At 44.0% G+C, this 121,896-nt stretch overlaps 6 protein-coding genes across 7 annotated transcripts in view; 4 read left to right on the plus strand and 2 right to left on the minus strand.

The window, feature by feature from the left end:
- SPTSSB (serine palmitoyltransferase small subunit B) overlaps window positions 1–7,929 on the plus strand; it is a 10,231-nt gene extending 2,302 nt beyond the window's left edge. For both annotated transcript variants that reach the window (XM_088061084.1, XM_014254370.2), the window contains exon 2: window positions 6,598–7,929. In XM_088061084.1, coding sequence (XP_087917210.1) covers window positions 6,626–6,862 — 237 coding nt within the window. In that variant the 5' untranslated portion in view covers window positions 6,598–6,625 and the 3' untranslated portion in view covers window positions 6,863–7,929. The remainder of the gene's footprint in view (window positions 1–6,597) is intronic.
- Window positions 7,930–17,928: 9,999 nt separating this feature from the next.
- Window positions 17,929–25,523, plus strand: NMD3 (NMD3 ribosome export adaptor). Its single transcript, XM_005525120.3, has 15 exons — window positions 17,929–17,993; window positions 18,093–18,227; window positions 18,747–18,843; window positions 19,313–19,393; window positions 19,609–19,737; window positions 20,240–20,330; window positions 20,484–20,562; window positions 20,850–20,946; window positions 21,152–21,269; window positions 21,785–21,930; window positions 22,428–22,540; window positions 23,204–23,276; window positions 23,743–23,849; window positions 24,119–24,189; window positions 24,630–25,523. The coding sequence occupies exons 1-15, from the start codon at window positions 17,950–17,952 to the stop codon at window positions 24,761–24,763; spliced, it is 1,515 nt and encodes a 504-aa protein (XP_005525177.1). The 5' UTR covers window positions 17,929–17,949; the 3' UTR covers window positions 24,764–25,523.
- A 5,608-nt stretch (window positions 25,524–31,131) lies between these two features.
- On the minus strand, window positions 31,132–31,491 carry LOC148183635 (serine palmitoyltransferase small subunit B-like). The gene has a single exon (XM_088061244.1). The coding sequence runs from the start codon at window positions 31,489–31,491 to the stop codon at window positions 31,249–31,251; it is 243 nt and encodes an 80-aa protein (XP_087917370.1). The 3' UTR covers window positions 31,132–31,248.
- An 18,996-nt stretch (window positions 31,492–50,487) lies between these two features.
- On the plus strand, window positions 50,488–112,641 carry PPM1L (protein phosphatase, Mg2+/Mn2+ dependent 1L). Its single transcript, XM_088060957.1, has 4 exons — window positions 50,488–51,016; window positions 101,285–101,455; window positions 104,918–105,079; window positions 106,473–112,641. Exons 1-4 carry the CDS (start codon window positions 50,614–50,616, stop codon window positions 106,820–106,822), a joined length of 1,086 nt encoding a protein of 361 aa, XP_087917083.1. The 5' UTR covers window positions 50,488–50,613; the 3' UTR covers window positions 106,823–112,641.
- Window positions 112,642–112,740: 99 nt separating this feature from the next.
- On the minus strand, window positions 112,741–116,824 carry B3GALNT1 (beta-1,3-N-acetylgalactosaminyltransferase 1 (Globoside blood group)). The gene is made up of 2 exons (XM_014254369.2): window positions 116,083–116,824; window positions 112,741–114,512 (listed from the first exon to the last, which is right to left on the minus strand). Exon 2 carries the CDS (start codon window positions 114,451–114,453, stop codon window positions 113,467–113,469), a length of 987 nt encoding a protein of 328 aa, XP_014109844.1. The 5' UTR covers window positions 114,454–114,512; window positions 116,083–116,824; the 3' UTR covers window positions 112,741–113,466.
- Window positions 116,825–119,068: 2,244 nt separating this feature from the next.
- ARL14 (ARF like GTPase 14) lies at window positions 119,069–121,209 on the plus strand. Its single transcript, XM_088061083.1, has one exon. It carries the CDS (start codon window positions 119,439–119,441, stop codon window positions 120,021–120,023), a length of 585 nt encoding a protein of 194 aa, XP_087917209.1. The 5' UTR covers window positions 119,069–119,438; the 3' UTR covers window positions 120,024–121,209.
- Window positions 121,210–121,896: the final 687 nt, after the last annotated feature.

Below are 121,896 nucleotides of genomic sequence, written 5' to 3' on the forward strand. Positions count from 1 at the left end.
GGTGATGCTCCCTGGTCCCAAACTTGAGGTTTTGGTTGGGAATAGTTCTGTTCAAAACCACATTCCTAAATTATGTTTACACTCAAAACAGAGGGAAAGCTTTCCCTTTCCCTGGGACTCAACTTGCATTTTCCCCATTTTCTCTGGCAGAGCTGCTCCAAGGTACAAATCCTGGCACAGGGGGAGGACCCAGAGCCCAAACCACGCTCAGCCCAGGAAAGCTGGAAAGGAAGGGATCTGTTCCCAAGCTGCAAGGAGCAGCTGGTTATGTAAGGAAACAACTGAGGAAACTTCAAGGGAGGGAAGAACAGGAAAATTGTTGAAAAATTAATTTGGCCTTGGAAGAAAATGGGACAGAGCTGCTCCAGGAATGTTGTTCTAACAGAGGAGCTGCATCTTCTCCTTTCCCTGTGCCTAAGGATGGGATTGGGCACTGATAAATCAGCCAGGCTGCAAAGTTGGGGGCAGCTGAGTTCTTTAGAGCTGTGGCTTTGCTGGGGGCAGCTGAGGCATGAAATCAGTGCCAACTTCAGCTGCTTTCAGCTGCTGTGCTGGTACTGAATGGTGAGAAGCCTCTCTCCAAATGAGATCCCTGTGGGTGCTGCAGATCAAGCTCTGCTTTCCTGAGGGTCACAAACGTGTGGGTTTCATTCAAAAGGACTTTTCCACATGGTTGTAGGTAAACTCCATCTGTGTACTGAACTGAGCTGAAGGAGAAAACCCAGCAGCCTCTGGCTGTTGTCCCATGCAGCTGGTGAGGCAGGCTGACAGGAATCCTCGTGCTCCAGGCAGAGATGCAGCTGAATTCCAGCACCAAACCCTGGGTTGGGAGCCCCGAATCGCTGCAGGAGGAGCACACACATGGATCAGGGTTCAGCTGGAGATGAGGAAGTCGGGTCAGACTTTGTGCAGGTGTGGCACTGCCACTCGAGGAGGGGTCTGAGGTTCCAGAGGTAAAAGGAAGTCTTCCTGCACAGGGAAAGGTCCTGGGCCTTGTGTGCATTATGCAACACCTGAAAGAACCAAAATAGCACCTGTGTGCTCCCACTGAGGCCAGCGGGAAGGAAGCTGGGGTTAAAGATTAGGAAGATGCTGGAATTAATTCTCTTGAGCCAGGTAAAACAGAAGCAGGGCTGGAAACACCATTGCTCTTTCTGCCTTGGTCCTTCCACTCCTGGAAGATTTTTATCCCAGCAAACCCCAGAGGCTCAGCCAAAGTGTTTTCACCCCCATGCAGAATGGCTGAGTCATGCACAGCACCACGATCTCCCCAGCTCAGAACCTCAGCCCGGGACATAGGGAAGGGATTTACATTTCCTGGAGCTCTGGAATGGATGGCTAAAGGTGCAGGATTGCTTCACTCTGCTGTGCACTCCAGAATTCCAGGAGTGGTTATTTATTAAAATCTGCAAGACAAGGTGGTTTTTGAGGAGCATTCTTGTCTGCATCAGGAGCTGTGCTGGGATTGTTGCTGCTCTTCTCCCTCCCATTCCATCTGGAATTTCCTCCCTGGAAGAACAAACTGGAGGTTAAATTTAAAGATCCATGTGGGAGTGCTGCAGGAACCTGAGGGCTCTGCTTGCCAGGAGGGGAAGGAGCTCTCCAGGCTGAGCTGCTGCTCCATGGACACGCTCCGTGCGGGATCGGAGCCGTGGGGATGCGCAGAGGAATGGGCTGAGGTGTGTTCCCAGGAAATGCTGGGATGAGGATTCCCTGGAGCAGGCTGAGGTGTGTTCCCAGGAAATGCTGGGATGAGGATTCCCTGGAGCAGGCTGAGGTGTGTTCCCAGGAAATGCTGGGATGAGGATTCCCTGGAGCAGGCTGTGGTGGTGCTCCCAGGAAATGCTGGGATGAGGATTCCCTGGAGCAGGCTGAGGTGTGTTCCCAGGAAATGCTGGGATGAGGATTCCCTGGAGCAGGCTGAGGTGTGTTCCCAGGAAATGCTGGGATGAGGATTCCCTGGAGCAGGCTGAGGTGTGTTCCCAGGAAATGCTGGGATGAGGATTCCCTGGAGCAGGCTGAGGTGTGTTCCCAGGAAATGCTGGGATGAGGATTCCCTGGAGCAGGCTGTGGTGGTGCTCCCAGGAAATGCTGGGATGTAAAAGATTCCGGATTGCCTGGAATCTGCTGCCTCATCTCAATTTCTGCCCAACTGCTGATCATTTCATTCCTTGTACACCGTGCTTGGTGCTCACTGAATAAAACATGAAAGGAAAGGCTTTGATGGGCTGGGAATGGGAATGGGAATGGGAATGGGAATGGGAATGGGAATGGGAATCCCTTCCTGGTTCTGTTTGCACTTGGAGGTGTCAGCCTGCATAAAACCACTGGGCTCATCCCAGAATCATGGCAGCATTCAGAGGGACAAGACTGGTGCCTTAGATAAATCAGGATATTCCACAGAACAAACCCATTTTACAGCATGTCTAAGTTACAAATTAGAGCAGTTCCACATCAGTAACTTGCAGATGGGATTCCTATTTCAACCCCAAGGAGGTGATTTCCCATTTAGCTTCTAATCCAAAATTCTAAATTCTAATCCAAAATTCTAATCCAAAATTATTTACAGATCAGACAACTTTAAATTCATTCTGGCACTTTGCCTGGTTGCACCTGCCTACATGTGGGTGCTCAGGGGTTCTGGGACTGGAAACCCCCTCAGGGACTTGTGGAAGGATTTTATTTAAGCTCCAGCACGAGAGGATTCCCTCAGGATGCTGCAAACTCCATCCACTCTTGCTGCTGGGCTATCCCAGCAATTATTCAGCAAATGGCCATTTTTAGCCAATTAAATATTCATATTTTGGGGATTAATTGGTTGTTTGATGCTTTTATTTCTCATCTCATCCCTATTTTCCATTCGAAGCAGCAGAGATCACCTGTTGAGTGATCATGAGGGCATTTCCAGCTCCAGGCTTTGTTTTTCCCCACTCCAGATGAACTTCTCCTGAATTTTTGTTGGAAACTCTTTTTCCCCTGTACGTGTAACTCGACCAACCACTCCTGCTGAGGGCATAAAGTAGTTTTCAAGCATTCTTTGCAAAACCAGTCTCTCCCAGTTCCCCTGCAGGAATGTTTCTTTCCACAGGAATTTCCCAGCAGGAGTTGTCCGGCCACGGGTCAAAGTTGCAGATTGAAAACGTGACCAAAATTTCGCAAATCCCTCCTGCTCAGAGCAGAACTTACACATTAAAGAACCTAACACTGGCATCTTCTAACTCCCAGCTAGCTCTGACTCAGGAAAATAAGGTCATTAGTACAGAAATTTGGGAGATTTGGCATGGTCTGGAATGAAACCTTGATATTTGGATGATGATTTATCTTTTCAGCTGCCCTAATCAGAGACATGTGTCAACATGCAAGAGAATCAGGCAGACACTTAAAACACTAAAAGCTGCTTTGCAGGTTTCTCTTCTTGCATTTTTTTTTCTCTTGGAGGTGCAATTGCTGAAAATAATCTGAATATTGCTTAACAGGAGCTGAATTCTCTTCATAGCTGGTTGTAACAGTCCCATGGCCTCTAAACAGAAAGGCATTTCCCCAACACCACTGAATGTTTAAATCCAAATTTGTAGACAAATGAATGTTAAGTTAAAATTGCATAAGAACAAATGATCTCCTTCTCTGGAATAGTGGGAACTGATGAGTGAATAACTCAGGGCCCTTTCAAGTGGGAGTGCCAGCTGTAATAGAATAAAACAGAGTCGTGGAAGTGAAGCCTCTCTAGGATGAATCCTGTTTAAAATACAGATTTTTTAGCCTCCAAAGTTCGCCTAAGTAATCTGCTATTCCCTTTGATTGCTGCTACAATTAATTTGGGTGGTAAAGCAGGCACAGACCTCTGGAGGTGTGGGGGTTTGGGCTTCTCCTTATTCCTCAGAATGGGCCCAAAGGGATGTAAACTGTCCCTTCCCCTGGGGATCTGTGTGACAGGGCCACGGGGGAGCCTTGTCTCTCACTGCCTCAGCAGCTGCTTTAAAATGGCTTTTTTCCCCTTGCCCTCCTGGGTTTTCCTCTCTAAATTATGCAGCTGGAGTTGCTATCCCTGCACAGCTCCCGAGGCAGTCTCAGGCTGGATGAGATGCAGGGGAAGCGTGGCAGTGGTGAGGGCACAGACTGTAATTTGCTTTTGCCTTTTACTTATCCCAACCTCCATCATTCATTAGGAGACCACAGAGCATGAAGGCAGCTCGTGTTCCTCCTGCAATTTCAGAATGTCTGAGTGCCTGGGGATGGAATTACTCCCTTGCCCTGAGAGCTGGGGGAACCAAAGAAAGCCAGGCTTTGCCGGAGCTGCAGGGAAATGCAATCCCCAGGCTGGAAAAAGGGTGCCAGGGGCTTTGGTGAGATCCAAAGGGCTGCTCATCATTTTAACTGCCTCATCCTTTATTCATGTGGCCCTCCAAGTGATGATGGTGAGGCTGCAGCCTGGAATATCACTAAAATCAGCCTTGGGGATGTTTTCCCTGCCTTTGGCTGTCCCTAACCAGCTCTGGATGGAGAAGCAGGGAGTCTGTGCCCCTCTGGTCACTCAGAGCCTCAAACACCCCCAGCACTGCTCCAGCCTTGGAGCTCCTCGGACAGGGGTCGGGATTAACAGGGATTTTCCCACGGAAGGGATGAGTTTAACCAGCACAGCTGTAACCCCAGTGTAAATCCCATAATCCTGGAGAGTGTGAGAGGGCCCTTCTCCTCTCCTTTCTTCTCCTTCCCTTTCTTCTCCTTCCCTTTCTTCTCCTTCCCTTTCTTCTCCTCCTTCTCCTTCTCCTTCTCCTTCTCCTTCTCCTTCTCCTTCTCCTTCTCCTTCTCCTTCTCCTTCTCCTTCTCCTTCTCCTTCTCCTTCTCCTTCTCCTTCTCCTTCTCCTTCTCCTTCTCCTTCTCCTTCTCCTTCTCCTTCTCCTTCTCCTTCTTTCTCCTTCTCCTTTTCCTTCTCCTTCCCCTTCCCCTTCCCTTTCCCCTTCCCCTTCCCCTTCCCCTTCCCCTCCTCCTCCTCCCCCCAGCACTTCACCCCCTCTTTTTGCAGGAAACGCTGCTCTTTTTGCAGGAAGCCCAAACAGAGACCCTTTTGGCTGGCAGGGAGTGCCACTTTGCCAGCTGGGCCATTTTTATTGAAGGCTTTGCAATATTTCCAAGGCTTTAAGGCCTCTCCCTCTGGAGTTCTGCCTTCAAACAAATGATCTGAAAGGAATCAGCTTCCATTCATGCCTGGCCAGAGAGCAGCGGTGCCTTTCTCCCCAAGAAAAAGCTCCTGCAAGAAAAGCTGATCACAGAGACAGCCACTGCTAAATTTCACATGGTGATCTGTACCCCAAAAGTATTGTAGAAAATTCCTTGTCTAGGAAATACGGGGAGATAGAAGTGAAGGAAATGCTTTGGGAGAATTAGAAGGGGGAAACTTCCCTTTGGTAAATCCCACATGCCCCCAGAACAGAGCAGGAAAACATTTGAATTGAATTCCAATGGAATATTGGAATATTTTTGACCTCCATCAGTGGCCCATCGTTGCTTTAATCCCAGGCTGCAAATTTCCCAGTGCCACTTCAGGATTTGCTGCTTTGAGGGACAGCAAAGTTCTGTTGCCCCAAATTCAGACTGGAGGGATGTGATGTGTCCAAGCCTCTTTGTTCTGGCATTTTAGGCAGCACAAGTGTAGAAGAAAATGGAGCATTGGGAGGTTTTCCAGCAGGGAAATTTGATGAATCCCCTATGGACTGATGTGCTTGGAACACCCTTAAACCCCAAAATAACAGAATCCCTCTGTAAAGCCTTGTACACTTTCTTATCATTCTATTTTCTCTAAAGAGATGCTTTTAGCCTACATTTAAAGATTGTTTCAAATGCCAAAAACCACATTTAAAAATGAACAGTGGAAGAAAACCCTATTTCCTACTTAATTCTTGCTCAGCCATTCTCTTTTCCAAGTGGAGATGGGAACAATGAATGAATAAAGGTATTACCCAAGAGGAAAATCTTTCCTAGACCGGTAATTTCCATTAAATACTCTTTTAATCTGTAATGTTTTTCATTTCTTTGGAATGAGCTGCAAAAAAATCCTTCTGCAATCGGAGATTACTTTTTTCCTCCCTCTCTCTTTCATAACTTGGCTTCTCTTTATTCCCAACAATTGCAGAACAATAAAAATTATTATCAAAAGTAAGCAGAGGAGTTTTTACAGAGCAGTTGTTTTAAATCTCATCTTTATTCCAGGGCATACACAGAATTTATGGAATATTTATAGAAGCTGGCCCAAAGCCATTCTTTTTACATACTTCTTTCCCCGATTTCCACAGGGAATGGATAGGAAAAGACACTTGGAACGTGGGAATCGATAGAATCAGAGGAAGGTTTGGGTGGGAAGGGAGTTTAATCATCCAGTTCCACACCTGCCATGGGCAGGAACACCTTCCACTATCCCAGCTTGCTCCAACCTGGCCTTGGACACTTCCAGGGATGGAGCAGCCACAGCTTTTCTGGGAAGTGGGAATGGCCACTGAGCTGAGACAGCTCCAGTAACTGAGCAGCAGCTGCAGAAAACGGGTTTGTGTAGCGGTTCCATGGGATATCCCAGCTGTAATCCCAATTTCCCTGTCATTCCAGGTGCTCTCCAGCCCCTCTGGAGCTGAAGATGGACGTGAAGAGGGTGAAGGACTACCTGTACTGGCTGTACTACCAGTACCAGCTGGTGACGTGCAGCTACGTGCTGGAGCCCTGGGAGCAGTCCATGTTCCACACCATCACCGTCACCGTGCTGGCCATGGTGGTGTACACTGCCTACGTCTTCGTGCCCATCCACGTCCGCCTGGCCTTGGAATTCTTCTCCCAGATTTTCGGGCCCCAGCCTGAGAGCGGGGTGCTGAACTGAGCCGGCGCCAGCAGGGCCCGGCAGCTCTCACAGCTTTGTGAAATCGCATTTGTGCTCCAGTTTGGCTCTTAGGAAAACCCTGCTTGCTTCACCTCTGGGGCTGGAGAGCAGAGCGAGGCACCGAGCACAGCCCCCCTCCCATGAACACTCTGGGAATGGGACACAGCCACTGGAATGGCACAGGATCCAAGGATCCCAGCAGCTCCCACTCCCAGCAGCCTCATCCAACCACTCTGGTGAGACTTTTGGTGGCTCATCACACCCAAAGTTCTACCAACACAGTCCCGTGGGCAGGCTAGAGGAGACAGAAAACGAGGATATCCCGTAGGATTGGAGTGCTCGTGTCTGGCTGGTTACTGATTCCAGGCTTTCATGGATGGAAGAGAAAGCAACAGGAGGATTAACTTAAATCCAGCTTTTTTCACGTCCAAGTTTCTGCATCAGATGGTCTAAAATATTTTCTTTTTGAAAAAAAATTCTCCACCTCATCTTGCAGTTTAGTGAGGATGACAGGAAGAAGCAGCCCTGCTCTGTCTCGGTGCCCTCCTGCCTTCTCTGATGAAAATCAAAATGTTTTCTTGCTGCTCCCACTCACCAGCACCAGGGGAAGAGGATCCAGAGTGGAAATAATATTTTAATACCTGCAGGGAAGGCTTAAAGAGATCTCCTTTACAAAGAAGAAATTAGATTTATTACCATTGCCCGTGGGGAGGTTTTGGAACAATGGGAGGTTTGTTCTGTTTTCATTCTACACAAATCAAACCTGGATGCCAAATCATAAATTACAGCTGCACACTGCACGTCTCTACCAGCTGATGCTCCTGTTAGTAGAAGTGAGAGGTGCAAAATGTAAATAGCTTTCAAATGATGTTTGCACAGTTCTAGATTAAAAAAAAACAAAAAAAAAACCCCTCTTAACTTCTTTCTCAAGCTGCAGTGGGCTCCTGCATGCTTCAAAGCACAAGTTGGTTTGGAAACGAAGACATGTGGTGAAGGTTGCCCAGATCTGAACATGTGTATGCAGTTTTTTCAGCCAAAAGAAATAAAATTTTATTCTTCAGAAACGACCTCTGGCTGTGTGACTCAGCTCTCCTGTGTTTTCCACTCATTCATAAATATTCTGGATGTGTGTGGGCCAGGCTGGCACCGTGGCAGACGGATTATTTTGTGGTGAATGTTTTGGGGCAAGGTTTGAGAATCCTTTAAATGGATTTGGGGTGAACTCCAACCCAAGACCTCTCCTGTTACTGGAGGGAAAAAAAAAACACTGATCTGCTTCAGATTGAGGAATTAAGAAATACCTGAGTGTGCTGAGGGCTCAGCTGAGATGTTTGGGCTCCAGCAGGAGCTGTCCTGACAGTTTATCACAGTTGGTAACCTGCAAATACGGGGTGCCAAGCTGTAATCACACCTCGAGTAATGAACACAGCACTGCAGGAGGTGAAAAATGGCAAAACCTGCCACAATTCCTCTTAAAAGTGTCTGTAAAATAGACTAGAAGTTATAACCCCATCACTGGAGGTGAAAAATTGAGAATATTTACTTGGCAAGTTGGTCTAAATTCTATCTCCAAGTGTGATTAAATTGTATCTCCAATGATTCTGCTCATCTAGATAATACTGATGGTGTGAGTACCAGGGCACCTCCTCGTCAGTCCTGCTCCTGTTCATTTTTAATTCTTTAAAAAGTGGATTTCTTCCCCATGACATCCAAGTCAACTTTCAGAGCACAAGGAAAAGTTTTTTTCAGAAATGCAAAGGTTGGAGCTCCTATCTCCAGGAGCACACACCCGATTTTCATTTGGCAAACAGAACGTGGAGAGGACTTTGTCCAAGGTTTCCATTGCCCTGCCATGGTGGGATCCATGCAAAGCACTTTTCTTCCTCGTTGTGCCTGTTGCCTTTGTTTGGCTTTGGGAGGTGCAGGAAACAGCAGCAGGTGCTTTCTGGGAGGGTCCCTGCAGTTTCAACTGAGTGAAAACTCATTTTTTGTGTGAATTCTTCACCTTTACTAAATTTTAAAGGGTTTAGGCAAGAGGTATTTACTAGGAAGGAAAGAAGCTGCTGAAAACAATCTCTGCTAAAAACCTTTTGAGATTTCCCCAGCCCTTTTCCCTTCTCCTAGCATCCAGAAAAGCTGGAATAACTCTCCCTACTTAATATTCCAAATCACTGGGTTCCAGCAGGAGACTTCAAGGGATTTTTGGCACTCAGCAGGGAACAGAAGCAATTTTTTTTGCCCAGCTAAAAGACAGAGGAGGTGAGATAACACTTCTGACAGCTTGAGACCACATTACATCCTAGGAAACTGTTCCAGCTCTGAAATCCTTTTCCCTGGGGAAAAAAAAACATTCCTGGACAATGGGATTCCACAGGATCACAGCTGCACACTAAGGTGGGAGGGTGGAATTTTGGAGCTCCCAGTACCACCAGTATGCCCAGTGCATGGGTGACAGTTCTCCTGTGAGGGTTGTGATGTCAGGCTCTTTATGAAAGACTCTTTTCTCCTGCTTCATTATAGCTCCATGTTAATTGTAGTTAATTGCTCCACTGGGCTAATTGTAGCGCAGCAGCTGGAAGTGTTCACACCAAAAATAATCCAAATAAAAGAGCAAACAGAGCCAATAATCCAGCAGTGAAAAAAGGGAACAAAAGCAGAGCAGGAGATGATCCAATTCCCGCTGCATTGACCCTGAAAGTACAAATGCCCCATTAATTTAAGGGATGAGAAATGTTTGGGCTCAGCTGGCCAGCACCATACACCTCTTGTTTAAAACTCATTTTCTTAATTTCATCTCATCTGAGCTCACATTTATCCTGCCATAAAGGTTTCCTGGCCAATTTCATGGATCAGCTCCCAAATCCATTACTGAGGTCCACAACACATCCACGTGCCCAGACCATGAACCTCCAGAACTTTCCTCCCAAGCCCCTGAGGGCAGCTTTTCCCTAAAACCATTAAAAACAGCTTCCCAAGGATCTTTTCCTTAGTGCTGTTCCCCAGGGAACACAGGGATCAGGATCACCACCAGTGCCCCTGCATGTCTGAGGATCCAATTTAGTCAGAATTCCAGGGAAAATTCCTGTGCTTATAAAATTTTTAAATCTTAAAAAAGCTTGGGTTTTTTTTTAATTTTTATTTTCTTTTTTTTAAGGCTTTCCCATCCTTGTGATTCAGTCATAATCTAAAACTTTGAATTCAGATGCTCCACTTTTAAATTTAATTCCCTAATTATTTAGAGGTTAGGGGAAAAAATCCAAACAACTGCTTAAGCCACGGTAAAGGAAGCGCAGCAGGTGTGGAAGAGTCAGCAGAACCACATAAACAGCAAATTACAATCATTCAGCACCAGAGAGAGGAAAAATTGGGACAATTCTCCCAGATGAATTGCTGCACCCCAGGGCACAGACGTGGACAAGTGGCCACGTGCCAGGCTGAGCACTGAAATTAAAGCAGAACAGGCAGATTTGCAAATGAAATATTACAGAGCGTGGAATAATTAACTTTCTCTTAATCACACAGAATGATCAATATTCATGCAGCAAAAGCAGCCCTGTCCTCTCACCCCTACCCAAAGAATTTCAATTATTTTTCCCTCAAACACCAAACAACAGCTGTATCCTGAAATCCTACCACAAAGGGACAAATTGGGAAGTCAGGAGCAAAGCTGGACTCGAAGTGCAGATTCTCAGATCCAACATCAAACCACCCAAAGCAGCCCAGCTGCAGAATTCTTGTAGTCAAGGGAATCAAGGAGCTGAAAAGAATGAAATGTGCAGGGAAAATAATCCCAGGAAACTGAAAATCTGGTGTTTGTGAGCAGACAAGGGAGGTCTGGTGCCTCCTGAGGTGCTCCAGAGGCTGGGTCTGAGCTTGTCCCAGCACTCCACCAGGAAAAGGTATCAGGAAATGGGTTCCTCTTCACTCTCTCCACTCACACAGCAGGAAAATTCAGCCTGCACTGAACAAAGCCCCTCGGTTCAAAGCACGATCAACTTTGTCCTTCATGTTCCTTCCAATAAACAACCTTTGGTCTGGATTTGGGGAGCCCAAATCCTGGGAATATCTCCAGGCAACTTCCATGGAAACTCCCTGGCTGGAAGGCTCTGATTCACAGGTGGAGGTCAGAATTAACTCCAAGAATTCTCTCTTGTCATCATCCCTGCCTGCTCCACCCTTATTTCAGCAGTTGCTCCATCAGGACAGGTAAGAGCTGATAAACTCTGCTGATCCCGGGGTTTCAGTACAGCCAGGATAACCAAGGCCTCCTTTTTATTGGAATAAGGAGGTCCAGGCTCAAAATAGGTTATGGAAATTGTTTTATGTGGTTTAATGTAAGTTATAGGCCTCATCAATTACCAACACAGATTAGTTTGGGTTTAAAAGTGAAATTAAAACCATGCACCCTGCATGAAAATAAGAATCTCTGCATCAAAATAAGAATCTCCATGCTGGAATCTGCTCAGGCGAGAGGGAAAAGTCAGGAACCAGGACAAAGAGGAAAGGGAAACATCCACATGACGGAAAATAGGGTAAATCTGGTCCATATAAAAAAAAAACCCAAAGCAGATTTTGCTTTTCTTACAATGACTGAGCAAAGAGGGAGGAAATGAAAGTAAATTGTGGCAGGGTCAGGAATAGATCCATTGGCAGCCAGGGTGCTGTTCCCGTTATTTTTTCTGGCAGCTCCTATCTTTGTTTTGTAATCATGGAGTAAATCAGAAATATCTCTTTATTTCAAGGTCATACCCAAGGATGAGTTACACTCTGAATTTTTAGGAGCTTTAGGTACTTTAAAAAAAAAAGAACAGGGGAGAGAAAATGCAGGTAAAATGTTCATCATGGGGAATTTGAGAATTTGACAGGAAACAAGTGAGGCCAGGCTCAGGATAAAGCAGCCTGGCATGGAAAGGGCTGGGATGGGATGGGATTGCAGCACCGTAATTAAAGATGGGGAGCAACAGCCTCGCCCATCAGGCTGGCAGAGGAAAGGGCTTCCAGCAGTTCCTTGCATTTCCCACAGCCACAAATTGCACAAGAGAGAAGCCTCACTGAGGCAGCAATTACCTGCCAAATGCACAGAAATTGAGTGATTTATGAAGGAACAGCTCAAAAAAGATGCTGCAAACTCATTCGACGCGTCCAGCTCCAAACACGATGGTGCCTTGCTCAGGGGAAGTTTGGGACACATCTGGTATTTCACTTCAGGTAAATAATACATCCCAAGAAGTTTTCTCCACACATTTTTGATTTCTCTTTCCAGTATTTCTTCCCACATGAGAATTAAAGGTGAAATCATGTGGAATCAGACTGGTTTTGAGGTGTGGGTACCTTCACCCAGCAGTCCGTGCTGCCTCAGGCTTGGTGTGGAGACACATCAAAAAAATTCCAAGTTCTTCCTGTGCCCAAACCTTCCACAGCTGGCTACAGGTGCCTCACGTGCTATCCAATAATCTGAGGTAATTGGTATCCAAATTTTGGCTAATTTTGATATCCAGAAGCTCTTCTTTATCACAGATGTATTTTAGTGGCACCAAAATACCTCTGAGCCCCACAGGCAGTTCAGGATCAGAACTGGATACTAGGGAGAATTCCTCTCCTCTGAGGCCCTGGCACAGGGTGCCCTGGTGGCTGATCCATCCCTGGAGGTGTCCAAGGCCAGGTTGGACAGGGCTTGGAACAACCTGGGCTAGTGGAAGGTGTCCCCATGGCAGGGGGTGGCACTGGGTGGGCTTCAAGGTCCCCTCCAACCCAAACCATCCCTCTCCAACCCCTTCCATCCATCCCAGGACTCGGGCACTGGAACAGCCCGTCCTGGCTCCGTGGCCTCTTTTCCCCAAGAAATCTTCAGCTGCCAAACGAGCACCTCTGGGATCATCTTTCATATAAATGCAGATACTCCTAAATAAATAATGAGCTGCAGCACCGGGATCAGCTGGGGAAGTTTCCACTCCCTTGGCCATGCAGTGAGTCCTGGTTTTGCAACGTTCTGGCTGAGCAGGACCTGCACAAACGCCTTTTCCCAGGGATGTGTCAGCAGCTCCGTGTCCTGCCTGTGCCAGCCAGGTGGGAGCGGTGGGAAAAGATCCATCCCAGGACAATTGCGACATCTCCCCCCCGGGAATTTATCTCGCTGAATAATTGTAACATGCAAATGCCATCAGAGAGGGCTGGAGCAAACAAAAGGAAATAATGAGTAGTTAAGAAGAAGGAGTTAATTGTAATTTCATTTAGCAAATTCCTTTTGTTTCAGCACATCTTAGGTTGCCACTGAGAAGATGCTTAATGCTAAAATGTCCCCAGTGGTCTGGTGAAGCCCTGGGTGGGCAGAGTGTCCCTGTCCTCCTCCTCCTCCCACTCCTCCTCCTTTTTCCATGATTTCCTTCCCTGACTGTTCATTCACCAAACTGTGTTTTTGGTATTTTCCCTGGTTTTGTCTCCAGACAGACAGAGTGAGGCAAGGAAAGTCAGGAAAGTGAATCTGGAAATGTCAACTCTACCCACAAGTTTTATGTGCAGCTTTGGAATGGGAATAATGTGCAAAATATTTTTACCTGCATATCACTCTTCTCACACTCTCTCATCAGAGAACTCAGAGTGAAAAATACACTCATTTTCCTGATCACAGAATAACAGAATTGTTGAGGTTGGAAAAGATCTCCAAGATCATCAAATCCATATAATCAAACCTTCAACCCACTACACCATATCCCAAAGTGCCACTTCCATTGTTGTTTGAACACCTCAGGGATGTGACTCCACCACTACCCTGGGCAGTCCATTCCAACACTTAACCACTCCTTCAGTGAAGGAATTCTTCCTGATCTCCAACCTGAACCTCTCCTGATGTCCACACTTGTCCTCTCCCAGCAGCTCTCAGCTCACCCCACCCCTCCCCAGGATTCCTTTAATGGGATGAGATGTTTAATCTGAGACACGGAAGATCACCAAAGGCAAGTGGAAAGCAAACAGCTCCTGCACAGTCGTCCTCAGGTCCCTCTCGTGTTTTGATGAGCAAATATTTACCTTTTTAAAACAATTATTTCTTAGTCTGAGGTTCATGCCTAGTGCAGCTGGTAACAAACACACCAGGACTAAGGCAACACCTTCTGGCTCCTGTCCATGCTTTGCCTTAAAGTGAAACCTTTGCCGTGGCCGTGGTTATCAAGGAAGGATAAGCCATGATGTTTGAGTTATCACAATTTCACAGAATCCCACAATGGTTTGGGTTGGAAGGGAAATTAAATCCCATCCCACCCCTGGCCATTGGCAGGGACACTTCCCTCTATCCCAGGCTGCTCCGAGCCCCATCCAGCCTGGACTGGGGCACTGCCAGAGATCCAGGGGCAGCCACAGCTGCTCTGGGCACCCCGTGCCAGGGCCTCAAAGGGAACAATTTCTCCCTCATATCTAGTCTAAATCTACTTTCATTAATCTGGGATGTCTCCTTGTTTGAGCAGCTCAATATGGTTTGGGTTAATTTGGTTTATGAAGCCTCCTAAGAAAAATCCCGCTGTTTGCAAGCCTGTGACAGGCACAACACGAGTTTTTCAAAGGTTCCAGGGATTCAGGGAGCAGAGGATGCTGTTTGCTCCCCTGAGTGCACAAACCCAGCAGCTCTGCCCCTGGCACTTTGAGCATCCAGCTATTCCCAGCTGCCTCCGCAGGGCTGGGAGTTATCCCCCTCTGCTGACACAGGGCAGCATTTCCAGAGCTTGGATGAGCTCCATCCAACACGTTTGATGTGCACGTTTCACACACACATGGAAAGGAAGCCAACCCACGGGTATTTGTCCTGTGACAACGCTCATTAAAGCCGGTGATGCAACACAGTTTCACCTCCATCAGCTGAGAGAGGAATGTCACAATATCCCGATCCCTGTCACAAAGCTATTTTAAAGGAGTTCTGCTGGTTCCTTTTGTTCCTGCAAAGGAACATTATCACCAGTGATAATGCTTGCAGCTCACGCTATAAATTGGATTGCTAATTGGATTCCTCACAAGAACTGAGGAAATAGGCAAGAACTGGAAAATAATTGGAGCGTTATCCCAGTAAATTTAGTGCAGGTGAACGGCGAGCAGCCCCTGGAAGTGCCATGTCCCATTGGAATCAGGGAATGTTATTCCTCCCGTTCAGACCACAGAGGACAAGCAGCAGCCCCTGCTGAAATTATCACTTTGCAACTTCCCAGCCACAATCCATGGAAAGTAAGGAGAGCCCTGCTTTCCAAAGGAATAGACCGCTTGGAGATGTCTGATTACAAACTGGGAGCTAGATCCTGGCTTGGAACAAATCTGGGAGTTGTCACCCCCTACATGGGCCGGGCACAATCTGTTCCTGCCCAAGAATGTCCCTGGTGGCACAGGGAGCTGCTGCCTCCACCTTGGATCCCAAAACAGCTCCTGTAAAAAGCCCTGCCTTTAATTCCCTCTCGGAATCCTGGCAACTCTTCTGTTGTCAGAATGGAAACTGCTCCGTTCCTCTAAATCGTGACTTCGTGCAGTAGGGAGAGGAGCAAAATTGTCGGGAATGTGTGAACACTGAGGACCTCAACAGCTAAAAATACAGACTGGGTGTCACCAGGATCCTCCTCAAAACTAAATTGGGCGCCAGTAAAGTTCAGAAAGGTTTATTATTAACGTTTTATTCTTATTGCACAGCCCTTGCCACGCTTCCATCTGGATGCTGTTACTAAAATCCTACAGTTAAATGAGGATATTTTTATTGTTTGTGAGGTGGAGGTGCTGTGCATACTGCTCTGAATCCCCAATTTATATGAGAGTGAATAGGAAAAGGTACATGTAAAACACTGTTTGGTTCTGTTCTTAAATTCCTGGGAGTTTTATACTGAAATGAGCACAGGTTATGAAAACAGCAGCCCAGGACAAACCCTCTTTGGGAAGGTCAGAGCAGCTCCAACTGCAGGAGAGGTCCCAGGAGCTCCTCGGGCACCTCCTTTCCTGGATCCAGTTCATGTGAGGGAATAGTGACCTCAGGTGTCTGTTAAATTAATCACATGGATATTTCCCATGGATTTACCATTCCATTGCTCTAATGGACATTCCCATTGAAAATAAAGCTGCTGGGAGCTGTCATCACTAGCACAGTCTCCTGGTTTTTCTGGCCTTGGCACTTGATCTTTCCCAAAAACACCTACAGGGACCTTCTTGAGGGCCCAGCCACCTGCAAATAAGCCTGAGAGCAAATCTATATTGAAACCTGTTTTTAAATAGTGATAATTTTTTTTAACATATATTTAAATGGTGTGCTTGCTGTCCTTGCTTATCACACAGATCCTTTAAATGCTGTGAAAGAATAAGGCAGCAGAGGGAGAAAATTCCTATATCAATTAAATATATAAATTAAAACCACATAAGAAATCAGTACAAACTGATATGGCTTTCACTAGGGGTGAGATTCAGGCTGCTTTGCTTTTTACCTCATTTAGTGCAAAAATATAAAATCCTTCAAAAGTGGTTGTAACACAGTTTAAAATACACCAATTTTCCATGGAAGCCAGAGTTTAACCAGAGCTTGCACAGGCAGCACAAAGTACCTTTAATGACTACAAAGAACCCAGTTCTGATATTCACTGAGGCTGTGCCTTTAGCTGAGGTGGGATTTGGTATATCAGCACCAAAAGAAGGTGGAGAAAATAAATCTGCAGTTGAAAATAAATCTGCAACAGAAACTTTTCCAGCATTATCAGGATCCAATTCTCCTCCCAGTGACTTCAAAGACGTGGCTTCTATAAAGGACAGGCTTTGTCCTACCCCTCTCCAAATGCCAGCCTGGAAGTGTTTTATTTCCTAAATCAAATATGGAATGATTCATCAGGGCTTCAAAGTAAAAACTATGTATCACCCACTGTGTAGCAGAGGCTCTGAAACAAAACTTCAGAGCAGGGAACCATTCTTTTTTTTTGTTGTGCTTTTTCCTTTCATTGCTCTTAATAATATGGTTCATAGTGAATCTCCAGAGAGGTCTCCAAAGAAACTTAATTTCAAAGGGGCAGAAGTGAGTAACTGTGCAAACACAAGCAGCACACCAAAGAAAAATGTGCCAAAGAATTAAAAACATAGCAGAAAGCTGGACAGGCTGTGATTTTCAGTCTTTGAGTGAAAGAACTCTTCATTTCCATCAGGATGGTACCACATTAAATAAATCCCACACAATGTATTGATGCAATTCAGCTTTATTTTTCTCCAGCATAACCTGCAGGAAACAAATATTGATCCACAAACAAACCAAGGTATCACAGAATCATCAAATGATACAATGCTTTGGGTTGGAAATTATCTTAAAGGTCATTGAATTCTGACCCCCTGCCACGGTGGTTCCTCCTTTCCAAAGGGTGCTTATGGTACATTACAAATGGAATATAAACAGAGAGGACTGTACCGGCTCTTCTACTTCTACATCAAAGTATAACTTAATTCTTAATTAATAAATTGTAACAGAGTACATCCCTCACGGTTCCCACCCGCCTCTCCATGGCCCCCTTACGGCCCATTCCGGGCTCCCTCAGAACTCCCCCATGGCTCCCTGAGAACTCCCCCATGGCTCCCTCAGAACTCCTCCATGGCTCCCTCAGAACTCCTCCATGGCTCCCTGAGAACTCCCCCATGGCTCCCTCAGAACTCCTCCATGTCTCCCTCAGAACTCCCCCATGGCTCCCTCAGAACTCCTCCATGGCTCCCTGAGAACTCCCCCATGGCTCCCTCAGAACTCCTCCATGGCTCCCTCAGAGCTCCTCCACGGCTCCTTCACGGTTCCCGCTCGCTTCTCCATGGCGGCTCAATCACGACCCCCTCACGGATCCCCCATGGCTCCCTCACAGCTCCCGCCTGCCTCTTCACGGCCCCCTAACAGCCCTTTCCACGTTCCCTCACGGCTCCCTCACCGCTTCCCCCCCTCTCTCCATGGCCTCTCTCGGCCCTTCCCGGGCTCCCTCACGGCTCCCCTACACCTCCCCTCCGTCCCTCCGCGTCCCCTCGCTCCACCCTCCGGCGGGCCGCGCTGAGCTCGACCCCGCCGTCTCCTCCCCTTCCTCCTGCGGCCGGAAAGCGCCGCGCGTTCCGCGGCCATGGAGTACCTGCCGGCCCCGGCGGCCCCGGCGCAGGGACACATGTGAGCGGGGCCGGGGGACCGGGCTTCCCGGGGCGGGGGTGGCTGTGCTTGGCATTGTGCCTGTGGCTGACTGTGCTTCTCTCTGTCCCTGTGTCCCAGCCTGTGCTGCCAGTGCGGCGTCCCCATCCCGCCCAACCCGGCCAACATGTGCGTGGGCTGCCTGCGGGCCCAGGTGGACATCACCGAGGGCATCCCCAAGCAGGGCACGGTGCACTTCTGCAAGCAGTGCGAGAGGTGAGGAGCCGCCAGATCGCTGGGGATGGCAGCAAAATGCCCTTGGAGTGCATCAGTCTCAGGGTTTAGGGAGGCAAAAGCGCACGAGTTTGGTGAGGAGGAGCGGGGAGCTCAGCCCGGAGAAAAGGAGGCTCAGGTGGAACCTTCTGGGTCTGCACAACTCCCTGACAGGAGGGGACAGCCGGGGAAGGGTTCACTTGGATACTGGGAAAAATTCTTCCTGGAAAGGGTTGTCCAGCCTGGCACAGCTGCCCAGGCCACTGGTGAAATCCCCATCCCCGGAGGGATTTAAAAGTCCTATGGATGTGACACTTGGGGATGTGGTTTAGTGGTGGCCTTGGCAGTACTGGGGTAATGAACTTGGTCACCTTAGACATTTTCCCATGATCTTCTATAATTCTAAAAGTAGCTGCATTGGTGTTACTAAACTGAAAGCTTTGGAAATAGCTGCTCGTCCTTGGAGTGATTTACGGTGCTCAAGCAACTTTCACGTGCTGTAAAATGCTCCCTTTATCCCAGGTATCTCCAGCCTCCAGGAACCTGGATCCAGTGTGCCTTGGAATCGAGAGAGCTCCTGGCTTTGTGTCTGAAGAAACTCAAAGCTTCCCTGAGCAAGGTGAGAAGCTGATCCTGCTGGGATTTCACAGCCTGGTCACAATTGTTACTGTAGAGAGGGGAGCTGAGCAGAATGAACTGAGGGAAGCTGATGTGTTTTAATGTACCTCAATTTCAGAGTTTTCTGCGCATTTCAAAAATGATTTATACAGTATTTGTTCTCACTGGTTTATGATGATATGAAAAAGGGTTGCAGAGGTCTGTATGTAGATTAACTCAAATGCACACGTTTAAGTTGAATAAAGTATCCCTTAGGTTCAGAATATTGTTATAGGGAAAGACCTGAGGCTGAGCACCTTTATTTTACATCAATCAACTTCCATGTTCTAGCCAAGCACTATTAATTGGATTTGGGATATTAATATACATATATATTTTTAATTAAGATTATTTACTTCTTCACTATGGACTGTTTGTGGCTTTGGAGTTAGACTTGGTTTTACTGAGGTCTTGTCCTTCCCCACGGGCAGGTCCGGCTGATTGATGCAGGATTCATTTGGACAGAACCACATTCCAAGAGGCTCAAGCTCAAATTGACTGTTCAGAAAGAGGTAACTGGAGCACAACCTTCTCCCTGTGGATTCTAAAAAGCTTTTGTGGCAAACAACAGGATTTTTTAATTATTATTTTTCATCCTGCCTAGATTTTGTCACTAAAGTGCCATTCATCAGAATGAAGAAAGTTACTGTCCCAGTAAAGATGGGAAAACGTTGCTGTTGTTTGTGACCGAAATAGAGCTTAAACCTTGGGCACTTTTGTTCTACAGGTGATAAATGGGGCAGTTCTGCAGCAGGTGTTTGTGGTGGAGTACATTGTTCAGTCTCAGATGTGTGAAGACTGCCACAGGATTGAAGCCAAGGATTTCTGGAAAGCTGTGGTGCAAGTCAGGCAAAAGGTAGAGGCAAACTGAATTTTTATTTGATTGTGGCAGAACAATCAAGCAAAGAATTGGGTGATTTTCTGGATTTCTCAGACAAAAATATATTCACTCTTAGCCACAGGGATTTGTTTTGTGTTCAAGGTTGTTGAATTTTTTCATACTCAGTTTAGAAAAACTTTCTGCTGTCCAGTATTAACATTCTGTAAAATGATGCTGGCAGGAGGATCTTGTGTGAATAACTAAATAACCTCCTGTATTTTAAGGTAGTTTGGAGACAGTGGGACAAACATTTTAATCTTCTTTAAAGGATATAGATCGCTAACAACCAGTTATGCAAAAATGATAAATGGAAGCTTTAAGTATTTTTATATAAGTAGAGCACTCTAAATTTTTTTTTGTTTGCTTGGATGTTCCTTATAGGTGATCTCTTCATATAAATGTTCATTCTTCAGAGATCCTGCTTTATACCTGATGCTTCTTAAATAACCTTGCTGCTTTTGTGTTTGTTTGGTTTTAGACTGTGCACAAGAAGACTTTTTACTATTTGGAGCAGCTGATTTTGAAGCACAGGCTCCATCAAAACACACTAAGGATCAAAGAAATCCACGGTGAGTGGGTCTGGAGGCAGAATAACCTGGATTTATGATGGATGTTTTCATGTGTGTGTGCTGGGAGCTGTGTAGAGAAAAGAATTATGAAAAAAGAAATTAATTATGTTTGATAAAAAAGAATAGAATTAGATTTGTTTCCTTTCTTTTCAGATGGCCTGGATTTTTATTACTCTTCCAAGCAACACGCCCAGAAGATGGTGGACTTCCTTCAGTGCACAGTTCCATCCAGGTACAGCACTCCTGTTCATTGCCTTGAGTACTCAGAACTTTGGGGAGCTGCCTTAAATCCTTCATTTTAAAATAATTTTTTAAAAATAATTTTCTAAGTGCAAGGGTAAGGAATCTGTATTTTAATCAAAACAGACAAAAGTCCCATGCTTTCCACTTAGCCATGGTAAAATTTACCTCTGTTTCCTTCATATTTTTATTTGTGACACAGACACTTTGTTCCAAGGATCTCCTGTTCCAGGTGATGTCCCTCTTGTTTCCTGAAAACTCTGTTTTCATGTTTTACAGATCCAAATCATCCCAACGTTTGATCTCCCACGACATTCACAGCAATGTCTACAACTACAAAAGCACTTTCTCTGTGGAAATCGTTCCCATTTGCAAGGTGGCTTCCCTCTGCTTCATCTTTAGGATGTTGTGGGAAGTGGGAAGAGTTGGGATTTGGACATTGTGGGGAGGGATCTACATGGGAAATGCAGAAGTTACTGGGGCTAGAAAAGAAAAAAATACCAGAATTTAAATTTTTGTTTCAGAAGATTTGGTTAAAAATTGAGGAAATGGGAATGTGAATTGTTTGTGTTGGTTTGCAGGACAGTGTTGTGTGTCTGTCACCCAAGCTGGCCCAGAGTCTGGGGAACATGAGCCAGATCTGTGTGTGCATCAGAGTGACCAGCACCATCCACCTCATCGACCCCAGAACTCTGCAGAGTAAGTTTGGGCTGTTCCTCAGCACCTGACTGTTCTGCTGGCACTGTTAGTGTTGGTTTGTTTCCACAAAATCTTGGATTTTTGGACCTTCATGTTGTTAAATTTATCTGTACAGCAGAAATTCCATAGGGAACTGCGAGTTCTCCGAGCTCGATTTCCATAGCCCGCAGAACCTGCAGGCTCAGCTTGAGTTCCTGGAGCTTTCACCTGTGTCGGGTTTATTCCTCTACAATTAGAGGGCATCTGGATTCAACTTTCAGCCACTTCAGTACCAGCACAATCCTGTGCTTTGCTTGGTGTGTGCTGGTGAGCTTGGGCAGCAGAACCCCTCTAAAATGATGGATCCAGGGAATAATTCCTTTGAGTGGAGTCTGTCCCAGATCAGCTGCTCCTGCAGCAATATGGGTCACATCCTCAATAAGCGTGTTACAGTGATAAAATGCGGCTGGCAGTTGCCTTCATTTTGGTTAATGGTTCTTCTTACATGAGAAATTCTCTCCTTGATCATTTTCCAGTTGCTGAAATCGATGGAAACACCTACTGGCGTCACCCCTTCAACAGCCTGTTCCACCCCAAGCAGCTGGAGGAGTTCATCATCATGGATGTCAACAGGGTGCATGAGAAGAAAAAGGGTGCTGGGGCAGGGGCTCGATCAAACAAGGTGAGAATTTCTGTTCAGTTCATGTTTTGGGCCTTCTGCTCAGCTGAATTCACGACCTGGATCTGCCTGGCACAGTCAGACTGGGCTGTTCTGGATCTTTCCACTGGCAAAAGCTTTCCTTGGGACCATTTGGTTTGGAAATGGCACAGGCACGATGTGAATTCCACTTCCAGGAATTCTTGAAGACTCTGAACTCTGCTTGTTACTGGGTAATGAAATATTAACTTTGCAGCTCTAATGACTGAATTGGTTCTTTTTAATCACAATTAATGGATCTCCTCAGTAAAAAGCTAAAATAGGTGTCTATTTATAGAACCAGCCTCTGGGAATTCCTGGGAATTGCCATGTCCATTCCCTTTTATTTAATGAGAAATGAGGAGTAGCAAGGGATACCTCGGATATTTGATGCAGAAACACAAGTTTAATGACAAGTGGAGTTTAAATCAGTGCAAATGCTGGGTTTGGTTTAAGGAATGTTTTCTTTTCCATTCCCAAAGCACACTCTGGCTGAAGCCTGGGTCAGGAAAACCTCGGAGCTGGACACGGATCACCAGTATTTCTGCTGTACTCACCTGGGGCACATCCTGAATCCTGGGGACCTGGTCTTGGGGTCTGTTCTTCTTTTCTGAACCTTTTATTAAATGATTATTTAGTGACTGAATTAATGTGTTATCAAGGAAGTGTTGAGCTGTTCTGATTTCAAAATGAAAGCAGCAAAAGGAGTGGAACCATCCTGGTCCTAATCCAGGAAATCTCTTTTCTAGAAGGAGTTTTCTTGTAAAAATTGTTAGAAATAAGAGAGCTGAGGCTTCAGAGTGCAGCTCAGAGTTCAGATTGCCTTCAGAGTGCAGCTTGGCATCACAATTTACCCACAAGTAGATGGGAAGGATTTTTAAAATACCAGTTAATTATTTGTTTGCTAATGAATATCATATAGAGTGAAAACAAATATGAAATGTTTGTAAGGTCAGGCAAATTAAGTGATGCTTAAAAAGGCTTAAACATGAACATTGTGAGCCCAGCAGAACCTCAGTGGACATTGCAGTTTGGATTCCAGAGGCTGGGAAGCGCCATCAGAACAGGATTTGGGAACAGCAGCTGCTCAGACTCATGAAATTGCACATTAATCTGGATTTTTACTTGTTTGCCTTCATCTGGGAATATTTCCCTTCCTGAGGAGCTGCACCTGGCACTTGTGCTGCCCTTGAACACAAACATTTTCAGGTCAGGGGGATTTGTATAAAGCAGAAGAAAACCCCTGTTTCTGTTTTAGCTTCGACTTGGCCAACTGCAACTTAAATGATGAATTTGCCAACAAGATGAACCCCCAGCATATTCCTGATGTGGTAAGAAAATGCCTTTCTCTGCCCAAAGTTCTCTCCATTCCCCAAGGCTGGGAGGGAGTGTGATTTTATAATGAACAGTGTCTGAAGGAAGAGAGGAGATTAACAGTGAAATCTGAGCATCATCTGATGTTGAAGGATTATTTCCTCAAATCTTTGAGTGATGGTTAAATTATGCATTTATTGTTTGTTTTTTTTTCCAATTCCCACGGTTAGATAATTCATTAATTGTTGTTTTTGTTCCAATTACCAATCCCTGTCTTCTGAAAACTTTTATAACTCCAGCTCTGTGCCTGTCTCTTCAGGACCATTTTCCAAGTGTTTAGAAACATTTGAACCGACAAATTCCCTGTAAATTCAATATAACACCGCTGAGTGCCAGTCCAGCTGGTTTTAGACACCCAAATGTGGATTTGGGTGCTGATTTGGGATTTTGGGAGGTGGAAAAAGGAGCTGCTTTTCCCTGCAGGTGCTGATCAAGAAGAGCTACGACCGCTCCAAGCGGCAGCGCCGCAGGAACTGGAAGCTGAAGGAGCTGGAAAGGGACAGGGAAGCCACGGACACAGATGATGAAAGGTTCAGTATCTGCTCTCCTTGTTCAGTGACAAAGCTGCTCCAGCAGCAGCAGCAGCTTCTAAATAACCTCCAGCTGAGTGGGAAAGAGGAGAAAATTAGAGATAAATGAGTTGGGAATTAATAGGTGAGGATGAAACAGCAAGAATGAGTTGGAAATGTGGGAATGCTCTCAGGTCTGATGGGATTTAGGTTCTGTGATTTTACTTTGTTGTATGAATTTCCATAAATCCAAAGGAACAGTGAGTAAACACATCCCACATCTTTTACAGACAATACCAGGACTTCCTGGAAGATCTGGAAGAGGATGAGAACATACGGAAGAATGTCAACATTTACAGAAGTAAGGCCTTTTTAATTCCTCCATTGGGTGTAATTAAATCATGTTTAAATTGTGTTTGAGGCAAAATAATTTTACTGAAATTCTCTATTTTTCATGCCTCAAACCATTCATGCCTGGAAAAATGTTGCAGAGTATTTCACAGATGTGTTTCACCTGATGGGTTTTGTTTCCTTGCCTTTAAAATGAAAAGGAACTTTCCTCCTGCACCCAAAATCTCTGCTGGGTGTGGGATTTGATACAGAATTAATTTTCTTTTTCCATGAGGGGACTGTTGAGTTTTCAGGAGGAATTTTTGGTTTATTGGTTTTGTGGTTTGTTGATTGTTTTGACATTGTAGGTTTGATTTTTTCCCCTATTTTCCCTTGGGGTTGCTCTGGTGTTTTGGGGTTTGTTTTCTTTGCTTGACTGTTTTTTTTGGGGGGGTTTCTTTGTGTTTTTAGATGCAGATATTCCAGTGGAGAGTGACACAGATGATGATGGAGCTCCACGGATCAGCCTGGCTGAAATGCTGGAGGATCTCCACATTTCCCAGGACGCCACGGGAGGGGAGGGAGCAGAAATGCTGACAGAGTAAGGACAGAGCCTTACATGCAATAAATATTCCCCTGGGGAGGGAAAACTCCCCAGACCACAATTAACCATCACAAGAAAAGTGACAAAACTCCCACTGCACCCCCAAACAATGGCCTGGAATTCATATTTTATGGATGATATTCCAGAGGAATCAGCAATTCGAGTTCAATTTCTGGTGGAAGCATTGCAATATCAATTCCACAAATTCTTCCCATCCCTGAAGGATCTTTCCATGCAATTTCTGCAGTGGAGAAAATAAGGAAGGATGTCCAGAGGGAAAGATTTTATTCCAGTTTCCTGGATTTTAGTTGGAGTCCCTACCGACTGTTACAGCTTTAATTTCTCACATGGGGAAGCTTTTCCCCATTTTTTGGCACAATGGTTTGAAGCCTTTTATGATACTGGCAGATTATTTCATATATCCATGTTTTGGGGAAGCTCAAGACTGTAATTTCTGTTCCCTTACACAAAGAAAACCTCCCTGGAAAGCCCTTGATGAGAAAGATTGGAAAATCCCTTGGGGTGTGATGAATATTGAACTGTATCCCATGTCTGGATGAGTGGATTAAAAGCAACGTGCACAGTAATTAATTAATAAATCAGCTATAAAGGATTTAAAAACCTCTCAAGCTATTTTGATTCATCATTTTTTAGTTCATTTTAAAATCCACTTGCGCTCTGCAAGCCCAAGGAGGCCAGAATAATAAACTCCCTGTTGGTGGCAGGTGATGGGGAAATAATAAAAACTGGGTTTAAACTGTGCTGTTTTCATCAATCCTTTTCCTCCTCCCTCTTTTCCTTCTTGGAGTCTCCCAGGAATGTTGGATATTTGCTGTGTTGTCTCATCCTGTTTATCCCTGGAGTTCTCCCTCTTCCTTTCCCCCCTTTCCTTGCTCTGCTGCCATGGATCTTTCAGCAGGAATTCTGTCTGGGAAGACCTTGTGCTGCTGAAGCCAGGAATCCAGGAATTCCTTGGCTTTGTGGGATTTCTTTGGCTGGAGCAGCTCCCCAGAACCAAAGCTGGGTCTCTTTGTAGGTTCTCAAGTTTCCAGTGCCCCTTTGGGAGCTCAGGGAGTTTAAAGAGTGTCCAGTAAATTAAATATTTGCCAGTGCTTTCACTGCTGCTGGAGTTAACAAAGTTAACATTAATTCTCATGGATAAAAGCTGCCACTTGCCCTGCAGCTCTTCCTGAAAATCTCCGAGTTCAGCCACAAAAAGCTCCTTTTGTACAACAGAAATCATCCAGGATTTTAAGTCAGAGCTGCTCAACCATTTCCACCCAGATGTTGATGAATTTTGAGTTGGAAGTCATGGGAGAAGCCATGCAAAACTTTGGAATCAAGTTTTGCTCGGAGAAAACAGTGAAAAAAAATATGTTGTATAAGTCAGACCTTAAAGCACAAAAACTGGATAACTGAGGGTAAAAATGAACACAAAAATGGGATTTGGGTGTGAAAACACTCATTTTTGAATTTTTTTTCCTAGATAAAAGTCTTTTGTGTTGATTAAAAGCTTAAGGTGATGATTTCACCTTTCACTGCTTTAAAAATCTGTTAGTGGATGGGCTGATGGAACTCCAGGGTCCCAAATCTGGGTCAGATGGAAATTGCTGAGGTGAAATATTTATGGGAAAACACTTGGAACCTCAGGCCGGGTGCCTGAGCTTGGCTGCACTCCAGGGACAGCTCCAAAAAGCAATTTTGGGAGCTTCCCCAAGCTGAGGAATTGAGACACTCATCTGGTGAGGACTTCCAGCAAAATCAGTGTTATTTCAGTCTCTTGGAAGTAGCTTAAAACAGGGAATTCCAGAGGAATGTTGTGTCAGGAAGTTTTCTGTAAAAAGACCAGGGTACAGATTCCTTCTGCTGGATTTTTGGGATTTGGAAGAATTCCACTGGATGCCAGTGGGAAAAGTCTGGCTCCATTTCCACCCTGGGACTGGCAGAGGTGGATCCAATTCCATCTCTTCCCCATTCTCCTGCAGGAGCATCCACAGAAAAATCGGGATGTGCTGAACATGAGACTCCACCTGATGTCACTATTCCTGCATGGCCCCAAGAGCTGTTCCCTGCTCCGAGGAAAAGGTGGCTAAAAACTGGGAAAACTCTTCATGCCCGTGCAGTTCTTAATATTTAAATTCAAAATAACGCCAAGCTAAAGAAAAATAAGACCAAAACTGCTTTGAACTTGAAGGATTTCATGTCAGCAAACTGCTCCTTCTGCAGATTTATCTCAACTCCGGGCCATTTATTTCAGCTGCACTTCCCAGAGCAGGTAAAAGGAGTGCTGGGAATTGGAAATCCTGAGGGATTTGGGAATGTTTCTCAGCTCATTCCAGGACATAATCACGGAGCAAAGAATCTTGTTGCTGTCAGAATCTGTATTTCCTCCTAAATACAAGATGGGAACCTGGTGAAACCAAGTCAGAAAGAGGAAATGAAGTTTAAAACTTGTCAAGGTTTCAGTTCCACGAGAAAATCAATGCCTGATGGTAAAGCAAGAAACTGAAGGGATTTTGTGCCATTCAAATATTCAGCTTCCTAAAATGAAATCATTTTGGATGACACAAATCCCCAGCAAGGACTGAAAGCCAGTTTTAAGCTCATCTCTGGACAGTGGATTTGTGAGATGGAAGGAAGCTCCTGAAACTGTGAAATATTTGGTGTTTGCAAAACCTGCTGAGACTTTGTGCTCTAAGGACGGTGATTCACACCTTGATGCCTGGAAAAAAACACCTGGAAAAACATAAATCCTGTTTGATGTAATCTCTGTGCTCTATAGTGGAAGTGTCAGCAGCAGAGGAAGGAGGAATTTCCTGTCTCAGGGAGACTGGAACTCAACTGTTGCATGAAGCGGTTTCAGCTGAGCAGGGAAGCGAAGCAGAAACTTTCAGCAGAGCAGGACGGAGGAATTTCAGGTCAGCTCTGGAAAAACAAACAGATCTGCTGGAAACTCCCCCTGCTCTGACCAAAGCCCTGCAAGATGGAAATGTCCTGTGGGATGCAGGGGCCTGGAAGTGCTGACAGGTTCATTTTACAAGCAGGATTTTCAGGTCGGGTAATGAACAGCAAAGATAAGAACTGCAATTACACGTGGCTGTAAATAAAGCAAAGTGCAGCTGTTGTTGTGCAAAACAATGACGGTAACAGCGAGGAGTGAGAAATCATCTTGAGCTTCTAAAAACTCCTCAAGTGACCAGCAGCAGAGGGGGTAAAGTTCCACATGAACAGAATAATCTTCAGTGCTTTTAGGAAGTATAAACTCTTCGGATCAATAGAACAGATTAAAGTTTAATGGGAGATAAGGTGTGAAAGTGCTACAATAAAAATCACTCCTAATGGGAATGCTGGGAATCCACCAGGATGTTCTGGCTGGAAACATCAAAAGCTTCCTGGTGAGCAGCACAAGCAGTTTGATTTTAGCAGCTGGCTCTTATTTTGCTCTTTAGTTTCCACTCTTGCTGAACCAGCGTGGTTAAACTGTACAATTTAAATATTTCCTTTTCACAGGGCAGGGATGTGAACTGAGTGTTATCCTCACATTCCTCTCTAAGTGCCCCAGCACAGAAACTTCCCCTGGACAGACACAGCTGACCTCGGTGTTCTCAGAGAAGGGTGTGCAAGGAATATTCCATTTCCCATTCCTCTTGAAACACTTCCTGCTTCAACCATTAATTCATTCAAAATCCATTCATTCGGGTCTGGAACGGTGAGCATCAGGTGTGAAAAACTAAATGAGGTCACTCAGAGCAGCCTGTGGAGCTGGATGGAAAATTCTGAGGAAATGTGGAAAGAGCCTGTTCCACCCCAGCAATCCCACCCTGGGCATCCCTGGGAATGGTGTCCAAATGTTCCTCAGGGCTGGGACCATTCCCTGAGGAGCCTGGGCAGTGCCAGCACCCTCTGGGGGAAGAACCTTTCCCTGATCTCCACCCTAAACCTGCCCTGGCACAGCTCCAGCCATTCCCTGGATCCTGATCCCATTCCCAGCTGAGCTTGACGTGACAAATCCGGAGCCCCTTGGGCTCCTGGTGCTTCCAGCAGGAACCTGCCCAGGCAGTGTTGGGAGCTGAAATGGCAGCTGGAGTTGGGATGGAAGATTTTAAACCCTGGAGTCTTGGGCCAGGCAGGGAAAAAGGGATGAGGAGGAAAATGAATCCGGAACTCTGGGGAGCTCCAGCTGCCACTTGGCCCCTTGTTTCCTCTGCTGGATTTTGTTTTCTTGGCCCAGTCCCATTCCTCCAGCCCAGCTGGGATTGGGATGGCAGAGCCCCATCCCAATCCTACCCCAGTCCTACCCCAATCCCACCCCAATCCTACCCCAATCCTACCCCAATCCCACCCCAATCCTACCCCAATCCTACCCCAGTCCTACCCCAATCCCACCCCAATCCTACCCCAATCCCACCCCAATCCTACCCCAATCCTACCCCAATCCTACCCCAATCCTACCCCAATCCTACCCCAGTCCTACCCCAATCCTACCTCCAATCCCACCCCAATCCCACCCCAATCCCACCCCAGTCCTACCCCAATCCTACCCCAATCCTACCTCCAATCCCACCCCAATCCCACCCCAGTCCTACCCCAATCCTACCCCAATCCCACCCCAATCCCACCCCAATCCCACCCCAATCCCACCCCAGTCCTACCCCAATCCCTGCAGAAGAGGCACCCAGGAACACAGGGTGGGAAAGAGCAGCAGTAGCACAAACAGGGCACAGCTCCTGCTCCTCCAGCCTGCTCTGGGATTCCAGAATCTGGGATTCCAGAATGTCCAGAAATTCTCAGGATGTCCTTGTGGAGTCCTCTGCTGGAATTGAGGGTGACCTGCTGCTGCCCTGGGCTCACTCCCAGCCACGTCTTGAGCAATATTTATTTGCACAATCTTGAGAAATACAGATTTTGCACCTGTAATGCAAAGTACTGCCTGTGTTTCTGTCTCAGGGACTGACAGGCTGGAAAAAATCCCTGTCTCCATAAATAGTCTAATGATTGATGCAATTGAAATATTACGTGTTCCCTCTTGTTCCTAAACATCAGTAAATACAAATTATATTGATAAATATCAGTAAATATATTATACAGGCTAAGCAGAAAAGCAAATCTACACTAATTACTACTTCCACCATTACTTGAATAAAATGTCCAGCTGGATCCAAATTTGAAAGTGTTGAATAGATTTTTTTTTTTATTTTACAAACTTAGAGATACTTGGGCATTGTTAAAAGATTTGTGAGTTTGAGCACGGCTGACCTCATTTTCCCAGAGAAATTATTTTCATTTCCTACCTTATTTCCCCATAATTACAAATTGAGAAAGCAGCTGAGGTGACAAATGACATAATTAATGTCTTCACTTTGTTTTGTCGCCTCCTGTGACCAAGCCTCATTCCCTAAATCCCTGGATTGCCACCTACAACCCATCCTCTGGAGGGAGAGGACATTCCAGGAGCTTGGAAAAAGTCCCAAAACTCAACTCAGTGTGGGTGGAAAATGTGGATTTGTGTCACCCCACGTGTCCTGCTTTACTCCCTTCTTCTCCCGAGGATTCCAAACCTTAATTCTCATTCTCAAGCTCATCCCAGTGCAGCTCCTGCCCACTTAGGAAGCTGACAGCACAGGAATCTGGTGCTTTGAAGGTTAAAAAGTCATGGAATTTGGAACAAAAGCAGTCCCAGCCAAATCCAGCACGTTATTTAGAGCTCAGGAGTTCGTGTTTCAGACACAACAGGGAGAGTGTAAAAGGTGAAAAGTCAGGAGAAAAGGGTTAGGGGAAAAAAGAGACATTGTATTTTTACATTTTTCAGGGGTTTATTTTCAGCTACCACAAGTGAATCTGTACTGTTATATTCTCCATATGATGCACATGATTTACTCATCTTCTAAAGTAAACAAAAAATTACCTGTTTTTATAAAGCCCAAGAATCTGAGAATTTCATCATAACTTTTCACAGCAGCACATCCTCACATTTCTCATGAATCAGCGGCATGGTTTGCATCGTGATAACGAGCCAGTCAAGTAATTCATTGGATAAAACAATCAAGGAGACTGAATAAATCCTGAAATCATTCCATAAAAACACAGCAAGCTCAGGGAGGCAGCTCCCACTCGTCCAGGATTTTTGTGAGCACATCTCTTCTGGCAGACAAGAATAAGTTCATGCCATAGCATTTCTCCAGATGAAAACTTCCCCTATCCAAGCAGCTTTCCAAACAGAAAATTTGCAAGGGGGTTGTTCCTTTCCCCTGGAATGACAAAATCTTCAGGGGGGTTGTTCCTGCCCCAATCCCAGCTCTGTAATTCCAGCAGGTCATTAAAATTCGAAGCTCTTGAAGAAGCAAATAGTAAAAAACAGGGATTGATTGGAGCAAAAATAATTTGCAGTCCGAGCAAAAAATGAAGAGAGAATAAAGCAGACCTTGCTGCTCCTGGACAAAAATGGGGTAAGGAAACACATTTTGGTCCCCAAGTCATGTTGAGGTTTTACTTCACCACAGCAAAAGCATTTTCCTGTGGGTTTCCCAGGAAGCTGCAGAGGAGCTGGAAGGCCGAGCTGGCGTGGAAAGCCACGCAGACATAGGTGGTGTAGAGCAGCAGCCCCAGCATGGCCAGGTTGAAGGAGTAGAAGAGCACCTTCTCCCAGGGCTCCATCAGGTAACTGCAGGTGATCAGCTCAAACTGGCAGAAGAGCCAGTACAGGTAACTCGGGGTGCTCTTCACATCCATCCCCGCGCCCCAGAGCTTCCTGTGGGATAAAGGATGGGGAATGGTGGAAATGGGAACCTCACACCGCACCCTCCTCACCAAGAAGGCTCCACGGGAGCTCATTTTACCCAGCAGTTGTGGCAATTCCATTCCCCAGGCCAGAATTTCACCTTGCACTTGGTTACTCAAGACTCTGCTGGAGCAGCTGGATTAAAAACCACCTTAAACCCTCTCTCCTTCCTCCTCCTCCTCCTCCCCACCTCTGGATTTCTACACAGAATTTGCTACGAGGCTGATTTCTACCACTGCAGACTGGATCTTATGTCTCGTGCTCCAGTCGCTGCTGGAAGTCCCAGGTGCAAACTGAGAGCGTGGAGAACTCCACACACACAGAATTCCAGTAAAAGGAAATTATATCCAGCTTATCCAGCTTTTTCTGCAGCAGGGATTGAACTAATCTGTTGCCAGAATTAAATAATAATAATAACAGCAACAGCAACAACAATAATAAATATTTAATATGTAGTATAATATATAATGTATAATATATAATGTATCGTATTTCATATATATTACCTATAATATACAATATATAATTTATAATATATTATCTATAATATATTATCTATAATATATAATATATAATATATAATAGTTAATAGTTAATAGTTAATAGTTAATAGTTAATGTTTAATATTTAATATATTATCTATTATATATTATATATTATATATTATATATTGTATATTATCAATAATATATATTATCTATAATATATAATAAATCGTATATACTGTATAATATATAATTGATCATATAATGTATTAAAAATGCAAAATAATAATAATAGAAGCAGATTTCTTTTAAAGAAGAAATAAATCAATGCTAATAGTTACTGAGTGTTGCATTATGTCATCAGCAGGACAGAACTGGAGGGGAAAAGGGACAACAGGACTGTTTCAGTTCTTGACACTTTCTGTCCTTTGGTAAATAAGAGGAAACAAAAAAAATATTTGGATTTCCCACTTTTTAATTGGGAAGTAAAGAACTCCTGATGGTGTCAAAATCCGTGGAAAGAAGTTTATCCCTCAGAAATTACATACAATTAACTCCACAGATCCAAATAGACTGGGATTTTATCCTAAAAAAGCCAATTCCCAGAGATTTTAGAGACATTTTGGCTTCCATATCTTCCCCACCTCTTCTCTTCCTGCCAGGCGAGCTAAACAAACTCCTCTGCAGTTGGAAATATTAACAATGACTTGTAGCAATATCCTCATTAACCATCCCATTTCTGCCCATTACTCCCAGTTTTTACTAAATCAGACAGCTGAGCCTCTTCCCATCGAAGGTGTGCCTTTGAGGAAAGACTTTTCCCGTGAAAATTGGGGTTGTGAAGAGCAGAACTCACCTGTCCACGTGTGAGAGCTGTCACAACACGGCCGGGGATGCTCCGCAGCTTTGCAGGGAGCAGCTCCTGTGAGGATGGAGAGGCAAAGGCAGGAGCTTTGATCCTCAATTACAGAGCGTGTCCTGCGCTCCCCGCCCTCCTCCTGGGATGCTGAAATCTCCTCTGGCCACACGACTCGGGTTTATGCCATGATTTATGCCGTGATTTATGCTCTGTCTGGCTCAGGACACCGGCACCTGGCTCTTGGAGCTGAGCCCAAACTCAAGGACTCTGCAGAGAGGAACACACCAGGTAAAAAATAAATAATATTTATAATTAATGCCTTCCCTAATTTCAAACCTCCCACACCCTGTGGGGCTCCTGCAAGGGGTAATTTAATGTCTGCACAGAATGATGGGGTCAGAGTTAAGCGGCCACAAACATGTGGCACAGGAAAGTCTGCAGTGAAGCCACCACCTTCTTTTGCAACCCCTGATTAAAATCATTTTTAAACAGCTCCCAATTTCTGCATCTCCCAACTCTCATCCAGAAACCCCAGGGCAGAGGGAATTTGGGGGTGAGGTTTGTGTAAGGGAAAGAGGGGGAGTTTTCCTCAGAAAAGCTGCAAAATAAGAGCAGGCCTCAAATGCTGGAGGCATTTTAATGATCTAATTGGGCAAGTAAATGAGTAAATTCAAATATTATGAATCTGCATAATAGATGGTGTTCGAAACTGTCTGCCTGCAGCCAAATCATTTCCAAATATGAATCAGCTTGGCATGGGGGTGATGTGCCACAAGCAAAGTCTGAGCCTCACCTTTCCTCCCTTCCTTAGCAAACACAGCCAGAGCTCACCTGCCAGCAAACCCTGCCCTTCTCCCTCACCTTCTGCTCTTCCCCCTCGTGTTTTCCAACAAAATCAAGTTTTCTCTTGAAGAACTGTCCCTTTTCCTTAGAAAATCCAGAAATGGGGAAGGACTGTAGTCAAAATGCTCCATTTTCAGCCTTCCAAGCAAATGCTCCGTGTCCAACCTTTGTCCCTCAGGGGCTGCTGCTTCCCAGCGCTTTCTCATGGATTTCATGGATTTCACGGAGTCTGGAGGGCTGCCCTGGGTGATTGGAGGTGAAAATCAGTGTTTGATTCCCACGGTGGGACAACATCCCTGCTCCAGGTTCCTCAGCTTCCCTGCCAGGTGGAGCAGCCTCTTCTGGATCCTTCCCCAGCTGAAGGCAGGGCTGGCACCTCCAGGCTCCCTGAATCCTCCCCAAAACCACCTGCAGAAAATCCAGGAAAACTCAGGACATTCTTCCATCGCTCCCAAGTACGAAACCACGCGGAGATTTTCAGTCTTTTCAGTAATTCTCCACTTTTAATAACAAATTCCCCCATTTGAAACAACTCCAGTGAGGCTTGTGTGGGTTTGTTTGGCTCCAGCAGCTCCCAAAGTTTTACCTGATCCATTGGGAAAGAGCTGCAGGTGGGATGAGCAGCATCCATTGCCAAGCAGGGCTTGGATGCAGGAGTGGAAAAGCCCCAGGCATCCTCTGCTCCTGCTTCCTGAGCCTCTCCTGCTGCTTTTTCCAGCTGAATTCCCACGGGGAGATAAGGAATCATTAATAACTTTCACACTGCATAATGAGGTGTGGGCAGCTTCACTCTGAGTACAGTATTTGCCTGAAATCCCTACCTTTTAAAGCAATTTTATTTTAATTTATATCTCTTATGCTCCAAGAGACTGTTTCATGTACAGAGAAAAAAATAACCTAAAAATATTCAAAAATTCTACAAAGCAACAACGACAAAAAAACGTCTCAGACAAAACCATGTTCTGCTTTGGATGGATGACTGGAAATACATTAAAAAAGCAAATTTTTGCAAAGATCTTGCCCTGAAAAGCAGGGATGAGACTCTCCCAGTAGCACTTTGTCCCTTGTTTTAGATCTCTTGATCGTGTTCTGCACACAACTGGATGTCAAAATCTCTTTTTATTGCTTCTCCCTGTGCTTTCCTGCCAAACAAATTCAAACCCAACGACATAAAAGTGATACCAGGGCACAGCAATTGTTCTTAGCAAGGGAAAATTAACAAAACAAAGCAGAAATATTCAAATTACAAAGGAAACCAACAACCGCCCCTTTTCAGTACCACGTTTTTAATATGGAAAACTTTGGGTTTATACAGAATTTAACAATTAGCTCCACGTGTAGAAATAATGAATTTTTTCCCCTATTATTTCATGCCTTATAATGGGATTTTCTGATGTCTAATGAGGGGCAGAGTGGTTGTGTTTAGTGGGGTTTCTCTGGTGTCCAGTAAGGATTATATAATAAATCTGCTTTTCTCCTCCTAATCGTCTCTTCTGACAAAATTTGAATCTTTGAGATCAGTATTTCTTTTCCCAACTTCCCTGAAATTGGCCAAGGGGATGAAAATTGTGGGGTGTAAAGAGAGAGACAGAGAGGTAATGAAAGAAAATCAGCTTTGTTTCCATAGAAAACCAAGCTAAAAATGCCTGAAAATATCCCTGTCTCACACCTGTATACTGCAAGAAGTCAAAATGAAAATGAAATCCCTCCCTACTCCTGGTCCTGCTGAGGACTGGAAGGACAAGGAGGCCACAGAAGATCCACTCCTGTCCTGGGAAAGGGGAAATGCTGCCCAATTCTTGGCAAGGTTCTGTTCCAGGGGTGTGAAACATCCCTGGTTTGTCTGGAGGGATTCCCACTGGAACGGGGCTCCAGAAACCGGATAAGGAATTTATCCAGAGTTCTGTGTCCACAGAAACTGGGTAAGGAATTTATCCAGAGTTCTGTATCTACAGAAACTGGGTAAGGAATTTATCCAGAGTTCTGTATCCACAGAAACTGGGTAAGGAATTTATCCAGAGTTCTGTGTCCACAGAAACTGGGTAAGGAATTTATCCAGAGTTCTGTATCCACAGAAACTGGGTAAGGAATTTATCCAGAGTTCTGTATCCACAGAAACTGGGTAAGGAATTTATCCAGAGTTCTGTGTCCACAGAAACTGGGTAAGGAATTTATCCAGAGTTCTGTGTCCACAGAAACTGGGTAAGGAATTTATCCAGAGTTCTGTATCCACAGAAACTGGGTAAGGAGCTGATGGGACACGATAAGGGATTGATCTGGGCTGCACTGGGGCTGACTTGTTGCTGTTTGGGATGCAAATCCCACAGTTTAATTAGGACATTGCTGCCTGCCAGAGTCACCCCACAGCCACCAGACCAGTCCAGGAGCTTCCCCAGCCCTGCATCAAGACTCGTCATTAACCAAGGGAAGAGCACGGAGCCAAAAGCACAAGGAATGTGCCTGGAATATGCAAGGAATTAGCCCAGAGGATGGGGCAGGCCTGTTTCAGCTCCGGGGAAGGTGAGGCCGTGTCACTGGAGGTGCCACCAAGGAGTGTCCCATAAAAACTGGATTACAGCAGCTGTGAAACTCCCCCGTGCCTGGGGCAGAATTCCAGCTCCTTTCCTGAACTGAGGATGGGCCCTCTGGGGACAGAAGGGCTCAGGGAAGCCGTGTGCTCCTTGGGTTTTGGCTTTTCCCTCTGTTCTCTGTATTCCTCACACATCTATCTGTGGCTCTGTAGCCTGTTGTGTTAGTGACTCGAATTCCCAATGATTTCCCATGGCCTTTTCCTAGGCAGAAAGACAAAAATTCCAGAGCTCCAAGCCCGGGGGTGCAAGGCCCCAGCGCTATCTCAATCCTTCCAGGCTTCCAAGGTGGAGAACAACTCCTCAAAAAAACATTTTCATGGACAAAGAGCAGCCAGTGCTGAGGAGGAAGCTCCAGAGAAGGGGCTTGGCTGAGAAAGAATCGCATCCCCACTTGTCCCCCTAATTGGTGCTTTTTATCAATTATGCTAATTTCCTAAAACTGATAAAATGTACTCACCTCTGGGGGGTGTGTGGGCTTTTGTGGACATCTTTCCATACCTGCCCCTGGGGGGGAATAAATAAATAAAAAATAAAATCTTCAAATAAAGATCCACTTTTCTATGACTGAAATGATCTCGAGTTTCATTTCCACGCTGGAGAAAAGACAACGCCGGCACAGCTGGGCTTGGTGTTCTCCCTCTGCCTTCTCCGAGCTGGCACCAACATTTATCCCCCTCAGCTCCTCCTCCGTGCTGCCCAGGCTGGGGCATGGCTCACCTGAAACCTGCTGTGGTTTCAGGGACTAAACCAATGAACTGGGAAGGAAAAGCTGCCTAGAACAAGATGAAATCGAGAATGGCACAGATACAGAGCTGGGAATAGGAGCTGACTGAACTGGGAATTCTTGGGACCAAGTTCTGACCATCCTGTTCTCTTATTTCCAGGATCATTCTGTATTTTGACTTTAAATATCAATATTTAATATGACCATCTTGTTCTCTTATTTCCAGGATCATTCTGTATTTTGACTTTAAATCAGGGGTGATGCCAGCCTTGCTATTTTGCAGATCTTCAGCACAAATTGTACAAGAACTGGCTGAAGCAGTAAGAAAGGAATTTTATTTGTTTCTAGTAAAGAAATAGCAGCATTTTTATTACAGTTTGACACCTGTAGAGAAAATTTTTCTGTAGTCAAGCACAGGTCTGTCAAATGGTAGGGAGATTTTATTAACAGGACTTTTAAAGAAAACAAAATACATTTGGAAGTGTTCAAGCCAGTTTGGAACAACCTGGGATAATGGAAAGTGTCCCTGCTCATGGCACAGCGTGGAACTGGATGAGCTTTAAGGTCCCCTCAACCCAAACCAGTCTGGGATTCTATTTTATGATTCCCAGCCAGATTATTCATTCAAAGAAGGAATTTGAATACTGTAAGAATGTTCCTCCTGTCATTAATCTGCAGAAAATTCCTCCAGAATACCCTGCTAAAAGCAACAGCCCAGCAAAGTGGCACAGGATGGGAATCAGGGATTTTCCATTGCTCAGGGATCTCACATTCCCTGGCACTGCCATTGCCTCTTGTTCCCTCTCCTCTCCTCATTCAGCTTGGAAGTTGTGAACAGTGGGAATAAACACGCTCCAGAAATGCTCCATCCCTTCTCCAGGAAGATTCAGCCCCTGATTCCGTCCCCAGCACTGAGGGAATCCCAAAGCTGCCACAAAACTCAGCCCAGCTGCAGCAAAGTCTGAAAGGGCTCTTTAGAGAGCAGCAAGGAATTCTAAATCTAATTCTAAATTCTAAATCACTGCAGCCTGAAACCTTCCTCCACCTCACGCTGGAACCACCGGGAATCTGGGCCTGGAATGTGCAAAGGAACATTCCAGCAGGGAATCATCAAAAGGAGAATCGGGGTGTGCTCGGTCCCAGCCCTGTCAACAACCACGGGACAAGAGCTGGGAATCCACCTGAGCTGTGCAGAAAACACCTCTGGAAGATAAATCAGTGAGGTGCAGAGAGTTGGGTTTGGAGAGGAAAGGCAGGGAATTAAAATCTGGGCTTTTTAGGAAAATATTCAGGAGGAGAGGATGAGCTCAGTGATTTTTTTAAGCCCCTCAGCCTCCCTGCCGAGAGCCAAAGTGGGCACAGCGCTCTGCCTGTGCTCCTCTCCAACTTCCTTCAAAGGAGTTTATATCAATGCCATCAAACTGAAACAATTCCTAAGTTTGTTTAAACTCATTTTTCTTGTCTCTCCACGCTTTTAAAATTCTGTTTCGATCCCTGGTGCTTTATTTCTCTGAGGGAGAAGAAAATTCCATGGAGCTCTAGAAGGAAGATGGGGTGTAGATGATGGATAATTAGAGGAAGGTTGCCAGAAGTTTCTCCTCCACTGGGGAATCAGCCCGTGGGGGGAGGCTAAAATACACAGAAATACATCTTTTGCTAAAATATTTTATATTTATTGTTCTCCAGGCCCCACAAATTTGGAACCTTCAGCTTTTTTCGGTCAGCTCTGGCCACACGTGGTGGCAACACCTCTCAGAAAAGTGGGTCCACCTTCTATTTTATCTCTGGGTGACAAAACTGATTAATTGAGAATGAGATTTTGAGGCAGATTTTTCTTCAACCTGATGTATTTTCTTACAGAAAGCAAATCTCCTGCGTTTCTGCCCTGCCAACATAATCAGTGCTGCCGCTGCTTTATTCATATTATTTTGACAGAAGTTCAGACCTTTCCTGGATATGAATCCTCTTTATTTAGATATTTCTCTTACACATGCCCTATTTTTTTTCTGGGACTGTAGTCCAGAGAAAGGAGCAGGAATTTCATTCTCTTTCCTGCAAGAAACAGGAATTTCTTTCCAGTGTAATAGTGGCTATTCCTTCTGTGGGGAAGTTTTTCCTGGTCAGTTTTTTATTCCCATAAAATTCTGCTTTGTGTGAAGTTTCCCAGGTTTTATTGCTGTTTTCTAGAAACTCTTTCACACTTTGCAAAACAGAGGTTTCTGTTGTGAAGATTTATTTTCAATGGGATCAAGCACTCCCAGGGGGGAGTTATTTTCTCTCCACAGAGCTAAAAAGTGGATTCTTTGTTAAATATGATGCAGTTATTTGGTAAATTAATTAATAAGAACTGGTATTCTGGATTTTAATCTTTGTTCCGCCTCGGTCCCTTCAGAGCTGCCACAAGGCCTCATTTTTAACATTTCTCTTTTCTTCCTCCCCCTTTATATCCTCCTCTTATTAAGAGCCATTTGTCACTGTGGAATTTTCAGAATTTTAGTGTAGATGTAAAAATATCTTCTTTTGTACATATCCATCTTCATGATTAATAACAGAGTGGCCTAAAAAAGAGCAATTCCTTTCAGAATTATAAAAGGCTTTCATCCCATCTCCTCATCCCATCTGAAACAAGGACATTTTCACTCCTGGAAATAAAAAAAGGGAAAAAAAATGAGGTGTTGCCACTCCTCTAAATCTAAATTTGAGCTCCCAGACTCAATAAATCACCCAAGAGAGGTGGAGATTTCCTGGAAAATGCAGCCCTAGTGATCAAGTGATGGATAATTTCAGCTCAGGGGTAAATCCCACCTCAGGACAAAGATTTGCAGCTGCCAGATTTTGGTTTTTTCTTGTATTTACTGCCAACCTCTCTGGTGGAACTCCCCCAGGGGAACCTTTCCCAGCAGGAATTTGTACTCTGAGCTTTTGGATCCTCAGGGATTTATGAACCATGAGGAGCTCCATTTTTAATTCTTCCCTCACTTTTATGGCCTTGCCAACTATCGAAGCACCATAAAAACATAAAAAAGACTCTGCCACTCCACAGAGAATGATTTTTCCAAGACTTCACGGAGCTGCTATTAAAGTCCATTTCGTGTTTCATAAATTTTTATATCAAACATTCCTCCCTGGAATTTCTCTCCCGTCACAGTGACCTACTGGATTTTATTTTCAAGATAAATTCAATCCTTTCAGCCTCGTTTTCCTCGTGCCAGGTGTAACCCTTGAGGGCCTCCATGAAAAATTGTTCAATGGGGAGAGAAAACAAAGCCCATCTTGACAAAAAAAAGGGCAAAAATTATCCATAGTTTGTCTCACTGCTACTTTAATGTGGAAATTCTCCTCTGCCTGTCTTCATATGCAGAGTCCAACTTAAAATGAAGGATATTTGTCAAAATAATCTTAATTTTGTGGAGAAAGGGAGAGCTTTGAGTATACAGAATTGTCCTTTCAGCCAAAATTCTGCCACAGATTCAAGTATTAGGCCAAGATTTAGATGTGATTAAATGATCTTGGTGTTCTTGCAAATGATTTCCTTAAAAATAAATAATTTAAAAATAAAGAATTATTTAAAAGATCCCAAGAAACAGTTTTCCACCAAAATAAAAACCAACAAAACCAAACCAAAAAAAGGTGTTATCATTTTCAAATGTTTCAGTGAAAAATTCGTTTTTATGAAAACCCTAAAACCGATGTGATTCCTGAAGTATATATTTATATATATTTATAGTATTATATATATATATACTATATATACTATATATTTATATATTTTTTAAATAGTATATATAGTATATATATATACTCTATATAGTGTGTGTGTGTATATATATATAGTATATATTTATTTATATATATAGTATATCTTTATTTATATATATAGTATATATTTATAGCAACTTTGAATCTTCAACACCCTCTTAAAATAGTTCTAAAGATCTAAATTTAGGAACAATCCCAGGCCTATTTTAAATCTCAACCTTGAGGCTGGCAGGGGACAGAGTGGGCTTGAGGAGTTTTGTGGGAGCAGTGAGAAAGCAGAGAATTGCAGAAATTCTGGCACTGAGGAAAAATCCAGGATATTTCCACCTTTACACCGTGCTCTTTTACAACTTTTTATGGAGTTAAACACACCAAAATACAGCTCAAGGGGGAGCAATATTTATCCTTTAAACACTATTAATGTGATTAAATAATTGAACAAATTACTGTCGAAATCTATTCTGTGAGAAGAGCCAGCACTGAACAGAGCTGCAGGGGTGTGGAAAGAATTATTATATGGGATTTCCCCATTTATTTTTTTTTATTTTTGCACTGGGCTGTACAAATTCCACATCCAACCAGCCCCACTGACTCCCCACATTCCCAAGAATCCAGAATTGTGTGGAGGAGGATGCAGGCTGAAGGTCCCTGTGACTATTTCTGTGCTGAAATATTTCCAGAGCGGGGTCCCAGTTAAAAACCTTCCCATTTCAGCTTGTTCAGCAGAACTTGGCTATTTGGAGAAAGTGATTTGAAGCCCCAGCACTTCATTAAATGTCTCTTGGTACCAGAGAGGAATTAAGTGAACCTTAAGGAAGTAATGGAGCAGCTGGGGAAATGGCAACTTTTTCAAATCTGCTTTATTTCACCCCAATATAGATTAGCCAAAGTTTAAAATCCGTTTTCATTTCAAATGAGGGCTTCTTGCTCCTTCACAAAGGTTCTGACTGACTTTTTTTATTTTATTTTATTTTTTTATTGCTCCTTCTGCCTTGATATTTGCCCCTGTGAGACTTCTCAGAGGTTTAAGGACCCATTTGATTGATTGGGGTCTGAGGCTTTTCTTAGCTGCCATCAAATTCCCTGGAAAACTTCCTGAACTTCCTCAAATCTCCCCAACTTTTGACTCAAACCTGGCTGGGAGGGAGCTCAGAGCTGAAGGTCACACAAGGCAATGTTTTCTGCTGCAGCTCTAGCTCTTGCATCTCATCTTCTCTCTCCACCCCAGCACTGCAGTGAGAGTGAGAAACTTGGGGAGATAAAGAAAAACACCCTAAATTCTTACAGCTAACATGTAATAACTACTAGAGGCACAGAATATTTGTGCATTTAGGTTTTTTCCCCGTGGTTCTGCCGTTCCATGTGAAGGGAAAACTTGAAAAGACATTGCAGGAGTGGGATCCTCCTTCTCAGGCTGCAAATCCATCTCCCTCCACTACCAAAGACTTCTGTGAGAGAGGATTTCTATGAATTTTCAGCTCTAGACAGGCCAGCTAAAGAAAAACAATCAAAGAAAGACGGGTGAATCTGCAGGCAGCCCCCAGATTCTGCACATTATGCTGTGTTTTGCTTTTCTGTCCTCACCTACATCAAGTCAGGAATTAATTCCTGTTGCTCTTGCTTGGGAACATAACCAGCAGAACCCAAATTTTGGCTGCTGGCCCAGCTCCTCTCCTCTAAGTGCCTCAGCCACCTCCTGTTCCGTTACAAATCCACAGCAGCATGTATTTGTTACACAGAAAGTGCTGTTCCTTAATGCTCAGCCAAGCTGGGAAATTATTTCTTGAATCCTTTACTTTTCCCATTACAGCGAGGAGCAGAAAGGAGAAACTGCTTGATGTGCACGCAGTTCTCTGCTTTTGCTTCCAAAGCCCGGGATTAATTCTCTCATTAAGGTGTTTCTGCTCAGTTCAGCTGCCTGTCCTCAGACACATTTCTTATGCTCAAAAGTTAAAGTAGGAAAAAAAATCTGTCCCTGGGAGGGTGGGGAGGGGCTGGGATGGAATTCCCAGAGGAGCTGTGGCTGTCCCTGGATCCCTGGAAGTGTCCAAGGCCAGGCTGGACAGGGCTTGGAGCAGCCTGGGATAGTGGAAAGTGTCCCTGCCATGGCAGGAGTGGGGCTGGATGGGTTTTGGGGTCCCTTCAACCCAAACCATCCTGGGATTTTCTGAGAGCCTGTGGAGGAAGGGCTGCGCTGCTTCACGCTGTCGCTTCTGGTGACACAGGAGAGAGGGGCTGGTGCCCCTTCTTGTAGCAGCTCTGGACTCCCTGAGCCACCCCAGCAGCAGCCAGGGATGGGAGGAACCAGGGGGAAAATGGGAATGTGGAGAGTGGGATGGGAGCAGAGCCTTTGGGCCACAGGGAAATCCTGGATCATCCCTGCAGCAAACAGCAGAGCCCACCAGACCCCTGAGCACAGGCACAGCCTCTGCCAGGCAGGATCACCTCAGCTTTGGGAGAGGAACGGGGTGGGACAGGATTCCCCAGCTGAAACAAAACCCCAGCCCCAGAGAGGGAGGGGGATTGAGCCCGTCCTGGGACAGCTCAGCCTTTTCCCCACTGCCAAAGCTGCTCATCCCAGCTGTTGGGAGAGCAGGGATGGGATCCAGGGCAGGGCAGGAGCCAGCAGGCCCCACACAGCACAGAGAGCCTGGCTCCTGCTCTCCGTGGCTTTTCAGGAAGCAATGGTTGATTTTGCTGGTTTATATATTGATATATTTAAATATGGATCTGGTCTAGTATCAGTATCCAGCTGTAACAGACAAAGAATCTTTAATTGATTAGGATTTCAGAGTTCAAGTTTACTGGCAGTGCTGGGCCCATGTGCAGAGTCACCCCTTAACTCACACTGCCCCAAACACAGGCGATTACAAACTTTTTATTTACCCAAGTATTGAATACAAATACATATTCATAACCCAGTTCCCACCCACTCCCTGCTTCTGATGCTAATTAGAAAAAAAGCAATTAAGCATGTGTAGTTTGTCCTTCAAAATGGGCCGGTGGTCTCGTTATGGGGAGTGGTCATAAAAGGGAGGAAGGGATTTAGCTCTTCCTCATTCTGACCTTTCTACCTTCTCAATTCAGTGACAAATGAACCCCTGGACATGTTTCTAATTTAATTTTTCCACTTGGTTTCTGGTTTGCAATTCTCTTAAGTTCTTGGAGTTCCTTACAAGATTCCCAGCTGAACAAGCATAAGGTTGACAGACAATTAGTTATTGGCTAATGATTAGCTCCTAATTCTAGTAGTGCCTCTCTATTAAATTTAAGGATTAGTTTTTTATTAGATTTAATAAAAAATAATTTTAATTAAGGTCTTAGCTTTTCTAATATCTTAAATTCCTCAAAGTTTATGCTTCAATACCAGCCAGGAAAAGTGCAAATCCCTGCTCCTTATCTGTGGGGCATTATCCCAATGGATTGGGAAGGGGTTGCTGGGAGCCAGAGCCCCGGGATGAGGAGCCGTGGTCATCAGGCTGCTGCTTTTGCACCCTCTCCTCCCTTATTAAGTGAATTTGTGGTGATTTTCTCTCCACATCCCAGGTTTCCTGGTTGTTCTGGAGAATCCCAGCCCTCCACAGCGCCCAGGGCTGATAATAATGCAGAAATCCAACGAGACACAGCATTAACAGCGGGCTCACAACACAGCAAGGAGCTTCCCCCCTGTATTTTAAATCTGTTTCATTTACTTGGCACAGCTGCTCTCCTGGCTCCCAACTGGAGCGGGAAGGTCAGCACAGCACAATGTTTTTGGAGAAGTCAGGAGCTATAAATAAATCTCTTCATCCATCAGATAAACAGCAGAGGGATCCTTGGAGTTACATCCCAGCCCTTCCATGCTCCTCCTTTTTTCTCTCCTTTTCCACCAGCTGAAGGCAGCTGCCAGTCATTCTCCCCTTCCCAAACAAAACCTGGGAATGTGGAACCTTTTGGGAGCTGGGAATGCTGAGAGCACTGAGGCTGGCAGGGAGGAAAAGTGGATTTAGGCACGTGCAGAGGAGCTGGGAGCAGCAGTAGGGAAGCCCACAGATGTTTGAAGCTCGTTCCCACATCTGGTGGTAGCTTCTGGTGCCTCGGGAGACCGAGGAGTGCTGTGGGAATTGGAAATTAAACCAAAGTCATCACGTTAAATCACAGCCAGACAATTTCCCCCGTTGAAACCCAGCTCCAATGCGGCAAATCTGCATCCTGAGGAAGCAGATGGTGCTGTGGATGGAGATCTCACCGAGTGGGGAGGAGGAGAGACGCTTCTGACAGCTGAAGGCTCCAGCTCCAGGCAGCTATTTTGGGCCAAACCACACCATTCCCATCACACCCAACAGATTGCCCAGGAGAGCAAACAAAGAGAAATGTGTTTGTCACTGCAGACACTCGAGGAGCACAGACAGAGCTTCAAACACCCTGGGCTGGGAGCTGAAAATGGGAATTAACCCTCTGGGAAAATGGGAAAAAATGGGAATTGTCCCTCTCCCTGCTGATGAACCCAAACCTTGGGAAGGATTCAGTGGAGCACAAATGTCTCTGAGCAGCTCAACCCTGTCCCCTGACACTGGATGGGTTTTAATCTTCTCTGAGTGTCCCAAACTGTTGATTCCTGATTTTTTATTTTTAATTTCCTTTTGGTTTTCTTTCTGTGCTTTTGTATTTGTATTTTTGAAGAAGATTATAGCTGTGTGAGGGAGGTTACAGCCACATCCAGTGGACCCCTTTGGTTTTCTGTGCCAGCTAATTAAATCCTCTTTCTTTTCCCATCACTTCCAAAAAACATCTCCCATTCCAGCCCCAGAGGTGGGAATGCTTCATCTTTATTTATTTCTTACTTATTGACAGCCCTTGTTGGATCAAACTTCAATACAAACACCAATTCTTAATAAATCCTCCACCAGAAAAATCCTTTCACCCCCCTTATTCGAATATTTCCTTAACGCCATCACCAAAAGCTGGTGCTAAAGAAAGGAGCCTTTGGATCTGAGTCATGTTCCCTTGCCCAAGGAAACCCAAATCAGCTGGATTATCCCAATCCTGCCCCAGAACGTTCCACTTTTTGGGATTTATTAAGAATTTGGCCAAGGGAAGGCATCAAGGCTGGAATGCACCTCTGGAATAGCCAAGGCAGAGAGTGAAATCTGGATTTTACACTCTGCAGGCAGCTGAGGGCACAGCTAATTTCAGTCTCAGAGAGGCCACCAAAAAAGGCTCCTGTAACCTCAGCTCTCCTCTCACCTCAGCTCTGGGACAAGCCTGGCCTAAGAACTTCATCCTCAATTTAAACCTGTCATGTTCTGCATCCAAAAGTGCCTCAGAGTGAAAATGTGAGGCATTCAAATGTATAAATCAATTTTGCAGCCTCTTGCTTAATGCAAATTAAACAGTCTGCACCACAGACACGAAACAGCTGCTAAACAGAGCAAAAATTAATGAAGAAGAAAATTAAGATTGCTCTGTTGCTGCTTTTTATCAATTTGTGCCCAGACCCCAGGAAGGTTTCATGAGAACGCCGCCAGTTTGCAAAGTGATTCCAGATTGCTGAGCTTCTATTTCTATTTTCCTTTCTATTTTCCGTGTCCTGGAGCTCTCTGGAAAAGCAGGGAACTTGTGAGGAATAATTGACACCCATTCCCAAATGTCTGCACTCTGCAGCTGGAATCAAAGCTCAACTCACAGGAGCATTTTCAGCTTTATCTGCTGCGTGTTCTGGTGGCATCCCGGGCACTTCCCGGTTCCCAGTGAGTTCACTTCTGGAAAATGGCAGGGAAAATTTGGAATAAAGGAGATTTTCTCTCTGCCTCCCAAAATATGCCATGCCCTGGAGAGGTGGGCTCCAAATCAATATTTTAGGGCTTGTGCTGCCACCAAGCAAAGACTCCCAGTGACTTCAGCAGCCAAATTTTTGTGGTAATTCCAGAATTCTGGTAATTCCAGAATTTAATTCTAGAATCAAGGCTCTGTGAGTTGGAAAACCCCAGAATTTCCTTCTGAAATATATCCTTGGTTAAACTTTTCCATGAAACTAATATTGGCATCCTTCCTCAATGTATCACCAGGTAGTTTGGCTCTGATATTCAAAATGAGAAGATGTAATTGTTATTAAACAATGTCCCATAGTTTATTTGGGAAATGGGATTTTGTTTCCTTAAAATAATGTTCATTTCAGGTATCATTTACACCAAATTCTATCTTTATAATCAGGAATTATATTCCCTGAGTAAGGCAGGTGTGGGATTTCCACACCGGGCACCTGCAGGTATTTAACCAGGATGTCCTCATATTTCTAATTTACATATAATAATATAATATAATATAAAAATATAAATAATATAATAATTCCCCTGCTGTGTTTTGGTGCACACCATTCCACAGCAGAATTCTGTGTTTAAATAAAAGCTGTTAAAGCCTCAGTCAGAAATCTCCCTGTGCCTCCCCTTCCCACTGACCCCGAGGTCACTCGGGGTGTCACAGGATATAAAGGAAAATCAGATTTTACACATGAAGATGTCCTGGGATTGAGAATCCTGGAAAAGAGAAAGGAGCAACTTGGGTGGAAAATTGCTGTTTGCATCTGCAAATGTTCCTCTTCAGGGGAGCTGCAAAACAGAATTGCTGTGGTGGGATTTCTCAGGGCTTTAGCAGGGGGAGGCAAAATTTCCCTGCAATTCTTGGCATTTGCTGCCAGATAAAATCCTGGCAATAATATCAGGAAATGTCATTTATATCAACTGAGATGAAAACTCTGGCAGGACAACTCAACCTTATTTACTGTTATCCAAACTAATGTACAAACCAGGTTCTGATTTTATTTATATTATTTAAATAATAATACAATCATTAAAATCACAATTTAAATAATAATTTAAATATAATAAATAATTTAAATAATTTAAATAATTATTTATTGATATTATTTAAATTATTTAAAAATTTATATTTACATTAATTTGTATAATTTTTATAATTTTATAAAAGTTTATAAATTTGATATTATATATTTTATCTTATTTATATTTATTTTTATATTTATGTTTATGTTTATGTTTATATTTATATATTTATATTCATGTCCATGTTCATATTTATATGTGTATTTATTTTATTTTTATAATATAGATTTATAATTTTATTTCTATGCATATATTTATATTATTTATATTATTTATATACTTAATAACCGAATTATTCCAATGCAGAGCTGGGCCTGTGTCACCCTGAATATCCTAAAATTAACATTTTAAAATATCAGGAAAGAAAAGCACAAGATGATTTTACTGCATTGCAGTCCTGACACGAAAAACTCCACTTTTACAGCTGTAATTATTGATACTGATTTTTCTATTCTGATTTTATATCTCAGCAGAAGAAAAGGGAGGTGAATCCGCAGGTTTGGGGGAATATTTTGCTTTAATATTTTCCGGGATTAATCTTCAGTGAGTCACATTGTTGTGCACATCTGATTTACGCCAATAAAAGTATTTGAAGATGAAAATCCTGAGAAAAACTTTAACTGGGCAGCAGAATTGAGCAAACAGCAACAGAAACATCCTCCAAATTTTAGCATCCCGGAGAGTATTATAGAACAGATATCCTACAGATTCTGGGAGTATTTTTATGAGGAAATTCCCATTTAATTAAATGTTTCTTGCACTGATTTTGTCCAGTAAAGCTAAATCCATCAGCGTCCTCACTGCTCATCCCCAGGGTGAAATAATGGTAAATTCAGTTTGCAACTACTGGAAATTAAAGAGTTTTTTCACAAAAATTGCCTAGAAAAGCGGAACATTGGTTTTTTTTCCTCTTGAAGCCAAAATAATTCCCAAGTTTATTCTGTTTATAATCCACAATTCCTGTGTATTAGAGCGCTGAACAGACAATGAACTCACATTTGCAGCATCCGATAATTTGTTTTCTGTAGCCAAAATATAAAAACCAAACGATGCCCTGATGGTTTCCTGCTATGGGCGAGCAGGAGGAGGAGCTGTTGAGCAAGGAAAGCTTTTTCCCAGTTTTCCAAGTGGATAATTCTGCAGTTTATTCACAAACCCGGCTCAAAAATCACTTTTCATTCCTTCCACAAGTGACCGAAAGCTTGAGGTCGCTCCCCTCAGCACAACTAAAATTAAATAGCGGCTGATATCCCGAATATTGGTGAGGTTTTTATTGCTGATTTCCAGGGTTTCAAAGAATCCATGGATGCTGGAGTTCTGCTTCTCCCCTGGGAAGATCTGCTGGAGTGCAGAATGATCCCTGGAATTGGATTTTTTGGCTCGAGCTGGCTCAATATTCTCTGAATTTTGCACTGAGGTGGCGCAGAATTGTTGTTAATTCCCATTTAACCGTGGGCAGCTCCATCCCAAGGGCTGGGAGTCTCCATCCCACCTCCTGTGGTTTCCCCATCCCAGTTTTCCAGCGGGACGAGGCCTTTCCTGCTCTTCCAAACCCTCCCAAGGGGAAATTCCAGCCGCTCCTGGAGCCAGCTCGGCCTCTCCCGCTGGATAAAATACATGGGATTATTAAAGGAAATCTCATCCGTGTGTAGCATCCTCTGCTGAATCTGCTCAGGATTTTGGGGAAAGCTGGGGAGCACCAGCGCTGAAGGAGGGGCTGGAAGGGATTTGTGACCTCTGGGTCTGGAATTATTCCCTTCACAATTCCAGGGCCTGGACACAAATTGCCAACAGTGAGACGCAGCTTCCACAGGAATCACAGTTCCACGTTTATGCTGCAGTAAAATGACAAATAAATACTGAATTGGTTGGCGGGAGGGAGCAGCATCCTTATTTTGCATTTATTTTATCTTTCCTTTAATATAAAATTAATAGAATTTTAAAAGTCTGATTAAATTGATATTAAAAAAATCTAATTAAATAGATATAATATTGACATAAATATCAATAATATTATTGTTTATATTCCAGCAAACTTCTGCTCACACATTCACAGCTTGTGGTGGTTTCCAAGGCTTGTCTGTTGCAGGAAAATGGCAATTTAAAGAAAAGGGTCAGAGAAAGATGATAGATGTTCTGGGGTTTGTTTTTTTCTAACAAAATGCTACCTTGGCAAGCTCTACTCTCGGTTTAGTAATTGACAAAATCCTGCTTTGAAATTTGCGTTTTGACTGCGAGCTTGTGAAGGGAATTGGGGAACACCTGAGAGTGAAGCTCATCCTTTGGCAGAATCCCAGAACGGTTTGTGCTGGAAAGGGACTTTAAGTGGCATCGCATCCTATGGGCAGAGACACTTTCCACTACCCCAGGCTGCTCCAAGTCCGACTGGGCTTTGGACACTTCCAGGGACGGGACATACTTGGATTAAACAATTTTTTCCCTTTTCCTGCCTCCTTCCCTGACCGCTCCCGGACTACAACTCCCAGCACGCCCCGCGCTCCCCCTGCGTCTGCGCGCTCTCGCGGGGGCTGCCGGGATTTGTAGTTCCGCGGCGGGGCGGGGGCGGCGGCCGGGACGCTCCGCCCGGGTGGAAGGAGGGCGGGCCGGCTCCGGGCGCGGGGGACACGGGACGCAGGTACCGCGGGCTGCCGTGCCAGCCACCTCCCGGGCCGAAGCGCGGCGGCCGGCGGCGTTCAGGAGGCATCCGGCGGCGGAGGGCTCGGCGCAGCCATCGGCGGGCCCGCGCCCCGCCGGTAGGGACGGGGCGCCGCGGGGCCGGGGCGCGGCCGCCCGGGAGCAGCGGAGCCGCGGGGAGCGGAGCGGAGCGCGGGGCTCGGCGCTGCCCGGCCGGCCGAGCATGCACTGAGCGAGCGGCCCCGGGCTCGGAGCCGCCCCGCTGCATGCTGTGGGGAGACACGGTCGCGATAATAAATGATAGAGGATACAATGACTTTGCTGTCTCTGCTGGGTCGGATCATGCGTTACTTCTTGCTCAGACCGGAGACCCTGTTCTTGCTGTGCATCAGCCTGGCCCTGTGGAGTTATTTCTTCCACACGGATGAGGTGAAAACCATTGTTAAGTCCAGCAGGGATGCGGTGAAGATGGTGAAGGGCAAGGTGGCCGAGATCATGCAGAATGACAGGCTCGGGGGTTTAGACGTGCTGGACGCTGAGTTCTCCAAGACCTGGGAGTTCAAGAGCCACAACGTGGCTGTCTACTCCATCCAAGGCCGGAGGGATCACATGGAGGACAGGTTCGAAGTAATCACTGACCTGGTGAACAAGACTCACCCCTCCATCTTCGGGATATTTGATGGGCACGGAGGAGAGGCAAGTGCTCAGCTGGAAAAAAAAAATAAAAATAATACAACAGCGCCAAAAAAAAAAAGGGGGTGCGGGAGGGAGGATGGTCCGGGGCAAGGCGTGGATGTGCTCTCACCCACCAGGTTTGTGTGGTTATCTTGTGCATTGTGGGGAGGGGGATTTGTGTGCTTTTGGGAGGGGGTGGATGTCTCTAAAAAAAGGGCTGTGTAATCCTCCCTCCCCTTTACCCCTCGTTACCCCTTCCGCCCTCAGCACGGCATAAATGTGTCTGTACCCCCCTCGCCCTTTGCAGTAGTGAAGGTTTAATTGAAGGAAAAGCTGCTGGAGGTGGCTCTGACGTGCGTGGAATAACGATGATGAGCACAAACTCCCCGGAGTCATCTTTTGTTACAGCCAAGTGTGGTGTGATGTGATTTTGGCAGCGGGCTGGCTTCTCCCCCGGCCAGAACCCGGCTCACGGGCAGAGGTTAAACAGGAGCGGTGCTGAAGGAGCCTGAAGTGTGTAAAATGTGCTTTCAGCAATTCCCTCTCCAGTGAGCGAGCCGAGCATCGCGTTTGGGAATTGTGTGGAGTCGATGTCATGACGAGTGCGCTGTCCCTTCCCCAGTGGAAAGCCAAGCCCGGCTGGCTTTGTGGCACTCGGGTTTTGGGGCAGCCTGGGCTCCTCCAGGCTGTGCTGGCTGATGATTCCAGCTCGCCAGGATGTTCCGTGGATTGCGGATGACAAATGTTGGAGCTGCAGCTTCCTCTGCCTTTAGGATGTGGTGCTGCCACGCAGCTTTTGGTGTGGCACAAGGCACGCGTTTCGTAACTGGGGAAAAGGACGGGGAATTTGTCCTTGGGTGGCAAATCGGCCCTGGCAGGGTTTTGGCTGGGAGCGAGAGAACCTGATGGGATGATGGAGAGAAATGTTGGGGATTTGCTGTGTGAGAGCCTGGGGGTCCCTCCGACTGCTCCCCTGGATCCAAGAGTCAAAATCCTTCCTAGAAAAGCTCTGGCAGTGCCCAGACATTTGTGGGGTGGAAGCTGCTGCCCTGCTAAACCTGGAAGAGCTGCCTGGAAAATCCAGGCCGTGGGCTCAGGATTGGGAAACCTCTGCCAGCGTTGGGAAGGGACTCGGGCTCTCCTCACGGTGTTTTGTCCCGTTTAAATGAACGCAAACTCTTGGGATATTGAGATTTGTCGGCTTCTTGAAAATGCTGGTGGTGCCTGAGCCCCGTTTTGGGGTTTTTGTCCGGTTTCAGTTGGGGCACAGCTGTGCCATCTCCTCCTGGCATCCTTTGGCCAGTTCGCTGTCCCTGGGCTTTGGAGGAACACAGGTGGAAATGTCGATGTGTCCCAAAGCGGTTCCCAGCTTTTCCTGGAGGATCTGAGCAGTTCACTGGGGACATCTGGGGCTCTTTGTCCCCAGGAAGGTGCCTTTGTGTAAACCGAGTTTCCTTGCGGGAACCGAGCAGCCCAAACAATCGGGGAAGTATCTGAGTGGTGTTTTTAAACAGAGCATTCTGAGCTTGTGGGATCCAGTGTGAAAGGGGGATCTGATTTCTTTCATTAATTTTGTAGCTTGCCCTGCACGAGGCTGCAAGCTGAGGGTATTAAATAACCCCCAGCCAACGCAGGGAACAGGGGCATTTAGCCGATGTGCCCCACAGATATTGCCTGCTTTGTTGTGCATCTTGAAATTCCATCCATGGGATGCATTCATGTTGGATCCGTGGAAAACTCGTTGGCCTTTTGTGTTCTGCTTCCTCAGAACTTGCTCTGGCGGATTCAGTGGCAAAGTACAGGGAGGTTTTTAATTTTGAAAGGTTCAGCAGAACTCTCCACAAATCTTTCTAAATTTAGTGCTTTATGAATGTATCCATCTGGCATCTGTTATTCATAATGGAATCCCAAGTGTTCTTCGTGGCCTTTACTCCTGCAAAAATAAGTTGAGGACCTAATTAGTTTCAAGCTTTAAGTTTTTGGTAAAACTGTTCAGAATAGCATGAACTGTGTGGTATGCATACAGCAAAAAAAGAAATAATGAAGAAAAGGTTTTATTCTAAGGGGGTTTTGTAATTTTGAGTAGAAAACGAGGGACAAGAAATAAAAATTCACATTCTTATTTAATCCCTACATTTTAAGTCTCTATTTGAATGGGGAGGTTGTATGTCTTAATTTATTTTACTTTTTCATAAAACATAAAATACTCTGTGAAACACCTTATCTACTCACATAGCAAAGCCCTGGTGAAGGTTAAATTTTCCTTATGGGCTCCCATTACATTTCTTTATGTGTATTTAAAGAATAAAGAACAGCTGATCCCTGGGGTTACGTGTGAAACAAACTGTTCTATATGGGGAAAAATTTGTTTTTCCAAACAGCCAATAGCAGAAATGAGATGCCAGATGATTTATTTCCAGCTATATGCCAGGGAGCCTGTCTCCATTAATTACTTCCTGCCATGTCCCATTGAAGTGGAAGGATGGAGGAGCATGATTCAAGCAGCTTCAATTACTGTGCACTGCTAATTTATGAGGATTTCTGAGTTCTGCTTTCATGTCGCCAACATTTTGCATAAATTCTGCTTTTCTCTTATGTCATTTCCTCTTCCAGCTTCCAGTTTTAGCCCGGATAGGTTGGCAGCCTTTGCTTTGGATTTTGTGGGTGGCTCGAGGAGAAAGGAGTAAGCAAAAATAATTATTCATGCTCTGGTTTGCTGCAGTAACTTCTGAAAAGCAAGAATGTTTCAGAGAGAAAATTGGATGTGGGGTGTGTAGTGCAATCTTTTAATAAATGTTAGTTTCTTGGAGATATAATGATAATTATGATAATAATAATAATGCAGAGAAGGTAGAGGTGAAAGAAGTAGATTTAGAAGGAACAAAGAAAAGTTGCTGCCTGTTATCTCACTGAATGACTTTGGCCAAAGGACCACCCTGCAAGGTGATTGAACTTAGAAAACAAAAAATTTCAGTTCTCTCATCAGCTTCTTTTTAAGGTGCAAAAATGGCTTGAGTGCTTTTTTTTTTCCTTGCCCTTTTTCCTTTATTTATGGATTTTGGGGCTGTCCAGGCTGGAAGATGGAGCAGTGTCAAACTCCACAAACGACCAAATAACAAATGATGAGCTGGGAAGCTGAGCAGAGGAAAGGCTGGCTGCTTAATGAGAATGATTTCCCTATTTTAACTACCATTTACTCTCAAATATTTAAGGTTTAAGCACGCAGTTTAATGAGATCTCAGCATTAGACAAGGGCAAAGTAGCTCAGCTCCCATCTGCAGTTTTATAGTTATGGCTCTGCTGTAAATCACCCGTTTTTTTCCTAACCCTGTGGGGTGAAGGTTTTAAAAATAATTATGGTAATAGATAGTAGCTTCCCCTGCCTGGGCTTGTTTGCAGTCCTAAACGGATGTGGGAAATTAAGGCTCGGTAACAGTCTCATAAAAAATGTCTCTTTTTATTTCCCTCCACCTCCTGAACGGGGACGTGGCAGGACTTGTCCCTCATGATGTGTAGTTGTGGGCAAGAGCTTTATTTTGCATGGAATAATTGGGTTCTGGAGCTGCTGAGCCAGTGTTTTAGGATGTAAAATGCACCTTTTTATTCTTATTTTTTGTTCCCAGTGTAGGGAAAGGCCGGGGAGCTGGAATGGGGAAGGAGGGAATGGTGGGGCTCAGGACCTTGAAATCAGCAGCACCGAGTGCTGGCAGAAGTCTCTGCTTACTGATGAACTTAGAAAGACACAAAAAAATATTAAAAAAAGGGAAATGTCAGTAGATAATGGTGGAGAGTCCTGAGTAGCCTGGTGTAGGGTCTGGAAATGGGAATGCTGAGGTGAGGCCTGGGGGAGAGGACACTGTGCCAGCTGTGGTTAAACAAACCTGCTGTGCATTCAAATCCAGCTCTCTGCTCCTCGCAGCACAAGGTGTTTGTGCTGTGCTGAAAGAAAACTGGCAATTTTAAAATTTTAGTGCATTTTTGGTTTGTTTTTTAATCTGCTAATTCTAATTCCAGTCCCATCCCTGTGATACTGAACTACTTAAGTGATCTCAGCAATGAAAATTTATCTATCGGGCTTTTGAGTCAAGGCCGTTCAGGATTAATGGCTTGGGATTTTATAAAAGGTAGGAATAAATCAAACAACAGCTCGGGAGTTTCTCTGGTTGTTCCAGCCCAGTTTTAAGGTGAGGTCCTTGAGGGTTTGCAGTTTTAAAGAGAAACTTCTGGCATGGTTTTCCTTTTATAGGAATTTCCTTTGGTCTCTAATCTAAAATCCCCTGCAATGTGCCCAAATGTTTGAATAAATATTTGCATAGGTGAGGTCATGTTGATAGGCAAGTCCCAGATCTGTTTATGAATTCCCCTCCAGTGGCCTAAAATACAAGTCCAAAATGATCTACAGGAACTTTCCTGTCATTTTGTTTAGTTTATCTAAGTTTCATTCTTGCATGTCATGCTCCAGGATTATGATTTTCACCCTACAACATCCTGCTGATTCGATTTAGGGTTAAACTCTACACTTATTTGCTGTACAAAAATTGATTAAAATGCTGTAAAAAGCTGTAATTGGAAGGAGGAACTTTAATTGCTGCCATTCAGGGGCTGTATCATTGGGTGTAGGATTTAGCCTTTTTTCAATTTTGATAAAAATCAAGAAGTCAATTAATTTTTAATGTGTTTTGCCAGCTTTGTTTTAATCGGTGTTTCCCTGTCTGGGCTCTCAGGCTGCCAACAGATTGCCACTGGTTTAATGAAATCACTTTTGATTACGAGATGCTTTCAGATTATGAAGGTCATTGAAGCTTTCCCCGTGAACTTGAGGAACTCAAGACTCCTCCACAGGACGTGTTTGTGTTGGGAATTTCTGTGGATGTGGAGGAAACAATCTTGGAGCAATGGGATTTTAATCATTCCTGTTCCACAGCTCAGGAGTTTGGATATTTTTGTGTTTAATAACCTGAGAGAAAAAAAAAATTCATGCCCTCTGTCATGTGGGTTAATTAAACCAGCAGATTGCTCTGCCTCCAATGTCGTGCTTCCAGGATTTCTCCTCCCTCCCTTTTTGCTGGAAACCCAAATATTTACAGTGTAAATTGTGCCTTAAAACTGCGATTTGGCTTCTGGCGGTTTCACTTCTGAAACAATCTCTTGGCACGTGCTTGCTGTGTTTGCGCTGGTGGCTGCAGTTTCCTGCAGCAGTTTTGGCACTGTGGGGATGTCCCGTGCTCGTGGCAGGATTCCCATGTGCTGGATCTGGCATTTCTAAATTTTCTTCTTCTTCTTCTCAGGACTTTTAGCCCTGCCCCTTTTCATCTGGGGTTTTGTGTCTTCCTCAGCACACAGGTATTGCCTGCACTGAAGTGAAATTCCACCTTTCCTCAGCCTCAGGAGCCTTTGGATCCGCTCAGAAATGAGCTGGATTGTGCTGTGGGATCAGCCAGATTTTGGGATCCATCCCTGGAAGTGACCAAAGCCAGGTTGGACAGGGTTTGGAGCATCCTGCTCTAGTGAGAGGTGTCCCTGCCCATGGGAAGAGATGGGATTTAAGGTCCCTTGCATCCCAAACATTCCAGGAAAGGCAATCCAGAGGTACCTGGCACTAATTTCTCTTCGGTCTCGAGGTTCAGGTCTTGCTCTTCCCTCAGAGCACAGAAACACTGACAGATCTGGGAAAAGGAACAAAATGCTCGTGTGCTCCTCCTGCTTTGAATTTCTGCCCTTGCAAGGAGACTTCCCAAACCTAATTTAAGGGCAGCAGCTGCTCTAATTATGCACAGAATGTCACATGCCTCTCGCTCCAATTTTTCACTGCAATATTTGGTAAATTCTCAAAGTTTCAGGGGAGTCACCCCCCTTTGTGCCCTCCTGTACCCCCTGTGCCCCACACACACTCCTCACCCCCATTCCTCATCCCTGCTGGTCCTGTGCCCACACTTTTGTCCTTCATCCCACAAACCCTCAGGGAATGCTGTGTCCCAAGGAGCTGTTCCCATTCCAGCTCTCCTGGGATGGACTGCGTGCTTTAAATCAGAGTTTGGAACTCCACGTTCCCTCTGGCCGCTCTTCTTGCTGCTCAGCTCCTCCAGCAGTGGCTCTGTCACCAGATCCCAGCCCAGCTGGCCAAACCAGTTCCTCTGGCTCAATCCCAGCCCAGGAGTTCTCCCATGAAGGAGAAGGTCATCAACATTTAATGACCCTTTTTCTTTATGAGCCTGTAGACTTCCACTTTGCCCAGAAGGTCATGAGACAGCAAAGGCTGCAGATAAAGCAATCCAAAAAGGAAATTTTCATCCTGACAAATCCATGTTGGATCTCCAGGCTGTTGTAATTTGTGTGTAAAATCAGGAGTTGTAACAAGTTGCAGATTTTTATTTTGTTTTCCCCTTTTGGGATGTTTTATGTGCTTTTACTCTTGTTTTTTAGCTGGTGTTTAACACTTCAGCTGGTGGTTTTATTAAAGCAGTTTAAAGCTCGTGCCAAAAGTAGGTTTCATTTGAAAGCAGCATGGCTTTGAAAAAATGCAAATTTCATTACAGTTTACGAGAGAAAAAAGGTTTGCAGGCAGCAGAACACTGACAAATACTCAGGGTAAGTGAGACTGGTGAGAATGGTAAATTTCAGTTGAAATAATTGCTCATTTATGCCATGAAATTGATGTTTATGTGGCAAATACAGCTTGGACCAGATCAGGCCTGATCCAGGAAGGATCAAGGGAAATATTCTGGTCCTGCTAAAAGCCAGAAAGAACAGAAAGTGCTTGTTAAGAGCAGGCTCTCAGGTCTGGAGTGGTTTGCCATCAAATAATGTGGATGGAGCAGAAATCCACCTTTCTGTCTATTCGTGTGGAAAAGCCATCCCAGAAAAGCAGCAGGTGGTGGATAATACACTGAGCTGGGCAAAGGCAGGAGGGATGAGCAGAGGGGACAAAGGAAAGGAGGAATGAGGGATGAGCAGGGTGGACAAAGGGATGGAAGAATGAGCAGAGTGGAGAAGAGGAAGGAGGAATGAGAAAAGGGGACAAAGGAAAGGAGGAATGAGGGATGAGCAGAGTGGACAAAGGAAAGGAGGAATGAGGGATGAGCAGAGTGGAGAAGAGAAAGGAGGGAAGAAGGGATGAGCAAAGTGGAGAAGAGGAAGGAGGGATGAGCAAAGGGGACAAAGGGAGGGAGGAAGGAACGTCATTCTTTGGGTCAGGGCTGTCACCAAGCCCTGAGAGCAGCGTGGCAGCACAAAGGATTGTCCTGCTGCTCCTACAAACTGATTGTGATGCTGAGACATCGCCTGCTCTCATCATCTGTGACCTTGTCTGCTCCCCAGCTGCGGGAGCAGCTGACATCTCCAGCCACACAATCAAAGGATGTGTTTTCACTGCTAAGCCACATCGCAATTAGCCACGGCTCCTCGTGTGGGCAAACCTCAAAGTTCCCCCAGAGAAATGAGCACTTATTTGCATTTACTTTCAGTGCCAAAATGTTATCCCTTGCAAATTTGCTCATTGTCATAAGTGTTGATAAAGCCTTTTTTTATTTTTTTTTTCCCCTCCAAATCCCCTTCAGGGGTAAACATTTGATTTTATTAAGTTCTGTTATAATAGCTGAAACTGTCGTACAGCACTGCTTTCAATCAATGTGCTTTTTAACGTAATAAATCTCTTTACTTTTTCATTCTCTTCCCGACAGAAAACTGCTGGAGGGTGTGAAACATTTCTTCTGAGGGAAAGCACGTGGCCCATAATACAGCTCTGTGCTGTGCCACTTCTTTAAACTTCATTTTAAATGGGAATGTGATTTATTTCCAGGTAATCTGTGCATGGACTGCACTTTCCCTGGAATGTATGCTCCCTCCAAACAAACACTGAGGTATTGAAATATCTGATTGTGCTTGGCATGAAATAAAATCTCTGTCGAAGGCTGTGTGCTTCAGGGATGGAGTGTGGGAGTAGGAGGAAGGGGAGAAGGAAACATGCTTGTCTCTTTAGTGTTCTGATGTTTATAGCCCTGAGCTTTCAATTCCTGCTTTGCAATGTGAAGGGGTTTTTTCTGATTTTTCTAGCTTTATTTTTTATTACTCAAGTGGTCTTGGAGATGTCTAGGACATTACGTAGGATGTAGAAGGTGCTTTTCATGAGGGGTTTTTTTTAACATGGCATATATGTGATGTGGTTCCTGTGGTTTTATTTCTGCTGGGAAGCAGGGAAGTTGGGCAAGAGTCTGGATAATCCTACCAAACAAAACTAGTTTTTCATTGGATATTTATTCCTAATTATCTGAAGTTTGGCCCTTTATTGATGTGGGAAGAAAGGGGAATCACAGCTGAAGTTTGGCCCTTTGTTGGTGTGGAAGGAAAGGGGAATCACAGAGGGAGAAGCTTCGAGTTCCCAAGGAGGAGAGAAGCAGTAACCCTGGGAAGGCACCAGTCCCTTCTCCCCAGAGTGGAGTTAACTCAGGGATGTGGGAGATGCCAAACTGGTGGAATCCATCCAATGCCCGAGGGGCTGGATTTGTGTGTGAGGTGTTTCCATGTTCAGGATGATCCTGGTTTTCCCTCAGTGCTAATTTGTATGTGAGATGATTCCATGGTCCTGATTTTCCCTCAGTACTGATTTGTGTGTGAGGTGATTCCTATGGTCAGGATGATCCTGGTTTCCTCTCAATGCTGGGTTTGTGTGAGGTGATTCCATGCTCAGGATGATCCGAGTTTTCCCTCAGTGCTGGATTTGTGTGTGAGGTGATTCCATGTTCAGGATGATCGCGGTTTTCCCTTTGTGTGTGAGGTGATTCCCTGCTCAGGATGATCCCAGTTTTCCCTCAGTGCTGGATTTGTGTGTGAGGTGATTCCCTGCTCAGGATGATCCTGGTTTTCCCTTTGTGTGTGAGGTGATTCCATGCTCAGGATGATCCCGGTTTTCCCTCAGAGCAGGCTGAGGGGAGCAGCGATCCCCAGCTTTTAGCAGCGCTCCTCTGTGACTCTGAAAAAAGCACTTTAATGTGGTTTAACTCCAGGTGCTGTGGGCACTAAACTTCTCCCTCTTTGCTCCTGCCCACATCTCTGCTTTCCTGGCACAAATTCCAGCCGCTGATCCTCAGGAACAAAGCATGGGAGCAGCTCCTGCTCCACGGTGCCAGCGCCACTCGGCACCTCCACAGCAAAGGAGACCCCCCAGAAATATTCATGTCAGGTGCTGCTCGATTTCCAGAGGGTTTGGGGTGACACTCCCTCCTTTTTCCAAATCTTCGATGCCATCATCTAAAAAACATCCCTGAAGTTTGACTTTTTTTAAGAGCCTGAGGACTGCAATCACAAGGAGCGGTTTGGGAAGTGAAGCAATGATGGAATTCTCGGTGGATGAACATTCCGTGAAAGATTTGTAATCCTTGGCAATTAGGAAATTGTTGCTGAGGTTAATGGGGATATTATTTTTAACTTTGAGGGCAGGAGTAATCTCCTGCCTCCGGGATAGAATTATTTCAATCAGTGCTTTAAATAAGCACTTTCTGTGATGGTTTAAATTGACAAACATTTAAATCATCAACCTGAATTCTTTTTTAGCTGTTACGTACCCTGATATATTGCTTCACGTTATTTTTATTTTGGATTGAGGCTGAATGGTGTTTACTACCAATGTTTAGTTGTGTGAGGTTGGGGGTTTTTCCCTGTTTTTTTTCCTTACTTTGTGGATATCATTGCTGTAAATAAAAGCAGACTGAAAAGCTAAATAAGAAGCCAAATAATGTGATGGGATCAGGAACCTTCTCCTCAGACTCCATTTATAACTGGAATTACAGACAGACAAGAATTGGAGGTAATTCTGCTCCAGGGAACTACAGCTTCAAAGGGAATGATAGCAAAATAGTCAATTATTTTTAAAAAACACACATTTTTTCCTGCTTTTAGGAGAAACTCCTGGTAGGAGCTGGTTACCACTTCAATAATTCTATTTTTCTCCAAACTACAGAGGCAAATACATGCTGTTTACATCTGTTACTTTAATTAATTATCATGTTAGGGTGATGTCGTCTCAGGCTTTGAGAAATAAATTTTGTTAATGGTTTTATTTTTTTTTTTTAAAATACAACTTATCTGCTTTTTTGTGCTGTACCACAGCTCCAGGCAGTAACTGCACACTGGGTCAGGCTGCAGCACTGCATGTGATGAGTAGAAAAATACTCCAAGTAAATTTAAGGAATCTCTTGGGATATGTTGGAGCACTCCAGGCTTTTAAGCTGCCTGAGTTGGAGTTTGTGAATTCTGAAGTGTCCATGTAAACATTCAGTTGAGAGAGCTGAACTCCAAACAGCCTCAGATGCCACAGCAGAAGAGCCAAAGAAAGCGTTTCCAGCTGCAAATTGGAATGAGTTGTCTCAAATGCAGGTTTTAAAAGCTTTTTTGGCATGGTGGTGTCCATCTTCTTAAGGAAAAACCTGCTGGGGAGGGAAGGTGGCGTGGATGAAGAACAGGAGAGGCTGTAACCTCAAACCTATTATAGAAAAGAGATGTTTTTACTGGAATGTTTTGTTGCTGAGTTTCCCAGCACCTCCAGTTGACAGGAAAGCTGAATACAATTCCAGTGGCAAACACCATTCAATCAAGATTTTTTTTTTTTTTTTTTTTTTTTTTTGAATACACAAATTAAAGTGGCTTTTACCGACCTCACTTGGGCCTCTGATTCAAAGTCTCTCAAAAGTGGGTCACAAAAACATATTATACCTCTGTGAACAGGTGTTTCCAGCTCATTTTACAGGCTCAAATTTCTGCTTACGTCTCTTGGCTGCTCTCATACATGTCAGGAATACAACTGAAAATAGAAATTTGTAGCCCCTCTCTTGTTTTCTCCCAGGTGCAACTGCTCCTTTTATTTTTTTTGTCTGACACCCCCTGTGTACCTTCTGTTATTTAATGTGACACCAGCACCTTCCTGCTGGGCTTTGCAGGCCCCAGGTTCTTTGCTTAATGTGATTATTCAGAAATTAATGGCACTTAAGACCTGGCAGCACCAATTCTTATTCCAGATCGTGGATCTGGGTGGTTTTTTTTCCACACCAAAATGAGTTCCTGAGAAACCCTCATGTGAACCTGGGCCAAACCCTGAGCTGTTGGTCATGTTTTAGGTGCGTTTTGGTTTGAAACAGAATTTTTCGTTCAAAAAAGTGATTGTGATAGCCAGGCAGGGGTGCCAGACAAGCTGTGGAGGTTTCAGGACACTCGTAAGTGAATTAACCCCAGAACTTCCAGCCTTTCTCTCAGAGAACATCATCCCTGTGCTCACCTGTTCCTCAGGAAAGGGACTTGGTGTTCCCTCTCCTTGCCAGCACGAGCCTTTCCATGCAGGCAAATGTGGAAAATTTGCTGTAATTTGCCCTCTCTGGAGCAGCACAAAGAAAGAAATGAGAAATGAAAGTGTTGCCTTTGGCTGTAGGGCTGCAGGTGCTGCAGGGTGGGTTCCTGGGGCTGCACTCTTTCTTCGCTCTCATTTTCTGCTGTTGAGACTTAAAAACATGCCCTGGAAACACTAAAAATCTCCTGGATGCTTTTGATCCGAGAGCCCAGCTCCTCAGAGAATGGGGATGTGGGCATGGGCAGTGTGCTCTGATTTAAATAAGGGGGAAAAAAGTTAAATTAGGGAACATAGCAGGGCTTATTCTTCTGATGAAAATTCCCCAGAAGATTGAGTTAAATGGTGTTTTTGGGTTTCACTTTCAAAGTTACCTTAATAAAACCTTTAAGGCCTCCTGATCTGTCTTGAATTAAAGCTGTGTATTGCAAGAAAACCGCTCTTAGCAGTGAGGGGCATCTCAAGGTGACCAGGGACGAGCTGGGGACAATAACAAGAAATTAAATTAATTACATTGTAAGTGAGGTTGCCTGTGTTTTATCCTGCCTCTGTACAGCCACATGAGGAGAGGAAATCAAATGAGGAAAGCTGAACGGGATTTTATTATTGCCTGAAGCTTAGACAACTCCACGCCACAGGAAAGAACCTACAGGCATTATTTTTGTGCAGGAGGAATTGGTGACACGTGAGGAAAAAGAGATAATGAGTGGTCAAAAGCAGTAAATATGTAAATATTTTGTGGGGAGAAGTAATTAGTGGTTGGAATGAGCTCACACTCAGCCCTGAGCTGCCAGAGGATCTTGATTTCCCAAAGAACAGTTTGAAAACACATCAGTGGTGCCTTTTCTCCTGCACTCATTAAGTTGCTGTGGCCAGGAATGGCATTATTTAAATGTCAGGGTTCAAGAGCCTGCCAGGAAAGTGTGTTTAGAGGAGGAAAATGCACCAAAATACTCCAGCAAAGCTTGTTTTGCTCTCCTTGTCCCTGCAGGTATCCAAGTCCTGGGAGCACAGCTCCCATCCCTGTTCCTCAGGGATTTGTGGGAGCAGCAGTTTGGATCTGATAATGTGGGATTATCGCTGTTCCCTGCATTTCAGCACGAGGTACAAGGGCAGTGTTGACTTCACTCTTCCAGGTGTGGTGGTTTTCCATATCTGAGGAACCTCTTGGAGTTAATAAACATTTGAATTTGATCTTACTTGTGGCAGCTTGATAAGAGTAGGGCTGTTCTAAATTGCAGCCGGATTCCAAAGGGACCAAAGTCAGGCTGGATCAAAGTGCCAGGTGCATTCCTTGGATACCTGTCAGGGGCCTGGAAGTGGGGCTTTCCTATCCTTCCTTCCTCTTTTACTTGCAGAATTGATGGCAAAAAAAAGAGCTTGACTTCATTTGTCACAATATAAACTGAAGATCTCAGCAGTCCAAAGGGAGGTTTGAGGGAAAGTTTAAAAAACAACAAATCTTTTCCTTTCCTTGATACAGAGAACAAAAATCAATTAATTTGTTAACTGAATTTTGTTAAAGATAAGAATATCTGGGTTAAATTCTGCTCTCTGTGAGAGATTTTAGTACTAATTACTCATTCTGTGGGTATTAGGTTTTCTTATTTTATATGCAGCTTTTTAAATCCTTATGTCTCAAAAAAACTGAAACCTAAATGGAATTTAACAATCTGGATTTAGATGGTTTTGAAGGACGAGCAGGGGAGTTTGCAGAGCTCTATCTCTGGATTGCATCAGAGTTAGTAACACATTTTTCTGGCTGAGGAATTTGCACAGAAATTCATTTCATGAATCAAGCGTGGGGAGAAGAATTTGTGGGTCACGGTGTGGATGTGAACAGCAGCAGCTCGGGCTCCAAAATTCTCCTGTTCTGTTGTACAAGCAGCTTGTTGGTTTTTTTTACCCTGCAAATATATTTAATATGATTTAATATAAATAAATTAATATATTTAATAATTTATTTATTACCAGCTGAGAGGGGTCATCTTTAAAGTAAAAACAGCTCTTACTTCTGGATTGTTTAAGGAATAACCTAAGCAACCTGGGTTAGTGGAAGGTGGGAATGAGATGATCTTTAAGATCCTTCCAAACTGTTGTAGGATCAGTGATTTTTAAAATTTATTTATTTTATTTTAATTTTATTTATTGTTTATAGGTATGCAGATTGACTGTGAGGGATGTTTATCCTCCAATCCTTGCTGTGCCAAGGCAGCTGGAGGTGGGAGAGCTTGTTGCAGTAACTTCCTGCTCCCATTTTGTAAAGGTTGCTTGAAACTTTGCCCTGAAAGTGAAATTCATCAATTTTTCAAATTGCCCATACAGGGGGAAAAAAGTGTGGATTTATCTTGGCTGAATAATTCATGGCTCCGTGGATGTGATCCTGATGCACTGCAGCTTTTCCCACTGCAGGGCTGAGTTCTCCAGGCTGCTGTAGCTGCAGGGCATTGATCTGGATGAAATGGAAACACAACTTGGAGACAAAAAAAAAAAACCCAAAGTTTAGCAAGAGATGAGAAAGGGCAGAAAGAGGCTGAGGCTGCAGCTGGATCCGGTTCATTCCTGCTTTTTTTGGGGATGTCCAGCGCTGTTGCCTGTCCTCTCCTGGTTCTCCCAGCTGGTGTTTTCAGCCCTTGCTTGGCTGACAGAAGATGAGTGGAATGAGAACAATTTCTGATGTCAGGGAACGCCCTGAAACCTGTTCAGAGGCTGCTGAACTCCTGGGTGTCAATCCAGCAAAACAAAACCACCGGGAAAACACGAGACAAAACCCAGCTGAGCAAAGGTTGGTGCCTTGTGGAAGAAAAGGTGGAGATTTCTGTAGCAAAAATTAAAAAAAAATATTAATTGAATGCAAATTAAAAATTAATTCAAATGAAACAGTTCAAAGGAACCACTGTGATACTTCCCCAGCTACAAAGAACAAGAGGTCCCAGTGAAAATTTGCCATTTGAAGCTGCCCATCCACAGAATTTATCAGAGCCAAATGTCAGGAGTTAAAGTCAAGACCACGTAGGGGATGAAAAACCTGAGGGCATTATTGGTTTTTAGGTCTGCTAGTCAAGAGGGTCTGGAAGATTTGTTATTTTAAATTATTCCAAGTGAAAAATGGAATTAGCACGTGAGAGGCCGAGCTTTTGCCACGTACCTGCCCCCAAAATGGGGTGGTGATCCCAAAACCTCCCCTCACCCATCCTTTCTGGTGGAAACCACAGCTTGATTCCTGAATATTTTGAGTAGCTGTTGTAAACACAAGGCTTTGAAATCATTGTTGTATTGTTGGATTTATTAGCCCCCATCTGGAATTAATCTTGTCTTAAGATACGAATTCTCCTCAGAGAAATAATGCAGTTTAATTTTTAAAACGTGGATGTGATCATTTTATACTCATTTTATACTCACTTCATACTTATTTTATACTCACTTCATACTCATTTTATTGTCCTACTCTGATCATTTGAGCTTTCTCAATGCCAATAAATAACTGGGTTTTCTTGTAACGCTTTAGTGTCGTGAGGTAATGACCATCCTGTGGTAAATATTGATTGCAGAGCTCAGTGCACGTTGCCTTTTTGAAATGTTAACGTTTGAAAGTTTCAATTATTTCCATATTGAAGGAAGGTCAAAAAGAAGAGAAAATTCTGAAGTATAAAAGCTGATAATCTCTAATAACTTCAGGTTTTCAGTCTCAGTTTGATTCTTACTTACTGTACCAAAACCACGTTGTTATTACTATTTTCAGTTTCTGAACCACTCTGTAGAAATCATGCAGATGAAACTTTTTAATTTTTAATTTTTAATTTAATTTTTCTTTAATCAACGGAGCAGCTGTGTTGCAAGCAAACACCTCATTCCAAGACCCATGGAAAAACACTTTTTGGGAATGACCATCCCAGCTGTGATGGAAACTGGAGGAATTTCCTATCAGAGCAAGTCTGCCTGCAGACTAATCCTTTTTTTTTATATATATATACAAATGAAAACAAATGGAAACAAAACCCCTCTGTAATTTGATAATATTTTGACTAGACAAGCAGTTTCCTTAGCAGTCCAATATAAATAAACACCAGAATTGCTGTTCCAGGAGGTGTTTGCAGCAGGATCTCTTTGGGATGAGCCCTTGCTCCTTGTTTTTCCTGGCAGAATTAATGGGATGTTATTCCCCATCTTCTTTTTTGCTTTCTCCTGCATAAAAACCTTCCTGGTTGTGTGCAGCCCTCATCCTCTGATGGATTAGGGAGAAAATTTCTGTATTTTGGAAACACCTCCAGTGTCCTGAGCGTGTGACAACACATCCCAGTGATGGTCACAAATAAACCCTCCCTTGGGCTGCCTTAGCAGGGAGAAAATATTCTTTATGGTGCATTAAATCCACTTGGTATTCTTTAAAAATGCATGAAATTAAGTAGGTATTTCTCCCAAGGCAGGGTTTTTATACAGAGAAATAAATGCTTTCCAAGAAATGTTCTTTGCTTTCCCTGCCGTGGAGAAAACCTGCGGCAGGAATGCTCGGGTATTAGTGAAAATAAAAAGTTCATATGTCTGAATTTTGGAGTTAAAACATTTGAAACAGGAAAACTTCAATAAGGTAAACACATGGATTGTGATGGCTCTTTTGGAGGAGAGGGTTTTCTTCCTTTAAAAAAGAAGAAAAAACGATGGAAAAGCATTTCAGTACAGGACAAGTGTAAAACCCCCGAGTCCAGCTCGGGTTATTCCAGGTGTCACCAGGAAATTTCCCCCATTTCCAGCCTCCTGCTTTGGATTTACAGTCAGGGAGTAATTCCTTCCCAAGCTCATCAAAAACAGCTCCAACCACTCTGTATTTTCAGATTGCAGAGGTTCCACTAGATTGACATTTAATTTACCTGCACTAAATTACTTTGCATCAACACACAGCTCTTAAAAATCCTCTAGTGTAGGATTCACCCCATTCCTACCCTTTTCCTGCCTGCCCTGCTCCTACTCCTATTTTTTTTGGCCACTCAAAACACTTCAGCTAAACTTTTCTCTCTCTGCTAGGTTAATTCTCCGTGGATTTTGCTTCCTCCACTGTGCTAAAAAAAAACAAAACGGGGGGATGGCATTCCTAATTCCACAGTTCCCCTGGGTGCTGTCCTAATAAAAACCCAGCAGGGCAGACTTGAAATGAGGTTGGTTTATGCAGGTGGGTTGGCACTGCCTCTCCAAGTCCAAAATTCAGTGTTTTTGGGGGGGTTTATGGGCTGCTTTGTCAGGGGGAACAAGCCAGAGGAAAGCCCTGGAGCTCCTCCCCAGCAGCTGTGCAATTTGCTGAAGCGGAGTGTAAAATAAAATGATAAAAAAGGGTGGAAAAAAGTGAAGTATAACCATTGAAATGAGCTAAATCCAGCTTTTACTGTCCCAGTAAAACCCAGGTCCTTCAAGGAAGTTCCTTCCTGGGGCTCCTCCAGTTCCAGCTTCTCCTGGGCCACAGCTGTGTTCCTGCATGACTTTCCAATAAAAATACATTAATTAATTTATCCCAGAGAGATGACTGAACTGATAAAAATGGGGTTTTTTCCTTCTCCCTGAAGCAGCCGTGTCACAGCTCATCTGCTCCAGCTCAAGAAGTACCCAGGATGTGGTTTTGAGGTGCGAAGCTGATCTAAAAAACACAATTTCCTCTTGCTGCTGCTCCAGCTTAGTTTTCCTCCTGCCCTGACTTTGCTCTGCCCATCAAGAGCAGCTCTGGGAAGCTGAATTGGCAGAAAATTGGGTTTTTTCCAGCTTTTTTTTACTCCTGGTACCCCCAGGCAGGAGCCAGCCCTGGAGCCAGGGAGGAGAGGGATTTAGCCAGGACAGACATGGTGGTTTCAGGCACTTGTTTTTCAGAATAAACATGACATAAAAACCTGGTTTTTCTCACAAATCCTCAGGTGAAGCTCCTTGGGGCAATCTTCAGGTGTTTCTGTGGCTTCCAGCTATTGTTTCCATGTGGTTTTTATATCTGTGTCTCATCAGAAATATTTTGCTGTCCCAACCCTTCCCTTGCCTCCAAGGATTAGCTGATCTCCTTCAGGCCTTGCTTTTCCAGGTATTCCCTGCTGAATTCCCTTTTTCTCTATTTATTTGGTTGGCTTTGGGTGAAGTTTGGGCTTTGTTGCTGGGATTGAGTTCTGGGAAGCTGTGGGAGAGCCAACAGATCCCTCAGCAGCTCCAGAGGGGTGCAGAGGTTTATAAACATCAGAATTCATCCACAATATCTGTGTTTGGTGGGAAGGAGCAGGAGGGGTGACTGAGGGGGTGTGTGAGCACCCTGTGCCCGCTTTGGGCAGGGTCACAAGGCCTGGCTTGTCTCTCTGCTCTGTTCTTGCAGGTTTAAATGGACCCTGGAATAGGCAAAGCTTAGCAGATCTCCCCAAAGGCTGCATTAATGTTCATCCCAGAGTTAACAGCATTCCAAACACAGCAGGGAGAGGGAATTTTAGGGTGGGGGGGTTGAAGCTGGGGCCTCTCTGATCTAAAAGCAGCGGCTGCAGTTTGGGAGCCGAAGGAATTTTGGCAGCAGGAGGAGCAGCACTCCTCTCCTGCCAGCCACGACAAGTGAAATGCAGCATTGCAAAGGAGTTCTATTCTCAGCTCCATAAATTCTCTGGGAAGAGAGGGATGGGCCCCCTGGCACGGGCTCCACATCCAGGGATGTGCCACCACCTGGCACTTCTGGCTCTCTCAAAAGCCACTTGGAGAAGGTCTCCTTGATGAAACACCTCCCTCAGAGTGTGTTCAAATAAATCTTCTGTATTCACAGCCCTGCTCAGCTGAAAACCAAACTCTGCTTGTGCAGCTTTGCATTTGGGAGGTGTTTGTAGTGGTTTATTCTTTATTTTATTCTTTATTTTATTATTTTTTTTATTCTTTATTTTATTCTTTATTTTATTATTTTTTTATTCTTTATTTTATTCTTTATTTTATTATTTTTTTATTCTTTATTTTATTCTTTATTTTATTATTTTTTTAATTCTTTTTTATTTTATTTTTTTATTCTTTTTTTATTCTTTATTTTATTCTTTATTTTATTCTTTTTTATTCTTTATTTTTTTTCTTTATTTTATTCTATATTTTATTCTTTATTTTATTTTTTATTTTATTTTTTTATTCTTTTTTATTCTTTATTTTATTTTTTTTATTCTTTATTTTTTCTTTATTTTATTCTATATTTTATTCTTTATTTTATTCTATATTTTATTCTTTATTTTATTCTTTATTTTATTCTTTATTTTATTCTTTATTTTATTTGGGGTGACTCAAGGAATGAGAGGCACCTGGTGGAGACAGGGTGGCTGAAATAGAGCACTTGGCTCCTAGGAAAAGTGCCATTGAGAAGGAAGAGCTGGAATGGGAATTCCTGGGGATACAGGGAATAAATTCCTGGGGATAAAGTGAGGGAGCTGGGATGGGGTTTCTGTGCCAGGTCACCACACCTGGCTGGGCTCTAAGGCAAGAGGATGGTGATAAACTCCCAAATAAGCAATAAATCAAACTTGTGCCGTGTTACTCCATCATTTTTAGGTGATCCAGCTGCAAAATGCTCCTCTTTTTTCTTTATTTGACAGTGATAGCGCTATAAATTAAGTTTGGGGAGAAGTTGCTGCCATCATCGAGCCAATACTGAACACATCAATAATTTCCACTTTACTGAAATGCCACATTATTACATTTCTTTAGCAAACTTTGCTTCTCTTGGCCTCGTGGCTTGCACTTCACATCTTCTCATTTATCCCATTTATTTTCATTTTTCAATGGAACACGTGTGCGATTCCAAATGGGCTTTTTGTGTTTCCTGACCTGTTTGGCATCATCTCAGCCAGATTTATTAATTTAGAATTGCTTTAATGTGAAAGCAGCCATCCCATTTGATGTTTGCTCCATGAAAAGACAGGGATGATCTAATAATAGCTGGAAGTTTGCTAAATAAAGCCCTAAGCAACACATTTTCTTGTAGCAATAAAGATGTGTTAATTAGGTTTTTTTTTTGGGTATAGGTGGAAATCAGCTCTGATCTGATGAGTTTGGGACCCAAGGGGCTAAACCTAATCAATGGTTGGATAATTTATTTATAAAAATAAATCTGTTTATTTTTAAATGAATTGTCTAGGCTGGCTGTCTTAAGGTGAATTTTTGACTATTTAAGTGTGTCTGTCTGCAGTGGAATCAGACTGGGCAATGATATTTATTTCCTGATATTAAAGACTCCTGATTGCTTTGATTAAAATGATGACTAAAATCAGAACGCAACAAAAGGTAAATAATTAATTTTTTAAAAGAAGACAACGCAATTAAGATTATGTGTAAATAACTTCCATGGGGGAAATCTCCATTTGTGCTTTATTCATGCATATAAAAGGAAGTTAAAAAGAATTCAGGTCCTGAGGAGGAACCAAGTTTGCCAAGTGCTTTTAAACTGCTTTTTGCTGTGGTGTGAGGTGTTCATTCCCTGCCTGCACCCCGAGCTCATCCCACAGGAGGGAATTCCTGGATCTGTGTTGTTGGAAACACTCAGGCTCCCAGGGCAACCAGATCTGTGTCTCTGTCAAAGTGCCAAGAGCCACCCCGGGGAAAGAAAAGCTCCACATCCCACAAATTCACTCAAAAAAAATCAGAGTAAGTGACATAAATGACAGCATTTGATCTCTTTCCTGCAGATATTTCAGAGAAATGCTCTGCTCATCCTACCAGATGTGGCAAAAGGGGACAAGGATTTGTTTATCTGCCTCATCTGCCCCACAAAAAATCTCTTTAGGTCAGGGCTGACATTTGATTTTAAACCAGGGATGATGTTCACAGATTTTGGAGGGGAAAGGATTTTTCCCCACAGCAGATTGGTGCTGTTTTATCTATATTGTGAATATTGAGCTCAGGGAGGCTGCAGGACAAATCAGTGTTGCTGTAACTTGGAAAAGAGGGGGGGAAAAAAAGATGTTTATTATGTTAGTAAAAAAATCAAAGTGACAGTTTCTTTTCATTTAAAAAACCCAGCACCACAGGAGTGTCGTTTTGGCACCCTTTGATTTGTAGTATTTGCTGGAAATAGCAGTGAGCACAATAAAAGTGACTTTTATGCTTCACTTTGGTGAGGACCAGCCCCAAAAGTGGTGTTTTTGTGTAAATCCATGTGTGGCACGAGGCACTCAAGCTCTTAGTGAGGGAGAAATAGAAAAACATTGAAATAGAAAATTGATAAGAGTCCCTGTGCACCCTGACATGGCTTCAGATGGCAAATTTGAGGGGTGGAAATTACAAATATTTGACAGCTACAAAGACTCAAAGAGAGATTTTCAATCAGAATTTCCCTTTCTTAAGAATTCCTTCAACCAGAAACGAACCAAACATTCTGGAGGGCTTAAGATAACAAATCTCTCATTTAAAAATTGATTCCCTGCAAAGTCAATTATACTTCACCAGAGTAGAAACAATAATATGGATTTTTTAAATGCAACTTCAGAAATTTTCCCCTTCCAAAACCTAAAGAAATTATTGGGTTTTAGCCCCAAATAAACCTTCTGGGATTATATGAACAGGTTGCTTGTCAGTAAGGATTATAATACATTTTAGGGGTGTAATTTTATAAGGAATTTGGAGAGCAAGGGATGTTTTTAGAGGACCAGTTGACCTCTGTGTCTCAAAGACATTCAGCTACTCCTGAGGTTTTAAATCAACTTTCAAGGATCTCATTCCTGCCCAGCAGTCACCCCAAAATTGATATTTATGGTGTTCTGGCTTGTGGCGTGCAGGGTTGTCCCCACAAACTCTGTACCTTAAATAGAGGGACACAGAGAGAAAGAATAAATCCGTTTTTATTTCATTTTACTTCATCGTTGTGGCTTTGCCGTGCCCTGGTTTCAGCACGGTAGCTTTTATAGAAAAATCCCGGATTCATTTTTGACATGCATGATTTTTCTGTAAAATTAGCAAATTATCACATCCTTGCCAGCATCTTTCATCCAGAACCTTCCCCCCTGATCTCTGTGGTTTGATCCTCTGACCTGAATTGATTTGGAGTTTAAACCTCCCGGTGCTTTTGTGTCTCACCTTTCCCTGGGTTCTCTCCCTCCTCACTTCAGACTTCTCCAGCACTTTGGTTTTCCCTTTATCCTCACGTTCTGGGGGAGTCCCTGGCCCTTCCTTTTCTTCTCCTCCAACCTGAGGTTCAGCAATTCCAAAATGTTCAGAGTTCCTCCCCTGCTCGTCCATCGCTTCAGTTCCAATTTCCCTGAGTGCCAATCTCTGAGCGCCAAATTGTGCAACACCTCGACAAATCCTCATTAATTCCCTGCAGTCGTGTGTGTTTTGTCCTTTTTTATTTTTTGGTGGTGTTTCCAAGCCTGGTTTGTGAGGGCAGCTGCATCCAAAGAAGCAGTGAGGGGCTTTCTCCGGTCATTAATTCCCATTTCTCCTCATGTTGATAATGCTGAGTTCTCCCAGCCTGGCTGAGCTCCTGGGGTTGCTGGTTTTGGGTCTCGGCTCAGATCCAGCCCCTGTTTTGGCCTGTCTTCTCCTGCTGGGAAGGACTCCTGGATTCCCATTGCCTCCTCCTTATCTCCCTGTGCTTTTTTCTGCTCAAATTCTGTGGCTTTGAGAGGAGCTTTTCCGGTTTGATTCGAGTGAAGTGTGCTCTGTGATTTTACAGGGTGAGAGTGCAGAGCTCAAAGGGTGACTTTGATACAGAAATAAGCACTAACAATCGTATAATCAGATATTTTTGTAATTCTCTGCAGACATGTTCCAGTACTCTGGGGGGTTTTCTCAGCTTTCCACATTAACTGCTCGCTGTTGTAGCAACATCTGACTGCTTCTCACAGATCCTGGGATGCTTTGGGTTGGAAGGAACCTTAAATCCCATCCCACCCAGCCATGGCAGGGACACCTCCCACTGTCCCAGGCTGCTCCAAGCCCCAATGTCCAGCTTGTCCTTGGGCACTGCCAGGGATCCAGGGGCAGCCACAGCTTCCCTGGGAATCCCATCCCAGCCAGGAATTCCTTCCCAATATCCCATCCATCCCTTCCCTCTGGCAGTGGGAAGCCATTCCCCCTGTGCTTTTGGAGTCCTGATTTATTCCTTTGCTGGAAAAGCTGTTTTTATTTGCCTGGACAGATTTATTATTTCACCACTTAGTCCTACAAAAGTAAAACAGAGTTGAGGGAGCGGGGTACAAAGTGTAGTTAAATTTTTTTCTGTGTATTTCTGAATGAATAAATCTCTTCTTTTGTAGCTTTGTGTAGAATTTCCTGGGCATGTGTGATCTCCTCACATGCAGGGAGGGATTGTCCTGCAGTGCTGTGGCTCTGGGTGGATCTCCCAGCTGGGAGCAGCACTCTGCTCCTTCCATGGAATTCCCAACAAATTCCTGGCTCTGCACAATCCCCAGGCACTTCCCCAGCGCTTGGGAGGGGAGGAAAAGGAAAGAACAATGTGTTGTGTGTGCAGGACAGCAAAATACTGAAAAAAAGCCCCAGATCTGCCTGCCTGGTGTGGTGTGCTCATAGAAGGGAATTGTTCTTCCAAAGCTTTCCCTCTCTGCCTGGAATGTCATCCCAGCATCCCCCTCCAGGCCGGGTTGTGCTGACAAAAGAGCTTTTTATTTGGTAATTAGCACCCAGAAATGGGCTGTGGTAGTAAAAAATGCTTTTCTCCAGGTATTTGGGGAGGCCAGAATTCATCTTGGTGTCACTTGTTTGAAGTGACTCCATCCAGGGTGGGTTAATTACACTAATTACACCCCTGGTGTCTAATGAGCTTGGAGAGGAGGTGGCTTCCAGTGACAGAGCTGAATGAGGGGAAAAATCAATATTTAAATATTCAGGCAGGTGAATCCCCCCTGACCTGAGGCAGGCCTGCTGCTCCTTCCTCCATCAGCTCCATCATCCTGGAGCTCAGCATGTCCAGAATAACATCCAGCATCTTCCAGGGCTTTCTGCTGTTGGATCACTGCAATTCAGAGGAGTTTAATAGCAGCCCAATGAACTCACTAGATTAGGCCCTAATCATTTCAAGACAGATGGGCACAAATTAGCTCACACAGGGCTGAGGGCTGTGTAAGGATCGAGCTAAATGTTTAACAACACCAAATCCTAAAAACGAGCTCTCCCGTGGGCAGGGAAACACGGGGAATAAAAAACCTCTGGAAGGTGGTGAGTGCCTTCAGGATGTGGAGAACAAACACTCCTGGGGGGAAATAAAGCTCCAGCACAAGTGCAGGACTCACCCCCAGCCTGGGAATGAAGCCTTCCGTGGCTTTCCCCTTGGATGTGGCTCCTTTGTGCTTGCTGAGTGTAAAATCCTGTGATAGGAGTTCCCTGGGATCCTCCAGGAGCTGGGAATAAATGATCACAGGATCTCAAAACTGTTGTTCAGGACAGGAATGATGAAATGAATGATCTGTTCAGGACAGAACCAGCTTGTTCTCAATTGTTTCAGTCCCAGCTTTCCTTCTTTTCCCTTCTTCCTTTCCCCTTCTTCTTTTCCCTTCTTCCTTTAGCCTTCTTTTTTTTCCCTTCTTCTTTCCCCTTCTTCCTTTTCCCTTCTTTTCTGTTCTTCTTTCCTTGTCCTGTGAGCACCAACACTTGTGGATAACTCCTGGAGTCACAGCTGGATGCTTCCCGAGGGTATCCATGTGGATTAGGGAGGTGGGATCAGGCTCTGCTGTGTCCTGTTGATTAAGGAAAATCCACATTTCCTGTTGCCATCCCCATTCTGTTGGGTTTGTATTTATAGATCAGCTCATTCCCACTCCAAACTGAAGGAATTAACTGGCCAGGAATAAATACTCCCAGCTAAAATTAATATTAAATAAATCAAATTATGAGATTGATCCCATTTTATGTATTATCAAAAGTTTCTTGTCCTCTGTAATCTTACAAATGAATGGCATCAACCTTTCTCCCTCCATGCCTTTTTGATAAACTCTGCAGGAGAATATTGAAATAATTTGGAAGAAAAAGGGCATTCTGGAAGAACCCTTGTCTTGAAAGCTCTCAGCTTTGCAGTCCCAGGAGGATAACTTCCAGTTGGTAACAACATAAAAAATAAATCACCTCATACAAATGTGTAAAACCCTGTATTTAGCAGAAAGTTTGCATGTGAGGAGTAAATCCTAAATCAGGCTTGGCCTAAAGAGCTGCCTCTTGTCATTACCCGCCTTGGCACTGATTTTAAAGGTTTAATATTTCACGCTCTTGGATCTGTTTAAAGTTTCCAAACGTTCCTGGGAGCGCCAGCTCCTCTTAGCAGGAACCTGAAACCACCTGGAGTGGGAAGGCAGGGAAGCTTCCAGGCAGCTGAGCTCACCCAGGTGAGCAAACACAGCCTGCAGCTTCTCCTGGCTTTTTTTGTTCCACTTCTGTTTGCCTTGATTTAAAACATTTCTGTGATCACCACCCAGCAATGCTTGTATTTGTTCAGGACAAGTTTATTTTTAATACCATTTTTTGTACAAATCTGTTGTATTTCAGATAGATTTAATTTTAATATTTTTTTTTTTCAGAATGAAGAATTAGGTTTTAAAAGAAACAACAAACCTGCTCTAGTCTAAGATAATATTATTTAGGGTGTTTTCCCCCAAACAGGCGCCTGGTGGGGGTTAGGAGGAGGCTGGAGAGGGAATTTAAGGGTGTGGATAGGGAATGGCTTTAGGCTGAAGGGGGAAGGGTTTAGATGGGTCTTGGGAAGGAATTCCTGGCTGGGCTGAAATTCCCAGAGGAGCTGTGGCTGTCCTGGATCCCTGGCAGTGCCCAAGGCCATGGGATTGGGATTGGGATTGGAGCAGCCTGGGACAGTGGGAGCTGTCCCTGCCATGGCAGGGGGGGACTGGGATGGGTTTAAAGTCCCTTCCCATTCCCCAAACCCTTCCATTTTTCTGGGAATTCTTACATGAACTCCACAATCCTGTTCCTTGTGCCTCTCCTGGATCCTGGCTCAGCCCCTGGCTGCAGAATTCCTGTGCCACCTTGGGCAGTGATTTCATTTCCATGTGCTCCATCTCCCCATCCTTAAATCCAGGAGAAAAACCCTCCCTGGTGTTGCAGGTGCTGAATTCTGTGTCCCTGCTTCCCTGGAACCAATCCTCCTGCTCCATCCTGTCCATTCTGGGAGCTGGGAATTGGCTGGTTTATGGCACTGGGGGTGGTTCTCTGCCATTCCAAAAGAGGAAAATGGTCTGGGCTGCAAATCCCCGGAGTGGGGAGACTGGGAAGGTGTCAGGGGAACCTCTGCAGGCTCAGAACTGGGATCCTTCAGCACCAGGACCTGGTCTTGCACCGGTTTCTTGAGGCTGGGTGATCTTGAAGTTCTCTCCCGACCTTAATAATGCTGTGATTAAAGATGGTTTGGGGCTCCAGGCAGTGGATTTGCTCAGAGAACTCATTTTGGGATGTATTTTGTTTATTGCTGCTTTACTGCTTGCTCCTGAGCCATCTTCATGTACAATATGAGAAGGAAAATCAGATTTTTGGGGCAGGTTTGAAGTCAGGAGGTGTTTGTAATCTCCTCATCTTTCAGAAAAACAGAATACTCCTCCCAGGCTTTGCAGGGAAGGGGAGTTGCTAATTGCTGCTTTTCTTCCAGAAACTTTGACCAAAGGAAAAATAAAAATCAATCCAGTTTCAGGTTAAGAGGTGCTTTAATTTTAAACCTGCTGTGTCACCTAAAGGAATTGAAATCCACCTTAAATACAGTTGGATAGGAGGGGACAAGCCCTGGTACTGCTTTAAATTTTGATTGTGGTCAAGTCTTGAATAGATTTAGATCAGGAAAAGCTCAACCAGCAGATCTGAGTGTTAAGTAAATATATAAATATTTATCATTGATATAATTATAATTATTTATTATAAATAGATTTGAATGTATTAAATAAAGACTTAAATATATTAAATATTACAAAGCCATTTTTTGAACGCTGTGACAAAAATATCCTCTTTTGTGAGGTTTTCAGCTGATTACTTCAGCCCCTAAATAACTCCTTATTTTCCCCAGCCCTGAGTAGCTGAATCCCCTGCAAACCCTCAACAAACAAACCTTTCTCTGGCCACTTCTTGTAAAACAAAACCACAGCAAAATGGGCAAGATAAATTCTGCTGCTGAATGTGCAGCGAGGAAAGGGTTTGTGGATTAATGTTTGATCTGTCTGTAATCCCTGGCTTTGAATTTGTGGGTTTTTATGAGCTCTGCTCCAAAGTGATATCCAAGTGGGTGATTACAGGATGAGAGAAAAGGGAATGAAGTTATTTCTGTTCCCCCATCACCAGCAGGAATTAATTATCAGGGTGGTTCGAGGAGATGCAGCTCCCGTTTTCCTGAAGAATCCCAAATCCTGCTTGGCATCCTTCTTTCCCTTTTATCCAGGTTACCTGTACACTGCTTTAATTCTGGGGCCTAAAATGGAGAGAAATATATTTCTTTAATTCAGGTCACCCTTCTGGCTGAAATTTAAGCCAGAAGGCTTAATAATTTCACAATAATGTGAAATTTAAGCACAATTTTTGATAGGCGGTTTTAAGATTACGGGGTTTGTTTTATTTGTTTTTTTTTTTTTAGGGGTTTTTTTGGATTGGTTTTTTTTTTGGCTGTTAGGGGGATATTTTGGTAGATTTTTTTATGGTTGTTGAGGAATTTAAGATTTTTTTTAAAAGGGCTAAAAAGTTGTTTGACAAGAGCTGCTGTGAATAACTTCCAGAAGCAGCCAAAGTTACAGCTCTGAGCCTGTTCCAGTGATGTTCAGGCAGCAAAACATGCAGTTTTCCTGATAAATACAGTCACTTTTAATTAGCCAGCCTTAATGAATGCCATCTCAGCTTTTCATTTACAGATTGCCAAGGCAGAGCATGTGCAGTTGTTGGAATAATTGTGGCTTTCAACAGAAAGGGAGAAATGAGGAGAGAATGGCTTTTTGAGCCTGTTCCTGTGGCTGTGGCAAGCAGCATCAGTGCTAAGAGTCCCCTTTTGGTGCATCTGTTTAATAAAAAATCACTTTTCTTTAATTTGTAGCAAGTTGAATAATCTGATTTATTAATGCTCACCCACTGCTTGAAGGCTCTGAAGTGCTGAAGAGCTGGCACTTGGATATTGCTCTGTTAAATAAAATCCTCACTGATTTTAGTTGTATTTTTTTTGCCATCCCTCAAGACCAACATTCCCTGGGAATTCCTGTGTTGGATTTTTTTGGCTGTTTAAGTGTGGCATGGAGTTATGCCCCCAAGTCAGGTGGCTTTGCCTGTGTTGGGTGACACAGCACAAAAATTTGCACCATTTCTAGTTTATTACTATTATTATTTATTGCTATTTTTTATTATTTTTATATTTATATTTTATTTTTACTATATTTATTTTATAGTTTATTATTTTATTTATTTTTATTTATTATATTTATTTTATTTTTATTATATTATATTTTTGTTATATTTTCTTTTATTTTACATTATATATTTAATATATTTATTATTTATTATTAATTATTATTAATTATTATTTATTATTGTTATTAATTTTTATTATTATTATTATTTCTGAGCCAGAAAGTTCTGTTTTCAAAGATAACATTTTGTGATTTTTCTCTTTTTCCTGCCTGACTTCACAGGAAAGGAAGGAAGGACAATTTGGGCAATGAGCTGTGATTTAAATCCTGACTTTTCAGTGAGTTAAGTTGATCAGATGAGAAATTCAGCAGAGTTTCAGTTTTAAAAGGCTTTTTTTTCCAAAGGAAGATGCAGTCAGTGGTGGTGGATTTTAAACCTCACCCTCAGAAATTGCTGTGGTCCACGTGCAAGGAAAAGAAATTCAATGTTTGATTAACTTGTTGAATCAAATAGGTGCCCAGCTTTATTCCAAGCCTGATTAAGTCAGTTTTTTCAAAGATATTTTGTCTATCTTGACCCAAAACAATTCTTTAGTGTTTATACAGCTGCAAAGGAATGAGGTCTGCATCTGGAATTTGTGTTTTCCTGGCTCGTTTGATTGAAGTTTTTGGGAATAATGTGTTTATGGGCAGACTGGGATAAAAACCCATTTTTGATGTGTTGTTGGCAGCTCCTCCTGCACCGCTCAGGTCTCTGCCCTGGGCAGCTCAATCCCCCCATCCCTCCTGGATTATCCATTGGTTTAGGGTCTAATAACTGGCAGGTGTAAAAATCTCTGTGAGTTATGGATGGAAAACCCCCCTTGGGATCTCCAGGAACACGGATGTGTCCGAGTGTTGTGTGGGTGGGAGAAAATGATCCTGAAAAACAACTTCTGGCATCAAAACAACCCAGGAAAAACAGTCCAGGCCTGGCTTTTTTGGGCAGAAGCACCCCCAGCTCTATCTCTGTGTCCAAAGTTCAGACTTTAAAAGGCTCTTCAGTTTCCCTAAACTGAGGAATTATTCATAGCAGAATGTACGTGGGAGCTATTTTTAGAACGTGCAGACTCCAGATTATTCCTTTTATATTTACTTGGGGATTTAGACTCTGTTTCATCCTGGGGAGCTCTGCTAAAACACCCTGAGCTCTCCCAGGGAGGGAGGAAACCCTGGCCCTTGAGGGGTGCTTTGTGCCTTATAGAAGGGCAGAGAGAGGCTTTGGGCTCCTTAATTAATTTTCTACTCATTACAGGAAAGAAAGGCAACCTTAAATGAAGCAGCAGCTCCACAGGAGGCATTGCCAGTGGATGTTCAAGTCACAGGTGCATCCACGCTGCCTTTATCCCACGTTAAAAGCAGAAATGTAATATTTGCAAAGAGATTTTTAGCAGAATTTGGCCTTGGATGTGTTACTCGTGTTTTCTCCGAGTTTTCACACAGGATAAATGATTACTTTCAAATATTTTTTTGGGCTGTGAGCATCCTTTTCTCAGAGCATGGGGCTGCTGGTGGCGTTGTGTTGGAGGGTGAACCCTCAGAGGTGAAATCCACCTTGCAGAATCATTCCTCAGAGGGGATTTTTCTTACCAGCAAGGAGCTTTCAGGGGAAAAAAAACTTCACTTTTCTGCCACAGGGCTGCTCTCCCCACACATGGCAGCTCTGCACCAACCCCAGTTTTGTACAAGCCTTTAAATGGCACCGAGGAGAAACCCGAGCAAATATTCAGAGGAAAAGATCTGGTAGGGAAAAAACAACTTTAAAGGGCTTATTTAGTGTGAAATAGCTGCAGAGGAGTCACTGGAGTGTTCCCTCTGTGCTTGGCCATTAATATTTATCTTGGAGGAGCTGAGGAGGCAGAAAGGGAAATGCTTTTGGTCCATTGGGCTGGAGGGGAGACAGGAGATCACATGGAGGTGTTCACTGAGCCTGCAAGACCTATCTCCCTCAATAATAGAAATATATTCCTATTTTATTCCTATTTTGGGGCTTTCCCTGGGTTAAAGCTCAGCCTAATGACCCTTCCCAGCCAGGCCTTGGGAGGACAAGGCTGGGAAGAAGGAGCTGGAAGTTTCTTGCCAAGCCTGAATGCACAGAGCTGTGAGAGCCAGCCCCGCTGCAGGGTCACAAATCCAGCCCCAAGCTGAGTCTGCAGAGGAATTTGGCTCTCAGGAGAGCTCAGAGTTGGTTTCTAGATTGTTCTTCAGGGGAGTTTGCAGCTGCAGCTGTTTCTTTGAAGAGCAGTGGATCTATAAAAAGCCAAGTTTTCTCCCCTGCACCAACCAGAACTGGTTCCTAAAATGAAATTTCCTTTTCCCTGGCTCCAACATCCCAACAAAATCATCAAATAGTGCCCAGTGATGACAGCAGCATCAAATAATGAATGTCCAGTGATGACCTTGAAATAAAAAGGGTGCCCTGTTCTGTTTTTTGGGATTATTGTTTTCAGTTCCACTGGAATTCTGTCACAGGTCATAAATATAAAACACACCTTGCATTCCCAACTGAGCTGTAACTCCTTGGTGAAACCCAAAATACAGTAATTTATTAAAGGTGCTTCGAGGAGGTGCACCTAGACCCAGAGTTAGGAATTTCTGTCCCTTATCTTTCACATTGTGCAGGAGAATCTGTCTTGTCAGCTTGGCTGTGCAGGATGAGATTAATGCACTAACCTGAATATATTGGGATATAAAAATCCTTGCAGTCGTGAGTTCCTGGAGAGCAAAAGCACAGGCAGCAGAGTACTACTGAGAATTAAAAATCACAAAAGTGTTTTAAGCTCTCCAGACTTCACTACAATTATTGTGGCCTGTTCATTATTTGAGTTTTCTTGTTCATTCTGTATGAGTGGCTGCAGAGACTGCTGTAGTACATATGTATGTATATATATATATCTCTATATAAATCTATATATCTACATATCTATATCTATATATATCTCAATTATATTTATATCTAATACAATATATAATAATATATTTATGTACATATTTTATATATTATATATTTATGTACATATTTTTATATATTATATATTTATATGTGATATATTTATTTTTCTATGTTTATATATTATATATAATATATGTGTTCATATTTATAATTTTATATATTTCTGTATTCCTTGTATTATAGAAAAATATAGGAAAATATAGAATTATTTAAATATATATATTATATAAAAATATATATAATATATAAATATATTTATATTAATATATATTAATATAAAATATGTTATTTTACATTATATTACATTACAATATGTTACATTACAATATGTTACATTATATTATATTTATAAAATGATATATATTTATTTTTTTCCCAGAATGGGAGAGGAAGGGAGGAAGGAAGGGAGGATGGATTCATTCAGTCCCCCTGGAACAGGAGCTGCTCCTCAACATGCCTCAGACCCCAGAGTGGGAGGAAATTCTGGAGGGTTTCAAGTTTATAAAAAGTGACTTTTCCCCCCTTGCTCTCAGCAAGCCATCAGCTCTGTGTGGTGGGAGTTTTCCCTGGGAGAACAATCCTGTTTTTCCATGGGGAAAGAGCAGGATTGGGGTAGAACAGAGCTCTGTGCTGCTTTTTCAGGGTGCACAAGCTGCAGGATAAATCCTGGAGTTCAGGGCTGTGCCTCTGCTTTAGGAAAATGATGATTCCAGCTTGGCCCCAGCTCTTGGTCTTTGGGCTGTTCAGGGAGCAGCCCCCAAGTTGTGTGCACACGTTTTTCCTGCCCTGCACGAGAACACCTGGATGGTTTCAGGCACATCACAGCATCTCTTGGTTCCTCCAGGAATTGTTTGTGCAGGAATTGTTTGCTCTGCGTGGCTGAATGGGCTCCCGAGTGTTCCTTGGTCTCCTGGTGAGGAGGTGAAAGCAGCTCACCTCGAGGGCTGAATTTTGAATTTCCCCTTAAATTTGGAGGGGATTTGGATGGCAAAAGCTGCTCAGGGATGTTGGAAAGCCTGGCTGTGAACAGAGTGCCTTTTATTGCAATTTATTGTTGCATTTTCTCTCAGTAATTGCAGCTGTTTTCTGTGGTGGACCCACATCAGCACTCGGTGTAAAGCCAAGCACCAGGATTCTGAAGCTGATTTAATTTGTGAGCGTATTTTGAACAGAAAAATCATAAATTCCAGTGCCCTGATAAAGAATTTATGAAAACAGATCATGTTACTGCAGATTTACCAGGGAGCTGATTTTGTGTACACACTTTTATACTGTGCCCCAACTCCAACAACTGTGTTTAACTCCATGATTTTGGTTTTGGAAATCTAAATAAAAATACAAATGTCCTTGTGTAGATGAAAGCCCATCAGTGCTCATTGCTTCTCTGGGTCCCATCACAGACAAAAATCCTCCCAGTTCCTGCATCACCCCCAAAAAATGGACAAAATGCTGCAAATTGTTCTGCTCCAAGTGATGCTGGCATTAGTAATATTAATAAATGAATAAATGAAAATGAAAATGAAAATGAAAATAATTATTATTATTATTATTATTATTATTTTTTTTTTATTTTTTTTTTTTTTTTATTAGGAATAAAAGTAATTCCTGGGATAACAAACCCTGGCTTCTCTGTGCCACTTCCAGGCTTCAGATTGGCACCAAGGGCTACAGAACATCAAGTCCCCAAAATACTCTACAACTCCTACTCCCAAACCAAAATCATCTCTTTTTTTTTTAATTCCACTGCTGTGTCAGAAACAACAAAGCAGGCTGGGGCTGTCAGCAGCCAGAAGGAAGGAGAGCATTTTCCTGCTTTTCCCTCCCAGCTTTTCTGGCAAGGGCTGCACATCATTTATCTTTAAACAGTTTTGCTTTGCTCTGGGTTGGCTTTGGGAGTTCAAAGAGATGACAGCTTTGGGGAGAGGAATTTTGTTGCAGTGTGTGTAAAGCAAGAGGGTGTTTGTGTAGTACTTGCCTGGCACTAGAGAGGCTGGATTTATTATTTATATTTGTGTTACAATACAGCCAGGCAGTGAATGTGTTTATTAGAGCTCCTGTCGTTCATGGGGATGGAACTCCTGCACCATTCCAAGTGCAAAGCAGCTTTAATGCAATTTTTGATTGAATTTATGTGGTCAGGGATCCTGGGAGCAACATCAGCTCCCTGTCAGAAGCATCTTTAACTGGTCACTCCTGAACCCACCGTGTCCCCTGTGCGTGGAGGGATGGAGATTCCCACATTTCTGGCAGGAAAATCCCAAACCAGCAGCTTCACCTGTGCTGGTTTTGTCATTCCTGGAGCAGCAACAATTTCAGGGTGCAGAGGGAAGGGCCACAAACAGGAGGGGGCTAAAAGAGGGGTCACTGGATCCATGCCTGGAGCCACAGCCAGACTTCTCCTGCTTTTCCTCCATCTCCAGAGTGATTTTTGAGAGGGAAAAATTTGATCTCTGGTTTTTAAACGCTGCATTGCAAAGTCAGCACTGGAGAAGAAGCAGGTTCTGGTAGCAAAAGGTGCAAGTTGTTCTTGTCTTCCTGAAATGAATGAATGTGAGGTTTTCCTTAATCCCAGGAAAAAACAGGGATTTGTAGTTTATTCATTCATTATTATTAACATTTAAGAACAGTGCTCGTATATTCCAAAATTCTCAATTCTGGATTGATACATGACTTTCATGCAAAAATGATATCTGAAATTCAAATCTTATCTCTATTACAGTGTCCTTAGTTCTGTGCTAAGGTTTTCATTTGGGTTCTGGAATCTATTTCTATTTTTGTGCCAATATAAATTCAGGGAGAAAATCCTGGCGTGTGAGTCCCATGTCAGCAGCAATTTGGGCACTTTTGTCACTAATAAAACCCCCCCTGATTAATGATTTCTAAGCATTGCATGTTATGTGCTCAATAAACTCTGCAACTGCAGAGGTGAGAGTAGGAAAATGCCCTTAAATTTACCATTTTGCTATAAATGTTTGAAGAATTAGAAAAGCAGAGTTAACATTCTTAAGGCTGCAATCCCCTAAATTTAAAAATGGAGTTAAGTTTCTGCTCTTTGCAGTGTGTCCCACACTTCCCCCACACCCATTCTGTGCTGTTCACACTATTAGATTTAATTTGTAGGGGTTTTTTTTCCTTTTAAAGATGCTAATTTTGCATTAACAGAAGGAAAAAAAATATTCTTCCAGCTGATTGAATTGAAATGCACGGTCGTGATTCCATCTTTGCTCCGTGCTGGGGATGAAGGGTGGCTGAGGACAGGGATGGGCCAGAGCTGTGCCCCTGAGAGGGAATCTCTAATTAAACATTCCCAAATCAATTTATTTCCCTGGTTTCCCTGGCATTCAGCCTTCAGGTGTGCCAGGAAAGTCGACAGCAGCACCAAGTTTTGCCTGTGGTCACAAATAACTTCAGCCAAGTGCTTTGTGTTTGGTTTTCCTAAATTCCAGAGATTTCATTCCCCTTCCTTCTGCTCCATAAAACTGAACTGGCTTCCATGGAAGCAGCAGTTCCACTGCTGGCCTTTCCCTTTTGGGAAAAAAGGAAAAGGGGTTTTTTTTTTGGGAAAAAAAAACATCTTCAATGCATTGGAGAAGTCAAGCACCAGAAGGTGGGGTGGCTCTTCATGCATTGCTGCAGCATTCCTGGGATTGGCCAGCAGCTGGGATCTTGGTGACCTGACCAGAATCACCATCATCATCATCATCATCATCATCATCACCATCATCACCACCACTGAACACCAGGAGCTTCCCAAGCCCCAAACTTCTCCTCCTCCTCAAGGTTTTCATCTCCTAAGCAGAGCCCAAGAGCTCAGAATGAAGCAGCTATTTGGTTTAAACATAAATTTACTCATTTTCTGCGGCCTGCTCATGAAATTTTAACTTCTGCAGCCTTTTCCAGAAGGGCTTTGGAGCAGGATTTTCCCTTTGCTGGGATAAATTACCCCTCTCTGGAGATGTTGGGGCTGTGGGGTGTTGAAGGGTGATGTTGCACAGGTTCTAAAGCTGGCAAACACTGCTATATTTATTGAATTAACCTCTGAACTTGCTTGAGAATAGCTCAAAACACTCAGCACAGAGCAGACAGCTTTTTGTTTTGTTTTCTAGACACAGTTTCGGTACAATTTACTTCATTTGTCATCTTCTGTAATTATTTTTCTAATGCTGCATCTACTGCAGGGACAATATGTGAATTTGAATGACCTGTGAAAAGCTGCTCATGGTGGGGAATAGCAATTTAGAAGTGTGCAGGTAGTAACTTACACTCATTCATTTAATTTTTATTTATCCCTTTCATTTTCAGCCTTTATTATCAATAATGCTGTGGCTTTTCCCCAGGCACTCCAGGGGGTGTGAGTTACGTGTTTTTGTGAGGGCAATTTCTTTCTATTAACCTGAATTAGCTAAAAATGGTGTCAAATCCAGGCAGGAATTGGAGGGAGCTGGGAGAGGATGGAAACTCTGGCAGTGAAGTGTTTTGATGGTGGAGTCCCCATCCCTGAATGTTTAAAAAAGGCGTGGATGTGACACTTGAGGTCCAGTGGTGCCCGTGGTGAGTTGGACTCAACGGCCTTAAAGATCTTTCCCAAATTTAAGGGTTCTTGGATTCATTTGCCCCATGCTGGTCATTTCTTGGTGTGTTATTGGATAATTTCCTGCTCACCTTCCAGCCTTCTAAACTCTGGGAAGGGTCCCACGTGTCCTGGTGTGAAGGAGGCTCCACATCTGGCAGGATGAGGGGAGATGGTTTTAAAGTGAAAAAGGAAAGGTTTGGATTAGGAAAAAAATCCTGACCCTGGCACAGAGGAGCTGTGGCTGCCTCTGGATCCCTGGAGAGTCCAAGGGCAGCTTGGGCATGGCTTGGAGCAGCCTGGGACAGTGGAAGGGGTCCCTGCCCATGGAATGGGATGGGATTTAAGGTCCCCACAGCACTTGGGGATTCTGCTCCCCCTTGTCTTCCACCAGACCTGCAGAAGCCCAAGTTTTTGGGCAAAGCATTTGGTTTCATCCTCCTTTTCACCCTGGTTGGGAAGTTCTGTCAGGAGCTCTGAGCCCAGCCCAGTTTTTCCTTCTTGCTGTCCTTCTCCTGCTATTCCCGAGTTCTTCCTGCCCTGCTGCTGAGCCAGCTTCTTCTCACACCTCCCGCTCCTTTTGCTCCTGCTGTCCCAGGTTCTGACCTTCACAACTGCACCAGATGCCTTTTCTTCTGCTCCTCATAAATCACTTCCCATCCTTTAATCAGGGCTTTTTTTTCCCCTTTTTTTGCCAAGTGCAGGGCTTCATTTTCCAGCTGTCAGCACTTACTGCAGGAGTACCAATGTCACTCCCCCTGAAATGCTGCCAGGTGGGGACAGAAGTTCCTCATCGCCTGCTGATCTCTTCCCAAAGCATCTCTCTGCACAGATTTCTCTCCCCTGTTTAAGAGCTCTCATCTTAGGTTCTTTATTTAGGAGGAACTCAACAATTCTTGTGTTATTGTGGCCTACAGGGGTTTTGTTTTATATTTGGATTTTGCAGTTCTTGTTCTTCATGAAGGAGAGACGGTAAAAAAAGCTTTTATCCAGAGGGATGTTCCGTGCAGGAATCTGCACTGTGAGCAGATCAGAGCTGGGGGAACTCGCTCTCCCCAACTCTCCTCTTTTCCCACTGAATTTCATGAAAGAATTACGCCATTTGTTCTTTTTCTCTCTCCGCAGAGAATATTTCCTCAGTCTCACAGGACTGAGCTGCACTCCCCCTCAGTCAGGTGCTTTGGGTAAATTCACTGCTCCGTGTTTCCCCACATTCCCTTCCAAACCCTGAAAGGAAAAGAAAGGAATTTTGTAAATGCCATTCACTGGATTTGCGTTTCCTTTCCCCGCCTCGCGCCGCGCGCTGGAAACGCGCAACGTGCGATGCGATGAAGGGAGAGCACGGTTCATTAAAACCCACAAAACAAAGCTCTGGATTTTGGGATGGACTCAAATGAGCATCTTGAACCGGGCCCAAGGAGCAATCCCGTGTTCCAGCCCGTCCTTTGGAAATGTTCTTGGACAGCACTGCTCCAAGCAGTGCTGATGAAAAGCTCTAATGGTACAAATTTGCTGGTGGCTAAATACACAATTAGGAGGGCTCTTCCTAAAAGCTGGCAAAACGAGGGGATATTTGGATTTAGTGGCAAAAGAAAAGCTGGAAAAAATCCTTCCTGGAGTGCTCAGGGAGCTGTTGGATGAGGAGCAGCAGAGACGACGCTGTAGGATTATTAACATGGAATTTAGCCCATCCAAGGGCAATCCTTGGCCACTTTTTTTTGGGTGTAATGTCAGTGCCATGGGAACGTGGTGGGAAGGAGCAGGATGGTCCCTGGGCAGGATAATTGGTGCTAAATTAAGTTTGTCTCATATTTGTGCGGGAAAAATGCGTGGCCAAGGAGCATTTCTGGGGTAAAAGTGGGGCCACGGGGCTTCCTTGGTGTTTTATCAGATCCCATTCCCGTTTTTCCGTGTCCCTTCTTCTCCCAAACCACCTGCATTTTAACAGTTCTGGGTTTTTTTCATCATTTTTCACTCGTCGTTTCAATCTTCTGTCAAGATCCCTTTGTTTGATGCGTTCAGGCTCTGTTTGCCGAGGTCCCATCCCTGTCTCCAGATGTTTGTTGGATGTTGATGGGAGTGGGATGTGAAAATCTACCCCAGGCTGGATCCTGGAGCGGGAATTTCCATGGCTTGACTGTTCTTCCAGCTTTTATCCCGGCAGCTCCCACGCAGAGCGCGTGTTTTGCACATCAGGAGGCAATAATTCCGTTTTCAAACGCAGAATTCACAAACATCCCCTCGTGTGCTTCCAAAAACACCTCCCAAAATAATCCTGAAAGGGACACATCAAAGGGAGAGCCTGCCCAAATTCCCCCCAAAATAAACCTGCAAACAAAGCCCTGGCCAGGATGTTGGAATTAATAATATTTTGTGTCGCTTCCTCGAGAATTTCAAGGTTTGTTTTCTATTTATGAAGCGTTTTGTCTCTCAGTACTGTGGATTTTAATTTGATTTATGGGTTATGGGTAAGGCTTTGCCTTCAGTTCTACATCTGTGTACAGGCAGTGGGGAAAAATTAATTAAATTATGCTGCCCATAAGGATTTCACTGTTCCCTGGAATGGGATACTGCCAGGAATGGCATGCTCCAAGCACTTTATTTAGAAATTATATATAAATTATATCTAGAAATTACATCTACAACATGCCATGTTCTATACAGAAAAATGAGATTTTTTTTCCCTGTATTTATTGAGGTTCAGGAATATGTCAGGTATCCTGTTCTGTTCACACCATTGCTCTGTGGCTTCCTTCAATTTTCCTTCACTTCCAAGGAAGTTTTTATTGGTGGCCACTCCATTTTTTCCCAGGAAACCTCTGCACAAACTGATTTAAACACTTCATGTCCTCGGTTTTGCCTTTCTGTGACCCCATTGAGCTCTTCAATCCTGCAGAACGAGGCAAGCCAGCAATAAAACTCCAAATTTTACCTTGCCACATCCAGTGGTGCCAGCCAGACTTCAGGAGGGCCAAAATATTCTATTTTTAAACCCAAAATCACGCTTTGAAGTATTTATTCCAGCCAGAAAAGGCACCGAGATCAGCACAAACTGTATTTTATTTATGCCAGAGGTACAAAATAGAGATTTTTGCTCAGAGATTGTGCCTTGCAGAGATTTAGGCCAGGAAATGGGAATACTTTGATTTTTTTTTCCCTGCTTAGCCATTCCTTGGCTCAAGGATTTTTTAGTTTCTTCGTTGGTTTCTTGCAAAGGAATAATTGGTGCCACAAAAGGAAATTGTTCTGGGTATTAATGCAGATTTCAACTGGTCAGATCTCCAGCTGTCAGCACATCTATAGAAATATAGATAAAATAGACTATTTATTTAATTTAATAATAGATTTAATTTAAATTTAATTTAATAATATACTTTATATTTAATATAGCTTAAATATAAATCTGGGAGATTTCTATTTCTTTATATCTACAATATTGAATATTATTATATTGTATATTATATATTATTGTATATGTAATATACAATTATGTATATTACAGATATAATATAGAATAGATAATATAGAATATACAGACTATATATTATACAATATAGACACTATATTTAATATATTATCTATAATATATAATGCATTTTATATGTATTCTATATTTTATATAGAATACATATTATTACTATAATTATAATAATTATATATGATTATATATAGAACATATATTATGTATAATTTTATATAATTATAGTTGATGATAATAATTATAATATTGATTATATTGATATTTTTATTTTTATATTAATATTAATTACACAAATATTAATATTATTATGCAATATAATAATATTACTTAATATTATTAATATTATTAAATATTATATATTTTAATATCTTTTTGAAAATTATATTTCTATATATTTTTAACTACATATTTTATATATTCCAGTGATGGAAACTGGGGAAAAACCCCTCTCTTCCCTCTCCCAGTGCCCCACAAAGGTGAAATTTCAGGATTTGCATCCCCTGCTTTTCCCCCTGGGATTGCTGCAGTTCTTCACGACCAAAAAATACAAGAAGGCTCCAAAAAAAGTGATGGAAATATTGAGGGAAAGGTTTTGCTTCTCTTTTTTGTGGTTACACCATGTGGTGTTGGATTAAAAACTCCAAATCTGGCAGCTTTTGTTTATGCAAAACACCTTGAGCTGGAAACGAAGTGAATTCCTGAATTCCCTGTGGGATTTATCCTGAATTCCCTGTGGGATTTATCCTGAATTCCCCATGGGATTTATCCTGAATTCCCTGTGGGATTTATCCTGAATTCCCTGTGGGATTTATCCTGAATTCCCTGTGGGATTTATCCTGAATTCCCCATGGGATTTATCCTGAATTCTCTGTGGGATTTATCCTGAATTCCCTGTGGGATTTGTCCTGAATTCTCTGTGGGATTTATCCTGAATTCCCCGTGGGATTTATCCTGAATTCCCTGTGGGATTTATCCTGAATTCCCTGTGGGATTTATCCTGAATTCCCTGTGGGATTTATCCTGAATTCCCTGTGGGATTTATCCCGAATTCCCTGTGGGATTTATCCCGAATTCCCTGTGGGATTTATCCCGAATTCCCTGTGGGATTTATCCTGAATTCCCTGTGGGATTTATCCTGAATTCCCTGTGGGATTTATCCTGAATTCCCTGTGGGATTTATCCCGAATTCCCTGTGGGATTTATCCCGAATTCTCTGTGGGATTTATTCTGAATTTCCTGTGGGATTTATCCTGAATTCTCTGTGGGATTTATCCTGAATTCCCTGTGGGATTTATCCTGAATTCTCTGTGGGATTTATCCTGAATTCCCCATGGGATTTATCCCGAATTCCCCGTGGGATTTATCCCGAATTCCCTGTGGGATTTATCCTGAATTCTCTGTGGGATTTATCCTGAATTCCCTGTGGGATTTATCCTGAATTCTCTGTGGGATTTATCCCAAATTCCCTGTGGGATTTATCCTGAATTCTCTGTGGGATTTATCCTGAATTCCCTGTGGGATTTATCCTGAATTCTCTGTGGGATTTATCCCGAATTCCCTGTGGAATTTCCAGCTCATGGTATTTTCTCCATGGATACTCTGAGAAATTGACTGGAAATGATTTTATTAGACGCCTTTGGGAGCTAACGTTGATCCCTGTAGAAAGGAACAAGCTGCAGGATATTTTGGCAATATTTGGTAAGAGAAAAACAGATTTTTCTCGTAATTGACTTCACTTTAAAAAACCACGCCGCTAAATCACTCAGAGATGTTGTTTGAGTGGGCTTCTAGCTCGGTTTCTAAGAGAAAATCAGATTATTTCTTGGCCACCTACCTATGAAAACATTTTAACAGCTTTTTTTGCTTGACCCTGTAGTTATATATTTTATTTTACATAATTCCTGTGAGTGCTGAGAAAGGCCAAAGAGAAAACCCCAGGAATCAGCAGGAAAAAGCATTTTCTCTCAAGCACATCCTCCTGATGCATTTAAAGTACAATTTAAAAAGATTTTAAGGAGTTTTATTCCACCTCACTCATATTCCCTCAATGTGGAATGCTCAGAGTTTGGTTTTTAGGCCCAGCTGAGCTTCACTATTTTATTTATTCTCTGTTTATTTAATATATTAAAGAACCACGGAATCATTTCAAATGGAAAAGACCTTTAAGAGCATCAAGCCCAATAATATTTAGCAGATGATAAAGCCCAAAAATCTACAAAATACACTTTTAATATTCCAAATACATGATGCAAAAATAGCAGCTAGAGGTTGGCTAGCAGTGTTTGGGCTCTGCTGGAAAGCTGAGGCCTTAAATTCAAAGTTTTTATGGAGTTCAAGGGGAATAAAAATGAGAATCTGTAGGAAAGGATGCAAATAACTGGGATTGGGGGAGGAATGGGAATGGAAAGCTGTGCAGAGAGGCCAAGGGCAAAAGCACAGCAATGAGAAGTAAAAATAGCAGGATAAAGAACATTCTGGTACCAAAAAATAGCCTGTAGCTCCTGGTGTGCCTGTGAAAGTGGAATAGTGACCAAAATAATCTCCATGGAAAAGAAATCCAGGATGTTTCCCCAGCAGCTCTCCAGAAAATCTCTGTGCAGATGGGAGCGAGGAGACATCTCCTTGTGAAACAGCTTTTTGTCCATAAAACCCAGGGGAAACCAATTTTATCTCTCACTTTGATTGCTGGGGTTAAATATATCATTTTTCAGGTAGTTCAATTCCTCAGGTCTTTAAAAATATAATATCCCTTAATTGTAGCCAGTGAAAACATTCATCACGTAATTTTGTGTTTGGATTCATTCACCTCCCCCAATTTCCACCTGATTTCCAGGCAGCAGAGTTTACTGCAAAGCTTTAGAAAACCAGATTAGAATATTATTTTAAGTGTCAGGAAACATCAAGCGTTTTATCATGATTTCCTGCAGCCGTTGCTCTTGCAAATTTGATTTCCCACTTCACTAAAATCCACTTTATGAAAATACCGCAGCCACGTGTGGGGGAAAGGGAATTTATGGGCTCCAGAATTGAGATAAGGAGTTCTGAGATAGCCCAGATTCAATTTTCCTGGGCTTTTTGCTCATGTGTTTTGTTCTGGTGGAGCCTCTTAGGTGGGAAATGAAATGAAATATTTCCTTTAAAGCAGTATTTTCACCTCCCAGAGCAGCGCATTCATTTGCTCCCAGATTCTCCTCCTGGGATAGTTTTGGGTTGGTATAGGAGTATCAGCAGCTCCTTAAGATGAGGCTCATTCTTGGTGTTTATATTATTATTATTATTATTATTATTATTATTATTATTATTATTATTATTATTATTATTATCATCATCATCATCATCATTATCATTACCATTATTATCATTATTATCATTATTATTATCATTATGATTATCATCAATATTATTATCAAGATTATCAAGATTATAATATTTGGTTTATTATTCATTTTATTATTTATTTTCTTTATTTTCCTTATTCCTTTTTATTATTTTATTATTTATTTTAACATTGTTATAATTATTATTATATCTTTATTTTATTTTACTTTATTTTATTTTATTTTATTTTATTTTATTTTATTTTATTTTTTTCTGCTCCCTAGAATGGGACAGAATAAAAATAGCCAAGATTCAATCCCAAGGCCGAGCAAGGAAATCTTTTGATTTTTGATTTTGATTAATTTGATTTTGATTGAATCAAGGTTTTGAGCTGCTGAGCTGGCACAAACACCTGGGCACGGATCAGCTCTGGGCTTCTCCTGGAGTTTTGCAGGAAAAGCCACCTGGAACTGGAATTTATATAGTTAATATATTTATATATATATTATAATATATATAAATATATTAAAATAGATATATTTATATAGTTAATATATATTTAATATAGTTAATATATTTATATAGTCATACTATTACAGTTCAAACTATTTTACCTAATATAATTTCTTACCTACTTAAGACATATTCTTACTTATTACTATAGAGACATAAATTTATTTATTATTAACTATAGACACATAAATTTATTTATTATTTATTAATTTTTATTCCCATAAATTTGGAATAGCTCTGTGGAAATGTTCCAGGTGGAATAATGAGCAGCAGGGGGGAAAATCCACAGGGATCCTGAGGTGAGGGAGCAGCAGGGTGAGGGACAGAGCACCGAAGAGCCCAGAGATTTTGGGGTAAAATATTCCAGATTTTGGGAAATAGGAAATCAATGGCTGAGTGCCAGTGGATTTGCTAACAGCCCTGTCCTGCTGAGAAATAACCTCCACCTCAGAGCTCAGGAAAACCTGAGGAATTCTTCCCGAGAGGGAAATGTTTCAGTGGGATTTGGGAAGCAGAGGCTGGATGTGAGGAATTCCTTCACCCTGGGAATGTGATCCACAGGGAAACGGGTCCAAGTGCCTCGGAGCAGCATCCCAGCCCTCCTTCACCACCACGGGATGAAAACCCAGCCAGGGTTATCTTGGCTTTCTCTGAATTTCAAATCAGTTTTTCTTCCAAAACTTCTGCTCAGGTTTGCTTAAATTTCTGTTGAAACTCCAGGAAGCGAGAGGTTGAATATTTTTGGGAACATTGCCAAAATATTGAGCTGTGCTGCGTGAGGTGTTTCACTCCACGCTCCCGATAAAAGCTATTTGCTTTTTGTTGTCTCGAGGCTTGCCATGAAATCTGAAAACTCCAGGCTGTGTCACTTTAATATCCAAACACTCCAAGCCATACGAAAACCTTAAAATCAAAGCTGTGCTGTTATCTCTGCAGAGCAGGAGCTTTTTCAAGGAGCTCCTAATGCAGAATCACTTGCAGTTGCTGCTTTGAAGTTTTTATAGTGTGCTATCGTGGACCTTTAATCCGTGCTGGGGCTGCTCTTAAAAAATAGGAGAAAATTGCAAAGTGAAGCAGGAAAGGGAAAGAAACTGCTTGGGTATTTGATCAGCCTCACTTGAGGTGCTGCTGTCCCAGGGAGCGTGGTGCTGCTGGCATGGCCCTGTTTGGGTGCAGGTAAAAAAGATAAAAAATCTCCTTTTTGGATGGTTTTGGCTGCAGCACTGTGGTGTCACCCGGTGTCTGTGCTGAGCTCTCAGCTCCTGGCAGGCACTGCTCGTTCCCCTCTGTCCATCAGCCTGTCCTGAAGTTACTTTTCCCCCTCCGCTGGATAATTCCCTGCTCATCCCCCCGTTCTCCATCCATCCAGAGGTGAAAATAGCTGGAAACCTCCTTGACCTTCCACCTTGATAATAAATGCAATTAACAACCCTTGTCCTAACGAGCTGGAGAAACAAAATGACTGTGAACCATCTTGTTTAATGAAAGTGTGCTCCAGGAAAATCTCCTTTAAACGGCTGCTTACACTTCCCTGGCACTGAAAAACTGAGCTTGGAGATTTCCAAGCCCACGGAGTCCATCCCATGCCCGATCCCCACCTTGTCCCCAGCCACCTCCAGGTGTTGTTTGAGCACAGCTGGGCTCATCTTTCCTTTTCCTCACCTGTTCCCCCTTTCATGAGCATCCATCTCCCTTCTTTCTTCCTACATCTGCCTCCTTCCTCCTTGTTTTCCCATCTTTTTCAATGAACTTCTCATGAACTTGAGGAAAATTCACCTCCAAACCATTCCCTGCTCCCCACGTGCCTTTGGGCTCCATAAACAAAGATCCCTGATCCCACAGGCAGGAAAAATCCTTAATTTTTTTATTCTTCTTTCATACTTTTTTATACTTTCACATGTACATTTTTGGAGGGAAGAAGGAATAACATCGAGACATTGGTGTTTAATCTTAACTGGGGCCTGATTTATGCCTGTCCTGCTCTCAAGGGTACAGCTCTCGGTGTTTGTGCAGTGAAATGCCTCCAGAACATGAACAGGCTTTGGAAACTATTTATGGATTAAAATTGGCTGCTTTTCTATTTAATGAAGTCTCTGTCTTTGAGCCTCTGCCATTTAATTAAGTGCTTTATAGAATTACTCTCTGACATCAATTCTGTCCACTCTGGAAGGTTTGTCTTTTCTTCCTGAAGGAGCTGTTGGATTTAAAGGGAGTTTTTTGGCTCCTTCAGCTCAGGGAGAAGAAGCTGCAGATGGATTTCAGACATCCTTCCATGGCCCTAAAATTCCTCTGATTGCTCCTGATTTTTAGGAAAAGGAGCTGTGGCACTACAACCAAAACATCTCTTCCCTCGGGGCCTTCACATCCTCGCCTCTCTGAGCTGTTATCTGAGGGAAAGTTTCCTTCTCTGGGGAAAAAAAACCTTGTAAAAGTAATTTTCCCCTTTTTGTTATCGTTTTCTTAAGCCCTCAGATATTGTCTCGATTCTCAGATTCCAGGTGTAACAAGCAGCTGGGGTTTTCCATGCACAATTCCTTAATTACCTCACCCCAATCAATGATTATTACCCCACTATTTACACATCTCAGGATTCCAGGAGCCTTTTTAAGCACCAAGCTCACGTTTCAGCTGCTTATCACCCACATGATCCCAAAAATCTCTTTTCCTGGCAGCCCCCTGTTCCAGGAGCACATGGAGAGGACACAGAAGTTTTTTATTCTGGATTAGTTTCACACAGACCAGGAATGTGGAGCTTTCCTGGCTGCCTCCAGCTCATTATTTTGGGTCAATAAAGTGGATTTTTCAAACCAAAAGGGATGGGAAAATCACAGAAAATAACCATAATTACGTTTATCCTGAGCTCATCGAATCTCCAAATTGTCCCCAACAGAAATTTCAGTTCCTGAAGGAAAATGGTGAATCCACTCCACCTTTTAACCCTTTGTGTGCAGGGCTTGTCCCAGCTCTGGAAGGGGCTGGGAAAATCCAGATCATTCCTGGATAAATTGGGAAAATCCAGATTATTCCTGGATCCTCCTGCAGGAGCTGCTGGGATCAATCCCCAGCTGCCCTTTCTCACCCTGAAAGGTTCCATTTCCTCCTCTCCTCATCTCCCAGCTCTGGATGTGACACGGGGATAATTATTAACGGGATTTCTTAACAGGGAATTTTATAAGGTCAAACTGAAACGGAAACTTAAGGATTGTTTCCAGCCCTGGATTTATCTCCAAAGCCTTATCAGGACAGGACTTGGCTCCAAGGGACAACATCTCCTGCTCCAGGAGCTTTCCTGCTTCCCTCGGGGCATTTATGGCTGAGGAAGGCAAAATGAGAATATTTTCTACATTAAAACTCTGCTGTTATTTGAAAATTCCTGGGTGTTTGCTGCTTGCTGGGCCTTGGAGTTGTACTGGATGGAATTCCAGAAATATGACAGGAATATTCCATTTAGAAACACTGTGAGACAGGTTTGTGACCAGCTGGTTGAACATTGGTGAAATTCTAAGCAGGTGAAAATAGAGATTTCTTTAAAATTATTATTATTATTATTATTATTATTATTATTATTATTATTACTATCACTATCACTATCAATATTATCATCATTAGTATTATCATTATTATTTTATTTTATTTTTATTTTTCATATTATATTATCTATTATTTTATAATTATAATTATATTAATATATTATATATATTAATATATTTTTGTATGATTATATTATTATAAAATAATAATAATCATCTATTATATTATATATCATTATAATATATTAGAATATTATTGTATTATAGTCTTTTATATATCATATATAATATTATATATATTTATCTATTATATAATTATTATATATTATATAGTAATGATAATGATAATAATGATAATAATGATAATGATAATGATAATGATAATGATAATGATAATGATAATAGTATTAAGGGTTTTGGTGGGTTTTTTTTTTGTTTTTTGGTTGGTTTTTTTGTTGTTTTTTTTGTTTTTGTTTCCTGTGTAACTCACCCAGACTGAACCTTTCCAGTTCTTGATTTCTGCTTGGCACAAAGTGAAGTCTCTAAATCAGGAGAGACCATTTAGGCTAAAATATTCCACTCCTCTCCCTCAGTGCTTGGAGGGAGAGAACAATGGCAAAAAAAGATGAATGCTTCTTGCTCTTTAATTAACTCTAACAGGCTATAAATAACATTTTTCCCTCAACTACAGGAGCAGAATGAAAGGTTTCTGGTAAAACTGGTTTTTCACTTAAAAAAAACCCTGTTCTTTGGAAAAGCTTCTGCACAGAGACACCTGTGGAAATCCCCTGGAGTAGTTTTAAGGCGTTTTAATTCCTAATAAAAGCTTTCAGCTCAGGGGCTGCGTTGATGCAGGGTTAGAAATGTCATTTCAATTTATTTTGCAAACCTCTTTTTATTTTTTTATTTTCTCTACCTTTAATGTTGAGCTCGATGAGCTGAGTAAAATCCAAAATGCAGCATTTTGCTGTATTAAAAAAAATAAAATAAAACAGCTTGGAAAATGAGTAGTTCAACACCTGTGGAAATTTAGGGAGTTTCTGACACTCTGACTATTATTTTTAGGGTTATTGCTCTTTTTCTTGCTTCTTGCTTCTGCCTCTTTATACCAATATAAAATATATAAAATATATAAAATATATAAATATATATATGTATATAAATAATAGAAATATATATTATTTATATAAATATATATAAAAATATAAATATATATAAATATATAAATATATAAATATATATAAATAATATATATATATAAATATTATATATATTTATATATATGTATAAAATAATGCTTTTTTTAATATATAAAAATATAAAATAATGATTATTTTTGCTTAGAGTCAAGATAAGGAAATGTTTCAGTTAATCCTGGCTGGCCTTCAAATGCAATCCCTGCTCCCTGCACATCACATTCAGGAAATAAATTGTAATTTGGGACCTGGATTTCTCTGCATTGTTACCCAGTAATGGCCAAGTCTTTTCAGGCATTTTGAAACCTTTTTAATTTCACAGATTTTCATTTCATATTCAGCTCATCTCTGTTAATAGTTCCACCCAATTAACATCAAAATCAGGTGAAATCTTGACATCCCTATTTTTTTTTAGCGTTTCAATCACTCCTGTTTTGCTTTGTGCCATTAACTAAATCGTGCCCTTTGGTAAATTTAAATATTAGTTGAAAATTAACGTCCTTTCCTAATGGCCACGTGGGTGTTTGTCAGAATTATTGCTGCTCTTCTGGCTCTGTGCATCTTCCAGGAATTATGGAATCCATCACCTTTAAACCAGCTCCAGCTGTTTGTCAGAACTGACAGGAATTTCATCCAACAGCTGCTTTCAGCCTCATTTTCACTTTAATTTCCTCACTAATCTTATTTTTTTCCTCCTAAAAGAGGCATGGATAATGATTGGCTCACTAATTAAGATTCAGTGTAGGTGCAATTTAAGTGCTGATGATTTTTTGCTGCAGGAATAGTTCCTTTACTCTCATTATTCCTAATATTCTATATTAATTTATTTATTAATATATAGGAAAAAAATGAAAGTAAAAATAAAATAAAATAAAAAGAAAAGTAGAAATAGAAATAAAAGTAAAAATAAAAATTAAAGTAAAAATAGAAATAAAAATAGAAATAAAAGTAAAAATAAAAATGAAAGTAAAAATAGACATAAAAGTAAAAATAGACATAAAAGTAAAAATAAAAATAAAAGTAAAATAAAAATAAAAGTAAAATAAAAATAAAAGTAAAAATAAAAATAAAAATATTTTTTTTTTAACCTAGGAATGTTAATTTCTGGATATGTCAATACTTAGATATTTCCACATTGTCCTTTTTGGGAATGAGCAGGAAATTAGGGAATTACCACAAAAATTCACTGATGGACTTTTCTGGAATACATTTCTTGTCCACAACCTGGTTATTCCATGGTTTTTTACCTTCCCATTGAGAGATGTTTAATAATAATATTTATTATTATTAAATTTATTATTTATTTAATATAATAATAATTTAATAATAATCCGTGTACAACGTGCCTTCCTGTGGAAAAAGCAATTAAAATGTAGTATTAGTTAATAATTAATAAATTATTCTCTGCTCATGCGGGCAGTTCCTTTGGTTTTCCAGGAGTAATTCCCTTGGTTTTACTCCCAGGAGTAATTCCCACACACAGGAACGTGGAACACAACCTCAGGGATATTTTAAGGTTGTAATTTAATCGCTGATTGACTTTGGAAAACTAAAAATAACCCTGAGGAGGGGAGGTGACTTCTGGTCACTGCCAGGCCTGGAATAAAACAAATTTATAATCATTTCTTCTCTGAGCGTGGCAGGAAAACCGGAGCAGGGAGCTGCTGGCTCGGAGAGGGAAAGGGGAAAAATCTGAATTAAACCTGCGCCAGGAAAAGGGAAATTTCTGTTCCCTGTCCAGCGGGAGCGCCAGGGGAGGCGGAAATCGGGATTTGGGAATTTCCAGGCGCTGGAAATCAGGAATCCAGGAGGGGTTTGGGTCTCTCAGGATGCTCCCAGTGGTTACTCACCTGTTACTACAGCTTTACACACAGCTCCAGCCCTGCCCCCTTGTGTTCGTTCCCTCTCCTCGGGGCCCAGCGAGAACGAGGAAATAAAGGAATTTTTGGGGTGTTTGTGTGGAAATATTTATGGCCTGGTCACGTATCAAGAGCAGGTGATAAAAAGGAAATTCTGCTTCAAAATGCAAAAAAAAAACCCCAAACAAACACATTAAATTTGGTTCTGCTCTGCCACTTTGTGCTTTAAAATTTATAAGAAAAATTTAGAATAATGACATTAAATTTGGTTCTGCTCTGCCAATTTTGTGCTTTAAAATTTAGAATAAAAATTTAGCATAAACGGATTAGATTTTATTTCATTTTGCCACGTGGTGCTTTAAAATTCAGACTAAAAATGTAGAATGAAGACGTTACATGTGATTTCACTTTGCGCTTTAGAATTTAGAATAAAGACATTAAATGTGATTGCTGATTTTTACTTTAAAATTTAGAACAGAAATTTAGAACAAAGACATTAAATGTGATTTTGCTTTGCCACGTGGTGCTCTAAAATTCAGAATAAAGGGATTGGATTGTTGGATTTTCAAAATTCCAATTCCAAATCCATCAGCATCATCATTCCCTGCTGGGGGGGCTGGGCCTCAGCTCGGGGGGCTTCGCTCCGTGGGATTTACTCCCAATTCCAATTAACAATGGCGTTAATTACCCCTGATCTTTGGTCTGTGATAGCCCCAGTTCCAATTAACACCGACACTAATTACCCCACTCTTTGCCCCATTATAGCCCCATTCCAATTAATATCAGTGCTAATGACCCCTGATCTTTGGTCTGTGATACCCCCAGTTCCAATTAACACTGGCGTTAATTACCCCTGATCTTTGGTCAGTGATAGCCGTAGTTCCACTTAACACCAGCACTAACTACCCCATCTCTTTGCCCCATGATGGCCCAGTTCCAATTAACACCAGCACTAATTACCCCACTCTTTGGCCCACGATAGCGCCATTCCAATCAACACCAGCACTAATTACCCCACTCTTTGGCCCATGATAGCGCCATTCCAGTTAACACCAGCACTAATTACCCCACTCTTTGGCCCACGATAGCGCCATTCCAATTAACACCAGCACTAATTACCCCACTCTTTGGCCCACGATAGCGCCATTCCAATTAACACCAGCACTAATTACCGTGCTCTTTGCTCCGCAGTCAGCAGCAGAGTACGTGAAGTCGCGGCTGCCCGAAGTGCTGAAGCAGCACCTGCAGGACTACGAGAAGGACAAGGAGAACAGCGTCCTGTCCTACCAGAGCATCCTGGAGCAGCAGATCCTCTCCATCGACAGGGAGATGCTGGAGAAGCTGACCGTGTCCTATGATGAGGCAGGTACGGCTGGGCTGTGAATTCACATTTTACTGCCCCAAAACGGGGTGCTGGACGTGAGATGGGGCAGGGAGATCTGTGAAGTCACACGAGGTTCTCGCTCTGGCCTGAGAAATCGTGAGGAGGAGCTCAAACAGGCCTTGGAGAGGGAAAACAACCTTTGTGGGTGTTGTTTGTTCCTTGTTGTTTACTTGCAAGAAACATTAAATTGTGAGCTGGGCTTTCCTGTGGATATTGATCATTTATCGCAGAGGAAAAAAAAGAGATTTTTAGATAGAAATAATTGGCTAAACACACCAAAATTTGGTATTAAAGGAAAACTCCTCTTGGCGTGTTTTTTCCTTAAATAGTTCCTTGCTTTGGAGGGCAAACTGTTTGTCCTGGTGCCATTTGTGGATTTTGGGGTGTTGTTCCCAACTCTCCAGTGATGGTGCTGTGTTGGTTTGGTGGCCAACAGAACTGTGTGTAAAAGAGGATCTGGAAGAATAAAACACGCTCTCTTTGGCAACCCAGCTGAGAATCTGTGTCGTCGCTTCGCTGTTCCTAACACGGTGCGACACAAAATTCCCTCGTTTCCAGCCTTTCCCCAAACTCCTCCTGCAGGCTGGACTGTTGTCCTCGTGGAATGTTGGTTCTCCTGCGGTCAGGCTGCTGTGGGGAGTGTTCCTTGTGAGTGATGGGATGGCAAGGAGCTGAGAGGACGCTTCTTCTTCTTCTTGTTCTTCATGTTCTTCTTGATCGTCTTGTTCTTGTTCTTGTTGTTCTTCTTCTTCTTGATCATCTTGTCGTTGTTCTTGTCGTTGTTCTTGTCGTTGTTCTTGTCGTCGTTGTTCTTGTCGTCGTTGTTCTTGTCGTCGTTGTTCTTGTTGTCGTTGTTCTTGTTGTCGTTGTTCTTGTTGTCGTTGTTCTTGTCCTCCTTGTCCTCCTTGTCCTCCTTGTCCTCCTTGTCCTCCTCCTCCTCCTCCTCCCAGCGCTCCATGCTCTGCCCATCATTGATCTCCATTCAATGCTCATCCATCTCCCCTTGTGCCACCTGGTTTTTGCTCTTTTCTCCATCACAAACAACTGATTTTGGGTTTTCCCAGCTGAGAGGCACAAAACCCGATTTTCAGGGTGAGACGAGGCCGTGGGCAGCCAAACCCAGGTGATTTTGGAGGCTTTTTTAACCCTGAACTCAGGGTTTCCAGATCCGATGCTTTTTGTAGCGTTTTTGTTTGCAAGCAGTCAGAAATGCCTTCCAGCTTTTGGATCCTTTTCCAAAATACACCTCACACAAGGAGCTTGGCTTGTGGCTTCTCAAAAGGCCAGCAGAGGTAAAATGAGGCTGCAGAATATTTTTTTCATCGCATGTGGTCTGCTTTTAATGATGCATAAAAAATGAGCTCCAAAAGTTGTTGCTTTCTGTTGATCTTTTCTCACACAGAATTTCCCACTCTGATCAATCCTGTAATTTTTTTTTTTCCCCTTAGTTTGGTCCTCTCCACTTATTTTCATTTACAGGAATTTTTAAGGGAGGAGAAAATGCAGGGAAATTACTGGTTCCTGTCAGAAAGAGAAGAAAGCTTTTTCCTTTATGGAAATCTCTGTGTTTGTACGGTGAAAATAAAGATTAAAACTGCTTGAAACACATATTTGGGGATTTATCTCATCCAACAAAAACCATGTGGAAATGAGAAGCTCCTTAATAACCGGTTTAGAAAATTCCCAGCAGCAGAGCTGTAAATGAAACCCCAAAATTCCAGCTTCCCAAGCAGGTGGAGGCACCTCCAGAGATGGAAACACAGCAGTGGAGCCCCCTCTCCCTCCTAATTGTGTCCCTTATTTATGAGGAAGGCAGAAATGGCTCTTCCTGCCCTTGAAGTGAGAGCTGATTATGAGCAAAGCACAGAAAATGGGCACTTAAATATAATTACAGCAGCTGCTGGTGATCCTGGCTGCTCCAGCCCTTGCTGGTGGCATTTTCCCTTTTTTTTTTTTGGCTTTTGTTTCCACAGCAAAATCAACTCAATGAGGAACTCGAGCTGCTGGTGGGGCATAAAAAAACAAAAGGAACAATCCTCCAAAATAGGCAAAAATAGAAGTGATGGTGATGAAAGGGGAGAAAATGCAGTTTTGTCTGGCAGGGGATGATGTGAGGGATCACCCAAAGCCACCCTGGAGCGTTGCCAGGGGTTTCATGTTGGGAAGAACGATGAGAGGTGGGATTCCAGCAGGTGTCAGCCAGGGAAGCTGGAAAAGGAGATGTTTGAAGGGATCCAAGTCGCTGATTTTAGCAGGGTGTGGCGCACAGGGAAGTGCTTCCACACCTTTTCCAGCCAGGAAACCTTCTCCATCCCTCTTGGAAGGACCATTTTGCACCCCCAGTACCTCTTTTCTCCCCAGGGATGTTTCCCAAAGTGGGTTGAGTTCAGCTGCATCCATTTGCCAGAACAAAGCTCGAGTGCTCTGGGTTTGGCACAATTTGGGGTGTTAATTTGGCTTTTCTGGCAATATCCAGTGTTAATAAATGATGGACTCCACATCCCAAAGTGAATCTTTTTTGGGAATCTTTCCCTTTAGGAAATCAATCCATCAGAGCTGCAAATAAAATGAGTTTGTCTGGAAATGCTGGCAAGATTTTTAGTGAGGTTTGAGTAAGGAAGCTTTAAAAAATGAAAGGAGGCCAAAAGTGACAGATGGGGACAAATCCTCTCCTAATCTCTAAATCCTTTAGTTTAAAAAGTGGCATTCTTGCCTAGCTAAGGCTGGGGTAATTTTGTGCAAGAATATTTTCTCCCAGCAAAGCTTTGCTGGCTCTTAATCCCATTCCCTTGATTTACATCTGAGGTGGTCAGTGCCTGATCTGTGGCAAATTTTGGTTATTTTAAGGCATTTTGGCATTTAAGTCCAGTGGCCCAGGGAATTCCAGACTGCTGGGAGGTTCTGGAAGTGGTTTTGTCCTGTGGGAAATGTTTTTCTTCCCTTAATGGATGGCCTTTCTTCCCCAGGAGTCCTGGAGAAATTGAATTTCATTATTGCACAACAACAACAACAAAAAAAGAGATGGAATTCATTTTTCCCTTTCTTTTTCTGTGTCTTCCCTGCTGTCAAGCAGTCCTGGGAGCTATCGATACAGAGATATTGGTATTTAGGGATTGCATCCAGAGCCAGGTCAGCCCCAAAATGGGGATTTTTTAGCTGATATTTGCTGGGGTCCTGCTGGTTTTGGGTGAGAGGGGCAGGAACAGGGAGATGGGAAGTGGAGAGGAGAAACAGGGAAGGGAAATGGGAAATTCCAGCCTCTCTGAAGGAAAAGCCACCGCGGGCTCAGTGCTCGGAGGGTCACAGCCGGCACTGTGATCCTGGCAACTCCCAACTCAACAATCCTGGGATTCTGTGCCAGGAAAGACATTTTCCTGCAGACCAGGAATATCTCTTTACACCCCCCGTGGGGTTTTTTGCCTCCCACCCCTGCTGTTCCTGCAGGCACCACGTGTCTGATCGCCCTCCTGTCCGACAAGGAGCTGACCGTGGCCAACGTGGGCGACTCCCGCGGCGTCCTCTGCGACAAGGACGGCAACGCCATCCCCCTGTCCCACGACCACAAACCCTACCAGCTGAAGGAGAGGAAGAGGATCAAGAGAGCTGGTGAGTTGTTGGAAGGTTCATCTTTTATTTGTTGCTAAAATCGACATTTCCCCCAGGAGAGGGCGGGAAGTGCCCAGCTGAGGTGGCACAAGCAGATGAGATCTCCTGTTTTCCACCCAAAATTCCAGTGGAATGTCTCAGGGCAGAGACATCAGCAGATCAAATCCACCATTTTCCACCCAAAATTCCAGTGGGATGTCACAGGGCAGAGACATCAGCAGATCAAATCCACCATTTTCCACCCAAAATTCCAGTGGGATGTCACAGGGCAGAGACATCAGCAGATCAAATCCACCATTTTCCACCCAAAATTCCAGTGGGATGTCACAGGCAGAGGTGGCAGTAGATGATCCACCCCTTAAGCAGCTGGTTGGGGTAGGGAGAGAAGCCTCCAACAGCCCAGTGACCATCCCTTGGCATCTCCACGTGGATAACCAGGAGCATCCCAGGAGCTATAGCCCCAGCCCTGCCCAAAGCCTGGCTTTGATAGGCCTGGTCTGAGCCTGAGGGAGGTTTAGGGCTAAAATCAGCAGAGTGTGAATCTACTTCATCCAAGCTGGTTTTTATTCCCATGTAACGAGCACAAACATGGAAATCGTGGCAGGAGTAGAGGGGAAGAAACCTTCCCACAGTAAATCTTCCTTGTTTTCATTACTTGTCACTTTAGCCACCTCCTGGGCTGGAATTTACACTGGGATCATCAGGTTTAACAGCCACTTCTCCTTGGATTTGTCAGAATCTTTTTGGAATCTGTTCCTGGTTTGGCTCCCACAGCAGCAGCAAATTCTCTGGGGGAGAAAAGAAGTTCCTGTGGTTGATGTTAAACCTCCAGTGAGCATTGTCCCAGCAGTGCAGAACCTCTCTCCCCTCCAAAATGGGAATCACAAGTTTTTCCATGAGGATAAAACATTTTGAAGCCCTCAGGATATCAGTGTAAATACTGTCCCTTCCTCTCAAAATCACCTGTCCTCACAAACACAGGGATGTCAAGGTTTGCCCTCACTCTTCTCTGCTGCAAAATTCCAAGGGGATTCCTGAGGAATTGTGTGGAGCAGGAATTGCTGTGCTGTTCCAGAAGCTGGGGGTTTCTCTGGGGGAGAGCAGAGCCATTCCTGGGGAGAGCAGAGCCATTCCTGGGGAGAGCAGAGCCATTCCTGGGGAGAGCAGAGCCATTCCTGGGGAGAGCAGAGCCATTCCTGGGGAGAGCAGAGCCATTCCTGATCCAGTCATTGCCATCCAGCTCCTCCCCACAGCGCTCCGAGATCTGCCACAGGCACCTCCTGCACTGTGAGCTCTGTGACCCCTCAGGATGAGCCTCTGGGGATCTGGCAGGAAGCGGAGAGCTGCTTGGATGTCCCCAAGAGCTGCTCTGAGTGTTGCTGTCTCTCCCCAGGTGGGTTCATCAGCTTCAATGGCTCGTGGCGCGTGCAGGGCATCCTGGCCATGTCGCGCTCGCTGGGCGATTACCCCCTGAAGAACCTGAACGTGGTGATCCCCGATCCTGACATCCTGAGCTTTGACCTGGACAAACTGCAGCCAGAGTTCATGATCCTGGCCTCGGACGGGCTGTGGGACGCCTTCAGCAACGAGGAGGCCGTGCGGTTCATCAAGGAGCGCCTGGACGAGCCGCACTTCGGGGCCAAGAGCATCGTGCTGCAGTCCTTCTACAGAGGCTGCCCCGACAACATCACCGTGATGGTGGTGAAGTTCAGGAATAGCAGCAAAGCAGAGGAGCAGCAGTGAAGGAGCCCCCGGGCCCGCTCAGGACTCAGAACATTTTCTCCGCCGTAGGAAGCTCTAGAAACGCCGCCCGGGCTCTCCCGGGAGGAGCGGATCCCTCTGGGCTCCGTTCCTGGCTTGGCAGAAGGAGCAATACAACAAATCCAAGAATCCGGTTTGTCCCCGTGTCCCTGCCTCCTGTGCCCTCGCTGCTCCTCAGGCCCCCACTGGAACCTGCCATTTCTCACTTTTCTTTACCAGCCCTGTGTAGGTTTTTGTTTTGATCGCTCCCCTCCCGCAGGCACACGGCAGGGGCAGGGCAGTGCTGCTGCTTTTCCCTCCTGGGTGTCACTGCTCAGAAGCTGCTCTCACGTCCCCCGTGACCTGCAGGGATAAGGGTGGGTAGGAGGAGGGTTTGTGATGTGAAGGAGGAAGAGGAGCCACCTCTCAGCCTGCTGCCACTGCTGGCTTTCGCTTTGTTTAACCCCTGCCCAAAACAAACCCCTGCCAAGCATGTCAGTAGGTAGAGCTCCTGAATTACCACCTTTATTCAGGCTGTGCATTACTCTAAACCAGTTCTTCTAGGCCATATTGTATCCAAACCAACTAATGGTGAACTTCAGCAAAATCCTGGGAGTTCTGAACCTCCTGGATGGGAGCAGAGCTCAACTGGGATAGCAGAATGTCTGTCCTTCACCGAGAATCACCCTGACCTTATTTCCATGGCATGGACTTGGAAAGTGATGTGAGAGAGAACGAATTTCTTCAGTGGCTGTTGGGAAGCTCATCCAAGCAGGGAGTTCCTCAGAGCTACCCGGCTGGAGTCAAAGCCTGTGCAAGACTTCCCTGTACCACTGCAGGTGGATTTGGGGTGTTCATCCCGGGGCAGACCCCACTGGAAGCGGCTTTTGGGATGACATGCAAACGCCAGGCAGCATCAATGCACTGTAGAGATGAAAGGTTGTGTTAAATCTAGATTTTAAAAGTATGTTTAGATCTAACTTTCAGTATTTAATTGTATTTTGGGATCTGTGACTGCTTTACGTGGGAATGAGGACAGTTTGGGTTTGCTGCACCTCTGGTACCAGCTGTGTCATGGCAGAGGGACAGGGCAGGCAGGATTTTGGATGGCTCCTTTCTCCTTATCCTGCCTTAAAAAAGTCCTCGGGATCTGCCCCAGAACATGGTCCTGGACAATCTGCTCAAGTCTCCAGGGTGATGCCTGTGTTTGGGTCTGGGATGTGGTGGATGAGCTGTTCCTTGGGAAAGTACAATATTCCTCATTTCCCAGCTGCCTGCCCCCAGTGCTGTCCTGCAGGGCTTTGGGGTGAGGCTGAGCTGGGCAGGGCAGGTGCTGAGGGGGTCGAGATCTCTCAAGGCAAAAATCAAAGAGCACAAATTTCTGCTCGAGAAGGAATCCCCATCTTTGTCTTTCCAGCTTTGTCCCCCAGCAAATTCGCCTCCTTTAATTGGTTTGGGGATAATCTCAGCCCTTAGTTGGCTCTGGTGGCATTTCCAGTGCTGTGCAAAACGTGTCTGGACCCCTGTGTCACCCTGACCTCCAAGGAGAGCCCCTGAGAAGTGTCCAGCAGCCTGCACTGCTCCTTTCCCAGAGGATGGGAGGTTCCTGATGTTTTTAATCCCCTGCACAGGGTGCTCCGAGGATCTGAATTATGGGAATAATTGCAGAGCACTGCAGTTGTTCTGCTGTGGAGAGATAGCCGAGGTCAGAGAGCTGGGAAATGCAAGCCTTGGGTGATGATTCCATAGGAATGCTGGATCCTGGGCTGGGAATGGCACAGCAGGAGCAGTGGAGCAGCTGCAGGCAGAGCTCAGTGTGTGGGGTTTGCCTTTGCTGTCTCCTTCACTGGAGATGTTCCCATTGTGCCTTTCCTTTGGAGGGCACAGCTGCCCTGGGAAAAGGGGAAAAAAGGGAATTCCAGCCAGCAGCTCTAAAGGAGAGGGATGTTTGTGTCCAGAGACATCCCCACTAACCCATCACAGGCACTGGAGAAGCTGGAATGACAGTCATTCCCAGAAAAACAGCTCAACAGCACTGGCCTGGGAGCTCCTTGCTGCACGGAGCATCCCAAGGTCAGTGAGCATTCCTGAGGGATCCATGACCTCTGGAGCACAGCTGGCTGGCTGCCCCTGCAGCCCTGGGACAGCCAGGAAAAGGAGCTGGCAGGAATTCCCAGCCAGGAGGGAGCACTGGGAGAGCAGCTGCCGCTGGAAGCGAGCCACGCTCCGGGATGCAGGCAGGCGCAGCAGGGCAGTGCCGGTTTGCAGGTTTGCCTGCATCATTCCAGGATCGTTCCCTGGCACTGCAGCCCCTCCAGGCAGCTCCAAATCAGCCCTGTGGCAACCTCCAAGTGGCTGCAGCTGCAGCAAACACCGGTTCAGCACCTCCAGTCCCCTGTGCCCCCTCCCTGGCAGCGCTGGCCATCCATGGCCAAAGCCATCCATGCCAACGATCTCTGCTCAGCCCCGGGGATTTTTGCTTTGATTGCTTTAAAAAAGGAGCTTCAGCTGCTTCAGGTTTGAAGAGGAAGGACTGATGGAGGTGAGAGGCTTTGTGTGGTCTCCCACATCCACGTGCAGTGCCTACCTGTGCTCCCAGCTGGAAAGTTTGGAAGTTTTTCCTCCAAATCAAGGCATTTCCAACTTCCCGGCCGTGCCGATCCGTGCCAAACTCCGTCGTGACGCAGCTGGAGGCTGGCGAGATGAACTCCTTGTACATCCTGCTTATGCAACCTGACCAACCCAGGGTTCTCCCACTGCCTTAACGCTCCATCCTCCATCTGGGAAGGGTTGCCAGGTGCTGGAGCCAGGAATATCCCGCTGGCTGTGGCACAAGGGCTGCGGCCATCCCGGGAAGTTTGGTGGTTTGATGATCCGGAGCCTCGGTGCCCAGCGCTGACCCGCGGAGTCGCTGCCAGAAAGCATCTTCCCCATGGCCCAGGGTGCCAAAAATGCACCTGGAGCCACTCAGCTGAGCCAGCTCTGGCTGTTCCCAGGGATATCCCAGCTCCCAGGTGGCTCCCGTGGGATATTCCATCTCTCTCAGCCTGGAGCACAGATTGCCACGGAGCTCACCCTGAATTCCTGGCAGGAATGTGGCTGTCCCAGCCTGTCCCAGGAGCTGGGCACACCTGATTTGGTGGCACCGTGGCTCCTTCTACCGGCTGAGCCTGCCCTGACATTCCCACAAATCCCCCGGATAAAGGATTTAAACTCCCGCTGCTGCTGCTGTCGTTGCAGGGTTAAAGCATTTCCAGAGGTGAAATGAAAAATATTGTGAAGATTTGGGAATCCAGAAGGCAGAATGAAAGCGCTGTGTCAGCTTGGCTGCAGAAACACCAATGCCTAAAAAAAAAGGGAATTTTGCGTCTCAGGATACAGGACAGCCCTGCTTTAAATAATATGGAATTACTGCTAATGTAGCTGATACTTGTTTTACACAGAGAAGCATTTAGTCAGTGATTATACTACAAAAATAAAACACCTCACCAGCTTTTCATCTCCCAAAGTAGGATTTTAGGCCTCTGTACAAAATTCCAAGTGAGAATGTTCTGCTGGAATTGGCCACTCTGGGCAGAGCCCAGAGCTGCTGCCCTTTGTGCCCGATATATTCATAAATGGCCTTTCCAAAACTCCCAGAGAAAAAGTTCTGGACAGTTCATAACGAGCTGAAATTTCATGACTTTTATTTTTCCAGTGCTGACTTGGACAAGGCTTAGGGGAGCAGGTGGAGAAATACGGATTTTCCTGAGGTAACTTAAAATTCCAGGGATCAGCTGTGTCCAGCTCTGAAGGATAATCTGGGTGCTCTGGAAAACAAAACCCAGTGGGTGCAGCTGGAGTTTTTCCAGAACCACAAAAACAGGTTTGAGGGCAATTCTTGAGGGGAAAAATGTGTGGATTTCATGGATTTGGGCAGCTCCTGTGTCTGCTCTGCTCAGTCCTAAGGAAGCTGCAATCAGGTGGTTTTCAAGGTCCCTTCCAACCCAAATTCTGGGAATTATCTGAGCAATAGGGGAGTAAAGCACTTTTTTTCCAAGCATATTCCTGCATTTTTGGAAGCCTGGACACAGGCAGCCTCTCCGTTTTCTGGCCTGCTCTGACACCAATCATCCCTAAACGTGAGGCAAAATTTAGGGAAATATCCCAGATATCCTATTATAGTGACCACAGGGAATGCTGCCCCTCCATCTCCTGTAGGATTTATTGGGAATTTGTTTGTTCCAGGATGAACAGGAAGCATTGCAGCATTTCAACCCCTCAGAAATAACATCAAGACTGGGAATTTCATCTTGGAATCCACTTTGCTCCCCACCCAGCAGCAACTTCCAAACACCTTTGCCCAATGAATTATTACAATAATTATAATTATTATTGTTGTTATTATTACTATTATTAGGCTTTTCAGTTCAGGAAACCCCCAGTTTTCCTATCAAAATCACAAATATTTGGAATTCTGATTTAATACAGCTGCATGAGGAAAAAAAATCCCTTAGGATTTGGAAAACTTTCAGCCTGTGTTTTACACTTTTAGTACAGTGTTCTAAGCAGATGCAATAAAATGTAACCCCTCCACACTTCAATTCCCAAATTATTTCATATTTTTAAGGTTTTTCACCTTTTGCCAGGCTTCTTACACTAAAAACTTCCCTAAGAATGGCTTTGAGCAGAAACAGGAGCTCAGTTAGGAATTTTACAGGCTTTTAAGCAATAATAAAGTCAGAATCAAATACAAGCCAGGTTTGGAAATGAGGTGTTTTTTTTTTTTTAAGGAAATCCAGGAGCAGGATGTTTTTCCAATGCTGCTGGCACTGTAAATGACAATGAATTTCAGGTGGCACAAAGAGATCACTGTGTATAAAGCTAAGGCTTGGAACCTGTGAGCAGTGTCAGCCTTTGGGGCACAAAAACCCCAAATTCCTGCAGGTGACAGGAGAATTTCTGGCCATCCTCACCTCCCCAGGACTCTCTTTCCTCCCTCAGCACGAGCACTCTCTGCTTTATCCATTTTCTGAAGGCAGAAGAGTCACAATTACATTTCTTTTTTTGAGAAAGCAATACAAGCTGTGCTGTAGTATCAGTGTTCTTGTGGTAAATAATTTATTTCTCATCATTTCACATGGCAGGCTTAGAGGAAAACGGAGGGGTTTGGGGTTTAAGATGTGTAAACAATCACAGAACAAGGCAGTTCTCCCAGCACCTGCTCAGAGAACGAACAAATCCCAGCTCCTAAACCCACGGCACAGCTGGAATTTCACCCCAATCTAGGAATACAGGAGCATCGATTCCCTCAATTATGCAATACCGTATTTCCCCCACCCCTAAAAAAAACAAAAAGCCTTCATTTTTTAAAATCTCCTCCCCATCAGAACACCAACATTTGAAACCCTTGTCTGGAGAGTGTTGTCCCCAAGACCTTTTGATCCCTAAAGAACACAAGCCCATCCTCAAATCGCACGCCCAGGCCAGGTGTGGAGCGGAGCAAAAGCCGGCGCTGCCCGCGGAGCCCGGCGTGCTGGGGGCACAGGGGAGCCTCAGCCGAGCCCCTGGGCTCTGTCCCAGCCCCTGGGCTCTGTCCCAGCCCCTGGGCTCTGTCCCAGCCCCTGGGCTCTGTCCCCAAGCCACAACGGGGCCCTGGGGTTGTGCCAGCCCAACGGGAGCGCGTCCAGGACGTCTCCGCAGTCCCTCCCCCGTGTAGTGGATGTGTCCAGGTTAATTATGTTCATGCAATTGCAAATTCTGTATCGTTGTCCATTAGAAGTGTAAACTACTGAAAACTGGGCCTTGCTGATATGAATAAAGTGATTAAAAACCGGTCTTTACACACAGGGTGGAGCTAGTCTTCTTCAGAGGTGGGGGAATTCCTGCCTTTGTTAATTTTAAAATTGGAACAAAAATACTCATTTAGAAACAGACATAAATCACAACAGAAATGATTCTTCATCTTCCCCACAGGGTTCCAGAACTCCTGGGATGCATCACACACACACACACAGAGGGGTGGGGGGATTGATGATCCAAATGTTTTTGGGATGTCCAAATTGCTCGTGAGCTCCATCTGCCTGATCTGGGAACATCAGCAGAGACACCAAAGCCATTCCAGTGAACGTGGAGACACAAATTGCACCACATTTCCAGCATTTCTCATCAGCTCCTGCAAATCCCACAGGATCCCCAGGCTGGGAACACTCCTGGAAGCCTTGTGGAGGTGACACATTTAAATACCAAGGTGTGACACTCTCAGGAGGATTACACAGGCAAAAAAAAAAGCTTGGGTTGGGTTAAATTTCATGCTGGGCAGAGAACAAATAATGGAGAGTGGCAATAAAACAATAAAAACAATCCAGGCAGGAATTTCAAATCAAAGATGCTTTCTTGGCATAAACACCTTCCCTCGGTGGCATTTTGTACATTCCAGAAGGTTCAGGGGGAAATCCCAGGGTTGCTCCGAGCACATGGAAAGGCAGCAGAGGCAGGGGGTTCCAAGGAACCTCTGGGTGTGGGACACACACATGGAAAAGTGCTCTGTGAATCCCTGTTTTTACTGAAGAGCATTGGAATGCCCTCAAGAAACGCTGCCCCAGCAGTCAGAGTCGTCTCTAGAGGCCACTCTCGCACCAAACAGAAGTTTCTAAATAAATCCACAATCAAAGGCAAGTTTTTGAAGTGTCAGATGACAAATCCTGCCAAAACTGGACCAGTTCATTTGATGTAAGGCCATGAACTGCAATCAAATGTCTGTACTTACAGATATCAAAGCTGATTTTATAGAGAAAGAACTGTTCTGCATCCTCTGGAACAGTGACGTTGACTTTGAGTATATTTAAGCAAATTCCCACATAAACATCCTCAAATTTCAGAGGTTTGACGTGGCCCATCAGCTCGTAGGTCCTCAGAGCCAGTTTTCCATCCAGTATGTATCCCAGCCCGCTGCAGTAGGGAGGATACAGCCTGAAGGGATATTCCTGATAGGAGATGTACCTCCTTCTGTCCAGGCCTCTGTAGACGAAGTTGTTGATGAGGGGATACCCGGTGAAGACGTTCTCCGAGGAATTCAGCTGCAGCAGGAGCTTCACCAGGTTGGGAGTGTTGATAAAGACATCAGTGTCGGTCTTCATGAAGAACCTGGCGTTGGAGCAGAACTCGGAGAACCACTGGAATGCCATGATGGTCTTCAGGGTGAGGTTGTCGTAAGTGTCCGTGAAATCCTGGCGGATGATGTCCCCGTAGAGGATGCTCTCGTCCTCCACCGACAGCGCCGCCGCCCCGTCCTCCCTCTGCGTGTCCCGCCCCAGCAGGAACAGGGTCAGGACGCGCTGGCCCCACCAGGAATCCCGGGAGCCCCACGTGATCCTGATGGCCTGCCTGGCTTTCACGTCCCTGGGGCTGGAAGCCACCAGGATGACCAGGAAGGGGTCGACGTCGGCGCACTTGGGGCGCTCGCGCAGCGAGAACGGGCGCTGCTGCCGGTACACGGGCTCGTACTCGTAGAAGTAGAGGAGGTTGATGCTCTCCAGGCCAGCGTTGGAGGAGGAGGTGATGTACCACATGGTTATCAGGGAAAACACCAGCAGCAACAGGAAAATCCATTTCAAGGGTCTCATGTACAAGGCACTGACCGGAACCGGTGCCATGGTCGGATCTGCTGGTGCCCCTCAGAATCTGTTCCACAAGTGCTGGAGCATCTTCCTGGCTGAAAAAGAAAGGAAAAGTGGCATTCAGAGTGCTGTTAGTCAAATATTTCCTTCTCCGTGTGTTGGAACTGTGCTGTAATACCAGCCCACCCAAGCATTCCTGATCCAGCTGTCACATCCCTCACCCCACGGATGGCAGCAGGACACGGAGCCGCTGCCCGGCACGGTTTGCTGAGCGGGTTTGCACCGAAAGCTCGTGGCTTTCACCCAAAATCCTCCCTGCACAGAGCTGATCCCCACCCAGGAGCCAAGGCTGTGATCCCAGGGATGTCAGCACCACGACTCTGAGGCTGCTCCAGCTCGAGGACAGAACACCGTGCACAAAATCCAACAAATGCGCAGGAAACGGGTGCTCAGAGGCCTCAGGATTTTGCTGTTTCTGCTGAAGACAGGAAGTCTGACTGATCTGCACGAGCTGGGGCACATGGCACAAGAAAGCAAAAGCACAAGGAAATATTTCTTCTTTCAAGGCTTGAGCCTTGTTCTGAGGGGGAGGGGGAAAGGTAAAAATCAACTTCCTTAAATCAAGCGATGTACTAAAGCTGTTTATGACCAAAATCAAGACTGTTTTTATCATTAGCCAGGTAAATTTTGGATTTGAGGCACACAAATCCACAGCAGGTCCTTCCAAACCCCTATGGAATCCATTCCAGTGTCAGGATTAGAGATTCCAAGGGATAAATCTTCAGTTTAAAACCAGACCCCCAGGCCTGAACCCTCCAATGTTTGTTTTCACTGTATTTCCTTAAAATTACACGTTCTCTATCATATCTTTTTAGACATCTTTAAGCCAAAATAATTCCAGTGCCTAACTGTGGGGATTCCAAATGGTTTCTGATGTTTGCAGTAATAATATTTATCCTGCACGAGTACACACATCAGGATGATGGAAGGTTTGATTTCACAGCACAATTAATTACTCTTTATCTTCAAAAATATCACCACAGGGCTCATAAATGTTTTATATTTGACAAATAAATTCAACTCCCAGAACAGCACTCTGGGATCCAGGGAAATTTGATTTTCCAAAGCCCACCTGCCTCATGTTTCTGTGGATTTTAAATTAATCATCCTTTAAAGGAAGCATTTGGAAAACATTTCACCAACAATGGCCTTAAAATGGATTAAAGCAATTTTACATAAAGCATTTAAATAGAATAATTTTAAACTGATTCCTTTCAAAATCAGTAATTGTCTAAAAGGAATCTTTTTTTTATGCATCAGCCTGACTTTCAGTGGACAGTAGGAAAATACATACTGGGAGAAAATAACCTAAGTAATGTATCAGTGCTTATTATTTGATTTTAGATCAATAACATTTATTTTGATGATCAACTTTAAAAGCATAGCAGTGAAAACTGATCAGTTTGATCAGTTCTTGGCTGCCTAATGGAAAAAGCATTATAAATGTTTTGATTCTTTACAGGAAGAAAAGCCTGATTTCATGACACTGTGAAAAATAAAACTGGAGACAAATCCTGACCTGCTACATAAGGGAAAATCTGGGAAAATAAACATCAATTCAGGTCCTTCAGGAAACCCCAACCACACAGGGAAATAATTTCCAACCTTCTCCTATTTCAAGGGCTTGGAGCAAAGTGAGGAAGTCCAAGAACTTCTGCTCAGTCGTGGTGCAGGTACAGCTCTTGCAGCTCTGCTTCCTCTTCCCGACTTTTCCCTGGCAGTTTTTCCCTTCCAGCTGTGGGTGGCAGCTCCTTCCAGGGCATTACTTTCATTCTCCTGCAAGACTGTGCCGACAGATAAAACTAGTGAACTTTGAAATAAATGTGAGCCAACCCAAGGCTCAGAATGCTCCTCACGGGTTCAAGATCCATTGTGGAGTGTGGACAGGGAAAAGGTGGGGAGTTCTCATATTAAAGATTACAAATTATAATACCCAATATTCCCATATAATCATTTTAAAATACCATAATAATAAGCGTATAGGGGGGAAAAAAAATCTTTTTTAAAGCTACCAGCAGAAATAATTTGGAAATATATTAGAGCTGTCTTGGACGGGGCCTGGCGCAGCCTGGTCTGTGGGAGCTGTTCCTGCACAACGAGATCATATTTAAGGTCCTCCCAGCCCAAAACAGCCACTGATTCCACGTTTTTAAACCTAAAACCAATCGAAACTAGAGGCAATTTTTCAAGATCCCGGGCTGCGATGCTCTAACCTGATAAAACTTTAAACTTTTTATTTACAGGCGGCTTGTTCTCAGCGGTGCCTGCCCCACCATCCCCGTTTTCCGTGCCGGGCTCCCTTTCCCATTGCGGGGCTGAGCCGGGAGGTCCCGGCGGAGCAGGAAGGGATGGCTGCGAGGGGATAGCACATCCCTTCCTCTGTCCTCTGCCCACCCCCGGCTCCCGGTGCCAGCCTCTCCTCGGCTTTGTGTTCGCAGCCGGCAGCGGAGCAGCGCCCGCGGCTCCCCGTGTGCGCTTCCCCCGGCGGCAGTGACCGACCGGCCTCCAGTGCGGGGCGTGGAGCCCCGCTCCGCATCCTCATCCTCATCCTCATCCTCATCCTCATCCTCATCCCATCCCCAGCCCATCCTCATCCCATTCCCAGCCCATTCCCAGCCCATTACCGTGTCCCCGGCCGCAGCGGGAAGGAGCCGCCGCCTCTTCCGCCTCACCGAGCGGCCCCCGCTGCTGCGCCCGCCCCGGCCCCGCCGGCTCCGCGGGTAAAGCCGGGCACGGCCCGGGCACCTCCAGCCCTGTCCCCGCCGGCTCCGCGGGTAAAGCCGGGCACGGCCCGGGCACCTCCAGCCCTGTCCCCGCCGGCTCCCCGGGTAAAGCCGGGCACGGCCCGGGCACCTCCAGCCCTGTCCCCGCCGGCTCCGCGGGTAAAGCCGGGCACGGGCAGCCCAGCCCCGGCCCCGGCCGCTGGAAGCGCCCCCTCTGAGGATTCCCTGCCTAATTAGTACATCATCACAGCTCGCCGCTTAGTCAAGCCCGCCTGGATGAGCTGGGGATGGATGTGCAGGGTTCATGTGGAGCTGCTCGGGTTACTGTGCGGAGCTGGAGCTCAGGTTGGTCGGTGCTAAATCGGCTGTCCCCGGTTTGTGACTGCGGTTCTGCAGGTGAAATGAAAGGAAAATTCAGCACAGCCGGTGAAATGAAAATTCAGCAGAGCCGGTCGCAGCCCTTAGAGCAAACCCGGCTCTGGGGGAGCAGGTTGGGTCCGCTCCAGCTCCCAGCTGCCGGAGGCTGCAGCGGGCTCTGTCCTGAGGTTTGATCTCAGGGAAAAAAATCCTTCCTGGGAGCAGCTCTGCATCACAAGGCCTGGCTCTGGACTCTGGCAGAGTCAGAAAGCTGCACATGAATTACCTCGGAAAAAGGCAGGCTCTGCTCGACGCCTGAAGTGACAGCTGATGGAGGAAACACCAGTTGTAATCATAAACACCCAGTACAGAGCACAGAGGACTATGAGAGATCTTCAAATCACAACTTGGGACAGACCATCCATCATCCCTGACTTGCTCAAGATATCCATATTTTATCGGAATTGCATCAGGGAATTCTGACCCATTTGACTTGTTAACCCTGTGTTTTGCAGTTCGCTGCCTCCCCATCTTTCAATTCATTCATGTCAGTTTATTTCCAAAGCAATGCAAACACTTTATTCCCTGGTTTCATACATCCTGACCTGCTCCTGAAAACCCCACAGATAATCTGTGTTATTAACCATGAGAAATGCACAGCAGTGAGTGCATCACTGTCATCTCTCGTTGCCCCCAGTTAGTCCCGGTCTAACCCTTTTAGCCTCATGAGAAACCAGATTATAACTTGTCTGTCGGGGCTGAGGTGGATTTTACGCAACCAATGTCGTAATTATCGAAATGATTACTCTATCAGTCAGCAGCTTGTTTGACCACAAGACCTTTACATCTTTTTGCTGATTCTGGACTTTCTGAAGCAAAGAGAAATGGTTTCCTGGGTGTAAAGGCAACTCCTGCAGCGCTTGGGCTGTGTCAGAGCAGCCCAGCGTGCATCCACTGTCAGAAAATTGAACAGTCAATAGGAATTCATTAATAGCTGACTAAATTTTCTATCTCCTCTGGTTTTATTCTACTACTTGGAATGGTGGCCAAAAAAAATGATCAAGACTCGGTTATTTCCTCGCTTCTTGACCCTTTCCTGAAGGAAATCTGCATTGGGCAGTCACAGAGTAGAGCACAATGAAGATAACTAATTTAATTTTTAATTTGAGGCAACGCTTTTCAGCAATGACCAGACTGTAATAAGGTCTGTATTTAGTCTCCACCTTTCAGGGTGCAGTTAAACTCATTCACAAACTACATAAACTCCCTGAGTTTACAGCCCTGGCAGAAGGAGTCACTGAGGCAGCTGCTTAGAGCAGAGCCCAGTTTTAGTGGAGTTCTCTTAGGGCTTGATTGAGCCCATGGGCTGGAACTCACAGATCAGCCTATGGGAGATGAGATGCACCCATAAATCAGCTGCCTGGTCATTTTTTGGCTTGCTGAGTATGGACAAACCTCAAATCTTACATCTCCCCTCCTCACTGCTCGTGTTCATATCTCATTTTCCTCCCGGATGGCTGCGGATGCCCAGGCAGATTCTCTCGGAGACAGATCGGGAGAATCCACGGATCGGGCTGCAGGTGCTGGGAACGTGGCTGTTCAAACATGCTGGCAGCCTGTAACCTTTGTGCCAAAGTTACTCATCCCAGTCCCACCCACAGGCTTGGCACGGAGCTCTCTGCACCTCGGGAAGCCTCCTGGCTCCTTATCACGGCGATAAAAGCAGCGTGCGTTTGTACCGAGCTCTGCCTGCTCCAGATTCGCAGCTGCCTCTTCTCCCTCGCTGGCTGTGCCTCGCCTCAGCAGGGGGAAAGGCAGCCACACAAATTGGCCCCAGGGAAGAGGGGGAATATCCCTGGAATAGAGAACTGCCCGGGATAAATGGGCCTCCAGAACGCCAAAGCCTCCTCAGTGAAGCGGGCCAACATCCTGATGCTAGGGCTGGATTCTGCGGGGAAATCCACGCTGCTCTGCAAGTTCAGGTATAAAGATGATTTTCTAACAATGCCAACGATTGGCTTTAATGTGGATATGATTGAAGCAGGGAAAGATTTTACACTGACAGTTTGGGATGTTGGAGGACAGAAGAAAATGAGAGAGCTCTGGAACAATTTCCTGGAAGACACCGACGGGCTGCTCTACGTGGTGGACAGCTCTGACAAGCGCCGGCTGGAGGAATCCAGGCGGGAATTTGAGCTCATTTTAAAGAATGAATCCATAAAAAACATCCCTGTGGTCGTGTTGGCGAACAAGCAGGATTTGCCTGGAGCTCTGAACGCCGAGGAGATCACCAGGAGGTTCAAGATGAAGAAGTACTGCAGTGACAGGAACTGGTACGTGCAGCCCTGCTGTGCCATCACGGCAGAAGGGCTGCCAGAAGCTCTCCAGAGAGTGGCCACGTTTGCCAGGCAGTACAGCAAGTCAAAGGAGACTTTCACCACCCTGAAGGAACTCACTGCCTTTTAAGGATTTCTGTCATCCACTTCTGGTGACTCTTAACAGATTTTGTTGGACAGATGAAATCTGGAAATACTGAATCGTGAAGAACTTCTATACATAAATATTTATAAAGAACTGTGGCCATGTTAAATTCTACTGTTATACCTGCAGATACTTGATATACCTGCTAGGATGTCTCATACCTGAGATAGGACTCTGTAGCATTTTATTATTATTTTTATTTTTTTATTTACTTGGGGTTATTTAAGTTGAATGATGAGAAAGGGGCAGTTGAGCACATGGAAATAAAATAGGTGAGCGGTGTTTAAGTGGCTTAAAATCAAATGAAGGTTCAAATCAATTTTTTTCACGATGTAAACCAGCCAAGTCATTTGGTCAGCAGCGACCAAATGCTGTTTTGTAATAGATGCCACATGGATGTGTTTCTGCTTGAACACAGAGTGGGGCGAGAGCTTCAACTCTTAGTTCTGTACAAGAGAATTTGGCTGTTCCTGAATTGCAGAAAATTCCTGCAGAGAGGTTGTGAGGAGCAGGATGAGCCTCAGGCAGAGCCTGGCTCCAGGGATGTCTCCAAGTGACATCCCAGTGTCCCAGACATCCACGTGCTGCAGGAACCTTACAGGAGGTGGAGATCAGTCAGGGAAGAGCTGAACCCCGTTGGTTTTGTCGTGACTTCCCAATCCTGGGCTCTGGAAAAGTTGTGGCAGGGGTCCTCTTGTGTTCCCAGGTTTTTTTTATTTTTTATTTCAGGAAGTATGTGGGAAGTAGGAAGCCTACATTTCATTCTTACTAATAAACAGACAGGAATGTCAAGGTATAAAAGGGTGAAGCAGCAATAAAATCACCCAGACATACCCTGTTGTCTCATGCATGGGTTATTCAAACACCAAAAAAATCATCAGGTGGATTTGCTGAAAAAGTAAACAAAGGGAAGCCTCTCAGTAGAAGCTGTTATTAATACTGAGACTAATTAATTACCAGGGGCTAAATCCTGAGTCATGCTGAGACTCTTGCTAAAAGCAGAGCAAGTGTCTGCATTTCTCATTGCCTGCTCTGATGATTTGGGCTCAATAGGAAATACCATCTTCTGGCCCTAAAAAAGATCTTTAAAAGCCATTAATGTTGGTTTTCCAAGCCAAACAATTCAATGTTTAAAAAGGTGATATTTCATATCAATACATTTATAAACGTTTGCATGTGTCTGGTGTAGGGTGAATTCTCTTAATCTAATCTGGTGTCTGTTATAAAGCAGAATTTAGTTCTGTGGCCTCAGGATTTCCTCAGGGAGAAACACTCCTGAGAGGTTTAATGAGGGTGCACCAGGGTCTCTAATTAACCAAGAAGCAAGTTCTGAGGGGAGAAATAAAATCATAAAATAGACCAGCTCATATAGCTAGAAATGAGAAAAAGCTCTAAGGCAAACAGGCCCTTCTGCAGGTTATCAAATTACACTAAATGACACTCACATCAACTTGAAGAAATGTTTTACATTATCCTTCAAAGGAAAGGAATAAACTCAATCCCATTCACTTTATAGAGTATCAGGTATTTAAAAATTGCATTTTCTAAGAGCTTGGCTTCCCAGAGAAGTGAAGGCAGGCCTGTTACATCTGCCCAAGGAGACCCCAACCTTTTGGAATCATTTTAAAGGTTTAAAATAAATAGCAGTCAAGCTGGCTTGGAGGCGCAGGTTCTCAGAGGAATTAGATGCCTGAAAGTTTAATTAAAAAACTCAGTGAGACAGAGAAAAGTGACCACACCGGTGCCCCCTTAAAGGCAAGGCTGGTAAGGTACAAAAGACTGATCCCCACGGAGAGAAATGTTCTGTGGGAGCTGACAAGGGACATCAATCCACAGCCAGGGATTAATGAATTCCTCT

This window comes from Pseudopodoces humilis, chromosome 11 (genome assembly GCF_049639895.1).
Source record: "Pseudopodoces humilis isolate 2021_Gansu_Grassland_sample_001 chromosome 11, ASM4963989v1, whole genome shotgun sequence".
Taxonomy (NCBI): Eukaryota; Metazoa; Chordata; class Aves; order Passeriformes; family Paridae; genus Pseudopodoces; species Pseudopodoces humilis.

What these genes read in the sequence shown, in the direction of transcription:
- ARL14 (XM_088061083.1), top strand. Translation starts at nt 119,439, where the DNA reads ATGGGCCTCCAGAACGCCAAAGCCTCCTCAGTGAAGCGGGCCAACATC.
- NMD3 (XM_005525120.3), top strand. Translation starts at nt 17,950, where the DNA reads ATGGAGTACCTGCCGGCCCCGGCGGCCCCGGCGCAGGGACACAT. An exon ending in CAGGGGCTCGATCAAACAAG is followed by an intron (nt 21,931 to 22,427) that starts GTGAGAATTTCT and finishes CCATTCCCAAAG; the next exon opens with CACACTCTGGCTGAAGCCTG. An exon ending in CCCAGCATATTCCTGATGTG is followed by an intron (nt 23,277 to 23,742) that starts GTAAGAAAATGC and finishes TTTTCCCTGCAG; the next exon opens with GTGCTGATCAAGAAGAGCTA.
- LOC148183635 (XM_088061244.1), bottom strand. Translation starts at nt 31,491, where the DNA reads ATGGATGTGAAGAGCACCCCGAGTTACCTGTACTGGCTCTTCTGCCAG.
- B3GALNT1 (XM_014254369.2), bottom strand. Translation starts at nt 114,453, where the DNA reads ATGGCACCGGTTCCGGTCAGTGCCTTGTACATGAGACCCTTGAAATGG.
- PPM1L (XM_088060957.1), top strand. Translation starts at nt 50,614, where the DNA reads ATGATAGAGGATACAATGACTTTGCTGTCTCTGCTGGGTCGGATCATG. An exon ending in TGGGCACGGAGGAGAGGCAA is followed by an intron (nt 51,017 to 101,284) that starts GTGCTCAGCTGG and finishes CTCCGCAGTCAG; the next exon opens with CAGCAGAGTACGTGAAGTCG. An exon ending in CGTGTCCTATGATGAGGCAG is followed by an intron (nt 101,456 to 104,917) that starts GTACGGCTGGGC and finishes CTGTTCCTGCAG; the next exon opens with GCACCACGTGTCTGATCGCC.